The sequence below is a fragment of the Pelodiscus sinensis genome, chromosome 4, assembly GCF_052426305.1.
Source record: "Pelodiscus sinensis isolate ZL-2025 chromosome 4, ASM5242630v1, whole genome shotgun sequence".
Taxonomy (NCBI): Eukaryota; Metazoa; Chordata; order Testudines; family Trionychidae; genus Pelodiscus; species Pelodiscus sinensis.
Genome location: NC_143055.1, coordinates 67943348 through 68087526, shown reverse-complemented (window position 1 = coordinate 68087526; position 144179 = coordinate 67943348). Strand labels below are relative to the sequence as shown.

The 144179-nt window shown below is 44.0% G+C and overlaps 2 protein-coding genes, 1 long non-coding RNA gene and 1 other non-coding gene across 6 annotated transcripts; 2 read left to right on the top strand and 2 right to left on the bottom strand.

Moving 5' to 3' along the window:
- Window positions 1-14653: 14653 nt before the first annotated feature.
- SAP30 (Sin3A associated protein 30) lies at window positions 14654-26389 on the top strand. The gene is made up of 4 exons (XM_075930208.2): window positions 14654-15840; window positions 17859-17981; window positions 23833-23931; window positions 26059-26389. Exons 1-4 carry the CDS (start codon window positions 15517-15519, stop codon window positions 26179-26181), a joined length of 669 nt encoding a protein of 222 aa, XP_075786323.1. The 5' UTR covers window positions 14654-15516; the 3' UTR covers window positions 26182-26389.
- Window positions 26390-28999: 2610 nt separating this feature from the next.
- SCRG1 (stimulator of chondrogenesis 1) lies at window positions 29000-43221 on the bottom strand. Of its 2 annotated transcripts, XM_075930211.2 has the most exons (3): window positions 42943-43221; window positions 34255-34525; window positions 29000-31434 (listed from the first exon to the last, which is right to left on the bottom strand). In XM_075930211.2, exons 2-3 carry the CDS (start codon window positions 34497-34499, stop codon window positions 31380-31382), a joined length of 300 nt encoding a protein of 99 aa, XP_075786326.2. In that variant the 5' UTR covers window positions 34500-34525; window positions 42943-43221; the 3' UTR covers window positions 29000-31379. The 2 variants fall into 2 exon arrangements, with proteins under 2 accessions (XP_075786326.2, XP_089634043.1); XM_089777917.1 differs by lacking the exon at window positions 42943-43221 and having other exon boundaries at window positions 34255-35594.
- A 25000-nt stretch (window positions 43222-68221) lies between these two features.
- LOC102455739 (uncharacterized) lies at window positions 68222-126586 on the bottom strand. Of its 2 annotated transcripts, none has more exons than XR_016349429.1 (5): window positions 124719-126586; window positions 108613-114769; window positions 107650-107976; window positions 80782-80855; window positions 68222-68602 (listed from the first exon to the last, which is right to left on the bottom strand). It is a non-coding gene; the product is annotated as an uncharacterized LOC102455739 (transcript). The 2 variants fall into 2 exon arrangements; XR_016349428.1 differs by having other exon boundaries at window positions 107650-107748; window positions 124719-126585.
- A 1436-nt stretch (window positions 126587-128022) lies between these two features.
- On the top strand, window positions 128023-132369 carry LOC142829623 (uncharacterized). The gene is made up of 3 exons (XR_016349431.1): window positions 128023-128159; window positions 130793-130944; window positions 132231-132369. It is a non-coding gene; the product is annotated as an uncharacterized LOC142829623 (long non-coding RNA).
- The last annotated feature ends 11810 nt before the right edge of the window (window positions 132370-144179 follow it).

The window sequence follows — 144179 nt, the reverse complement described above, 5'->3', positions numbered from 1 at the left end:
CTCTTGAGCAGGTGTAGCTAAATTAGTCCCCATCATATTGTATGTATAGTTGAGATTATTTTTTCCAATGTGCATTACTTTACATTTATCTACATTAAATTTCATTTGCCATTTTGTTGCCCAATCACTTAGTTTTATGAGATCTTTTTGAAGCTCTTCAAGGTCTGCTTTGGTCTTAACTATCTTGAGCAGTTTAGTATCAACTGCAAATTTTGCCACATCACTGTTAACCCCTTTCTCCAGATCATTCATAAATAGTTGAATAGAATTGGTCCGAGTATGGACCCTTAGGGGACACCACTAGTTACCTCTCTCTTTCCTGAAAACTGACCATTTATTCCTATTTGTTTCCTGCCTTTTAACCAGTTATCAATCCATGAGAGGACCTTCCCTCTTATCCCATGACAATTTACTTAACAGCCTTTGGTGAGGGACCTTGTGTCAAAGACTTTCTAGAAATCTAAGTACACTATATCTACTGGATCCCCCATTGTCCACATTTGTTGACCCCCTCAAAGAACTCAAGTAAATTAGGCATGATTTCTCTTTACAGAAATCATGTTGACTTTTCCCCAACAAATTATGTTCATCTATGTGCCTGACAATTTTATTCTTTACTATAGTGTCAACTAATTTGCCTGGTACTGACGTTAGACTACTGGTCTGTAAATGGAAGGTTCTTCTTCGAGTGGTCCCCGTGGGTGCTCCACTCTAGATGTTGGGCTCGTCCCGGCGCCGCTGATCGGAGGCTTTTCGTAGCTGTAGTCGGCCGGACCGCGCATGCGTGGCAGGCTTCGCGCGGTTTCCTCAGTCACGTGGTCCGCCAGTTCCTTCAACCGTCCGCCAGTTCCTTCAACCGTCCTAGGCTGCTGACAGAGATGAAAGTCTCTCCTCAGAATTAGCTTCTTTCTGTAGAAAAGTTAAAAGAATTTCATTAGTTTCCTCACCTTTTACTTCATTCGTTAGTTAGTTAGTGCTTGTTGTTTTAAAAAAAAAATTGTTATAATATTTATATTTATATAGTCCAAGTTGGACGTAGTTAGTTAGTGTTTTGTTATTAGTTCGTTTTACTGTTGGAACCAGTTACTTCAAAATGCCCGGTTCACCGGGGTTTAAGAAATGTTCTTTATGTAAAGACCCCATGCCAGCGTCCGACAGCCACGACGCATGCATACGTTGCTTGGGGGAGTCCCATGTGCCGAGTAAATAGGCTCACTGTTCCAAGCTAACGGCTAGAGCACGTAAAGACAGGGACATGAGGCTGAAGCTCATCCTGTTCGATAAGGCTCTACAGCCTTCAGAAACGCCTCAAAGAGATCCCCCTATGGAGCGCAAGAGGAGGTCTTCGCCGTTGACGGGGTCAGCTCAGAAGAAGGGAAAGAAAGTCTCCCCGGCGCGTTCCTTGGCCGCGGCCCCTCTATCTAAACGCACTGAGGGTGACCGACCCGGTACCTCCGGAACGGGTGCTCAACCTGCGAAACAAAAACCGGAGAAGCATAAGCCGGTGGTGCGCTCCTCCTCGGTACCAGCGCAGTCAACTGCTGTAAAGGCTACAGGGAAGACATGGGCACCGTTGGCTCACGGGCGGCTGCCTATGAAAGTGCCTGATTCAAAAGCTTCAGCTCCGAACTTGCACCGGCACGGGAGACACGACACGGCACCGCTTCAGTTGGCGGCACCGACTGAGCAGGTGGTACCGGAGCACCAATCGCCCACGGCACCGAAGGTGGTGCCGAGTTGCAGTCAATCGGCGGTACCGGAAGTGGCACCACGAATTATTATGAAACCAGCACCAGCGGACCACCGCATCTTGGTTCTGCCTGAGGCACCGTTACGATCCCTGGCTTCACTGGTGCGGCAATCACCGATATTAGTGTTAGATGATGGCGATCAAACCTCCAGCCATTCCTCTATTGATGAGCCTCCCACCATGCCTTCGGCCGTACTACGAAGGCTCAAAGGAAATCGGTTCCGAGAAGGGTGTCCCCTTCTCCCTCGCCCATCTTTTCGCCGGCACCGTCTCCCTCCCCTCCAAGATACCATTCTCCCAGGGAGCCTCGTTATCATCGCAGCCCGTGTTCTCCACACCGCCATTCGAGGCACCACTACACCTACGTTTACAGGCACCCCATACCACATTTTGGGATGCATGCTTCTAGATCTCGTTCACCAACTCGTTCACCCTCGAGATCTTATGGCAGTAGATACAGCAGTGCTTACTCATCCAGAAGACCATCCCCCGACGGTTCCTATCGACATGGAGGTGGAGATCATTCCTCTTGTCATTACATAAGATCTCGTTCTCCTCCTCACTCGTGCCATTGTCATGCTTCACTGCATAGACACCAGTCCCCGGTAGGCTCATTACAACAGGCAGCCCCGTCGCCCAAGACTCTGGCGACTGCCTCCATTCCTCCTCCTTCTCAGTTGTCTGAACCAAAGGAGGGTCAAATTTTGGACAAGGATGTTCCTCCGCACACAGTATCTCCAGCCGACATTTCCTCATCTTCACTGGACGAGGCAGTATTTCAAGGAGACATTTCACCCCCGGATGACGGTCGAGAATTCCAGGACCTTTTCAAACGGGTGGTGCAGACACAAAATGTTCAGATGACGGACGTACAGGCCAAACAGTATAGATTGCTGAAAAATTTGCACCCCAGGCAGCAGTCAAGAGCAGCACTTCCCATTGACGAGGCCATTCTCGAACCAGCCTCGGAGATCTGGCACACTCCGGCTTCTGTCCCACCTCCATCGAAACAGGAGGAAAAGAGATGCGTATTTTCACATTACGGTCCATCTGGTGCACAGACGCTTCTTACACTTCATGATAAACAACGACCATTTCCAGTACAGGGTCCTTCCCTTGGGCCTGGCGTTGGCCCCCAGAGTTTTTTCAAAGACTCTAGCGGTCGTCACGGCATACCTCCGTCGCCAGCATGTTTTCATTTTTCCTTATCTGGACGACTGTCTCATAAGGGCACCAACGCATCAGGAAACCATGCAAATGGTCTCGTTAACCAGAAGCACATTCGATTCTCTCGGTCTGTTAATAAACGAACAGAAGTCAACCATTGCTTCAACACAGAATATAAAGTTTATAGGGGCAATCCTAGATTCTATCACTGCAAGGGCATACTTGCCCCTAGACAGGTTTCAAGCGATACAAGACCTACTGAAGGTCCTCGACATCGCCCCAACTGTGTCCGTCCATACGTGCCTTGGCCTTCTAGGCCACATGGCATCTACCACGTTCATGGTCCCACATGCAAGACTTCACTTCAGAAATCTTCAACATTTGTTGCAAAGAGTATACTTCCCACAAAAGCACAACATTCACAAGACGGTCGTTGTGCCACCTCATGTCCGCGATTCCCTACGTTGGTGGAAACGCTCAGAGAATCTTCTTTTTGGAGTCCCATTCCGTCGTCCTCAACCCTCTGTGCTTATAACAACAGATGCATCCCTCACAGGCTGGGGGGCGCATATGGACAGCGAGCGCGTTCAGGGCAAATGGTCCTCCACAGAACAGACCTATCACATCAATCTCTTGGAGTTGCGTGCCATCTTCCTAGCATGCAAGCATTTTCTCCCACGCATATGGCACACCACCGTCAGGGTATTCACAGACAATGTGGCGGCAACGTACTATGTGAACCGGCAGGGAGGCGCCAGATCTCGTTCCCTCTGCGCAGAAGCGATACGGTTGTGGAACTGGTGCATAAGGAACGGCATAACCATCACAGTGTCATACTTACCTGGCATCAGCAATGTCATTGCGGACTCATTGAGCAGACGATTCCCGGTAGATCACGAATGGGAGATAAGATCAGACGTCCTGCATTGCATCTTCCGCAGGTGGGGCATGCCCAAGGTAGACCTCTTTGCCACAGCGCGCAACGTCAAATGTCCCCAGTTATGCTCCAGAGCGGGGATGGGAAGCAGATCTCTGGGCGACGCTCTCCTGACCACTTGGCGCAGATCGCTCCTGTACGCATTTCCCCCGACAGTCCTAGTCGCGAGGACTCTGGAGAAAATAATGTTCAAGCAGGCGACAGTCATTCTGATAGCTCCGGCATGGCCAAGGCAGCCGTGGTACCCGCTCTTGTACAGAATGTCGATATGCCCACCATGGCCGCTCCCTCTTCACCCAGACCTGGTATCTCAGCAGGATGGAGCTCTCCTGCATCCCAGACTCGAGTTACTTCACCTCACGGCGTGGCTGATAACTGGCTCAAACATGATGAACACCTTTGTTCACAGCAAGTTAAGACTATTCTCATGAGCAGCAGGAAAGCTTCTACTCGAAAAACTTACCTGGCAAAGTGGCGTAGGTTTGTTCATTGGTGCCGAACTCGAAACATGAAACCCCTTGTGTCTTCTCTGCAGCACATCCTGGACTATGTCTTTCACCTTCACGATTCCGGTCTCTCCATGTCTACTCTGAAAGTTCACTTAGCAGCAATCAATGCTTTCCACAAACCTCTGCAAGGTTCCTCGATTTTTTCCCATCAAATTACAAAGAGATTTTTAAAAGGTCTGATGAACCTACACCCACCTCACAGACCCCGTCCATCAGCCTGGAGCCTCGATCTGGTCTTGTGCACGATCATGCAGCCTCCCCTTGAACCGTTGGCATCGATACCGCTACGAATGTTAACGATGAAAGTTGTATTTCTGCTGGCTATCACCTCGGCACGCAGAGTTAGCGAGTTTGGGGCGTTAATGGCAAGTCCTCCCTACACATCCTTTTCAAAGGGCACAGTGACATTACACCTACATCCGGCGTTCATCCCCAAGGTCAATACCTCTTTTCATATCAACGAACCTATAGTTTTGACTGCCTTTTATCCCAGACCACATGCTTCTCCATCAGAGACCTTGCTTCACATGCTTGACGTGTGACGAGCACTCGCTTTTTACATAGAAAGAATGCGCTCATGGAGCTGTACGGACAGGCTACTCGTGTCCATAGCACAGCGTTCCAAAGGCAATCCTCTTTCCAGTCAACAGATAGCTAGACTGATTACCGATTGCATTTCGACGTGTCATTCGCTCAAAGGAAGGCCTCTCCTTTCTCAACCTATTGCTCATTCCACTAGAGCAGTGGCCACCTCCAACGCCTTTGCCCGAGGCGTCCCTCTCAGAGACATTTGCCAGGCAGCCACCTGGTCCTCTAGCACTTCTTTCATTCATCATTATGCTATAGTACGGCGCTGGGCCCCGGACGCAACAGTAGCGTCCGCGGTTCTAGCCTCTACGAATAATCATTGACCCGGTGCGCATCTTGACTACTGCTTTGTAGTCACCTAGAGTGGAGCACCCACGGGGACCGCTTGAAGAAGAAGGAGAAGTTACTCACCTGGTGTAGTAACGATCGTTCTTTGAGATGTGTCCCCGTGGGTGCTCCACGTCCCGCCCTCCTCCCCGCTCCGGGTCTGTCTTTGTCTCATTACAGATTCCGGACGGTGACAGGAACTGGCGGAGGGGCCGGACCACGTGACTGAGGAAACCGCGTGAAGCCTGCCACGCATGCGTGGTCCGGCCGACTACAGCTACGAAAAGCCTCCGATCAGCGGTGCCGGGACGAGCCCGACACCTATAGTGGAGCACCCACGGGGACACATCTCGAAGAACAATCATTACTACACCAGGTGAGTAACTTCCCCATCACCTCTAGAATCCTTTTTAAATATTGGTGTCACATTAGCTATCCTGTCATTAGGTACAGAAGCTGATTTAAAGGCTGGGTTACAAACCATAGTTAACAGTTCTGCAATTTCACATTTGAGTTTTTTCAAAATTCTTGGGTGAATGCTGTCTGGTCCTGATGAGTTGTTACTGTTAAGTTTATCAACCTCCTCTAATGACAAAAACCTCCTCTAATGACACCTCAACTGGAACAGTTCCTCAAATCTGTCACCTAAAAAGAATGGCTCAGAATTCCAAATCTCCCTAACATCCTCAGCCATGAAGACGGAAGGAAAGAATTCATTTAGTTTCCCCACAATGACCTTATCATCTTTGCGTGCTCCTTTAGCAGCTTGATCACCCAGGGGCCCCACTGGTTGTTTAGCAGGCTTCCTGCTTCAGAGGTACTTAAAAAACATTTTGCTATTACTTTTTGATTTTTTGGCTAGCTGTTCTTCAAACTCCTTTTTGGCTTTTCTTATTATATTTTTACATTTTATTTGACAGAGAATAATGTGAGTTGATGGCCAGGTTAAAATCAATGGGAGTTTTGGCATTTAATTCAGTGGGATTGGCCTATTATCCAGAGATTTTACCATTATATGTATACCTGTAGGGAATATATTTTAATGTAACTGTAGTTAGAGTTAAGGTTATGCATTTGAGTGTGATTGTGATTAGTTCAATGTTTATCGCAGTTGTTTATATGCTACAATTGAAAAATATTGCCTTAATTTGATTTTTGTTGACTGCATTGAAAGAAAATGCATTTGAGAGCAAACTGAGCTTTAACAATAATTTGTGGGTAGTAGAAGATTAAAAATCAAGATATGGAAGACACTGAAAGATGTGTGTCACTATTTCAAAGATCACCTTATTAGACTCTGACTTAAACATTCCACAACAGAAAGGAAGTAACCTTATATAATTTTGACCCATTTCGTACCGATATCCTATGATCTTCATTATGTTTGGGATGTCATCATTTAAAAAAAAAAAAATAACAGAGGTACCTTAACTGTTGGCCCACTGAATTAAAAAACACTGAATAATTTACTTCACCTTTGAGAGTGTACATACTGACTTTCTCTGTATTTGAGTTTGATAAAACAAGTTAATGTAGTACAGCTGTTCAAAAATTTTTAAACTACTAATTTTGACAATTTGTATCAAACTTTTAAAAGAAAGAGGTTAAAATATTCTATTCTTTGGCCTTCTCAAACAGGAGTATCTCTCTATTTTAATGTATTATTCTGAACAAATAAAATAAGTCTCCCCTCACAAAAATCATATGCTTACTGCTATGCAAAGCCTGTACAACCAGCTAAGCAGCTCTTACTTTTGCTGTAACTTAAAAGAGGGCAGAGTCAAAGTTATCACACTACGAATTCTAATGTTCAGTGAGTTGTTTTGACTTTGTGCTGTGTACCAAATATCTGCAATAAAGACAACTTGTAGTGGTGCTGTTAAGGACAGCTGCAGAGCATAGTGAAACTGAAGCGGTCATATGATAGGAAATGAATACAACAACTCTTAGTGCTAACAGGGATAATATTAGGAACACCAGCTGTTCTTGGTCACAATGATTGTTCTACCTATATTTAACTCAACTTTTTTTTTCAAATTCCATTCAATGAGAAAATAGTAGTTTTGCTAGTAACACCATTTTTACAATTTTTCTTCTGATTTTTTTTCTGTTGGGGCTGAGTCTGATTTATTCTAATGGGGTTGTCTATTATTATGCTAATACAGAGCTTTTATATAATGCTTTTCATGTTTGGATTTCCAAGTTATTTACTAAGACAATCAGGATTATTATCACCATTTTGCAGATGGGAAACTAAGGCAGAGAAAAGTGGAATGACTAGTCCAGGGTTATGCAGCAAAACAATGGCAAATCCAGTAATAAGACCCAGGTTTCCAATGTCCCACCTATTCCACTATAACAGTCTGTGGCTCCCACTCTGGCAGTGCAGACGGGTCCTTAAAATGGGTGTAAATATAATTCATATAGCTTGAGTGGTGTAAATGTGACTCATGTCTCTTATATCTATCCTTTATTTTTCTCTCTCCCTCCCTCTGGCTATTTCTCCTCCAGCCAACATCATTAGTACTATATCTAGTGTACATAAGACTTCCTCAGAAAACAATAGCATTGTCTGAACAAATGTAGCATGATATTTGGGACTATGGAGAAGCTGCTCTTGAGGAATTTTAATGCTGTGAAGCAAAAAAGGGGTCTATTTTTAATGTTTTATTCTGAACAGGGTTTGTGTATATCCCTGTGAGGAGTGCAAAGTGGAGAGAGGGAGATATGGAGATTCTAGTCACAATATCAGCCCTTGTGTACCTTGAGCACCTGGACAGACTAGTACCAGTGCATCACAGTATTGTCAAACCAAAGTGTTCAAAAATCATACATCCCCACCACTCCAAATCACGATTTGATTGGTTTACAAATGATGAAATGTTAAAAGGGGTGGCTCCTGATTTAAAGCCTTTAGGATTCATGTTTTCAAGCCTTTCTTTACAACTGAAAGGGCTAGAAACTGCCTTTCATTAAAAAATGAAAACAGATTCTTGAATAATCACATGGCTCCAAGAGCTGGAACTTTAACAAAAAGGAATATTTGTAAGAATTGGCAATGTTAACTACCAGAAACTACGTTTCACTCCAGCCAAAAGAGTTATGCTGACTTAATGAGCAGCCCATTTTGTTCCCTGTTAAAGCAAGTAATATTCTTTGAAATGTTGGGCTCAACTCTGACTTATTCTTTAGTGGTTTAAAAGTCTGCAAGGGCACATCTATACTGCGTTACTATTTCAGGATACTCTGGGTATCCCAAAATAGCTATTCCGCATCTTTGAAACAGGCCCGTTATTTTGAAATAAAATGGGCTTGCTATTCCGACATCCCTATAAAACTCATTCTACAAGGGACGTTTCAGAATAGCGGTTTATTTCAAAATTAACCGAAAAAAGCTATGCAATTTGTGTAGCTCAAATTGTGTAGCTTGTTTTGAGCTAAGGTGTAGACGCATCCTAATGTTGTAAATCTGGGCGAGCTTGTCATCAATTTTAATGAACTGCTGTAATGGGACTTTGTAGCCTATAAAGTAGTTACGTTGCAGTCATCCATGTAGAGGTTAGAAGGGTCCTTGTGTTCCCTTCTAACCCCTATAATTCTATATCCTCGTAACTCCTGATGTAGGAGTCATGCAAGGACATTTCTGAGCACAGAGATATGGCTCAGGGTGGCCAGTTAGTATCTATAGCTCTAAAATGCATGGATTTTACATAATTTTCTATCAACTACAGGCAGTCCCCGACTTACGCGGATCCGACTTATGTCGGATCCGCACTTACGAACGGGGCTTTCTCGCCCCGGAGGTCGGGGCGAGAAAGCCCCATTCGTAAGCTGCTCCGGTGCCCCTGGTCTGCTGGATACCGTCTCCAGCAGACCAGGGGCACCGGGCGGGTTCCCGCGCTTCTGAGGCTTTGCCAGAGCAAAGCCTCAGAGGCGCGGGGAACCGCCGCTGCTGCCGCTTCAGTCTGGGTGCCTGTGGTCTGCTGGGGACGGTCCCCAGCAGACCACAGGCTCCCGGACTGAAGCCGCAGCCGCGGGGGGGTCCCGCGCCTCTGAGGCCTTGCCAGAGTGCGGGACCCCCCAACGGCTGCGGCTTCAGTCCGGGAGCCTGTGGTCTGCTGGGGACCGTCCCCAGCAGACCACAGGCACCGGGACTGAAGCCGCAGCCGCGGCGGGGTCCCTCGCCTCTGAGGCTTTGCCAGAGCAAAGCCTCAGAGGCGCAGCACCCCGCTGCCGCTCTGCTCCCCGTGTCCCTGGTCTGCTGGGGGGGGGGGCGCAGCTAGTGTGCTCCCCCTCCCCCAGCAGACTAGGCTTTTGTTTTGGACTCTGGGGCAGAGCAGCTGGGGCGCTGCCGATTGGTCCTGCAGCGCCCGCTCTGGGCACTACTGGACCAACCCGGCAGCACCCCAGTTGCTCTGCCCCGGGCTTCCTGGAATCAGCTGCTGATCAGTTTCAGCAGCAGCTGACTTGGGGACGCCTGGGGTTCTTAAGTTGATTCTGTATGTAAGTCAGAACTGGCGGTCAGTTTCAGCAGTGTCTGCCAGTTCCGACTTACATACAGATTCAACTTAAGAACAAACCTACAGTCCCTATCTTGTACGTAACCCGGGGACTGCCTGTAATATAAAGTAATAGTTTGCCAGCAAGACTTCTGGATAAGGATGTGTGTCTTGCATATGTTTTGCACTGTAAATTTATAGAAATGTGTTATTTAATCATGAGGAAGCTTGTTTTGAAGAGGAATTTATCCCATTGGAGAGCAGATAAGACTTTTAGAGAATGTGACTGTCTTCCATTTCTCTCTAAAACCACTAATAGATAATAGTGGAAGTAGGAGAGAATTAAGGATCTCTTTGTTTACTATGAGATGATCTGACATCACAGTGATGAATGCACTGTAAATATATACATATATAGTTCTTTTGTCAGATCGTAGATCTTTTTCAAAATATGATGATCAAACAGGTTTCATTAACCTGTAAGTTAGTCAGACTTATTAGATACAGTTCTGTGTTTTTTTTCACGAAGAACATTTAAAATTAATGTCTAAAATAAATGTCTCCCAGGGAAGCTACAGATCTGTAGTTACCACAAAATTCTACCCTTGCATTATCAGGAAAATACACAACATATCATGATGGTGCCAGACAGGACAATTTTGTGAATTTCTCTGTATCCCTGCCTGTTAAGATGCGTAAGTGCTCTCAGCTAAGCCTAGTGCTAGCTCAAGGGTGGGTAGTAAGTCAGATGCTGCTCACCAGAGTTAGCTCCCACAGATTATCCACACTTTATTTACCTGCATGCACCTCCATATGTACAGCTGCTCCTGTTGGCTGTGGATCACCATACCCAGCCAATGAGAGCTGTGGGAACCAATGTCCTGGTCCATGTTGCTTCCATTGGCCATGAAAGGTAATCAGTGGTGAATGGGATCTTCAAGTGGCTGTACCTGTGGGTGGTGCAGGTAAACAAAGTTCTAGCAGCTCACCTGGGTCTAACCCTAATGAATCATGGGATAATTATTGCCCACCGGTGTGCTAGCTGGTTCAGCCCTCAGGTCAGCCTTGTTTGGTTTACCCTAGGATTTAAGTTCAGCATCAGGGATAGGTCACTGCTCAACACATATGCTTGCAGCTGTCATCATTCCTGTGTTGTCTTCTTTCTAGCTATACTCTCGCCTTGTTCCTGTCCCACTTCAGTCTGCTGAGGCTCTGCTCCCTTGGATGGTTCCTGATTCAGGCTCTGATCCTTGACTAATTTCCTGGTTCCTATTTCTGACTCTAATCACTAAGCTGGGCTCTAACTTTAACCAGGTCAAACTGCCCATATACTGGTCTCTGATATGGCTTTTCTTCAAAACATGGTCATTAAGATAATCTTAACTTTCTTCAAACTTCATCAAAGAAATCCTGTATTTTTGTAACAGAAATTCTGTCAGCTTACCCATCTCACTTTCAAACTCTGACCCCATATATTAGCTAGGGATGTGAATGGGTAACCACTTAATCAGTTACCTAAGCATCAGGTGATGCTTACTGAGTAGCAATTACTGCAGCCCAGCAGTATTAGCTTCACCCTGAGATGCCAGTGCCAGTCCCCTACCTCTTAGAACCCCCCCCCCACCCACCTCCAGAGCTCTCCAGCACTAGCTCCACCCCCATCACCTACCCCTGCATTGCCTCCCAACCACCAGATGAGCACTGCTGCCCAGGTCATAGCTGTTCTAAGGCTGCCATGCCAGGCTCCATGTGGCCCAGCCTGCCATGCAGCAAACTGCTCTTCTGCATCCAGGAGACCCTGCCCGTCCAGTGCTGGTTGGCTGAGAGGCAGGGCAGGATACACTTCTCCCAACAGCCACTGTGGGGGAGGTGAGGCACTGGGTAGTATACTCCAGCCCTGGCCTTCAGAGCTGCTACGGACTGCCAGTTGGGAACCATTGTACTAGAGTTACATAGCTTCCTATTAACTCTGACATATCCCTTCTATATAATATGTCTGCATGCCCAATTGAATTTCAGTTGTTATATAACTGCAATAATTTCAAATTCCAGTCTAGGTAGGACCTTAACCATATTCTGTAATATTAAGTTATATAATCATATTAAAATTCCATGTGTACTACAGACTGGAACAGTGCAACTAGACTGGCATGATTTTGCGCAAAAGCGGCCACTTTTGCGCAAAAGCTTGCCGCCTGTCTACACTGGCCACGAGTATTTGCGCAAGAACACTGACTTTGTAATGTACAAAATCAGTGGTTCTTGCGCAAATACTCCAACGTTCCTGCTCAGGGATAAGCCCTCTTGCGCAAGTATTCTTGCGCAAGGGGGCCAGTGTAGACAGCCACGTTAATTTCTTGCGCAAGAAAGCCCGATGGCTAAAATGGCCATTGGAGCTTTCTTGCACAAGAGAGCATCTGCATTGGCACAGATGCTTTTGCGCAAAAACAATCTTTTGCGTAAAGGCACATGCCAGTACAGACGCTCTCTTGTGCAAATACTTTTAACAGAAAAACTTTTCAGTTAAAAGTATTTGAGCAAAATTATGCCAGTCTAGATGCAGCCGAACTGTTATAATCCAGTTTCCTGACTCAGAATCCTAGGCTACATCTATACTGGCAGCTTCTTGCACAAGAACATTTGTTCTTGTGCAAAAACTTGCTGGGTATCTACACTGCACACGCGTTATTGCGCAAGTAAATTTACAGTACAGTGTCAGAAAACAGGGCTTCTTCCAGAAGAGTTATTCCTCTTCCCACAAGGACTAAGCCCTCTTGCGCAAGAGGGCAGTGTAGACAGGCAACATGAATTTCTTGCACAAGAAACCCCTATGGCTAAAATGGCCATCAGAGCTTTCTTGAGCAAAAAAGTGTCCACACTGCCATAGATGCTTTTGCGCAAAAGCACATGCCAGTGTAGACACGTTCTTGTGGAAGACTTTTTGCACAAGAACTCTTCCACAAAACAGTTCTTCCACAAGAAGCTGCCAGTGTAGACGTAGCCCTGGGCTACATCTACACTGGCATGATTTCCGCAAAAGAGTTCTTGCGCAAAAACTCTTACAGAAGAGAGCGTCAACACCAGCATGTGTCTTTGCGCAAGAGATGTGCTTTTGCGCAAGAGCATCCGTGCCAGTGTAGACGCCCTCTTGTGCAAAAAAGCTCCGATGGCCATTTTAACCATAGGGCTTTCTTGCACATGAAATTCATGTTGCCTGTCTCCACTGGCCTCTTGTGCAAGAACAGTTGTGCAAGAGGGCTTATTCCTGAGTGGGAGTATCATAGGTCTTGAGCAAGAAGCACTGATTTCATACATTAGGTCAGTGTTCTTGCACAAGAACTCACAGCCAGTATAGACAGGCAGCAAGTTTTTGTGCAAAAGCGGTTACTTTTGCGCAAGACTTTTGTGCCAATGTAGAGACAGCCCTAGCGTATACAGAACATGTCTTCTCTGATCACCCCCTGATCTGGCACTCCACCTGTTTTGATTCAGTAACTATTGAATATGCTGTAATTAATACAGCTGAATGAATGTTTCAATGACCTAGTTGCATTTAACTATTTGATTCCCAATTTCACAGGGCTTTAAAATAAAAGCTATATCTGAGAGGAAACTCATTACCATGGACTTTGCAAACACATCAAGAAAAATAGGTCAAAGTTTGGCTCTTCATTCTATCCCTTTACCAGGGAGAGCTGAACTGTTGGATGCTTATGTTTATTAACCTTATGTACTTTTGCTATACAGTTTAGAAACTAGGTTTTGAACAAGAGCTTTCACCCTTTGTGCTAATTACCTCCATTTTAATTGTTCCTCCTGTTGAAGGCAGGTCTGAGTTAGAGTATTGTCAAGCATGATAGAGAGGTCATTTACAATTTAATTGTAAGTTCTGGAAACTAGTGATAGGGAAAACTGTTACAGCAAAATAAATGATCCTACCACCAGGAAGGGAGATACAGGAAAAATGCTGGCTAATAAATGAACTAAGTTTGTTACTCCCAAAGCCTTCTTTAATAAAATATTTACTATAAAAACATTAACTCTTATTCTTCATCCTGTATGGTGTTATCTAATTGCTTTCCAATGTTTATATATCTAAAGCTATCCACAACACAAAGAGCAAGGACCAATTATTCTCAGTAAACACAGGCAAAAATCCCAGGCTAAGTTTAGAGCTGTCAGCCAGCTCTCATTTGAAGAGGTGCCACCCCAAGTTCCTTGTACCACTCCCGTCCGAACCACCCGTCTGCAGTTGAGGGGTGAACGGGACATGTAGTCCAGCCTTTATCCCAAAAGAAAAGAGTCACAAAAGGAGAGGAAAATAAGATTTTGCAGAAACGTCTAAAAGCCTGCCACGGCGAGCTAGCTCTGTGCGCCATGGCAGGCAGGCCTGGGGGGAAACGCGCTCACCAACGGCAAGCCACGCAGCTGCAACAACACGCTCCGAGCCCTCCGGCTTGCAGCTGCTTATCCTGGCACGCAGCGCCCTTGTGGGAGACAAAACCCCACCGGTGGTAAACTAGGGGCAGGGGAACCGCTTTTCTCGCGTCCCTGGACGCGCGCAGCAAGGGAGCTTTGCAGCCCGCCCTGGCGTCCGCGCGCAAACATGGCCGAGGCGAGGGGAGGCGACAACGCTGCCTGGTGGTACCAGGCGTTTCCCCGCCTCTCACGCAAGGCCTCGCTCGCTCCCCCAATATTCTGCCTCGCAGCATCTCCCCCCGGCCTGTCAGAGCAACCCAAGGGGGCAGAGATGGGGCGGGCTGGGCCGAGCCGCCTTGGCAGCGGCGCTGAGGGATATGGGCGGGGCTGGGGCGAGCGGCTCCGCTTCAGCTTCCAAACAGGCGCATTTCAAATCTCAACGGCCGCTCGGACCGTCCTTTGAGCGAGAAGTGGGCCTAGCGCAGCGCGGAGCCGCCTCCTGCGGTCCCCGCCCCCTCGCGAGGGAGACCCAGGAGGAGGCTGAGACGCGGCAGTTCACTGGCGAAGAGCTCAGTCACCCCCTTTCCCCCCGCCCCCATCACATTGCAGAGGGGAGGGGCGGGCTTACAAACGTCTACAGCGGCCCTCCAGGCCCGCAAGCCCGGCTCGCGCGGTGCATTTCAGGGGCTGTAGTTTTTCAGCCCTCCCCGCCCTTGCCGACGCTGCAATGATAGAAACTACAGCGCCCATGAGCCCCTTGAGGCGGGAGGCCGCATGCGCATCGCGGAGCGGAGCCGCAGGCTGGGTGCTGCTGTTGTTACATAGGAAACAGCTGAAAAGTCTCCACATGACAGAGGGGGAAGGAGGAAGCGGGGTGACCCGGGGGACGGACGTGGCTTTTGCAGAGTGAGGCGCTTGGCCGCCTTTGGGAGCCCCCCAACAGCCTAGGGCCCCGAGTGGAGGGGGCCGAGCAGCGATCTCGCTGTGCCCCTTGAAGGAGCCCTTGTGTGCCCTTGGGGGAGGGGCTGTGCCCCCTGTTGCGGGGCTCTGTCTGCCGGGGGCCACGGGACGGAGGTGACCCTCAGGCCGGGAGGAGGATCGTGCCCCCTGCAGCGACGCTGCCTGTCGGGCCGATTGCTGATGGGGCAGGTTTAAATCCCTCCCTTGCAGCCAAGCGCACAGACAGCGGGGAAGTTTGATTCAGCCCAGGCGGCGAGGACGGATCCTGCTCCTCTGCCGGACAAAGGGGCAGCGCAGGCGGGTGAGGAGCCCGGGCGGGTCGGCGATTTCTTCCGCCGGGATAGGGACGCTGCTGGGGCCATGAACGGGTTCGCCCCCGAGGAGGTGACCCAGAGAGGAGGGGAGGCCGCTGCCGCTACCACCGTCGTTGCTGCTGTTGTGGCCAATGCAGCCGCCACCGTGGAGGTGCCGGCGCCGGGATTAGGTCCCGGCCCTGCCGCAGGTGCCGCCGCCGCCGCCGGCTCCGCGGGGCCCCCTGGCGCTGCGGGCCCTGGGGCCGGGCAGCTGTGCTGCTTGCGAGAGGAAGGAGAGAGGTGCAGCCGGGCCGCCGGCAACGCCAGCTTCAGCAAGAGGATCCAGAAGAGCATCTCGCAGAAGAAGGTGAAGATCGAGCTGGACAAGAGTGTAAGTGACGACTGGAAACCCGCCGCCGCCGCTGTGCGCCCCTGGGGCAGAGACAGGGTGTCCCGGGCGGGCGTGAGTGGCAGTCAGGGCCGGGCCGGCCGGGGAATGCGCCCCTCTCGCATTAGGGCAGGCAGTGACGGCTGCTCCTGCGGGGTCACCGGCCCGAACGCCCCCAAGGGAACGAGCCCAGCCGCTGGTAGGAGCTCCCCCCAGGTGTGGGATCGGGAAGCGACTTGCGGGTCCTGTTGTCTCTCTTCACGCGCCGCGTTGCAGCTGTCCGGGAGCACAGCACAATCCCTCGCTCGCCCCTCCCCGGAGCCCCACTCCGGCCTTAAGAGTCTCTCCCGAACAGGCTTAAACTCCCTCCCTCCCCTTCCCCCCCCCCCCGTGAGTGTGAGACTTTAGGCAGCAGCTTCTTTGCTAAATCGTTTGAGGTTTGCCCTTGGTGCGGTCAGCTGGAAGAGTGAAGCTTAAACTGCTTCTGTGCAGTGATGGGGGATAGGAGACTCCTCTCATCTTCCCTTCTGCTCCCTCCGGAAAAATCAGGGTGGCAGTCCGGAGAGAGGCCGTTTGTCCGGCTGCCCCCGTTTGCTGGGAAAGCTGGAGGCTGCACTCCCCTCTGCCCCCCCCCCCGGCCGCCCCTCCAAGCTGTTCCAGAGCAGGGACTCCATGCGTGTTTGTGTGGCTGACTCTAGTGAGAGCAGCACCCTTGGCCGCTCCGCCGCCTGTTGTAATGCTGCGCGTCTCTCTTGGCCACCGTGTCTTCCGTTTGGCAGCCATCAGGCTCTTCGTACTGCTCTCTACGAGAAATCGCCACGAGCGTGTGTTACCGTGTGCAGGCAACACGAGCTCCTGGCTCCCTTCCTTGGTGTGTGCTGAGAAATAAACACCCGTTGGTAGCAGATACGTTTCGAAGATCGGGAGCAGTGTTATCTGCAGAGCAAATGTCTGCCGGCTTCCTTCTCTAATGAATACTTGTTTCCTCAGTCAGAAATGCACAAGTATTTGCCAAGGCGATCTATTTTTACTTCACAGAGCAGAAATGTTAGGGGATGCTGACACAAAGAAAGGTTCTAATACACTTATTGCATTTACCACCCACAAGAGATTGAGTAAACTCATGCTGATTGGAGAAAAATGGTTGCTAATTTATATTTATGCTTTTGTTGGCTGTTGTGAGCTTTCTCTTGAGTCATGGTTTATGAGAGAGCTGGTGAAGTAAACTTAAAGCCTATTGTAAATGGGCAAAAAAGCTCTTCTGCATTAACAAAAGGAAAAGCTTAGGCCCCCAATTTTTTCTGATTATATGTTGAATTAAATTGCATTTAGGTTTTTATTTGTTTTTATCATCTCAAATTTAACTTTCTAAGTGCTTGATTGCCATCCTCCTCCCCACAACCTGTGCACCCACAGCTCCAATCATCATGTGAGATACTGATGTACAGTCAGTAGCCCTATGTGTATGTGTATATTTTCTCTGTAAAAGAAATTCACAGATTTTTAAAGATACTTTGTCACCGCTACAGGCCTTTCCTCTCAAAATGAGCTTGATTCCTACAAAAAGGAAAATTTTAAAACTAGACATACACATACTTTATTTACAATGCGTTTTCTTGGATGGTGGAAGCAAAACCAAGGAAGAGAGTTGTGAAGTGAGATAGCAGTTCATTTAAAATAATTGCAAAGTAATTTAACATCCTATTTCCTGTATTCTGATGAGTAACAAGAGAGCTGTACTTGGCTCTTTCTACAGCCTGTTAATACCAACTTTGAATTGGTTCACTGCAGTAGTACAATGATAGGAGGGATTTTTTAAGCCAAATACATGTGGTAACTTTCAGCATACCAAATTTTAAGTATGGGTTCTGGTAGAAACAGCTTTCTTAAAGTCATAGGTAATGTCACCAGAGCTTCTTGATGGATCCACTTCATGATAAATTACTACAAGTATAATTTACATTATCATGTATTTCCTGGATGTGGATTTGTATTTAAAACATGCATTGCTACATTTTTAGGCAAGACATCTTTACATTTGTGACTTCCACAAAAACTTAATTCAGAGTGTGCGGAACAGAAGAAAGAGAAAAGGCAGTGATGATGATGGTGACTCACCAGTGCAAGACATCGACACTCCAGAGGTAGCTGAACAGTTGTCCTAGAAGTTGTCATATAAAGCTTGTTCTTAATTGCCACCAAGTCTGTTAATACAATTTTTCCAATTTTAATTTGTCCAAGGACTGGAAGAGAGCTCTTTTTTCACTCCATTAATGTACACATAATATTTTAATATTTATGTATTATCTTTAAGAATATTATAATATATTAACATATATAATTTAATAAATGTTTTAATTTTATTGTATGCATAATAATTTTCCAAGAAAGGAAAGTTGGAATTACATATATCAATTTTAACTTTGATAAAAATTTCTCCTTCATGACATTTTCTCCGCAGATTCCTAATGTAGATGCCATGTGCTTAGCCAGGCAGTAGCAGAAACATTTTTTAGTAGGAATTGGCAGTTAGAGGCATACTTAATTCCCTTGATTCCTAACATTTCATAGATTAAGAGTTTAAATACCTCAGCACTTCAATTGTCTTCTAGTTCCTCTCTCTCTCTTTTGCCAAAAGGGCTACAGAGCAATCCTTTCAATTCCTCCAGGGTATTAAAATTACATACATAATTTATTAGCTGTTCTAGTAGGGTATAGTGGACACAAAAGACATAGTTCAATATTTGAAGTTCTTTAGCTTTTTTATCAATTTTTGTAGAGCTGCATTGGCATTGCAGGAGATGGCAAATTAAAGTAGTAAATTGGAGTATAAAAGGTATTCATCTTGACCTTGTATAATTTAGATGTGCAGTGCCTGGGAAAGTACATTCAGCTGTAGGCTGTGATGCCCAGAAGACTTTTTCCAGAAGGCTCCCAAAAGCACTCTGTTCCAGAACTAGCTCCTTGGCAATCCATGCCTGTGTCTACATTGGCACCCTTTTCCGGAAAAGGGATGCTAATGAGACAAGTCGGAATTGCAAATGCCGCGGGGGATTAAAATATCCCCCGTGGCATTTGCATGAACATGGCTGCCGCTTTTTTCCGGCTCGGGGCTTTGCTGGAGAAAAGTGCCAGTCTAGACGGGATCTTTCGGAAAATAAAGCCTTTTCCGGAAGATCCCTTATTGCTGATTTTAAGAGGAATAAGGGATCTTCCGGAAAAGGCTTTATTTTCCGAAAGATCCCATCTAGACTGGCGCTTTTCTCCGGCAAATCTCCGAGCCAGAAAAAAGCGGCAGCCATGTTCATGCAAATGCCGCGGGGGATATTTAAATCCCCCGCGGCATTTGCAATTCCGACTTGTCTCATTAGCATCCCTTTTCCGGAAAAGGGTGCCAATGTAGACACAGCCCATATGTATACACTGCAATTAAACACCTGTGGCTGAGCTCTGGGCAGTGTCCCAGAGTTCAGGCCGCAGCATCTGCACTGCAGTTAAACAGCCATATTGCATGAGCCCCACAAGGCTATGTCAGCTTATGTGGTTCAGTCACAGGTATTCAATAGCAGTGTAGACGTATCCAAAGCGTCTCCAGGAGTTAGTAACTTTTGTACTTTTGTTTCCCTTAGTACAAAAATCTTAAGACTGGAACAGGGCAGTTTTATTCTGAAGGCTGTTATGGCGGGGATGTCAGAGGTCTGGGGGACAACTGAAGTCCTGAGATATTTAATCTATGAAATGCTAGGAATCAAGGGAATTAAGTATTTTTATCTAAAATTGCCTTTCCAGCTCCACTCCTGCCACCACACAGATTACCTCAAAATGTTCTTAGAATCATAGAATACAGGCAGTCCCCGGGTTACGTACAAGATAGGGACTGTACGTTTGTTCTTAAGTTGAATCTGTATGTAAGTCGGAACTGGCGTCCAGATTCAGCCGCTGCTGAAACTGACCAGCGGCTGACTACAGGAAGCCAGAGGCAGAGTTGCTCTGCCCCAGGCTTCCTGGAATCAGCCTCTGATCAGTTTCAACAGGCTGAATCTGGACGCCAGTTCCGACTTACATACCTGGGGTTCTTCAGTTGAATCTGTATCCCCAAGTCAGCTGCTGCTCAAACTGATCAGCGGATGATTCCAGGAAGCCCGGGGCAGAGCAACTCTGCCTCAGGTTCCTGTAGTCAGCGCTGGTCAGTTTCAGCAGCGGCTGACTTGGGGACGCCTGGGGCAGAGCAGCTGGGGTGCTGCTGGGTTGGTCCAGTAGCGCCCAGAGCGGAGCTGCCGGACCAACCGGCAGCGCCCCAACTGCTCTACCACAGGCATCCGGAGAAAAGCCTGGACTGCTGGGGGGGGGGGGCGTACTAGCTGGGCCTCCCCCGCAGCAGACCAGGGAGACGCAGGCGGGGGACCGAGACGCACCGCGGTCCTGCCGCCCGGGTCCTCCGCGGCTTTGCTCTGTGTCTCCCTGGTCTGCTGGAGACCAGCAGACCAGGGAGACGGGGAGCAAAGCTCTGGAGTACGCTGGCAGCGGGACAGCCGCGGCGCGTCTGGGCTGTCCGCTGCCCGTGTGCTCCGCGGCTTTGCTCCCGGTGTCCCTGGTCTGCTGGAGACGGTTCCCAGCAGACCAGGGACACCTGGAGCAAAGCCGGGGAGGCGGAGGGGTCCCGCGCCTCTGAGGCTTTGCTCCAGGTGTCCCTGGTCTGCTGGAGACGGTCGCCAGCAGGCCAGAGGCACCGGGAGCAAAGCTGCAGCGGCGGCGGGGTGCCGCACCTCTGAGGCTTTGCCAGAGCAAAGCCTCAGAGGTGCGGGACCCCTCCGCTTCCCCGGCTTTGCTCCAGGTGTCCCTGGTCTGCTGGAGACGGTCCCCAGCAGACCAGGGGCACCCGGAGCAGCTTTTCTCGCCCCGGAGGTTGAGGTAGCGGGACCGCTGCGCTCTGGGCGGTCCCGCTGCCTGTGAGCTCCGGGGCGAGAGAGCCCCGTTCGTAAGTGCGGATCCGACATAAGTCGGATCCGCGTAACTCGTGGACTGCCTGTACTAGAACTGGAAGGCACCTCAAGAGGTCATCAAGTCCAGTCCCCTGCCCTCACAGCAGGACTGAGCACCTTCTAGATCATCCCTGATAGATATCTATCCAACCGGTTCTTAAATATCTCCAGTGATAGTGATTCCACAACCTATATAAGCGATTTATTCCAGTGTTCAACCACCCTGACAGTTAAGGAGTTTTTTCTAATGTCCAACTTCAACCGCCCTCGCTGCAATTTAAACCCATTGCTTCTGGTCCTAACATGAGAGGCCAAGGAGAACAATTTTTCTCCCTCCTCCTTGTAATACCTTTTTAGATACTTTAAAACAGCTATCATGTCCCCTCTTAGTCTTCTCTTTTCTACACTAAACAAGCCCAATTATTTCAGCCATCCCTCATAGGTCCTGTTTTCTAAACCTTTAATAATTTTCATTGCTTCTCTCTGGACCTTCTCCAATTTCACCACATCTTTCTTGAAATGTGGTGCCCAAAACTGGACACAGTACTCTAACTGAGGTCTAATCAGTGCAGAGTAGAGTGAAAGAAGCACTTCTCGTGTCTTGCTCACAACACTCCTGTTAATGCATCCCAGAAATCATGTTTGGTTTTTTTGCAACAGTGGCACACTGTTGAATTATATTTAGCTTGGAATCATATTTCTGAGTACAGATTGTACCTCCCTTAATTAGGACTCCCTGGTCTGGCAGCATCCATGATCCTGCCTGACCACGGATGTTACTGGACCACAGAGGCTAGGAACAAGGAGTTGGGCCATGGGGGAAGCTGGGTGGAGGAGAGGTGACAACTCATCTGGGAGAACATTGTTAGGGGGGCGCAGAGGGGCGGGTGGTACAGCAGGGAGTTCTGGCCCTGCAGCAGGCAGTAGCGGGGGGCCGAAAACAGCAGCTGCAGAGCAGAAGCTGCTGTGCTCTGGCCCCAACCATGGAGCTCTGTCCCCAGCAACAGCCCTGGAGCTCCAGCCTGGGGAGCCACATCCAGGCAGGCAGTAGCAGGGCCAGGCTGGAGGCCTAGCTGGGGGCAGCAGGGCAGCATGGACCTTGATGGGAAAGACCTCCCCTGGTCTAGCAAGTCCCCTCATTCAGAAATGGTAAGGTCCTGGGAGTGCCGGACAAGAGAGTTTTCTTTTCTTTTCTGTGGGATTCGCAGTTCTTGGTGCAACCGGTCTTTTGCTATGGCTTTCTCTGGACCATAAATAGCAAGTCCCTTTCCAGACTGCTGCAGCTGCACTTCCAAAAGAAGTCAAGCTCAGAAAGACATCTGAAGAGCTTCAGTTGTCAACTCTGACATGACACTTTCTTACTCAGGTTTTCCTCCATATTGGTATTATACATCATAGATGTATGTAGTTGTATATTATTTCACTTGTTGCATCAGTTACCTCTTGGTCAGTGTCTCTGAAAAAGAGGAAGGATCCTTGGCCTCCATCTGAGTCCCCAGGATCAGTAGTTCTTGGAAGTGGCTTCTGCACATTCTCATTGATGGAAAAGTATCCCCAGAACTGCTAGCTTCTGGAACCGTGTGAAAAGATTCATTTGCCTTTCTACCCCTGTGTAGTAAAGGCTTATCAAATCAAACACTAGTTAGGGAATGGGACTCCCCTAAAACAAATCAGATATAACCCATGGACATCTGATTCTGGGAAGATGAGCAAACAGCACATCTCTTCACCCTTCTTTCCTTATCAAGGAGTTATGGGGCTATCACCTTTCCAAACTTGGCTAGGTTTCTGAGTATGCAATAGCTCATCTACTTAGCCTAAAAAATGTCATTAAGGTTGCATCGTAGTATTAAGTTCATTCCTTCATCATTCTTATGACATCAAAATGTTGGTTTTGGGAGGGAAGTCACGCAATCACTGTTCACGTATCAGGCCTTCTCAGGGAGGTCGCTGTTATTTAGTCTCCTACAACTGGTCTATACTAGACCAGGAAGGTTGGTTTAAGGTATGCAACTCCAGCTATGCAAAATGCAGAGCAAGGAGTACTGGATGCTGGCGGAGACTGCCCTCAGCATTCGATTTACAGGTCTATATTAGACCAGCTAAATCAAACGCTAAAAAACTGACCTCCAGAGTATCGATCTTCTCATAAGTATAGATGTGCCCCTACAGAGCAGGGCTGTGGTGACAAAGTCAGGAAAGAGGAAAAGGGTTAACAGTAACATTTGTTCTCCAGATAGTTCCATCTGAATAGGCCTCCTAGGAACAGAGAAACTGAGGGAGCATTGCAGTGATGTGTGGGTATTTATATCTGTGGGATATGAAATATAAGATTTAAGGAGATGCTAACTCCTGATGGAAAATAGTTCTGTGGGACTTTAGCCTATAGCTAGGCACATAATTCCCACATTGTGGCTGTGTAGAGGCAATATGTTCACTGGTTGTGAACAGCTGTTCTTTTCTGCCTCTCCAAACCAAATAAACTTGTAGCATGCTCCTATGGCACAGATTTTATGGTACTTCGTACTATTTCTTATAGCTAGTCTTTGTACAGTGTTGATTATAGGGCATCATGTGAGTACAGTCCTTGACCTTGCATTAATGTTTGATTGGTATTATGCCTTTGCTTGGTCATATTAAAGTCCAACTCTGAAAGAAAAATGGAACTGAGCTGAGTCCACACATAATAACAAATATGATTCTCCCTGTTTGAGAGGGAGAAAGGGTGCAGTGGACATTCAGCACAGAAATAAGCCTTAATTCTACTTTTAAACATCTGTGGGGAAATGGAAGGAAGATGAGTTCAGGACATTATGCTGAATGCCTACTAAAGACTGTCTGGGTCAGCAGGATGGTATTTAGTATATGCTTCTGCCCTCAACTTAGTTTCCATATTTGTTTAGTAGTTCACCTTTTAAATCATAAGTTCATTACAATTAATAACAAATCAATCCTCTCTTTATTCTAATTAAAGATGCATGCTAACTTTAATTGAATTATTTTTTCTTTCTAGGTTGACTTATATCAGTTACAAGTGAACACACTTCGAAGGTACAAAAGACACTTCAAGTTACAGACTAGACCAGGACTTAACAAAGCACAGCTTGTTGAAGTATGTATGATTGTCTGTTCAGTAGCAGACAGTGTAACTTACTAATATTTGTGACTGAAAAATGTGATCCTTTCCAACATACTGGCATAAGTAACATATTCTTGTCTTTAGACAACTATAAAAGTTGCCTTAGTTAATATGGCACTGCATTATAATCAGAGTCTATCCTGTTCCACACATTCTTCTCTTTGCATTAAGAGAACACGTGGATTGGATTTTTCTGAAAATAAAATGAAGTTACTTATTTAGTTTCCTTCAATGTTCTGATACCTCTGTCACCAGCTCCTGAGCCAAGATCATTGTAGTTAAGAAAGAAAATCAAAAGTAAAAGCTTAGGTTAGCGGAAGGAAGACAGGTTTAGAAGTACAAACTGCAAAAGATTCCTGAAGTAGTTTATAAAATCGCAACACTGCTATTTAGAAACTTAACTTAATGTGAAAGTTGGGCATCCAGTTTCACATCTCTTCTTGTAAGTGTGGAAACTTGAAAAACTAAAAACCAAAAAAAAATACAGAAATCTCTCTAAGTACAACAGAATTCTATCATGTTTGTAAATTTCAGTCTTCTGAAAATATCATTTACTTGGTAAAATACCAGTATTCTAGCCAAACAAATCATTAAACGTGTCACAGGTTTTACTTTAAAATAATAGGCTCCATTTTGCATTGCAAACAAACAGATCTGCAATGTTCATTTAAATACTGCTTCTGAAGGTTGATGGTCCTCTGTTAAGATGTTGTCTAACTCTTCACTGTGTTGTGTCTAGTTTTATGCAATATTATGATGAATTGCATTTGTGTAGAGGCATTTTGTGTATGTCTCCTCTACTCTGTGGATTAAAGCCAAAATTCTTGAATATATGCAAGAAATTTCAAGGCTGGTTTGTAAAAGAACAGTCTGTTGCCAACTTTTTTGCTACTGCAAGTATGAATTTAAAATCAGTACTGTATATTCTCTTTCTATATGACTTCAAACAAAACTATGAGCACTTATTAAATTGGCAGAAATGTCACATGAAAGAAGCCACAAGTGGTAGAACGCTGCTGGCCAAAACTAGCTTTTGATCTTTCTCTAATGGTCATGAAATGCAAGATTGTGTTCTGTAGTCACGTTCTTGCCAACAGTGTCATCTGTGACTTGCCCATCACCATTTATAGCACACTGGGTTCTTGGGAATGATGCTAGGAAATTCTGAGCACGTTCATTAAGTCCCCGGATGTCCTAATGCCCTAATGTAATATGGACACTCTTCAGTCAGCTGGAATTGAACTCTAAAGGTACGCTGTCAGTTAAACATCACATTTTTCATAAATTATTAATTTACTATCTTCACAAGCGACTGTTTAAGATTACTGTTTTGTTTTATTTTATTTGTGCTTCTGACTAAACTTTGCACAGCCATTTTCTCCTTCGCTTCCCCAGTCTGTATGGACATTTTGCACAGCAACAGGGAGAGAGTGATAAAACAAATCCACAATTAATGGCAGGGGAAATTGTTTCAGGTACTACCCCTGCTCCCTTCTTAGATATGTTTTGAGGACAATAATCTTAAATTGATAAAGGGTAAAAAGAAATCAAAAGTAGTTAAGCAATGTAGGAGCCTTTTGAAAAATTTGACTAGTTTAAGGAGCCATGACCATAGTTGATTTCACCCTTATTGACTGCTTAGTTATGATGTCTGCCTCTTTATAGTCAGGTTAAAAAACCCAGGGACAGACTCATTAATGATCAAGTGCAGGGCCCTTCAAATATAATCATGATCCAGGACTTCCAATTTCTACTGTTATATTTTACACTCAAATACTGTACACTTCCCAATAACTTGGACTCTTAACTCTCTTCTCAGTAGTCTGCTTTGTGTAGCTGAGAGAGCTGGATTGGGCGCATCCTCTGCAATTCTTACTTTAGGGTATTGAAATGATTCATTGCCTAATCCCTGTGATTCAGACTGATGGATGGAGGCAAATGTCTTCACCCCTACTAGTACTGATCTGTTTGATCAAATCTTAAAAAAAAAAAGTCAACTCTGTTCATTCTGAATTTCATTTCCATTATCTAGGAAATGTGAACTTGTTGATTATAGGTAACCAAATGGCTATCTAATTTCCTTAAACTTTTTTTTTATAGATAATTGGTTGCCATTTTAGAACTATTCCAGTGAATGAAAAGGATACCTTAACATATTTCATCTACTCAGTGAAGAATGACAAGAACAAACCAGATCTAAAGATGGACAGTGGTGTGCACTAGAAAAAAATAGGACTGATACTTAAGTTACAGACGTAAAGACTGTTTTTTGACATGCAGAAGCTTTCTTTGTAATTTTTGTCAGAGAACTTGTCTCTGGTTTTATTTTTCATGGTCTTGCTGACTCACTGAAAAACAACCTCCTGTAAAATGAGATTTCCTCAGCAAAAGTATTTTAAATAAATATTATTGATATTGTTTCTTGAGAGTGCATGTGTGTGTGTTTGTACCTTATTTAGTATCTTATTTGAATCTTAAACTAGTTTGGGTTTTGCCTACATATATTTTAAATCATTATATTTTTTCAATTATAGAATGAAATGTTTTAAAATCATCACACTGCTACATAGTTTTTTTATATAGTATAACATTTTGCTGTGAAAAACTCTAAATATAGTTGCTCCAAAGTAAAAGCCCATAGCAGGATTGCTCTTTGCTTCCTAAATAGCAGTACCATTTGTAGTTATATCACCATAAGTATAAATGGCTGCACTTGTGTTTTGTTTTTAGAATTCTACTATGCAAAGATTTAACAGTTTCCCTTCCTCAGGGATATGCACTGCTAAGCTTCAGGACCATCATTCTTCTATATAAAAGTGATGGCAACTCTTAAGTGCTCAAATATCTACATATCACCATTTATAATGGAAAACTGCTTCTTTGAGCAATGATTCTCTATTGATCTTCATAGGCTGCTACCTAGAAATTACATTGGAAGATGGAAGGCTGCAGAACTTATGCTTGTTTCAATATTATCTAATAAACATCTGTGTCTTGTTTAGGTGAGGCCTGCATTAACTCAGGGCTAAAAAATGCATACAGATAATTAATTCAAAAGATTGTACATTTACAATATAGCACTTGCATCTAAATGTAAATGTTACTAAAATATATTCAACATTTAGTGATGGCTATGATATAATACAAAACCAGCTGAATTTCCACTGAACCCTTACCAGAACAATGAAGTTCTGGATGATGTGCATTTTTGTACTTTGTCTTCTGAGCTGTGAGGGAGAAACGAGTGAGATGGCATCTTAAAGCTGAGAAGAATGCAGCATCTCTATGCTCACTGAGGCATGGTTGATATAAAACTCTAAACATTACTTTTTGATCAATGATGAGCTACTTCCACTTAAAAAAAAAAAAGTGAAAGCAATATTATCATCGTTTGCCCTGTCCCACATGCTGCTAGACATGGTGGGTTTAGCAAGTTCTTGCTGTCCGTAAGAACATGTTCTCCCTATGTGGTTCTTTGTTTTTCCTGAGCTGTAGCCCTTCGTTGATGGAATTTATCCTCTTGCTCAAACTGGCTGTTTTCCCAGTAATCACCAATGACCAAATTTTTTTTATTTGCAATGTCCCATGAATTTTCACATTCTTAATCAAACTTTCGCCAGCACTGTAGAACCAGACATAGCTATTTCTCTTAATACAGCACTTATACTCAAAGACCTTCTCTTCTTATGTGTATGTTCATTGCATTATAATGTTTGTAAAGTGCTTTGAAAACTATAAAGTGAATGTATGTATGTTTGATTTCTTTGAGTGGCACCATCTTACTGATAAGTTAAATTCAGTAAGGTAATAAGCAGGATGCCCAAACTGCAGGTGTGCTTAAGCAATTGCATCTAAATTGTGTTACACATGATAGGGCTTGAAATAGCCTCTTAGGTATGTGACAGGGGTGAGTGGAATCTTTCCGTGGTACAAGGGGGAGGCAAAAGCCAAAATTTTAACAGAGACTAAACTTCCAGTTGTTTTCAGTCAGGATTTACTGCCGGAATCACTCCACGCATGTACTCATAACCAGGGCTCAACAAATAATGCAATCTACTTGCCCATGGTGAGTAGATTGCAACCCGGAAGAGCCGGGTTCGGGTGATCTGCGCATGTGCAGAACGATCTGTGCATGCGCAGATCACCGGACAGCGTGGCTGGCGAGCGGGGCTTGCCGCGGTTTGGCAAGCCCAGCTCATAACAATGGCCTCAGCACAACCAATGAGAAATTCCCCCTCCCCCAAATTGGACAAAGATTGTCCCTCCCAAGACACCACTTTATATACAGGTACAAACAAGTTACACATCACTCCTGATGTCAGATTGTTACCCTCTGACACTTCTTAGATACCAACCATCACCCTGTACCTCGTGGTTTGATTAAATCAGCTCTACCCATTATACTGTCATTTTAGACCCTTTTCTGAACCTGGGTCTGTCTCTGTTGGGAGTGTGTACCAAGGTCTTTATTAATAAGATGGTGGTACCATGTGCTTTCAACTTATGGCCGGTACCAATTACTGTTTTGCAGTTGGTTTGTAGCACCAATTACTGTTCTACACCTGGGCCTATTACCAATTAACATCTTGCTCTCTCAGCCCTGTTTGTGCCAAAGTTCTACGAGCAGGGGAGTGCCTATTGCTCACAGCTTAGATGGGCTTTATGTTTTACCATTGTTAGCTAAGCCTCAGACAAGACCTGTGCTACATGGACTTATGTTTTAAGCCCTCATATTAGTACACTAATCTAAAATTTCTGTTCTTGAAAACAAAACATTGTTTCTGGCCCTTAATACCAAGACTGTTATGACCTTCTACATGAGAGATGATGTGGTACCATCTTTTTTAATCTGCATCTTACATAGCCTTCCCCATCCAGCAGTAGAATTAGTGAATTTCACAGAACTGGTCAATTTTACTGCCACATTCAGAATGCTGTATCAAGATGTGAAGGCAACAATTGTGAAAGATTGAGCAGAAGAGGCCAGAGTAGTGTAATTCAGGTAAGTTTGAAAGAGGAAGGAGAGAACTTGTCTCTCCACACCTGACTAATAGATGGCAGGTCTTCAAGCTTTCCAGACGTGCATAAGTTTCACCATTTGTACCTGCTGAGGTTCTTAACAGTTTGTTGTCTCTGGACTTTGCTCAGGGCTTTTGCTTTTTTGCATAGGTTGATCAGGCTGTGGGGGAAAAGAGTGAATGAGGGACAGGTAAACTATATGTCTACGTCTACACTACATGCTTCTTGCGCAAGAATTCTTGCGCAAAAGGTCTTGCGCAAGAGCATGTCCACACTGCCATGTGCTTTTGAGCAAGGGATGTGCTTTTACATAAGAGCGTCCATGGCCGTGTGGATGTTCTCTTGCGCAAGAAAGCTCTGATGGCCATTTTAGCCATAGGGGTTTCTTGCGCAAGAAATCCCAGTTGCCTGTCCACAATGCCTTCTTGCGCAAGAGCACTTGCACAAGAGGGCTTATTCCTCGTGGGAAGAGGAATAACTCTTGCGCAAGAAGCCCTCATTTCCTACGCCTTACTGTAAATTTACTTGCGCAGGAAGGTGCATGCAGTGTAGACGCTCCACAAGTTTTTGTGCAAGAACGGCCATTCTTGTGCAAGAAGCCTGCAGTGTAGACGTAGCTTAAGACTTTCTTAAAATTTGCATCTGTCCTGCAGTTGGTCATCGTGAAACACTTTGGTGAAAGTCACTTACTATGCATAATTGATTAATTGAATATACATTTATTATCGTTTGCATACAATTCAGCAAATACTATGGTCAACTAAGATCAAGATTACCAACAGAATACATTCATCCAACTATTGCAGATGGCATAGTTTCTGAACATATTTTCAGATTTTGTATCCGATACAAAGTTGTCATTTAAGTGAAGTATGGTTGTTTATTAGGCAACAGATTTTTCAATCTATGTAATTTACATAAAATGAGTACTGCGGAAAGAGTTGTTGAAAAAGAATAGCACCAGATAACTATATTAAAGTTTTATATTTTGCATTAGATATTTTCACACTTTTCTATCTGATGAACTTGGTAGCTCTAGCAATAGCCATAGGTTCATGAAACATTTAATACTTATAAAGTTCAGCTTTAATTAAACCAGCATAGATGTATAGGCTTAGAAGGTGATTCTGTGGGTCTAATTACATACCTGTCTTTTCCTAAAGGGCTATATTAAAGATAGAGAAGTAGCACTTAAAGTTACTAGGGAGATGTGCTATACAGTAGTTCAAATTAGGCCTGATTGAAGGCCCATTGCCTTCAAAAAAATTTGGATCAGGTTTGTCCTGGTAGCTGTTTTACTGAATATATACATTATAGCAGCTGTGTACTAAACACAAAAAGTGCAAAGATGAGTTTAAATAAGAAATAAGGGCTCATTCTGGTTAACAATATTTGCGACTTTAGGGTCCAATTGTGTGTCCATGGAAGCTAATGTCAATAGCAAGATTCCCCTCGAGGATTAATAAGTTTTTTAGACCAAGATTTTAAAAAATAGATGCAAAAAGTTAGGGTCTTAAAACCTTATTTAAGTGACTCAATCTTAAAAGTGCTCAATCCTCAGCAGCTCCCACTGATTTCAATGTTACATTTTGTTAACATTATGAAGAATTATTGGTATGAAACTCCAGTACAGTGAACTGCCACTGAGGGCCTCAACAGGTGTGAAACAGTGTTATAAAAACTATACTGCCTTATACCAGGTGAGGATCTGACTCTAAATCTTTGCTGAGAAGTGGAATGACAACACCAAATCTTCTGTGTGGCTCTGGTTGGCAGATCATCACAGTGAATTAAGGAGATTTTATTGCACTCCTCTTTTTAAATCTTCCTAATGCAATCTAATGTAGCTACCAAGTTAGAAAGGAGAGCATTGCTTTTGCATCTTCAAACCATGGTTCCTTCTATATACAGAAAGGGAAACATATATTACAGGCAGTCCCCGGGTTACGTACAAGATAGGGACTGTAGATTTGTTCTTAAGTTGAATTTGTATGTAAGTCGGAACTTGTACATATTGTAGGGGAAACTCTAGCCAGACATTTCTCCAGAGCTCAGTTTTATTCTCCCACACCTCACTTCCCTCAGTCCTTTATTCTCAAGCTGAGGTGTCTGCTGAGAAAAGCCGCTCCACGTCTCCTTAGTCTGCTGGGGGGGGGGGGGGGGGGGCGCTAGCTTCGCGTCTCCCTGGTCTGCTGTGGGGAAGCAGCTAGTGCGGGGTTGCCTCACCCCGTTTGTAAGTAGGGATCCGATGTAAGTCGGATCCATGTAACCTGGGGACTGCCTGTACTTGATACAGTAAGACTCTGCACTCTAGTGCTGTAGAAAGGAATAGATTTTCTATGACAACATTGTTAATCTTCTGTAAGTCCTATAAGTCTTCTCACTGGTACACAAGATGCACGTCACTGATTGTGGCAAGGGATGACAAAAGAGATCTTCGGTCCAAAGAAAATATCTCTGAAAGAAATTACCAGATATTTCATTTGTAAGATTATCATAAATTATCAGAGGTTTTAAAATGAAACCCATCTACCACTGCTTTGTAAGGGTTTGGTTTGATTTTTATACAAACCTGAAGATGTGCACAAGCTTCAGTCCATCAATAGAAACTAAATTGATGGATGGAAATCCTAACGACTGAAAGCAATGGCAAAATGCCCAGGCTTTTCAGTAGGACTAGGATTTCACCTCTGTGGCATAATTTCACTTTTATTGAGATCAATTCTATAAAAAAGATTCATAGGAAATGTGCACATATACAGCTGAGTGAGGCTTTTGTACTGAGCTCCAAGGTGGGGCATGCAAAGCAATCTTTTGTACTTTATTCTAGTAAAAGCTTTCTTAAACTAAGACTAAGACTTATTTTGAGTAAGTCAGAAAATACCATGTCTTACCTAGGTATCTGTAGTGATTTTTTGGGGGTGGGGGAGGAATGGAAAATATGAAAAGTATTATTTATGAAAGTTGTTGGTAAATCATACCTCCTAGTTTAAAAGGAGGTGGGTTGCTAGCAGAATGATTTTTCCATGATAGGTCGTGGACTTTGGAATTCATTCCCATGTAGCCTAGGTCTAGCATAGCCTGATTTATTCACCCTTCAGGCATGCTGAAAAGCTCTTCTTTAGAATATTCAGGAAAAGATGAAAGTTGAGCTATACAGATGATCAATGCTGGGATGATCCAGGTTACTACAGCATAGTAAGGACAGGCTAATACGATTTTATTCTTTTGAGGGTTTTAATTATCCTAGAGCACCTGAGGCAAAGAATATGGCCTTTAAATTTGAATGAAATAATAAAATACTGTTAGGAAGTACTCTACAAAGCCATGAAATTAGATACTGGTAGTGTAGGGAAATATGCAATTATAAACCTAATTAATTGAGCTGAGTGGAGGATGGAAATTCTGTGCAACAAAGGACTTTGAAATTTGGCTTCATTCAGAATTGGGGAGGGGTGCGGGAAGTATCTAAAAACAGTAACATTCTACACAAAGGAAAATTCAGGAAAAAAGTTCTTTTTGGATTAATTAAAACATTTCATTTCCATTTTGGCTTTTTAAAATTTTGTTATATATAAACATAAAGATATGGACAAGAAGTATTAAAAAAAATAAAACATTTCATTCAAAAAATAATGAAACATGGTAGTTGGCAGAATTTTCCCCCTCAATTTGTCTCTGAAATGAAATTTTTGTGAAATTGATATGATTTGACAAATCATTTAGATTGACTGACTGAATTGTTCCACTGAAGTTTTGCCAATGAGCTCTGTGAATGAACATTGAAAATATTTGTCAATATCCTTCAGTGTCAATGCACTTGTAATACAGGCAGTCCCCGAGTTACGCGGATCCGACTTATGTCGGATCCGCACTTACGAACGGGGCTTTCTCGCCCCGAAGCTCTCAGGCAGTGGGACCGCCCAGAGCGCAGCGGTCCCACCACCTCGACCTCCGGGGCGAGAAAAGCTGCTCCGGGTGCCCCTGGTCTGCTGGGGACCGTCTCCAGCAGACCAGGGACACCTGGAGCAAAGCCGGGGAGGCGGAGGGGTCCCGCACCTCTGAGGCTTTGCTCTGGCAAAGCCTCAGAGGCGCGGGACTCCACTGCCGCTGTGGCTTTGCTTCCGGTGTCCCTGGTCTGCTGGGGACCTGCCGCTTTGCTCCCGGTGACTCTGGTCTGCTGGGGACCATCTCCACCAGACCAGGGACACGGGGAGCAAAGCCTCAGAGGCGCGGGACCCTGCCACCGCTGCGGTTTTGCTCCCCGTGTCCCTGGTCTGCTGGGGGGCGGGGGGCGCAGCTAGTGCGCCCCCCCCCCCCAGCAGACCAGGCTTTTGTTGTGGACCCTGGGGTAGAGCAGCTGGGGGGCTGCTGGGTTGGTCCTGCAGGGACCTACGTGGCAGCCCAGCTGTTCTGTCCCAGGCTCGAGATTCAGCCGCTGTTGAAACTGATCAGTGGTTGATTCCAGGAAGCTGGGGGCAGAGCAATTCTGCCTCCAGCTTCCTGTAGTCAGCCCCTGGTCAGTTTCAGCAGCAGCAGCTGAATCTGGAGCCAGTTCCGACTTACATACAAATTCAACTTAAGAACAAACCTATAGTCCCTATCTTGTACGTAACCTGGGGAATGCCTGTACTGCTTATGACACATACATAGAAGTGGGGAAAGTGTTTGGGTTTTTAGGTGATTTCTGAATCCCTTTCAATTCATCTTTTTTCCCATTCACTATTCTGTAGATTATTTATTGTAAATGTCTCTCCTGCAGTAGTTCTACTTATTTGGATGAAATATCCGTACCCACTAATATACAGAAGCAATGAAATATTTTGCCAAGCAGCAAGCACTTCAGGGCTTTCTCTTCTTTTTGGAAAAAACTTGCCTTCAGTTACGGGTGCTGAAATGATAGGCTAAAATCAAGGGAGTGCATATTAGTTAGTCCAAAGAGACCAATTTTATATATCCTGGGTCAAGTAAGTAAAGAATAAGGGGCAAAGTTTAGCCTAATATAAAACCCAGAGAAATAAATGATACATCAGATCTTTGTAATGGGATGTGTGATTAAATGTTTTAAGGAAGGAAACACAATATCATCCTTTCCCTTTACAAAAGCAAATGAAATGAAATAAGAAAATGGCTGCGTCTAACTTTTAAGGTTGATAAAATGTTTCATTTCTTTGAAATGGGAGCTTGTCCCTTACGTAACAATCCATACTATAGTGAAATATAAGCACTTTTTAAATCCATATAACTATGTAAAATTTTACAAAAAAGTTGCCTTACTTTGGGCAGCAGAGTAATTCACTAAAATTGCAGTAACAGATAATCTCACAGGTTTGCCCTTCCCAGAAGTGGTCTTGAAGATTTCCATCAATGGGTTGAAGACTGGCCACACCTTCTGGGATGCTGTGGCAGTTGCGATCTTTTAGCACTTTCTTGTAACAAGACAGTCGACTGAAAGGCATCATATTAGTACCAAGCAGCATGCTCAGAAAAATAAGAGCGGATAGAATCTTCATTTTCATCATTGCAAAGCTTGCTTTTGACAGGTGTGCTAATGAGAAAAGGGACACATTAAACATGTATTGGTGCTGCATAGCTCAGTTTTAGTGCAGGTTGCTTAATTCATTTCTCGAGCTTGCATCCAATTTACCTTGAGAATTTTTGGGAGTTGGACCTGTATGCTGGAGAAGATTATTTCCCAAGAGATAGCAGGAATTGCTACTTCATTGTTGTGGAGTTAACTTTCGCCATCCTTGCTGCACCCTATTCTTATTTCTCATGAACTGAGCCATTTGTTGTTTCTTTTGTTTTTCTCCTTCAGGAAAGTCTTTTGAGAGGACTTGACTACCTCACTGGTATGAATGCCTACTCTCATGTATTTAATATGTATATATGTTTGGAGCATAATGACATTAACAAAGGAGTGTGAAAATGTTCAGATACATACCCTCTTTTTCTGGATGCTTTTAGCTCTTTAAACTCATTATGATGACTTCACTGAAGTTTCATCCTTATTTAACACATTTCTCCCAATTTCTCTACATGTATTGGGGTAGGGGAAATTTTGGCAATTTAGTCCAGTGGTTCTTAACCTTTCTTATGCAGGGGACTAGCAAACTCATTCACAAACTTTTGACAGATGAGAATCATTTTATTTGCATATTCAATATTTGCAAAATGAATATGCAAATATGCAAGTAAAATATTGCCTGACCAAACCAGCTCCTTGCTCCGTAGTGCCTAACAGCTTTTGACCTCCACCCCTATGTCCAATGCCCTTTGACCCTTTAATCTCTGACCCCTTGTAGCCAGACATGAACCCCATCTTGTTCCCCCCCCCAGAGAGCAAGAGAAAGGCAGTCAGCCTTTGATGCCCTGGGAATGCAGGTGTGCTGCCTGTCCCTGACTCTACCATAAACAGAAACCAGACAGTAAATGGGCTAGCTGACAACTGGGAGGCCTCCCGTCGCCCTGATGGCTAGTATCAGTAATTGACATGCCTGCACTGTCCCAGGAGAGGAATCTTCGCCCATTACATACCAGAGGTGCCCATTGTCTGCATTTTCCCAGGTGTGAATTATGCTTTGCACCCTTCGTGGGAAACTTGGGATTCAAAGCCATTTTTCCTAATTGGCCACTTGAGACCAGGAAGAAGCCTACCTGACCTAAAGGGTATAAAGGGGGGGGGTTAGTAGCCCACCCCATCTGAGCTCCAATCACCTACACCTGCTGGCAGGTATTGATTGTCTCCCGAGGTCCATGGGATGCCCAACCTCGCCCTACTTCTTCCCAAGGGATTGAGAGAAAGATGCTGGCCACACCAAGTCTGGAACACAGGGGTGAGAATTGTACCTGCAATGTTTCTTTATGTGTACACTTTAATTGTCACTCTGTTATAAGTTTAGTTACTTTATTATAGTTTCTTAAGTCAAACTGCTTCATTTCTATTGTAAACTGCCTTTGGTAAGGTGATTTGGGGTATGTCTACACTACCCTCCTAATTCGAACTAGGAGGGTAATGTAGGCATACCGCACTTGCAAATGAAGCCCGGGATTTGAATTTCCCGGGCTTCATTTGCATAAGTCGGGCGCTGCCATTTTTAAATCCCGGCTAGTTCGAACTCCGTGCCGCGCAGCTACACGGGGCATGGAGTAGCTAGTTCGGATTAGGCTTCCTAATCCGAACTAGCTGTACTCCTCATTCCATGAGGAGTACAGCTAGTTCGGATTAGAAGTCTAATACGAACTAGTTACTCCGTGCCGCGTGTAGCCACGCGGCATGGGGTTCGAACTAGCCGGGATTTAAAAATGGCGGCGCCCGGCTTATGCAAATGAAGCCCGGGAAATTCAAATCCCGGGCTTCATTTGCAAGTGCGGTATGCCTACATTACCCTCCTAGTTCGAATTAGGAGGGTAGTGTAGACATACCCTTAGCTATAAACTTTGGAAATAAGTGGGTGCCCTCATTCACTTATAAATATATATATATATATTGAACCAAGTTTCTTTTATTTTCTTTTCCTCTTTCTTTCTCCTATAAACCAGTGCATGTCAAGCTTCTGACTTGAACCCGTGCTGCTGTACCCGAACCGAACACAAACAAAAGAACTTCAGCCGGTCAAAGGGACAGGTATAGAAAGAGCTTGGGCGTTTTTGGATTGTGTCACTCCCAGGTGACAGATCCGTTGGGGCATCTCTCAGTCTTTCCCAGACTGCCCTCTGCGAAGGGATCCTGTATCCTAGCAGCTAAAATCTGAGGTGTAATAAGTTCTTCCTATAAACTCGGGGCGTCTGAGAGCCTGTTGGCTGCCCTCTGCTACGGGACCCTGGTCCTAGCAGTAAAGTCACAGACGTTAAACTCTTTTTCGGGGTGCCCTCCAGCCTCCTAGGCTGCCCACTGTGACGAGACCTTGCATTTCAGCAGTTGAAGACTTGGGTGTAACACACTGCACTGACCATCGGCTAACACCCCTGCAGCCCAACACCTTCTTGCCTCATGACTCCACCATGCCCTCACCCAGCACCCCTTTCCCCCACTCCACCCCCACACTCCCCAGAGTGAGGCTGCCCTCCTCAGAAGCATGGTTGTTACTGCTGCACAGGCAATAGGAGCAGCCAGTGGTGGCATGCGTGCTCCCTTCTCCTTCATGCCCCCTCTCTCCCAAAGCACATCTTGTGCCCCCAAGGGTACAGGGGGGAGTGTAGAGCCCCTGCCGGACAACCATTACTCAGGGCAAGAGGAAGAAGTGAAGTGCCTCCTGCTCTGCCTCTTCAGCTCCAGCGCTGCTACCAACAAAAGTGGTCTCACAGGCCGGGAGAGGAGGAAGCACAGAGCCCTGGCCAGCCACCATTACCAAGGGAGGAGGAGAGAGAGAGGTGCCTCCCGCTCTGCCTCCTCCTGCCGTTATCTCAGCCAACATGGCTGCTGGAGCTGAGCCACTGCGAACAGCCTGCTTGAGCTCCAGCAGCTGCCATGGCCCAGCAGCCAGCACGTCGTGGACCGGCAGCTGTCTATGGACCAGAGGTTCGGAACCATTGATTTAGTCAAGCTACAGATTTCTGGATATGAACAGGTTTTACTTTTCAAGGCCATGTCTACACTTGGCAATTATTTCAAATTTTCTAAGTTCGACTTCTGGGCACCTGATTTTACAAATTCGAAGTTCCGTGTCCTCACTACAAGAAGAATCTAATCGACAGTCTGAGGCAGCATGTCCAAATTAACGAAGCTTGCCTTGGACTCAGAGCCTCAGGAAGCACTCTGGGGAGCTGCGGGAGGCTTCCTGGAGGCCAATTAGTTTGAATTAGCGGCACCGGAGCATCTATACTAACGTTATTTCAGACTTATAAGTTCAGGAATAGTCTTACTCCTTGTGAAAAGCAAGACTACAGAGTTCAAATTCGGCGGCCACTTATTCCAGAATAATGGGCTTAATAGTGTAGACGCATCACTTAGAAAATTGACTCTGGGGGCTAGTTTCGGACTAAGGACCTAGTATAGACCAGGTCCAAGAAAGTGAAGGACCAAACATAGCAGAGCAATTGTAGACCCTTCATGCACTAACAAACAGTGCATCTCTGTCCTGACTTCCAACATTGCCTGGTCTAATACAGCACTTCCATTGAACAGATACCCTAGAACATATCATACAGAGGGACTCAGAGAAAAGCATCCAACCTGCATTCATTTGTAATTTAGGCCAGGATTCAAGCTGTGAGCAGCAGAATATTGAAGAGTGGAGAGACAATGTTTGTTTATATTTTTTCAGTTTAGTATAAAGATTCCAATCTCTAGATTTAAAGAGCAGTTCTACTCTGATAACTGACCCAGGAAATTTTACATTTTCTCACTCAGCAGATTGAATCTTGTATGTACTCCTCTTTATACCTGCTTTATAGTTAAATAGGATGTAGTTACTTTTTGGTCTTAACACTGTAGACTCAGCTAAGAGACAACAAGCTGGATTATAGTCTTTCTTGTGTAGCTGGAGAACTGAATAGCATAATCTGAAGACTGTGAGACAAATGAGGATACAAGCTGGCCTCTAGAACATTTATAATGTATGATGATAGATGACCAAGGAAAATCCATTTTGACTCTCAGGTTGAGGTTTAGAGCTCAGGTTCATAGCTAGGAGAGGGAGGAAGAGTCTTTTGTAAACAAGCATGCTTGATAGGGAAATCACTCAGACATATAATCCAGTCATGCCACTTTTTACAGTCACTTTGAGAGAAGGACCATATGTTAAAACAAAAAACCTTGTCAGACACACCTACATCTTTACCACATTCTCGATTCAATTAATTTTCATAGACATTGCTGTTTTCACCCTGCTCCTCTTTCATTCATTCATCCATTTTGACAAATTATCTGCACAAAACATAAGAAATTTAACTGCCTAAGAAAATCAGTTTCTGGAGACTTGAGCCCACTTAGAAAAAATTGTAACATTATAGGGTAAAAACTATAACTACACATAATAGGTATTTTGTTAGTCTTGTCTTTTAAGAAAATTACATACTTCTGCTAATAATAAGTACAAAAATAGTTTTAAAGTTCTGCATGTTTTATGAAGGGTACACAAACTTAAAAATAAAAGCAAACTTTTATTTTTTTGTTACAAAAACTAAATTAAATTAACTATTTTTCTAGTTTACATGAGATTTTGCATGCACATTTATCTTAATAGTTGTGGTGGGGCGACTGCCCCACACTGGCTGGAAGGCGTTAAAGCAGGCTGGAAGGGGGCCTGCACAGAGCCCTGGCCAACTGGGAAAGGGCTTGGAAAAAGCCAGTAAGAGGGCAGCTTGCTGGGGCAGCTCTGTATATAAGGAGCTGCCCAGCAGAACAAGGCAGTTGGGTCCTAAATAGAAAGGATGTAGGATCAGTACTCAGTGAAGGAGAGGCAGCGTCAATAGAGCAGTGCAGGGCATGCTCAGGGGAGCTAGAGGTGAAGGTTATTGTCTGATACTTGCCAGTCTTCAGGCCTTGATCCAAGAGCCAAGGAGTGCAATGGTCATAGGAGAAGTGGTCCAGGGTAGGAGAGGCTGGATAAGGCTGCTGCCAGAGGGTTCCTGGGCCAGAACCCAGAGTAGTGGGCAGGCCTGGGTCTCCCCATACGCCACACTGTGCCATCAAGAGCAGTGGTCTGTACAGACTTGGGCTTACCGCTGAGGCAGAGGGGCTAGACTTGCGAGGCACATTTAGCCACAGGGGCAAGTGAAACAGAGGACTGCTGATACCCCCAGAAGGGAATGAGAGACCCCTGTAGTAGGCACTGCCACAGGGCAATGTCCCAAAGAGGGTCTGGAGTGTGACATGGGTCTGGAGTGTGAGTGTGGAGTGAGCACAGGGGAGACACCAGCCAGAAGGCGGTGCCCTGCTGAAAACAGAACTAATTCCCTGGAGCTACCAGCTAGAGATGCCATAATGGTGAGTCCTTCCCTGTGACTAGCCCACTTAATTATTCTTTTAATTTATAAAATGTGCCTATTAGGCATCAGGGATCATATATAATATTTAAAAGATTGTACTGTTTATTCTAGCCAATGTGCCAAATAATATTCCCTTTTCCTTAAAATAATGTAAACATTAACCCAACTTTCCCTGAAGCTGGATTTGGAACTCAAGTGTGGTCTATGCTTGTAGGGTAGTTTTTATTCTAAATCAGATTTCTCAGGACTAAATAGTGCATAAGTGAATCCTGCTCAAATGAGTTTACAGTCTAAGGAGGACAGGTTTGGGCACATTCTGCCCTGGTTAACAAGAATAGCAGTCTCAAAGTAGAACAAGTGGGGGGTTTTTAAATTGAATTTAAATGTTTCATAGAAGAAAAAAATGTTAAGTTGTGATATTGCATGGTACTACACTGAAAAAAATGTGGGACCTGATTTTCAGAGATGGCCTCTTTTTCCCCCCATTTCCAGCGTAAATAGTTGTGCCATAGTTTGAATCTGCTATAAATTGCAGGCACCAATATTAGTTCTGTAACTATTAAAGTACTTGTGTCTGTAAGTCAGGTAGATAACTCTGCTATTGTTGTGCCTGTATTTCATTCATTCATTCATCTCTTGGTCAACTATAAAAAGAATACTGGACTAGAGGGCACAGGCATGGCACCACAATTCATTTATTTATCTTATAACTTGTCTGTGTCTAATATTCAAAAACATGTAGCCATTGTTTCTCTTGCTCTGAGGCATGTCCTCTTTGAATGCTATTTGTTTTCATAGATACTAATTTTCATGAAACTTTTAATCAAAGAGCTTCCTTCAAAAGGTTTGCCCTTGAAGAGATGTTATTTTCAGATGGAAGACTGCTGAGGGGAGTGTCCAAGTTCATGAAGGATACAGCTTTGTCAATACAGCATTCCACCGTGTGGAGATAAGGGAAGAGATGGAAGTGGTTTGGCTTGGCAGAATTTCTATACAGTGCAACATATAGACTACCCTTTTTACTCACAATCTACTACTATGAGCTCTTTCCTTAGTTTGTAAAATCAGTATTGTTAAGGTACCTACAAAGGTGGACAGTTGCATGGGTGAAGAAGAGCTTGTGGGGTTTATGCATTTTGCAAAATATAGATACTCAAACTTTCTCTGTCATCACCAAAAGCAGATAAAATTGCATTGACACCTATCTTGTGAAATCTGATGAATAAACGTCACTCAGATGACTTGAACAATTATTAGTAAGTATCCTTTTTTTCTGTGACATGCTTGTTTCCTGCCTCTTTAAAAGGCACCAAGCTCCAAAAAGATTGAGTCTCCAATTCCAACAGGAATAAGATCTTTTGAAAATATTTGACGCAAACTGCCCACATTTGCATAGGTCCTTTTTGATAAAATGCTCCATTGATGGCATTTAACATGACATTGGTGGAAGAAGTTGAGACAAGGAAACAATTTCAAAGTCACAAAACTTGAGCTTTTTATTATTGGAAAATAGACATTTTGGGGGGAAGATACCTTGATGAGTGAGGAATCATTGCTAAAGTTAACAGTGAAGTTCCTAAATTTCTGTTTTTCCAGGCAACTTGGCATGCATGTTCTTTGGAATAGCTTGATCCACAGGGAGATTTTTTTAAAAATTCTCTGCCTCGATGGCCAAAACAAACAGAGCTGTGTTTCTTGAGGATATATTAATACTGCTGGAAGTCCCAAGCAAGCAGCTGCTGTCAGTAATGAGCACTAGTGGTATGGGTAGGCAATAGAAATTTTAAAAAAAGTGTGAGGTGAATGAAACTAAAAATGTAATGCAATATCTTTTCCTTTAAATTGGTTATCTGGACTCTCATATTTGGAAACAACTGTGTAATCTGTATATATACTGAACTTTAAATGTACACATTTATAGTTGGATATTAAGCATTCTACAGCATCTCTAGCTGATTGATCTCACAATAAAAGATATTTTATTGTAACTGGTTCTCTGCCGTCTTATGACCACATCCACATGTGAAGTATCTACATACCCTTTACAGTCAGATAGGAGGGATAGCGGACATTAAGACCAATCAATTAAGTTAAAGTGCAATAATTTTTATTACTATGCAGATAATGTATTAGCTTCACAATTGGTGTATAGTTAGTTCAAGAGTTAAAAGTAACGCTGTTAGCAATACCATTCTAAATACAAACTTCCTTCACGTCAGTCATCTGTCCTCTTTAGTACAAAAGACTGAGCTGATATTTACTGGAAAAACTAAAAAAACAGCTAATAGTCTAGCAGCATCTGAAAGACAAACAAGCCATGTAAATGGTATCGTGGGCTTTCGTGGGCATTCTCCACTTTCAGGCTAACAACTTGTTAGATGCAGCCATAAGAAATGATTAAATGACATCTGAAAAATTGTGAATCCCTTTGTATATGATATGTGTGAGGCTTAGAGTTCAGTTTGAATAAGCATTTCTCAAAATTAAATACACAAAAGAAAAACCCGAATTATTTTGCCTGAACAGCCAGTATATTGTGAACCATGGTAAGGCAGCAGCTACTCCACTGAGGATGAATTCAGTGAATTACTTCTTTGTAAAACCCATCAATACCGTGCTTCTTTCCAGGAACTGAGTTTTCATTAAGACCCATTTAGTTTCCTTAAAGACAGCAGCTCATTGTGAAATCTCTTCTCTTCACATCCACCAGTTTTTGCAATAATGTCGAATGCATGAAAATAGTGAGTGAGGGTGGATAACTTACTACAAACTGTGGTAACATCCAACTTTATAAAGAAGAGTAACATGTTAAAAATAGTTTTTCTTCAGCTGAAATAATTTCAAATGGATTTATTTCTTCACATCTGTCCTATAAAGCATCATTTCTTTGCTCACAGTGAATGTCAGCCTTCCCAAAGTGAATGTCAGCCTCCCACACATGACATTCATCACATGTAATTTGTCTAGCTTTGCATCCTGTAACTAGCATGAGGGGAACAAATAAATGAGGATAATTGCAGGAGCAGGACATACCTTTCTCTCTTGTGTCTCTCGCCCTCTCTTTCTTGGCAGCTGTGTCTTTGCAAGTTGAGAATTGCAAGTTGAGAGTTGGAGATGAGGAGAAGGAGGGCTGAAGGGAGATGCTGTACAAATACCTCTTTGTCTGCCCTGGATCCTGTCTGCGAGTGACAGTCTTTCGTCCAGCCAGTGCTAGGGGGTGGGCTTCGAAAACTACCTCTCGGCTAACTCCAAACCAGATGAGAAAGAAATGAACAGCTTCTTTCCAGCAGAAAACAACTAGTCCATACAGGATTCAAGGATAAGCCTTCTCAGGGAGTAAAATACCTGCAGGAAAAAAAATACTCCTTGGAAAGATTTTTTTCCTCTCTGAAGTATGATTGGAAAAACATTGAGTGGGAGGTGGGAGTGAAGGAACCAGTAAAAACTGCTAGGATCATCTGGATTGATAGAGAATAGTTTAGTAAACAAATGCATGGTCTTAGCACACTTTCTTGTTGCCTTTTTCTCTTGCTTCTCTTATTGCATCATAAAAATACCTCTGGGAGAAATGTCATGAACCAAACTGATGAAGCCAGAAGACTCAGCAATAGAAACCTATGCAATGTTCAGTGAAATAGCTAGGCCATTCTTTGACTTGAGGATTCTCTTTGTTCTTCTGAAATCGAACTGAGAAATGTGGTAATTATTTTAACTGGATTTCTGGTAATAGTGCCATGTCTTCATTGTATTGAGTTCATTACTGGCAAAATATTTAATCGTTGTAATGGTGAAACAACTACTTTGTCAGCCAGTATTTCAGAATAGCATATTGTGAAATAGTGCAATGGTGCCCTTAAAACACTTTAATTCAGACCTTCAGAAGAGTATTTAATTTAAATGGAAAGAGGTTAACATACCAGTTTGTTATCCTCTAATTATTTAGGGGATAGACTCTTGAGCTTTACATCAAGATCCTGTATTCTAGTCTCAAAATCAGCCAATATAAGCATGTTGGCTTTCTTTTGTGGTTTTATCAGATCTAAACACTGTAATTTTGGACTCTCCCAGTTGTTTGACAGTGGGTGTTCAGCTTAGGGTAGGTAAGCGGGAATTGATGCTTATAGGCAGGTAGCGTGTGCCTTCTGATATAGGTGTCTATATCACCTTAGCCATTTCATGTGTTAGTCTTGGAGTAATTTTAGCTCCATTGCTGGTTTTTAGCTTTAGTTGTTTGTGGGTTTTCCTCATCTAATACTAGCCCAGAGGTTGCAACGTTTATTTTCTTTTCTGATGAGGTGCTCACCACAGTGATCCATGCCTCAAAACTAGATTACTATAACATATTCTATTTGAGGCTGCCCTTGCAGAGCACTGGTGGCTTCAGCAAAATGCGGTGAGATGTTATGGGCCTGACTCTCCCTTAACATTGCTATAAATCAACAGGAATGCCACTGAAGGGATTGGGTTACATAGAAATAACACTAAAATGAGAAGAAAATAATATCTTGCATGTGCTCATAATGCCATTGTTGCATACTGATTTATCTATTCCCATCTATCTGCAGGTAGACTTCTTTTGTTAGGAATGGTTTCATTTCCCCATGTGCTGTACTAAGAAATAATGTACCAGGACTTTTTTGCTCTTAGTTTCTGGCGTTCAGCTCTCTGATACTGGTAGCAATCTGCTCTCAAAGGAGGACTCAAATTTCTGGAACATTCCCCCACAAGGAGCATAGGTTTGATAAATCACAAGAAACCTGTTCAAGTCTTTGGAGGACTGCTAGTTTATTTTGTAAGTAAGGTGTTGGTAGACATGTTGGTTCATATAGCACCCGGGACTGTGTTGCCTTGTTACCTTCCTGTCTCCAGATCAAAGTTATTTCCCCCCCCCCTTGTTGTAGCTAGGAGTCAGTTAATACCCTCAGCCTTTCAAGCACTCCTGACTGGACTATGCCAGGCCTAAAGTTGCCTTGTAGGTTAAGGAAGATGCATGCCAGTCTCTCAGCCCCCATGAGTTGTTTCCCTGTAATATCCTCCCCTGGCATTGGCTATTAACAGAAATTTCAGAACCTCTGCACCCCAAAGTGCAGGGTAGCTCTGTTCATCAGTTTTTGCCCTAAATCACTAAGTGCTTCTGATTAATCAAAGTAGGACTGTTTAAGAAAGAATCAATAAAGATTTAACTAGAAATGAGAGAGTGGTGGAAACAAATGGTTATAACATACAAGTACAACAACATCCTAAAATGCAAACCTGGGATTATGCTTATCAATAAAGCATATTGACTTTTCTATCCAATAAAGTAGATTTCCCCCCTCCCCCCTCCAAGTTACAGTATGTTGCAGAGCTGGCTGGCTGATTTGTTATGAACCAGGATCCAAACATTCATGAAATCACTTCCATTCTACAAAGAGTTTTCCTCAATGAATGGAAAAAGAGTGCTTCACTGACTGCTGTCATATACTGAAAACAGCCTTTTGTTTCTATTCTGTGACAGGGCAAGCCCCCATTTTGTTATAATGTTTCTTTTTTACCTTAAAGTAATTTGATAGTTTGCAGTTGTCAGTCATGGTTTTCTACCAAAAGGCTTGAGATGCAGGCTAAACAGGATGGGGCAACAACTGCCCCCCTCCCCAAATACCAAGTCATTCCCCCTGCCTAAATGGATATTAGCCCTTGGTAACCAATTTCTATTCCAAATCCATAAAGCTTACTTTCAATATAAATTACATTATTCCTTATATTTACTTGTCTGAATAACATTCAAAGATTATGAATATTGGCAAGTTATGAGCTTTCTGCAGATACATTACATGTTCTTCTTTATGGATACATATCCTGCAGGACGTATTTGGTACAGAGAATTTGTCTGGTCTGAGGTGAGTGAGGTTTTCAAAGAATAGGAGACTCGTAGCCAAAAACCGCTGTATCGTTGTAGCGTTATGAATGGTGAAGAGGAAAGCAAGTTCTGATATAGCTACCAAGACTTGTGCTGCTCCATGTGTGACATTACCTGTCATTGGGAAATGGTCGCTTATTACCCTTCAGAGTGCCTCACAGCAGTGAGGTGTGGGTGGTAGAACCTCAGCCCTCAGCAGCTTAGGGAGCTGAGGAAATCAAGGGTTCTGGAAAAGCCAGTTGGGAGCACAGTATTGGAGGGAGCCAGGGAAAACTGTGGGGGAGGGAACCTGAGGCTTTTGTTTGGGAGGGGCTGGAGAGCAGGCAGCTTTTCAGAGAGTGAGGTATTAGCGGGCAGCAAAAAGACTGGAAGATTGTTGGGGGCAGAGTGAGGCAGGGAACAGTAACCCCATGTCTGTCCCTATTTCTAGGGATGTCCTTAGGATTTATGGGGCCCTATGCAGTACTATGAAACTAGGGCCCCTCATCACGACTAGAGATGTCGATGTATAGTTGACTATATGATTAACCAATAAGCTAGGCTTATCAGTTAATCTTGTCCACTACATGCATTTCCTGCCCCCTTGCTATCTCTGTATCAGAGGCAGCAGGGGGTGGGGGTAGAGGTAGGGAGTGGAGGGGGGTAGCAGGAGCCAGTGCTGAGGGAACCAGCTTAAAGCCAGTTCTCCCCAGCACCAGCTCCGTGGTGTTGCCTGCCTACCCCTTGTGCTGCTGCCTCTAGCAGAGGAAGCAATGGGGGGCAGGGCAAGGGAGGCTGCTGCAAAATAGCCTCTGCCCACAGCAGCCCCAAACGTCCTCTGGACAGAAGCTGCTCTGCATCCCATGGAGTAGCCTCTGTCCGCGGTGAGCTTGGGCCCGTCACAAGCACGACCCATAGATTGGGAAACCCTGGGCTAGTCATTCCTGCTCTAATTTACTATAATTTGGCTTTGTTGGCAGTAGTGACCTACAGCTTAGTCCTACAGGCTAACCATTTTGTTACAATACTGTTCCAATTTCCATTCACTAGAAAAACACTGGATAATTACTGATGCTTTAACATCTCAGTATTTTAGGACTGGATAGTGAATCATTACCATCTGGAGCTGTTGAAAGCATTTTGCTGTTGAGTTTCCTAACACCATCTAGCTTCCATAAGAGATGGAGCAGATATTTGGAGAGAAAATTAACCAATCCCCCAAAGTGGTATATGTTTTAGAAACTTCATGGACAAGGCATGTCTCAAACTGTTCAAACTAGGTCAAACTAGGCATCTTGCAGATGATAGGCACAGTCTCACTTTTTTTCTCATTCAGTTTTGAGTGGGTGTGTGATGGTCTGTGGCCTGTGATGTACAGGAGGTCAGACTAGATGATCATGACAGTATTTTCTGGCATTGAAATCTGAGATTCATTCAATATGTTCTACAGGTTGAACCTCTCTAGTCTAGCACTCATTGGTCCAGCAACATCCATGATTGGCATGATTTTAGTTAGCTGGGTGTTCACTTATCATGAATGTGACCAAATTTCCCGCAGTCCCATGAAGTTTGTTTACAGCCTACAGTTCTGTCTCTCGGTGTTCCATGCTGTTATTAAGCTCTAATTTACCCCTAAATGTCGTCTTAGGTTATGTCTAGATTACAAAGATAAAAATGGATAAAGAAACGCACTTTTGCGTATTTTTTTTCTGATTTACTTCTGAAAGAATCTTTTCCAAAACTTGACACGTCTGCATGGGGCCAAATTTCAGAAAACAAACCTTCCTTTGGAACATCCCTTCTTCCTCGTAAAATAAGGTTTACAGGGATGCCAACAAAATGTGTCTATTTTTCTGACATTTTTTTCGGAAAATAGGATGCATTCTTTGGACGTGGCAGAGCTTTTCCGGGATACCAAAGGTATCCCGGAAAAGCACTGCAGCCTAGATGTACCCTAACAGCCCAGTAAGCAGTAGAAGTGTAGGTAAGGCTATAGGCAATACTGACCTCCCATGGTCTGGCAAATTCTCTGGTTTGGCACCGGTCAGATCCCAAGGGTGCCGGACTAGAGAGGTTCAACTTGTACTACAAAATGTAAAATTTCAACTGCAATCAACCCCTGCAAATACCTTTAGCATTTCCTGTTACAATTTGATCTAAGAGTGGATAAAACCTAAATAGTATTGGCAGTCACCAATACCTGCCCAAAAGACTCCAGAAAGTCATCAAATATCTTCTTTCTTCAGCAGGTTTACCTGCAAGAAACTATTCTTGGTATGTAAAAAGGTCTTTGTCTGTGTGAATCTTGACAATCTCTTGAACTGTAGGTAAAGGATGATGAGATTATTTTAGAGCTCTGTTGATGTGCTGAGTTTGCTGTGGTTTTTTTTTAAATAGCTAACATATTGTTGATCAATTGCATACATTTCTTTGACAGCATTGTGAAGATGGGAATCAATCTGTTTTTAAATTCTTTCTTCAAAGGAATTGTCACTTTGCTTTATGCCTGTTTTCTCGGTTTCAGGGTTAACTTTCACATGGTAATCTCCAGGAAGATCTTGTATATGCATCTATCTCTCTCAAATAAAACTACTCTTGTAATAGCATTTGCAGTCTGGTTCCCAGGATTGCTCCCACTGGTGAAACTGAATTAGTTTTAGCAATGGTAGAAAACTAAATTTTCTTCTTTTGGTGATTGGAGTGATTGAACCTTTCCTGATTGTGCTGATGCACTGGGAACACTGAAATCTTTGCAGCTAGGATCTGGGGGTTCTGGAGGCCTGCCTCCTGTACATTGCTAGCAGTGACAGACCAGAAAGCCACAGAATACAACGTTCAAAAAAGGCACAAGCCAGTACTAATCCCATCTGTGGACATATTGGAAAAGTGACAATTGCACTCTGTGCCCTTGGCTTTGGATGAAACATGCTAAAAAGTAATCATCTGAGCTCTGTTCAGTAACTTGAACTTCAAATTGCATTGAACTGCTGACAGGTTGGTAACTTGCCAAATTAAATTATACACTTCATAATTAATTTACCCAGCATTAAATGGTTTTTGTTTAAGACAAGTCTATGTACTCCAGGTAACTTATTTGACATACATCTGATGAAGTGAGTCTCTGCTCACGAAATCTTATGCTCCACTATATCTATTAGTCTATAAGGTGCCACAGGACTCCTCGTTGTTCTTGCAGATTCAGACTAACATGGCTAGCCCTCTAATACTTATTTGAAACTTTCTTTTATAATCAAATAAATGAATTCAGGCAGCTTTAATTAAAGTATAAAGCTTCTGCTTTTGGTAATAGCCCTTGAAAAGAATCTCATACCTTTGTTTTTGTTTATGAACTGTGTAGCAGAAATAATTCAGTTACAGAAAGTAATTAACATAGCTAAGAAGATTTTTAGATATAAAAGATTGTTTTGTTTTAGATATTTGTAATACTAACTAAAATCTGCCTCCAAACCATATAATGGTTATACAAAAGTGCTGGCATTTTAAGTACCTACTGTATTATTGGTTATAACTATCAGTACACATGCATGTTCCTTCATCCCTTAATCATTATATATACCTTTTAGAAAGATAAGTTTACTTCTAAATTAAAAACAATAATCCAAGGATACTGTAATATTCTTTAAACTATAAACCCAGTAGAACAAATTCACATTATAACATATTCTATGTAAACATGGGCATATCAATGTTCACATGGCATACAAGAACTTGATTTTACAAACTCTTATTTACATTAATAATCTTTTGAGTAGTCTTCTTTTACAGTGGGACTATTTAAGTGAGTTACATTTTACAGGATTATGTCTAAGATTACTAGTCAATCTTGGAGAACACCGAATCTGTGATTTTGTGACCTCTGTAACTTCAGCCCCAGTCAGAGGTGATCAGGCTTCTGCCATTTATTGTTTTATTTCCCATGTCTCGTTTGTGATTTTTTTAACTAAAAATACCTGTGCCAAAATTTTAGCCTTAATCAAGCCCTTTATCAGTATGTTGTGGGCCAATGGCCTAGTCCTGCAATCCTTATGCATTTGAGTTGTTTCCATGGATACAGGTAGGAGAAAGGAGAGTGGAATTTGGCTCTGAACAGGATAGGGTCGCATATAGCAGGCAAGATTTCATTTATGAATGGTTCTACATAAACAGCCTTTCAAGAAATTGCACTACCCAATTTTTGTTTCACTCCAAAATTGGGGAAAGAAAACCTACTACATATGACATTCACTGAGTCCTCAGGTTCTGTCATGTAGGACAAAGGAATTCAGGACTACAGTCTCATCCTTTGTTATAACAAAATTAAGGTTCCCCAAAAGATTGCTGCATACATGGAATCACACTAAATGGAAGGCATTGATTGCCAGGTATATTGTACTACCAAAACTGTGCAAACTCTAAGGATGCGTAGAATTAAAGCATTGCCAGACTTGTTCCACTGAACTGTAGTCACACTATTGCATCAAAAAATAGTCATTTAAATAGCCAGACTTCGCTGGATGATGCTTTCAGTTGCAGAATGCTGTGATCAGTGTCAAAGCACATATTTCATTTTCCTTAGTAAATTTTATTTAAATGTTTATTTCCCCATGTGATGGGGTGTACGAGCCCCACGCTGGGGAAGGTAGGCCTAACCAGGCTCACCTGGCTAAAGGTGTCCTGCCCCTGCAACCCTGCTGGGTATGCTCAGACTGCAGCCCAGGTATAAAGGCCCAGAGAGAGGCTCAGTGTGGGCTGGCTGCTGAGGAGGAAGGAGGAAGGAGATACTGCCCAAGCTCCTGGAGCCAATGGGACTGTATCTGGGGATCAGCCTGCAAGACACACAGACATACTGCTAAGGTTCTGGAAGAGTCTAGTGGACACTGTAGCCCAGGGTGGGAGATTGTATCCTGAGGTTCTCAGCGTGTTGCAGTGTGACTCCCTGCTGAGAGAGAAGTGGACCATGCCACTGCTAATAGGGCCCTGGGCTGGGACCTGGTGGAGTAGGGTGGGCCTGGGTCCCCCTACCTCCTCCTCAATCCCCAACCTGTGGGGTCTGCACTTGCTGCTACAGAGTCTGGCTACTAGACTGCTCTGCCCCAGCGAGAACAGTATTTGCTATTGACTCCGGCTGCTAGGCTGCACTGCCCCAGTGTAGAGATGTTAAATTATTATTAATCAGCTAATTGAGTTGATGGAATTTTCATTGATTACTTGATTAGTCAATGAGTGGGGAGTGCTTTCTAGCCCTGCTATGGCTCTGCAGGGCTAGACTATATAATGGAGGGCATGGCTAGACTACATGGCTCTGTCAACGGAGCCATGTAGATTAGGGTTATAGGCAAAGGGAAACGAAGTGGCAATTTAAATAATTGCCGCTTCATTTAAATTAAAATGGCTGCCGCACTGTGCCGATCAGCTGTTTGGTGGCACAGCACTGTAGTCTGGACGCTCCGCGGTCGACATCAAAGGCATTTGTTGACCTCTCCGTTACGCCTTGTGGGATGAGGTTTACTGGGGAGGTCGACAAATGCCTTTGGTGTTGACTGCGGAGAGTCCAGACTACAGAGCTCTGCTGCCAAACAGCTGATCGGCACAGCACGGCAGCCATTTTAATTTAAATGAAGCGGTGATTATGTAAATTGCTGCTTCATTCCCTTTGCCGAGTAAACAAATCTACAGGGCTCCGGCGACAGAGCCTTGTAGTCTAGACGTGCCCTAAATGTAGTAGGAGCCAAGCATGCAGCAACCGGACTATATTTAAACTGCAGAGCCGCAGAGGGGTTAGCTCCCAGTGGTGGTGTGGCTGGTGCTTACTACATTTAAAATGCAGAGCAGCAGCAATCCCAGAGCTGGCGCGAACTGCAACTGTTCAGTCCCAGCTTGTGCCAGCCCCAGAAACTAACCCCACAGTGGCGCTGCATCTTTGCTGGACTCTTACTATATTTAAAATGCAGAACCACATCAGGGTTAGTTCCCGGAGCCTGTGTAAGCCAGAACTGAACAGTTATGGTTTGCACTGGCTCCAGGATGCTGCGGCTTTGCCCAGCCACCTCCCCGCAGAGATGGTGCTGAGGGGGAACCGGCTTTTAAGCCAGCTCCCCCCAGCACTGGCTCCTTCTTTCTTCCCCTTTTTTGATTGGACTACCAGATAAGCACGTGCTTATTGGGTAGTTGACTACTCCCTTACATCCCTACCCCGGAGAGGGGGTGTTTGCTATTGACTCCAGCTGCTAGGCCATGCTACTCCACTGGGAGGGGGGTTTGTTATTGACTTTGGCTCCTTGTGACTCTGGCCAGTGAGTTGCGCTTACCCTAGCTCAGTGGTTCCCAACCTTTTCCAGATGGGGACCCATTTTGACAATTCAGGAAGAATAGGTGACCCAAGGCAATTAAAAAACTGGGACGGGGGATGGGGGACAGTGCCCTAACTAGCTAATTTTGCACCTGAGGGAAGAATATAAAATTGTGCCCCCTTCTGTTTATATATTCATAATAGTTATTTCATCGAAAAACTGAAAATACATTAATAAAATAATAACACTACATTTATTTGAGTTGCAGAGGGGGAAAGATACTCCTCCCCAAACTGCTCTTCCCCGGCTTAAACCACACTCAGAGGCTGGAGGGGTTGGTGTCACACTCCGGGGCTGGGAGTCTCACAGTCAGGAGTCTGGGAGGCACACTCACTCAGGGGCCTGAGTCTCACACTCAGGGGCTGGGATTCACACTCTGGGGAGTCACACACTCAGGGGCTGGGATTCAGGGCTTGGGGGCACACTCGGGGGCTGGAGGGGGCTGGGAGTCACACACTCAAGGGCTGGGAGTCAGGCCCTGGGGGGCACAGTTAGTGTTTTAACCAAACAGTTTCACCCGAATTAATAGGATATTACAACATTTACTAAAATAGCCCCTCTCTTACCCCAGAGCCAGGCACCCCTCCAGCCTCCTGCTGCAACCCAATTCCCCCTCCCTCTGAACATAGTCCCAGCCTCTACCACAGGCCACTGCACCTCCCCCCAGCACAGTCCCTACTGAGTCACTGAAATATTATTCAATTTAATTGATTGATTTAACTGCCTGAAGATTGTTAAACCAATTGAATACTACTTCAGGTGAATGGCTCCTTAAGACTAAGCCAGCTGCAGAGCTGCCCAGTAGGGGACCTTTTAAAATGTGTGAATGCACCTGGGGAGACACTTGGCGACGTTTTTGAAATGTAACGGCAACCCATATTTGGGTCTGGATCCATAGGTTGGGAAACCCTGCCCTAGTGAGAGGACTGTGGATTTAGAACTGCAGTTGAGTTCCAATATGCCCAGGGTTGGGACGTGGTTGTAAGAACTAAGCATGCGACAGCTCCCCCTGGGAAAGGACGAGTGCATTACTCCATGACACACCATATATAGTTCTTCTCAATGGTTCTTTCCATTTGCTAAGGCCTGAGGTACATGCAGCTTTTGTAACTCATGTAACTATTTCAGTTTCAAACTTAAAAAACAACTAATAGTCTAACAGCACTTTAAAGACTAACAAAACTTATAGCTGGTATCATGAGCTTTCCATGGGTTTTCATGGGTTTAAAGTGGTGCTAGACTATTCGTTGTTTCTTAAGATCCAGTTGCAGACTAACTTGGCAACCCCTCTGAAGCTTTTATTTCAGCTTAACATGTGATTATTTTAATACTGAACTAGACATACAAGTACAGATGAGTTATACAAATAGAAATGTGTATGGCTATGGGAGTAAGCTAATTGCCTATTGTTGGGGGATTGTACTAATTTAATTCTGTCCAGGTCTGCTGACAGCAATTCTGGCCGCAGAGCAGCCAGTGGGCCCCCATGCATGCCCATGCGGTTAGCCTGACATATGGGCAGTGCTGCATCTGCGCTGTCTGGTGCCTAGTGATCTGCTGGAGGGCCAGAGTTTCCACATGCCCGCCCAATGGGGTTGCTAACTGTCTAATTGCATAAATCCAAAAACCCTTGCCCTGTCCCTGCTCTACCCCTTCTCCAAGGCCCCACCACCTGCTGACTCCACCTCTCCCACATTGCTCACTGTCTCCCACTCACTTTCACTAGGTTGGGGTAGGGGATAAAAGGTGCAGGCTCTGGGAGGGACTTAGGGTGAGGGGGTTTGGGAGTGTGCTCTGGGCTGGTGCAGGGAGGGGCCAGAGCTTACCTCAGGTGGCTCCTGAAAGTGATTGGTGCACCCCTCTGGGAGCAGCTCACAGGGTCTCTGCATGCAGCTGTCCGGAGGCACCACTCCTGCAACTCACATTGGCCATAGTTCTTAACCAATGGGAGCTGTGGAGTTGGCTTTTGGGGCAGAGGGGTGGTGCGCAGAGACCCCCTTGAGTTGCAGGGACATGTCAGCTGCTTCCAGGAGTGGTGCAGAGCCTGCCTTAGTCCCATTGCACTGCTGGTGGTGGCAGCCGGGTCCCCTGGTCCCTTTTAAATCACTTGGGGGTCCCTCGGTAATTGCCCCCTTTGCCCTCCCCTTGTCAACACTCCTGTGTATAGCAGTATTGTTAATATGATACTTCTGAGTGTAGGTGTAACCTCTTATACTGGTGCTTGTTCTCTGCTGTCAGTTTTAAGGTTCTTTACAACAGTGCAAAATAGATCTAAAATACTACAGAATTAGAATGATAGAACTTTGTACCAGCTGTTAGCATTGGTTGCATTGTATTAAATGCACACAGCTTGTTAGAAACTTGGGAAGGGACTTTGAACTGTATTTTATAAAACTTTTAATTCCTTTTGTGCTGCTGTTTTAAAGAGACACTCCAGTGAAAGCAGTAACATATCAAGTTCTACATGTATTTGAAAATGGTGAAATGTATAAACCAGTGAAATGGATAATATTTTTTTTTCCAGCATCAAACCAGTTTATTTGGATAAATGCGCTCCCTCTAGTGGCCAGTTCACATTACTGAAGAAAGGCGAAGACAAAGAATTTTTTAAGCTTAGTGGTTATTTGCAGTTGTATAGAAGTTTGTTGGTTCATGGTGGTATGCCTGCTCAGTTTTAAAAATACTTAATATTTTATGTTGGCATGATATGGAAAAAGTCCTAATTTTTCCCAAATTAAATATAGCATCAATTTTGTTCTATCTGATTTAATAGTATGCACCAAAAAGCCAAGTTAAACAACATAGAGAGAATTTGATTCCCCAGCTTATGACTCCAGAAATTCACATAGGAACTACGTGGGTGGAGGCATAACTTTAATTATCTTGTTTAATTTGACCATTTAACTGGCTAAATGGGTTCTTGTTTAAGAGTATGGGTTTGGGCTTTTTTTTTATTACAGCAGTGCACTGATTAAAGTTACTTTAAATGTAGAGTAATTTGAATTTACAATGTAGCCCCACTATTTTTATATATGACTTTTCCTAATTTGGCTTATTTTAGTAGTTGCTAAATCAGGTGGAAATATTACATTGTGATACTTTCACAGTATATGTTTAAATATTTTCATTTTATCTGGCTACTATAGATGCTTTAAATAAGTAGGTTTTTTTTTAAATCGATCCCTGTCTTTTGTAGGCAGTTAGTTGCTCTCTTGTTATTTCACCTCTGATTAATGAGCCATATACTGAAGAGTGGAGAAAGTCAGGCCTCTTGTGAAGCCAGGAAGGCTTCCTCAACTGTAAAGGAACATGCGACGTGACCTTGTTTTATCTTATTATATGCACACACAATTCTGAGCACACACAGGTATAAAAGAAAGATGCTGATGCCTCCTTCCCCAAGATAGATATTACAAGCTTTGTGTATGAGTGGCCATAATGAAGTCAATATAAATAATGTCATTTAGTTCATTCTCTCTTCCCAAAATGTTTGGATACATGTGCAAATCTCTGGGTTGTGTCTGCATCAGGGTGTGGCTCTTTTCAAAAATGTTCAGTGTTGGCCTACCTCTTTTCCAATTGAAATCAATGAGCATTTTACCCTTTTACTTTGATAGCAGCAGAGTTAAGCCAACCCTGAGTGCTTAGAAAAATCTCATCCTACAACTCTATAATCTGGTACCAATTCTACTGGAAATAATTAATTAAGCTGTGTACTTAAATATTTTTACCAGTGCTTAGCAAAAAGGTGACAAGCAGGTACAGCTATGCATTTGTCTGTAAGAAGTATAAATACAGACTTCTGCATTTAACTAAACTTCCACAGACTCTCATTTGACCATTTTTACATTGTAACAATCAGTTAGTCAAACATCCCTACCACTTTCACCAGACGGTATTGACAATGGCAATAGATTGATTAAAACTTCAAGGAGTCCCCTGGCACTTTAAAGACTTGATTTAAACTTGATATCTGGTGCCACCTGGTGTCTGAAAGAAATGGCCAGCCAGAGATGCCAGAAAAAGTGGAGATAAATACTTTTATCTACAAAGATGCTGTGTTTTGCAGATGAAAATTGGCACGACAGAAAAATAATTTGTCACTACATACCTATCAACTATTCATATTTTGACTTGGACAAATGCCTGTGATTTTCTAAATATATTAATATTGTATGGATACAAATAAAGTGTAATCCTGCTAGCAATGAGTTCTGAGCTCCACTGGTTGATGTGATATGAAAAGCTGAGCAGAAAAAACTAAAATGGTAGACATTTCTTTTACCAGAACAGGTTTCATGAGTATGCAGGACAAAGCTGTTCAAGAAAGCATGTTAATTCCTCCCTCCACTCCACTCTCTTATAGCAAAGACAGTCAAATGAGAGATTCTTACCTTCTGATGAGAGTACTGTTTATTACACCTGACCCCATAGAGTTCCTTTTTAAAACTGTAAAGAATAACCAAAAATCAGTTCTCCCTTCATTGGCATGTTTTGGTCTTATTTAGAAGTCGTGGATATAAGATGCCAAGAAATAAAAGATTGACTGTTGGGTAGATGCAGGTAGATCAATGCATATTTAGAGATTCCCTTTATGATAAGGATCACGGCGTAAAATCTTTTGGTTTTTTTTTGCGAACTGTGGTGAAAGTGTAAATGCATGTGTGCAACATTATAGCTGAGATTCCTGAAGTACACACCAGATGGATCAGCTATAAAGTTTCTACTTTACTGCATGTTAGCATTTGCTAATTATTAGATGAAGGTTATAGCTGCCAAGCTTTTCTATGGCTGAAATATACCTTCCAGGAAAAATTGAGGGTGTGGGGGGAGGGGGAAGAAACAACTCTCTAAGCATTATATCAAATTGTATTTTCTCTGATTTGGTTTGTACTTTCTAATTTGTCCTGTCTTGCTTTGAGTTATAAAGTGTGTGAGTTTTAGTGTGAACATGGTTGGACTTAATAAAAAACATTTTTATAATGACCAGTGATTTCTGGGATATTGTACATGGAATTATGATTAGGAATATATGTAGATCATAAGAGCATAAGAACGGCCATACTGGGTCAGACCAGAGGTCCATCTAGCCCAGTATCCTGTCTGCCGACAGTGGCCAGCACCAGGTGCCCCGTAGAGGGTGGACCGAAGACAATGATCAAGCGATTAGTCTTGTGCCATCCCTCTCCAGCCTCTGACAAACAGAGGCCAGGGACACCAATTCTATCCCCTGGCTAATAGCCTTTTATGGACCTAACCTCCATGAAATTATCTAGCTTCTCTTTAAACTGTTATAGTCCTAGCCTTTACAGCCTCCTCTGGCAAGGAATTCCACAGGCTGACTACACGCTGTGTGAAGAACTTTTTTTTATTAGTTTTAAACCTGCTACCCATTAATTTCATTTGGTGTCCTCTAGTTCTTCTATTATAGGAACTAATAAATAACTTTTCTTTATCCGCCCTCTCCACACCACTCATGATTTTATATACCTCTATCATATCCCCCCTCAGTCTCTGCTTTTCTAAACTGAAGAGTCCCAGTCGCTTTAACCTCTCCTCATGTGAGAACCGTTCCAAACCCCTAATCATTTAGTTGCCCTTTTCTGAACCCTTTCCAAGGCCAAAATATCTTTTTTGAGGTGAGGAGACCACATCTGTACACAGTATTCAAGATGTGGGCATACCATAGTTTTATACAGGGGCAGTAAGATATTCTGGGTCTTATTTTCTATCCCTTTCTTAATTCCTAGCATCCTATTTGACTTTTTGACCGCTGCTGCACACTGTGTGGAAGTTTTCAGAGAACTATCCACGATAACTCCAAGATCTCTTTCCTTATTTGTCATAGTCAAATTAGCCCCCATCATACTGTACCTATAGTTGGGGTTATTTTTCCCGACGTGCATTACTTTACACTTATCCACATTAAATTTCATTTGACATTTTGTTGCCCAATCACTCAGTTTGGTGAGATCTTCTTTGAGTCCCTCAGTCTGCTTCTGTCTTGACTATCTTAAACAGTTTTGTATCATCCACAAACTTTGCCACCTCACTGCTTACCTCTTTCTCCAGATCATTTATAAATAAGTTGAAAAGGATTGGTCCCAGGACTGACCCTTGGAGGACACCATTACTTACCCCTCTCCATTCTGAAAATTTACCATTTATTCCTACCCTTTGTTTCCTGTCTTTTAACCAGTTCTCAATCCAAGAAAGGACCTTCCCTCTTATCCCACGGCCATTTAATTTATACAAGAGCCTTTGGTGAGGGACTTTGTCAAAGGCTTTCTGAAAATCTAAGTATACTATATCTACTGGATCCCCCTTGTCTGCATGTTTGTTAACCCCTTCAAAGAACTCTAATAGATTAAGCAAAATGCAGGACAATGTAGCACTTTAAAGACTAACAAAATCTTGTTAGTCTTTAAAGTGCTACATTGTCCTGCATTTTGCTTCAACTACCCCAGACTAACACGGCTACATTTCTATCACTATTCTAATAGATTAGTAAGACATGATTTCCCTTTACAGAAACCATGTTGACTTTTGACCACCAAATTATGTTCTTCTACATGCCTCACAATTTTATTCTTTACTATTGTTTCGACTAATTTGCCCGGTACTGAAGTTAGGCTTACCGGTCTGTAATTGCCATGATCGCCTCTAGAGCCCTTTTTAAATATTGGTGTCACGTTGGCTACCTTCCAGTCATTAGGTACGGAAGCCGATTTAAAGGATAGGTTACAAACAACAGATAATAGTTCAACAATTTCCCATTTGAGTTCTTTAGAACCCTTGGATGAATGCCATCTGGTCCTGGAGATTTGTTAACATTAAGTTTTTCTATTTGTTCCAAAACCTCCTCTATTTAGGACAGTTCCTCAGATTCATCACCCAGAAAGGACAGTGCAGATTTGAGAATCTCCCCAACGTCCTCAGCCTTGAAGACTGAAGCAAAGAAATAATTTAGTTTCTCCGCAATGGCTTTATCGTCCTTGATTGCTCCTTTTATATCTCGATCATCTAGGGGACCCACAGGTTTTTTAGCAGGCTTCCTGCTTCTAATGTACTTAAACATTTTGTTATTTCTTTTTGAGTTTTTTGGCTAGCTGTTCCTCAATATTTTTTTGCTTTTCTTATTACATTTTTACACTTGATTTGACAGTGTTTATGTTCCTTTCTATTTATCTCACTAGGATTGGACTTCCACTTCTTAAAAGATACCTTTTTGTCCCTCACTGCTTCTTTTACATGGTGGTTAAGCCACGGTGACTCTTTTTTTAGGTCTTTTGCTATGTTTTTTAATTTGGGGTATACATTTAAGTTGGGCCTCTATTATGGTGTCTTTAAAAAGTTTCCATGCAGCTTTCAGGGATTTGGCTCTAGTCATTGTGCCTTTTAATTTCTGTTTAACTAACCTCCTCATTTTTGTGTAATTCCCCCTTTTGAAATTAAATGCCAGGCTGCTGGACTGTTGAGGTGTTCTTCCCACCACAGGAATATTAAATGTTATTATATTATGGTCACTATTCCCAAGCGGTCCTGTAACGGTTATCTCCTGGAGCTGATCCTATGCTCCACTCAGGACTAAATCGAGAATTGCCTCTCCCCTTGTGGGTTCCTGCACCAGCTGCTCTAAGAAGCAGTCATTTAAGCCATTGAAAAATTTTATCTCTGCTTCTCTTCCTCAGGTGACATGTATCCAGTCAATATGAGGATAATTAAAATCCCCCATTATTATAGAGTTCTTTATTTTGGTAGCCTCTCTAATCTCCCTCAGCATTTCAATGTCAGTATTGCTGTTGTGGAGGCAGGAAAAGGGAATAAGAGAATTTGTGTGCAGCCATCTTGGTCTTGTTAACAAGAGAGCAAGAGTCAGGCTAAGTATGTGGCCTGACAATGCGAGATCTGTAATTAGACGCTGCCTTTGCCTCTCGCCTCCATACGGAGATAAGGATAGAATGCTGACTCTGGTAGGGACCTTGAGATAAGGAGCATCTGGGTGGAACTAAATAACTGTTAGCCATTGGTGTTTGTAATGGGAAGGAGACTAATTGTTATTGTTATTATATTTAATAGACAGTATATAAACTGCTTCATAATTGCTTGTATTCGAAGATCTGCCTCGGTGAGGGGGGGGGGGGGGGACTCCCCCCCTGTCCGAACCAGTTTTTCCCTTGCTGCAGCTCGTAATAAAACTGCCTCTGGCTACTTGTTGCTTACAAACTCAGAGTGAGGACAATGTTTTCTTCCACACTGTCCTGGTCAGGTGGTCGGTAATATATCCCTACTGCTAATTTCTTATTGGAGCATGGAATTACTATCCATAGTAATTCTATGGAACTTGTTGATTCATTTAATATTTTTATTTCATTTGATCTACATTATCTTTCACATACAGTGCCACCCATCCAGCCTGCTCTATCCTTTCGATATATTTTATATCTTGGTATGATTTTGTCCTACAGATTTTTCTCATTCCACCAGGTTTCAGTGATGCCTATTATGTCAATCTCTTCCTTTAATACGAGGTACTCTAGTTCACCCATCTTATTAGTCAGACTCCTAGCATTTGTGTAGAAGCACTTTAAAAATTTGCCACTGCTTATTTGTCTGCCCTTCCCTGATGCATTGAATTCCTTTATATGCGGTTGTTTGTCTACTCTGGCCCATGGTTTGTCCTCTCCCCTCCTCTCTTTTTGACTATAGCTTAGAGAATCGCTATCAATCGATTCTCCTGTAAGAGAAGTCTCCCTCCGATTTATGTGCATCTCTGCACCAATCGGCTTTCCCCCATCTCTTAGTTTAAAAACTGCTCTACTGCCTTTTTAATGTTTAGTGCCAGCAGTCTGGTTCTACCCTGGTTTAAGTGGAGCCCATACTTCCTGTATAGGCTCCCCCTCTCCCATAGTGTCCCCAATTCCTAATAAATCCAAGCCCCTTTCCCTATGCCATCGTCTCATCCACTCATTGAGACTCTGAAGCTCCACCTGCCTACCTGGCCCTGCGCGTGGAACTGGAAGCATTTCTGAGAGTGCCACCATAAAGTTCCTGGCTTTCAGTCTCTTTCCTAGCAGCCTAAATTTGGCCTCCAGGACATCTCTCCTACCCTTCCCTGCATCACTGGTACCTACATGTACCACGACCACAAGCTCCTCCCCAGCACTACACATAAGTCTATCTAGATGCCTCGAGAGATCTGCAACCTTCACATCAAGCATGCAAGTGACCATACGGTTCTCCCGGTCATCACAAACCCAACTATCTATGTTTCTAATGACCGAATAACCCACTACTAACACCTGCCTCTTCCTAACAATTGGCATTCCCTCCCCCTCAGAGGTATCCTCAGTATGAGAGGATACCGCAACATCCTCTGGAAGGAGGGTCCCAACTACGGGATGGTTTCCCTCTGCTCCCATTGAATGCTCTGTTCCGTTGAGACTTTCACCCTCCTTAAGAGCACTGGGGCTCTCAGACTGGAGGTGGGACAGTACTACAGTGTCCCAAAAGTCTCATCAACATATCTGTCTACATCCCTTAGCTCCTCCAGTTCAGCGACCCTGGCCTCCAAAGCCCGAACTTGGTCTCTGAGGGTCAGGAGCTCCTTGCAACAGGTGCACACATATGCCACCCGCCCACAGGGCAGGTAATCATACATGTTACACTCTATGCAATGAATAGGATAGCCCCCACTCTGCTGCTGGGCTTCTGTCTCCGTTTTTCATATGAATAAGTTTAAGTATAAACTGGGCTTCTTTTTAAATCTCTGGAATATAGATTATTATAAGAGTTATGTTTTAAGGAAGGTCAGAAGTCACTAGTGCCCTCTAACCTCCCCCAGGCTTGGCTTTTGTATCTTTAAACTGATATTACTAGGAAACATTTCAGAGTATATATTATGCGTGACATAACTTAGTATTACTCTAGGTTTTTTAAATATTCTTCAACTGTGCTTATGAGTACAATGTTTACTGAATGTAACTTTAGATGTAACAGTATGTTTTAGAATCCATTTATTTTTTACTCAAATGCAACTTTGTTCCTGAGATGTATGTTAAAATCTAGTAAAACATGCTCTATAGTATCTTAATGGGATTACATTGTGCCTCCTTGGTTTCATGGTTTCATTTTTTAGCTCAATAAAGTTTGTAATTGCTGAAAAGACAAATGGCCGTTCTAAAAACCCGGAGGAAAAACATCGCTGGCTGTACATGCACATGTTCGAAAAACTTGTAGTATTGTCTGGGCAAATAATTGAAAATCATATGAAACAGGGTTTCTAAAACTACCTTCTTTTCTGCCTGCTCCTTCCCCCTGACTCATGTTCATAACAGATAGATACATTATCAACTCATAGGTGTGTCCACACAGCAAAGTTATTTTGGAATAACGGTTGTTATTCCGGAATAACAATGCAAACGTCTACACAGCAATTCTGTTATTTCAAAATAATTTTGAAATAACGGACAGCTTAGTCTGACTTCTGTAAACCTCATTCTACAAAGAATAATGCCTATTCTGAAATAGCTATGTGTTTCTGAGAGGCATGTGTAGACACTCCACTTCTGCTATTTTGAAATAGCCCCTCACTAGGGCCATACTAAGTTATTCCTCCAGGGGCTCTAAATCGAGATAGCACGTCTATATTATGGGAGCCTGCCTTGGACTAATTTTGAGACTTCCCTGCAGTGTAGACGTGCTATTTTGAAATAGCTATTCTGGAATAGCTTATTTCGAAATAACTGTGCAGTGTAGACATAGCCATAATGACTACACTAAGGGCAGAGGTTTTCACAGTGAGGCATGCTCCCCTTATAGAGCTGGGAAGGAGCATTTCTGGGGGTATTGGTGATGGTAGGTGGCTTTTGTCAGCCCTGCATGGTGGGAGAATCCATGAACACTTTCTCAAGTTGTACATATATAAATATCTACAGGAAAACATACATGGCAAGCCAAGATAGGCATAGTCACGGTAATGACTCATTAGCAAATTGTCACCACAACTTCTGCTGGCATACTTTTGTAAAATTTTATTATTGGTTAACATACACTGTGAAAATTGTCTGCACATGTTAGACTAAACTTTAAATATGAATTTGCACAGTACTAATGAGTGACTGTGCCCCGTCACTTTTTGAGTATTTAATAGCTGTACATGCTTCCTAATATGAAATGCACACTTAGAAAAAGGAGTTCTTAACAATGTCCATAATTGCCAGCTTGATCATTAAACTTTACCTCGGGTCCTTCTTTCTTTTTGCCAAAAGATTATTAAATACAGATTAAGAGGTTTTTTTTCTAGCATTAGCTTTTGGATTCCCAAGGCATTCTGTTCTAGTATACTGAATGTTTTATTTGGGCTGGATTCAACAGCAGGGCATTTTAAAAAATTTAATTGGCAACTGACTTTGAAAGACTTAAACCATAATCGGATTAGTCACTTCCTGTTGAATTTAAAGGATACAGGCTTCTGCTTGTCTTGCAATTCCATTGGATCGCTTCCTTTTTCCTTTACTAGTAAGGTATTGTTGAACTACTGTACTCTGAGGGTTACATCCTTTTGTGCTGCCAGGTCTCAAGCTCTCATACTCTCTGCCTTAGTCGTCTTATTGGAAAGCTTAGTGGAACATTTTAATGGTTGGAAGTATTCACGTCTGAGCTCACTATACATTTTCATTCTGTGTCATTGTCCAAGATTGATATCCACATAGAAGAGAGCTTCAGAAGGCCCTTGACTTTGGCTATGGTCTGCTAAAAGCTAATTTAACACAGAGAACTGGTAAAAATGAAGTATACTTACTGCTATGCCATGTTGTATAGTTTCTTAGCCTATTTTTAGGATAGAAATATTTACCGATCACTAAATTTATGGCAGAACTAGCCTAATTTCCAGAAACGGGCGATAAGGTAGCAAGAGAATGTTGCCCAGCTAGGATGTTGTTAATTGAGAGAACCTAGCAAAGAAGAAGTTTAAACATAAAGAATGCCTCCATGAAATCCTGTGAAATGTCCAGTGTGAAATCCTAACTTTACAACTCTCCAGGAATATGAACATAAGTGCTTATAGCTGCATTGAGGTTTTTTATACCGTGATTAGACGTAGATTAGTCTCTCTCTCTCAGCTCAGGGAAGAGAGAGGAGACAGGACCAAGTAAATCTAGATTTGGGCAAGCAAGATCCAGCCCACCATGCCTTTGGATCTGTGCCCCTCAGGCATAGAGCAGCCAGTGCTCAGAGCAGCCCCGCACTGCTTTAAGCAGCTGGCTGCTCCCTGTGGCCCTGTTCCAGGTGCTTGAGGGAGGCTTTGTGGAAATTGGCCAATGGGAGGTGAGAGATTTTGCTAGGGGTAGAGGCAGCATGTGAATCCTCCCTCTCCTTCTGGTGCCTGGAGCAGAGACTAGAGCAGTCAGTCATTTTGAGCAGCTTGGGGCTGTCAGGCAGTAAGTCTGCCTTGGAGTCTTGCAGGCCTGCAGCCCTGCAACTGCCTATGTAAGTATCTCTGGCACACCAACTCCTCCTGTTCCAGGTCACCATCCAAACCCTCTACATTCCCCTTCCTTCTCCTCCAGGTCACAACTCCCTCCCAGATCCTGCACCATCTCCTACACTCCTGGCCATAATCTTCTCCTGCACCCATATACCCTCTGGGCCCTGCCTCCAAATCCCTGTCCCAGAACTCCAAACTCACTCCCAGATCCCACATCCTCTCCTGCACTCCAGTCCCCTACCCTGAGCTCCCTTGTGCACCCAATTTCAGTTCTAGACCCTGGATCCCCTCCATAGAAGAGTGATTCCCTTGATCACTTTCTAAAATCTTAGTGTCCCCCCCCCATCAAAATTATTGCCCACCCCAATCTAAACCATCCCTGATACGTGTTTTTCTAACTTAGTCTTAAAAACATCCAATGATGGGAATTCCACATTCTCCTTTGGAAGTCTATTACAGAGATTAAGTATCCTATCTGTATTATTTTCTCAATATCTAACTTAAATTAAATCAAAATAGCAGAGTGCTTATTTTGAATTTGGTAAACCTCATTCCACGAGGAATAACACCAAATTCAAAATAGCTATTTCAAAATAAGTGCTGTGTAGACACTTATATCGAAATAGGGGGCCTCCAGCCTTCCCAGGGTGTCCTCGTGGCCACTCCAGCCACAACCAAGAACACTCCTCTCCCTCTCCCCTCCCCAGAGCCCTTAAAGGGGTTGACTCTAGCCACAGTGCCTGTGCCAGCTCCAAGCCTGCCAGCCCAGAGCCAGCAGTCACTGCCCCTGAACCAGTGGCCCCAACACATGAGCCAGGAAGCCACTGGCAGCCAGCCCTCCACCGCTTCTCAGGAGCAGTCTGCCAACTCCCAGGATCCTGCCAGGTCCTGGAGAAGGTTTGTGCCTTCCTGGTCCAGGGTGGAGATCATGGACCTTATTCAGGTTTGGGGGGGATGCCTCCAACGTCCATGATTTCCGTATTAGACAGAGGAACGTGGCCATCTATGGCAGGATAGCTGCCAGCCTGGCCACCAAAGGCCACATGCGAAGCCAGGAGCAGGTTTGCACCAGAGTTTCATTCCCCTCCCCCAGTTTTGTTAAATAAAGAAAGTTTGTGTTCATGAAAATACATGTATTTTATTTGACTTCAGCAAGGGGGGTTAGGGAGGGATAAGTGGAAGGACGTGAGGGAGGAATGAGGCACAAGCCCCCAGTGGGACAGACCAGGGAGGCTCTTAGTGCTCCTCAGGATGGAAGGTCTCCCGCAGGGCCTCCTGGATACTGACGGCCTCCCAATGGACCTCCCGGATAGCAGCCTGCAGAAAGTGCAGCGACGCTCAGAGCAATGCGTCCAAGAGAAGCACCAGAGTGCCCAGGGGTGGCTCTGGCTCCATGTTGCAGAGTAGTAGGGTGTCCCAAGTGAGGGCAACCAAAGCACACAGAGACAAAATGCTTTGCTGTCTCTCAAGGTAAGCAAGCAAGCAGGGAAAGCTGAGAACTGGTTGTCTGGGGTGGGTCCCTTTAAGCACAGGCCTCAGATAGCCTCAAGCAATAGCCACACAAAGTAACTCCTGACCTGATGCCCTGCCGGACCTGATTCTGGCCGGCCTTAAATGTGATTCAGCATCCACTCAGTGTGTACGTGATATTTTGAAATAGCAAAGCGCTATTTCGAAATGCATTTTGTGTGTAGATGGGTTATTTCGAAATAACTTATTTTGAATTAACTATTTTGAAATAAGATATTTCGAAATAATGCTGTAGTGTAGACATACCCATACTGGCTAGTCTGCAGGCTTCCAGACACATTCCTCAGGTGTGTATTGGCCACTCTGAGAGCCATTGTCCATGACATAGCAGAGCCATTCACTGAACAATCCTTCCTCACAATAGGCAGTCAAGGCCCATTGCTCGCTCCCAGACAGAGAACATTTACAATACAAGAACAGAGCCCCTATCCATAACGTCACATAAAAATCATACAAGTACCTGAGTGTCATACACAGACTCAGTAGAGCATAAGCTTTCATTGGACACCTCATATGGCCCACATTTATAGAATTTGGGGGCGAACACCACCTGTGGGTGCAACAGTGATCTGTCTGCTCACTTTAAAATCCAATAACGTGACAAGGGCTCCCTGTGAAATTGACAAAGCTTTCATAGAAGGTAGGGAACTCCAGCTAGAGCTGGCTGCCCTTGGGCTACTGCCCAGACAGACTGGCTCAAGCTCTTGGGTCCCCACTGCCCAGTCAGAGCTGAGCTGATGCCCAGCCAGGCAGACTCCCCACAAGGAGCCCTGATTGCCCTGAGGTCCCAGCTTTCCACTCTGAGCTATGCTGCCACCCAGTCTTCCCGTGGTCCACATATAGAGGCATATAAAGTGGACATGAAATACCCTAATTACTGTGATTGAGTGTAAGTCAACCTACATTACTTGTAGGATTCATGGGCTGTGTCCAGACTCCATGCCTCCGTCGACGGAGGCATGTAGATTAGCCAGCTCGGAAGAGGGAAATGAAGCCGCGATTAAAATAATCGCGGCTTCATTTAAATTTAAATGGCTGCCCCGATCTGCCGATCAGCTGTTTGTCGGCAGATCGGGAGAGTCTGGACGCGATGCCCCGACAAAGAAGCCTTTCTTCATCGACACAGGTAAACCTGGTTTCACGAGGCTTACCTGTGTCGATGAAGAAAGGCTTCTTTGTCGGGGCATCGCGTCCAGACTCTCCCGATCTGCCGACAAACAGCTGATCGGCAGATCGGGGCAGCCATTTAAATTTAAATGAAGCCGCGATTATTTTAATCGCGGCTTCATTTCCCTCTTCCGAGCTGGCTAATCTACATGCTTCCGTCGACGGAGGCATGGAGTCTGGACACAGCCATGGAGAATAGAGTGGGATAGATTAAAAAAGTAAAAATAGCTGTCATACAGAGAAGGAACAAAAATGGTTCCCTTGAAGCAACCTAACCTTTAAATGGGGATCTTAACCCTTCTCCCCTTTTTGCCACATGTTCTTGGCTGACCTAGTGAGGCAGGAAGTGGTTTATCCTGTCTTGTGTTCCTATAGCTCCTTGTCATCAAAACAGAAAATGGAAACAAGTTTTCTAGTTCATCCAAACAACCAGTTACCCCTTAACATTTGGCCTAGGTTTTCTGTGAAATTAGCTGTTTTGATGCACTAGTGAGTAGTATACTTAGTCAGGAACACCTCCGTTCTGAAGCTTTCTTTTTCTGAACAGCTGAATCTGTTGATGAGTAAATAGTCAGTACTTTCTGTTCTCAAATACACTTTCATGCAAAGTTAGCTCTGCTTTACTTCTCAGTTTTATTTCCACTTTCCAGTAAAATTTATCATCTTTGAGTGAATTATTTGCTTTTCTAGACTGAAATTAATGCCACCCACTCTGTGAAAGTCAGAACCCAGTTTCATGACTTACCTATTGTTTTGTCCCTTTCTTTCTCTACTATGTCAGAACAGCACTATATCTCCTGCTGGGAGGGCAGGGAAACTACTCCCTTGGGAGCAGTTTATCAGAATAATAAATGTTGTGTGTTTTACTAGGATGCCATCAACATTCACCATCACTGCTGAAGCAAAACAGTCATTCTCTTTATTCATATAATATATAGGTGCAGTATATAGTAAGTGTGTATCCATCAGAGTTCAGTATCTCGAAGGCACTTCAAAGCCCTTGTGTGCCATAACCATCACAGATTGTACATCTTAATTTGTATTAATTACTTTCTCACTTTTCTTCCTGCACTCCCTGGTGCATTTGCTTTAATTGCTTTGCTCATACAGACTTCTTCAAAGTCAGTGCCAGACTTGCATCTTAAGCTTGCTTATGTTCTTTCTGGAACCTCTCTTCCTTCACCCTTTGTCCTACTGAAAGTACACAATTCCACTGGTTTCTAGGCTCCACAGTCTCTTGCTTTCACTAAGAGCTCCTGGTGCTCAGTAGAGGCATGCCTGTCAATTAAATTGAAAACATTCATAACTCAGTAATGAGGTTAGGATGGATTTCTAGTCACACACCTAGCAAGCCAGAAAAGGCAGATCTTCTTTGCTTTAACACTCCCTCACCCTTTTCTATTTCTTATACATAGGCTACATTTACATTGGCAAGATTTTGTGCAAATACTTTTAACGCAAGCATTTTTGTGTTAAAGTATGTGCGCAAGAGAGCGTCTACACTGGCATGTGCCTTTGTGCAAAAGCATCCGTGCTAGTGTAGATGCTCTCTTGTGCAAGAAAGCTCTGATGGCCATTTTAACCATCGGGCTTTCTTGCTCAAGAAATTAACGCTGCCTGTCTACACTGGCCTCTTGTGCAAGAACAGTTGCGCAAGAGGGCTTATCCCTGAGCGGGAGCGTCAGAGTATTTGCATAAGAAGCACTGATTTCCTACATTAGAATGTCAGTGTTCTTGCACAAGTACTCGCAGCCAGTGTAGACAGGTGGCAAGGTTTTGCGCAAAAGCGGCCGCTTTTGTGCAAAATCTTGCCAATGTAGACACAGCCTAATGGTTTTTCAACAGTAAAGCAGGAAAGTAGACCTTTAGGAAAAATGAAGGTTTTTTTTTTAATAAAAATATCTTGCTCAGAACTGCATATGGTAATGTTGAAAAGTTGTTAATTTGCCTTAGGAAACTGTTTACATCATAAAATAAGCTTGTAATTGAACCTCAGTCTCTCAAAGATTTGTGCCATGCATAAGCATGTGCTTCATTTGCACATGCCATTATCACAACAGTCTGCACAAATCTGGTATTTGAACATTGTAAGCATTTTTGTATACATGTGTGCACACAAGGCTCAAACTGCTGACTTTTTCAAAATCTGTTCCCAAAATATAGTTCAGACTATTTTACTTGATAGGCAGCGTCCTTGATCTTGATCATTGTGCTTAAAGAGCACACGCTCAATAGATGCATTATTATATATTTAGAGAGTTTGTCTGTCTGATCTACAACTCCTTCTAAATGGTAAGAGTTAGGACCACCAAATTGAATATACAGCTTTTTCTTACAATAACTTGAAGCAACATATGGCAATGGTTCCCAACTGCCTGGCCGCGGACCACTACCAGGCCGCAAACTGCTGGCTGCTTAACTGTGGCACGCTGCCAGCCCACGCCCATGTCTTGATTGGCTCAAGTGGGACTCTGGAGCAAGGCCCCATCTGCCCAGAAACCCCTCTTATCTTTTCCCTGGGATTGTCTCTTCTCCCTGCACCCAGTGCTGCGATGGCTTCTCTGCATGATGCTGTCTTGATGCAGGGGATGCTGCACGAGCCCAGGTGCAGGGGCTGCAATATGGTGGGTTGCTCAATAGGGCCCAGCAGCAGCAGGCAGGGGCTCTGGGAGCCAGGGCTGGTCTCAGCCCCTGCAGCAGGAAGCGACTTGCAACTGCTGCCAATGGTGATTCTGGGGCCAGGCTATGGGCTGGATCCCTGAGTCCCAGTGGGGGCTGCTGCTGTTCCCCTGCAGCCCAGGCTGCAGCAGGGAGGGGGATTCATCAGGGCCAGTCTACTGCTCCCCAGGAGCCTCTCCCTAGGAACATCTAGGAAGGGCAGCACTGGAGGGGGGGGCAGGCAGATAAGAGAGACTCCTCCTCCCTTTTGGGAGTGGTTCCCCTGGGGCTGCAGGGGGAGGGTTTGGCTCTGGGCTGCTCCAAGTGGAGCTAGTTGTGATCCCTGCCCGAGGCCCAGGGAAGCTGCTGCCACCTGTTAGTGTGTGGGGGGTAGGGGGAGCTGGCCCTGGGGGTGGTGCTGGTGGTCAGGAGAGGGCTGAAGGGGGGAGTGAGGGGGAACAGGGATGTGTGAGGTGGGAGCAGGAGGGGGATGCAGGAGGCACTGAAGGAAAGTTGGGGGGTCAGGGGAGACATGGGGTGGATGGGAATAGGGGTGCAATGGAGGAGGGGGTCACAGGGAGGGAAAGGGGGATGAGGTGAGGCTGGGGGGAGACTGTGGGAGCAAGAGCAGCATGTCTGGGAAAGGGAGAGACACAGAGCTGAGGTTGTACAGAAGGAGATGGGGGAGATACAATGGCAGCTCCCCCTCCCCCTGGGGCATGATGTGGGAAGGACAGAGGTGACTGGTGGTAGCACTTGGGGGGCACCAGTTGCTATGCCCCTGACAAAATTTCAGGTTCTAAATAGGGTGCCCCACATGCCCCTCCCCCTTGGGGTGCCCCTCACTGCACACCTCCCTCTGCAGGAACCAGTTGCCCCTGGGGGTGGAGCTGCCCCACCCAGCAGCCAGAAAGAAAGTCTTTCTGTGATTTTTTTTTAGTGTTGTAGATCTCTGCAAACTCTGATCTGTTATGACATGTACAGATGCGATGTAAAATAACATATGACTTCTTAAAATTAATTACCCTAATGAATATGCAAATACCATTTTAGAGAGAGATAGATTCATGGAGGTTAGGTCCATTAATGGCTATTAGTCAGGATGGGTAGGAATGGTGTCCCCCTTGCCTCTGTTTGTCTGGAAATGTGTGACAGGGGAGGGCTCACATGAGGATTACCTGTTGTGTACCTCCCTCTGGGGCATCTAGTACTGGCCACTGTTGGCAGACAGGACACTGGGCTAGGTGGACTGTTGGTTTGACTCAGTATGGCCATTTTTATCATAGAATCATAGAATAATAGGACTGGAAGGGACCTCAAGAGGTCATCGAGTCCAGCTCCCCGCCCTCAAGGCAGGACCAAGCTCCGTCTACACCATCCCTGACAGATGTCTATCTAACCTGTTCTTAAATATCTCCAGAGAGGGAGATTCCACCACCTCCCTTGGCAATTCATTCCAATATTTGACCACCCTGACAGTTAGGAATTTTTTTCCTAATGTCCAATCTAAACCTCCCCTGCTGCACTTTAAGCCCATTACTCCTTGTCCTGTCCTCAGAAACCAAGAGGAACAAATTTTCTCCTTCCTCCTTGTGACACCCTTTTAGATATTTGAAAACCGCTATCATGTCCCCCCTTAATCTTCTTTTTTCCAAACTAAACAAGCCCAGTTCATGAAGCCTGGCTTCATAGGTCATGTTCTCTAAACCTTTAATCATTCTTGTCGCTCTTCTCTGTACCCTTTCCAATTTCTCCACATCTTTCTTGAAATGTGGCGCCCAGAACTAGACACAGTACTCCAGCTGAGGCCTAACTAGTGCAGAGTAGAGTGGCAGAATGACTTCACGAGTTTTGCTTACAACACACCTGTTGATACAACCTAGAATCATATTTGCTTTTTTTGCAACAGCATCACACTGTTGACTCATATTCAACTTGTGGTCCACTATGACCCCTAGATCCCTTTCCGCCATGCTCCTTCCTAGACAGTCGCTTCCCATCTTGTATGTATGGAACTGATTGTTCCTTCCTACGTGGAGCACTTTGCATTTCTCTTTATTAAACCTCATCCTGTTTACCTCTGACCATTTCTCTAATGTTATGTTCTTATGTACCAGTCCACCAAAAGTTTGTGAATGGGTTTGCTGGTCTGTGGTATAAAAAAGATTGGGAACTACTAACCTAAGGGTTTAGTTGTGTCAGGAAAATGGGATTTCTTCTCATAAAACCAAAAAAAAGAGACATTTACCAAATTAAGCACAGTCCTTAAAACTGACATAACTGAGTGAATGTTGAAAGAGACTGAACGAAGATGAGCCAGAAAAACAGAATGAACCTGGAATAGGATTGCTTCTCAAACCTTACAGAAAAGCACTAAAACAGAATTTTGGAGTACTGCTCTTTTTTGGCACAGCTGAATCAATGCTTCTAGTTTGAAAGCTAGAAGAAAATGTTATTGGAAACCAAATTGATTATAATCCTTTGTTAAAACATAGCAAATGATAAGTACTGATAGAGATGACGAAAAACATATTTGATGGAATTCCCATAAAAAGAATACACAAATATTTTAACAATCCCTTTTTAAAGGAAATCCGAAAAAAAATAATAAAATGTTAGTTTTGAAAAATACAATCATTAAAATAAACATGTACATTTTCCTTTTATTAAAAAAAAAGCCTTAATTGAGTTAAGGCCCCAAGCAACATTTGCTAGTATTTTACAAATTAAAAAATACAATCCTATTAGGTGTGTTTCACAACTAGGATCAAATATCCCTTTTTAGATTTTAACGGATGCAATTGCAATAAATACATCCTAAGTCTTTTTTTTTACATGCAGTAGAGATAGAAACCTATTGTTTCCATTATATGAATGCAACATATGCAGAAAAAAGATTTAAGAGCTAAAGAATCTGAAGATTAAGAGTTGATTCTTTTTTCCTTTATCCTTTAGTATATGATCTTTTTCTTCTAGATCAGTGATAAGCCATTCCAAGTTTCCTACTCACCAAAAGCAGGTGTGCTCATGACTTTTTTGTTAGAGTTGTCTTTATGGCAAGGGCTCCTGGCCAGCTGGCTACATTTAGCTGGCCCCAGTGGCCCTGAAAGAGGTCTGGCCAGTTGAGACAGCACTCTTGAACAGGGGGAGCTTCATGATGCTGGATCCTTCTGTCTTCCAATAGCCAAGAAGACACTTTGATTCCACAGGCTGCATAGCTTCCTCTCCATCTATATTCTTTCCCATCTATACCTGGTCTTCATGACTATACTGTAGCCAATAACACTCCTCTAGTTAGTTTGCCAACTCAGCTCCAGCCATTACTGCCTTCTACCATAGGCTGGCTCCTCTAGCAACTGGTTTTGATAACTTCAATGATTCTTAATCTCAGGGGGTATGTCTACACTACAAAGTTAATATGAACTAACAGACGTTAGTTCGAATTAACTTTGATAGGCGCTACACACGCAAACCGCTAGTTTGAACTTAATTCGAATTAGTGGAGCGCTTAATTGGAACTAGGTAAACCTCATTCCACGAGGACTAACGCCTAGTTCGAATTAACTAGTTCGAATTAAGGGCTGTGTATCCACTTAATTCGAACTAGTGGGAGGCTAGCCCTCCCCAGCTTTCCCTGGTGGCCAATCTGGGCACCATCAGGGAAACTCTTCTGTCCCCCTCCCGGCCCCGGAGCCCTTAAAGGGACACAGGCTGGCTACAGTGCCTGTGCCAGGTGCAAGCCTGCCAGCACCCAGCCAGCAGACCCTGCACCTGGCATGGCTCGAGGCAGCCACCCGCTGCCACCCAGCCCTCCGCCTCTTCCCGGGACCAGGCTGGCGGCTCCCGGGAGACTGCCCAGGTCCGCAAGAGGCGGGCGCCCCCCTGGTCTAGTGCAGACATTGTGGACCTCATCCACGACCTCCATACTAGGCACAGGAAAGTGGCCGTCTAGGGCAGGATAGCTGTCAGCCTGGCCACCCAGGAGCAGGTTTGCATGAAAATCAAGGTGGTCCAGTGAGACCCCCGACCCTGAGCCCAGAGCTTAGAATGGCAGTACTGGGTAAGACCAAAGATCCATCTAGCCCAGTAGCCTGTCAGCCGACAGCGGCCAACACTAGGAACCCTGGAGGGGATGGACCGAAGACAATGACCAAGCCATTTGTCTCATGCCATCCATGTCCAGCCTTCCACAAACAGAGGCCAGGGACACCATTTCTACCCCCTGGCTAATAGCACTCCATGGACCCAACCTCCATGACTTTATCTCACTTCTCTTTAAACTCTGTTCTAGTTCTATCCTTCACAGCCTCCTGCAGCAAGGAGTTCCACAGGTTGACTATTTGCTTTGTGAAGAAGAACTTTCTGTTATTAGTTTGAAGCCTGCTACCCATTCATTTCGTTTGGTGTCCTTTAGTCCTTCTATTATGGGAACTAATGAAGAACTTTTCTTTATGCACCCTCTCCACACCACTCATGCTTTTATAGACCTCTATCATATCCCCCCTCAGTCTCCTATTTTCTAAGCTGAAAAGTCCCAGTCTCTTTAGCCTCTCTTCATATGGGACCTGTTCCAAACCCCTGATCATTTTAGTTGCCCTCCCCCTCTCCCACCCTCTCTCTTCCCCTCTCCCACCTCTTTTTCCCAGGCTCCCCGAGTTTTGTTCAATAAAGAGAGTTTCTATTTTTGAACACACGTGTCCTTTATTTTGTACATCAGGAAGGGGGGCTAGGGAGGGGTAAGTGGAAGGAGGTGAGGGAGGAATGGGGTACGAGCCCCCGATGGGGAGGACTGGGGTGGCTCTGCGGGCTCCTCAGGGTGGAAGCTCTCCTGAAGCCCCTTGATTGACCACCCCCTCTGGATGGCAGCCTGCGGCAAGTGCAGCCGGGTTGATGGCCGAGTGCTGTGATGTGCCGAGTGTGGGCACTCAGGGCACTCCAAGCCAGGACTGCTTTGCAAGTGGGGAACCCCTGAGAACTGTCTGTCCAGGGTGGGGGTCGGGTCCCTTTAAGCACAGCTCTCGGCTAGCCTGAGACAACAGCTCCACACTCTAAGTCCTAATCTGATGCCCTGCTGGCACTGCTTCCGGCCATCCTTAACCTTGGTTCAGGGTCCACTCAGTGTGGACATGCTAGTTTGAATTAGCAAAACGCTGATTCGAACTAGTTTTTAAGTCTAGATGCGCTAATTTGAATTAGCTTAGTTCGAATTAACTAATTAGTTCGAATTAGTGCTGTAGTGTAGACATACCCAGGCCTACTATGTGGCCTCAGTTATCAACACTGGGTAATGAAAGATCACTCACATGGCTCCAACTGCTCCTGGACCCCACCAATTCCAGAGCTCCACAAAGAGGAAGCTGAGCTGATGTTCAGCTACACAGATAACACTCCTCCTGGAACACCTCTGAGACTCATCGGGGGAGAGGAGGCACTAGAAGGGAGTTTGCTCAGAAGGTTGATTAATAGTTTTCAGCCAGGCAATTTCCCTCCTTGTCAGCTAAATTATGACCACTGTAGATCCACCAGCTTGAACTCTTAGGGAAGGGAATAAAATCCCTGACAAGAAGGAACTGTTTCTCTCTCAACTTGAACTTGGCAATGACAAGATTTCTAAGGATAAGCAAGAGATCCCAAACTGCTTATTCTGGATAAACTTAAAAAACAACAAATAGTCTGATAGCACTCTGGGCTTTGTCTACACTACGGTTATGTCTACACTGGCATGATTTTCCAGAAATGCTTTTAACGGAAAAGTTTTCCGTTAAAAGGATTTTCGGAAAAGCGCGTCTAGATTGGCAGGACGCTTTTCCAGAAAAGCACTTTTTCCAGAAAAGCGTCTGTGGCCAATCTAGACATACTTTTCCACAAAAAAGCCCCGATCGTCATTTTCACGATCGGGGCTTTTTTGCGGAAAACACTACTGTGCTGTCTACACTGGCCCTTTTCCAGGACAGTTTTCCGGAAAAAGACTTTTGCCCGAATGGAAGCAGCATAGTTTTTCCGGAAAAGCACTGATGATTTTACATTAGATCGTCAGTGCTTTTCCGGAAATTCAAGCGGTCAGTGTAGACAGCTGGCAAGTTTTTCTGGAAATGCGGCTGATTTTTCCGGAAAAGCGGCAAGTTTTTGTGGCAGAGAGTATGAGTCACGGCATATTTTCTGCCGATTCTTTTTGTGTAAAAACCCCTTGTGAAAAAGCATCGGCAGAAAATATGCTAATGACACTGCGACTCATGCTAATGAGCAGGGCTCGACAAATGATGCAATCTACTCACAAGTAGATTGTATCCCAGAAGAGCCAGGTTTGGGTGATCTGCACATGCACAGAACGGTCTGCGCATGCGCAGATCGCCGGACAGCACGGCTGGCGAGCAGGACTCGCCGTGGTTCGGCGAGCCGTGCTAATGAGTCCATCATTAGCATACTTGTAGTGTAGACAAAGCCTTATAGACTAACAAAACATGTAGATAGTATCATGAGCTTTCGTGGGCACAGCTGGTCATCTGAAGAAGTAGGCTGTGCCCACGAAAGCTTGTGATACCATCTACATGTTTTGTAAGTCTATAAAGTGCTACCAGACCATTTGTTGTGTTTTAAATTAAATTTATCCTGTACAGACTAACTCGGCTACCCCCTGAAGCTGCTTAGTCTGGGTTATCCCTCTAGGACACACAGAGCTGGCATACTGCAGCAGCTTTTGTCAGTCTTTAAAACCAAACCTATAATTCATTTGTATGTGTATATTTACCTGCTTTAACCTTGTAAATGCAGTACAACCCCATTTATCCAACCTTCTCTTATCTGGCTGGCTGTGTTAACCAGACCATCACGTGCACAGAGGCCTCGGGGGGAGCATTCCCTCCTGTGACCTCCAGATGGAGTTGCAGCATTGCACATTCCCATTCATTCATTTATCTGGATTTTTAATAATCCAAGCTGGCAAGAGTCCCAGTTAGATTGGATAAATGGGGTTTGGCTGTAACTTTTATTTCTTTTTCTTAGTTAACTAATCTCAATTTATCATAGGATTGGCTACAAGAGTTGTGTTTATTGTAGGATTTAGGGTGCAACTGGGGTAAGGCATTGTTCCTTAGATTAACTTCAATTTTTAAAAAAAAATCATAAAAATATTTAAGGGACTATCTATCCCAAAAGCAAACTTAACTGGATGACAAGATAAGCTGGAGTACACAAGTAGACTGTCTGCGATCCCATCTTAAGGTTGTTATAATTCTTGAGAAGTTCACATTTAACTGGTGAAATCTAAGTATAGAACTCACAACCAGTCTGGGGTTTGTACCTTGCTTCTTAAGTCTTCTCTGAGATGAGCTATTCCAGACAGTTTGACAAAGTCCAATGGATGGAACTAGAACTCCGTGATATACACATTGGATTGGAAGGCAGAGCATCATTAAGAGACCTGGAAGGGTTTTTGTACTTGTTATACGAGATTCTTCCTTCCTTCTTGCTAACATGATAGTATTCATGTATGTGGCAGTGATATTTTAGATGAGTTGGGTACAGACTTTTTGATTAAGTCAAAGGAGGACTAGAGTGACCTCAAATTTTATTTCCCCTTGTACTGGACTGACATGGGTAGAGATATTGCTAAGTGGCTCTGTAGGAAAGCTGGCATTGTTGCCACTATTGGCAATCCCAGAAGGAATGTCACCCATAAGATTTAGATGTTAACTTGAAAAAGCTTCAGTGAAATCTTTAAGCATGGCATTATTTTTCTAACTACTTATCCATCTAGATAGGGTGCAGCTTTCAGACACTGGGTATGGTATTCAGTCTTGAAATCCAGTCCCACTAGTGAAATACCAGGCAAGCAACCAATATCTAGTGATGGAGAGAGTTCTATTCAACAATTGCCTGGAGGGTGTGTCTTCTGATTTCATGGCAGCTAAGATGACTATGTGACTACCCAGGTGCTTGCTAACTCAGGTCATAGCTGGAGGACTCTTGATCTAGTTAAAAAACACCAATAGTTTGGTAGCACTTTAAAGACTAACAAAATATGTAGATGGTATCATGAGCTTTCATGGGTACAGCGCATGAGCTTTCTTCACATGTCCTGAACATCCAATACTCCAGTCATCTGAAGAAGTGGGCTGTGCCCACCAAAGCTCATGATACTATCTACATATTTTGTTAGTCTTTAAAGTACTCCCAGACTATTGGTGGTTTTTAAAGCTTTTTCTGTTACAGACTAACTCGACTACCCCCTGAGGCTCTTGATCTAGTGTTTGGTTTAGGATTAGAGATTGAGAAATGACATCCATGTCCTGCCCCACCATTGACTCTTCACTTGTCTATTGGAGTGCCTTTTCTTGTTGGGGTAATGGATCTGTTTGGGTATCCATTCTTGGAAGTGAATGGATCCCAAATGTTTCTAGGAGCTTCTGACAAAGACATTAGTTCTCCTGACTGATCATTGTATTAGTGGTTTGATGGAATTTTATAATGTGTTTAATTGTCCTTCCCCATTGATATGGTGACTTTCTCTTACTTTTGCCTCACAGGTCACCTTCATTTATAGATGGCCAGTAGGGTTGAATCTGAGAATATGTTAATAGAGTTGAAAATTATGCTAATATTTCACCATATTGCTAAGGAGCCTCCGAGCTTTGGATAGCTCCTCTAAAACATTTTGTAAAAATAAAACGAACAAAACTGCTTAGCCCATCCCTGTGAATTGCTTTCTCTCTGATATGATCAGTGTACTGCCTATAGTTACAGGTTACTACATAGTTTTTTCTAAGCAAGTACATTTATTCTAAAGGTAAAAGCATTATGCAGAAAACATATATGCTAAAATTGTTTCTGTATGCATGTTAGAAACTTCCTCAAAGTTAATCAACAATCTCAAGGTAACATAATAGGTCAAGTCTTGGACAGAAGGTCCTGTCCATTTGTTAGATGAGAAAGATGGCCCTCAGTCAGTTTAAACCCAGCCTTTATAGCCATTTCTCTGGAAAACCCTGCTTGCATTGTTTTAGCCAGATTTAGGTTGAAATTGGAGAGAGACTGTCTGTTTCCCATCTTGGTCAGCTATAAAACAAGGGGCTATTTTAACTCTCAGGATGTCAGCAGGGCCACTGAGGGAGAGAGGGGTGCAAAGGAGCAGCTGCTCCAGGGCCTGTAGATTTAAAAGGGCCGGGGGCTCCAGGCCATCAGAGCCCTAGGCCCTCTAAATAGCCACACAGCACAGTCTGGGCAGCACTGAGAACTGGGTGGGGGAGGTTAGCCCCAGCCTGCTCCTTTCACTGGAGGCCCCAGAGCTGAGGCCCCTACACTTTGCCCGGGGCCAGGCAAAGTTCGTCACTAACCCTGGATGTTAGTGAAACCCAGCAGTAGAGGTTTCTGGGGTTTGGCTTGCAGATAACTCTAATTAGTTCTAAGATACTGTGTATTATTTGGCTCCTGCTTTGGATGATCAGATTTAAGAAGCCAATAACCAAACTGTTTTGGGAATATGTAGGGGCTCCAATAGTTACCTGGCTTATGTTTAATTTGACTTACTGCTTCCTCTGGGCAAGGGAGTGACTGTGGCTTCCCCATGCTGAAAAGATTTTTTCACATCCATTTGCTGCATAGTGTCATCTGGTCAATAAAATAGTTGCCTTTCTGCCATCATTTCTTAGAGCCTTGTCCTCCTTTCATGTCATAGTAAACCCATTATTTTTATCCCCCAAATTTTAAAATGAGACTCCAGTAAAATGAAGTATTAAGTCTGCCTGGACATGCTATCTGCACCTCAAAACTCTGTGCTGTAAAACATGAATCTGCTTGGGCAAAATAATGGAATTCAGACAATAAATGGAATTCAAACAATAAATGCAATGACTAGCTCATATCTTGAGAAAACATTTAAAATGGGTGTCTTGTTTCTATGAATACATTTGGGATTTGATTTAATAGTCCTTGCAAAGGTTGATACAGGGGAAGTTGCTGCTTTCCAATACAATCCTCCATTTTTATTGGCTCTTATACAGAGAAAGGCAGCCAGCTGATAACATATTCAGTGGAATTTTCCATCCATCCACAAAATATGCATCAAGCAAATGCATAAAGCTTTTTTAACAGGAAAAATCATTGTTTTTAAAACATTTTATGTTTTTATCCTACTGTTAGTTGTGAACAGATGTGGAATGCAATGCATAAATTTATACATTCATCTATACTATGTACAATAGTAAAGTAACCAGTATTTCATTCAGTTTACAACTTTCTTTCTCTTGCCCAGTTTCTTCAAAGGCTTGTTTTAACTTTATATACTTCAATGGGACTGCTCACAGATTGTATAGTTAAGCATGCACATAAGTCTTTGTAGAATCAAGAATGCAACATTTGCAGAATTCAGATTTGAGGTCACTGAGGTACATCAGTCTTATTAGCGGCACTAAAGTAAGCACAGCGATCCTTAGCAATCTAACATCATCATATTACTTACTTAATTCAATAATTGCCATTCTATTTTAATCATAATTATGCCCATAATTAAAGCATGCAAAAGAATAGTATATTTCTATAGTGAAAAAGTGTGTATAAATATACACACAAATCCTCTTTGTATGGAAAAGGTAGTATTGTATTAAATTTGATATTCTTCATTTTGCCATATTAAATGTATACATTTCAAAGAAAAATATTTACATATAGAATACTTGGAACTTCCACATGTGCCAGACTAACAGCCAAGACCGCCATGCTCTATAACTCTTGGGAGTGAAGGTAAAGTGCATGCCTGTTTCATTAAATACAGAAGTATCTTGAGGACAATAATCACTTCTTACCTTTAGAGGAACACTTGTCTGACAGTGTCACTTTCTGGCTTCTAAACTCACTTTGTGGGTAGCAGTGAAAGAGTCTGAAATTTACAGAATGTCAGACATTAAATGTTATGCCAACACAAATAAGGATTAATGTAAAAAAATAAGAGATTAATGGACCATTTTAATGAAGCTCTGACACTGAAGTGCTAAATGTCACAATTCATGGGTAACGGCACCTATATCTCCTCCAGACCACTCTAGGAGTATCCAGTTAGTTTTCTAGCTATCACCTAATGTGTGCAGGAATCCTTGTCCCACACCCTTCCGACTGGGGTGTTCTAAGACTGCACAGCCCCCTGTAATTAGACAGAAAGCAGCATATTGCCCACAGTTACAATGGGTAAGCACATTTATTCTTAAGGTGAAAGCTTTACAGAGAAAATATATATTAAAATTGTTTCTGTATGCATGCCTAGAAACTTCTCCAAAGTTACTGATCAGTCTCAAGGGAACATAATAGGTCAAAGTATAGCCAACCCTCCTGCAAGGGGCAGGAGACCCCCGGACAGAAGCTCCTGTCTATTTTCTAGGTCAGAAAGAAGGCCATCACTCAGTTTAAACCTAGACTCTCAAGCCATTTTTTTGACTATTTGCTCTGGAAAACCCTCTCTGAATTCTACATGCAATCCTCCATTAGTTGGTACCTCTCTGTAGGTGATTAACATATAACTGATTCATATAATTGGTGTAATTTAACATATAATGGATACGTTTAATCTCCCCCACTGTTTTTGGTTCCTGGAGGAGCTGTAGTAACCTTCCCCCTGGAGTTGCATTCAGTTCCTAGCCCAAGTGATTTATAAATCACGAATAACATTAATACAATATAGTTCGCAAAGATATTGCATCTGGTTTAGTTGCAATATGTCACATCAAGCACTTTTCAACTTCCACTACTGTTGAAGTTGAGGCTGCTTAGCACCTAGCAGAAGATATTCACCTCACAGAACTGTGTCTTACAAATAAAATTCAGTTAGGACAATTGCAAGAGCCTCTGTATCTTGCCAACCCTGTGTTGGGGCTGTGTGGGAGTTACAAATAGAGTTGTGTCTCAGGAGGCTTCCATGTTCTCTGGAATGGGTCTCCAAGCCAGTTTTCCATATTAAAAGGCCAGAGTGGACCTGTAGGATAATGTCGGCTGAGCTCATGCATAACACAAGTATTACAGATCCTCTGGGGCTGCTAGGCCTTCAGCCTTTGTGCAGTCTTTCTGAGAATATACCACTCTAGCTCTAGGCCTTATGCCATGGGGTCAAGCTCCCAGCTTGTGGGCCAGTCCTGGCCACATTGATTGCACAATCTGACCTGGGATTCCAGCCCAAAGCCCCACTCCTTCCTGCCATTGCCCCATCCTCTCCGCCAGGGCACTCTGTCTCCCGAGCATGTGCCTTTTGGGATCACTGTGGAGGGGTGGGTAGCAGGAGCCACGGAGGAAGCAGAGAGCACTTGGTAGGCACACTTGCTCCAACACGCTCTGGTTCCTCTGCTCCATGGGGAATGCAGGGGAGTTGCAACTGCTGCCTCCATATGGCACCAGGCTCCCCCAGTGATTCCCCAAAGCTGCATGCTTGAAGGATTGAGTGTTATGGGGGAGGAAAAGGGTAGGGCTTGGGATCCAGTAACAGATAGGCACCCGCCAGGAGTCCTAGTCTGGATTGTGCAATTGCTCCAATTGGGACTGGCCCACGAGACAGGAGTTTGAGACCCCTGCCTTATGCACTTCCACTTTCCAGAAGTGGGAGCTCCATGACTCCACTATTCTGACTTTGGGTCTCTGGCTTAATCACCCCTGTAGTTTTTTCAGCTGATCCCCTGCAGAAGACCCAACCTCTTGGGAGCCACACAACAGCAGATGTATTGCAGTGGCATGGCCAGGCTTTTCAAAACAAACCAGCATTTAATTAGTCAGTTGGAATATAGTGTTTTAGAATCTTAAAGTTAGAATGTGAAAGCAAAAGTTCGTTCTTTGTTTCAGTAAGATGGCCCCTCTTTGCCCTAGCCTGGGAGGTAGGTTTTGTTGTAGCCAAACCTCCCTTCTTTGCCTTGCAGACCTTGATCCAATCTCTCTCCCACTGCGCTGGTCAACTTAGTTCTTATTGACCCATCTGACACCTCTGTTCTCTCCTTCCCTTGGCTGCCAGGTGGTAAAAGGTTAACATCCAGCTATTGTTCTTCCTTTGCATTTCCACAGCAATTTCATTCATATGCTGACATTCATAGTAACCCAGTGTGACCAATACCCATCTCCTACTGCACTGTTCCCTCCCCTCCCCCCCCGCCCCCACTGATCCTACAGGTGAAATTAACTATTTCACACTCAGTGGATAACAAAGTGAGTGTGGAAAATGAGTCACACACCAGTTTTTCCATAAAAATAATACAGACATTTCTCACCTTCTCTATGATAAGCTATAGAATGGGGGGGGGGGGGGATAATAGAATAATAGCGCTGGAAAAGGCCTCAGGAGGTCATCAAGTCCAGCCCCCTGCCCAAGGCAGGATCAATCCCAACTAGGCAAGACCAATCCCAACTAAATCCATGGGTCAGGGACCAATGACCCACAAAAAATCAGTCAGGGGCCACACACAAGTGAGGAGAAAAAAAAACTTCATTGACATGGTCTCTGACTGAGAAGGAGAAAGATACGCCCCACATTCCCTTCACACATCAGAGTCTAGGTGGGCCCAGACTAGTAGATTTGGGGTGCTTCTGACACACAGTGAGGCAGCAGAGGGGCTTGAGCACCAGTGGGCTCACCAGTGCTGGGGGAGAGGGTCCCCTGAGACTTGGGGGCTGGATCCAGGCAAGCAGGGGAGGCCTGAGGTTCCCCACTCCTGGCATAGAATGTCATCCAGTAATGACAACATCAAGCCCATAGTAACAGCATCTTTAAATTAAGATCAGGTGTCTTTAAAAAAGATTTCAAGCGATGGATAGTACAACATATCCTTTGGTGGCTGTTTTAATAGTTAATTACCCTCATGGATATGTCTTATTACTAGTCTGAATGGCCTTCTCGCCAAGGAAAAAACAGATGTGTTCTTAACTAATATTAACTCACTCAGAGTATAATCCTATGGAAGACATGGCCGCTTGTGGTTTTCACATGAATTATCTAATTCAGTTAAAGATTAGGCATTCCATAAAGTCAAGTGAAGACAAGCCCTTTGTAAATTATATTAAAGTGGTGAGGGAAAGGTCATGGGATTTATATTTATATTAATTGAGTAGCCCTAGTGCATAGCACAAGGGGCACAGAGAAGCTGCAAGTATTATTTCAGCCCATAATTGTCCTGCACTAATGATGTGCTTTTTTTTTTAACCTTCCCAGCTCCCTGTATAAAGTGTGTTCACATAAAGCCTGATTACTGGCACTTTACATAAATATAGTGAATCTCACCCTACCAGAGCAGGAAGTAAATAAGTAAGTATTTAATGTGAAGTAGCAGAAGGAACCCTTTAAAATGCAACCAAGCATTATCCACTCTGATTTTTAAAGAAATGCTGTGCTATAAAGTAGAAAGATTTTTCTAGCTAAGTTTCTTGAATTATTAGCTGAAACAAAATGCAGGACTATGTAGCACTTTAAAGTGTAACAAGATGGTTTATTAGATGATGAGCTTTCGTGGGCCAGACCCACTTCCTCAGATCAAATAGTGGAAGAAAATAGGCACGACCATATATACCAAAGGATACAATTAAAAAAAATGAACACATATGAAAAGGACAAATCACATTTCAGAACAGAAGGGGGATGCGGGGGGGGGGAGGGGGAGGGGAAGGAAGGTAAATGCCTGTGAGTTAATTGAATTAGAGGTGGGGAAGGGGAGATGTCTGTGAGTTAATGGTATTAGAGGTAATAATTGGGGAAGCTATCTTTGTAATGGGTAAGGTAGTTGGGGGTCTTTGTTCAGCCCCTCGCGGAGAGTGTCGAACTACCTTACCCATTACAAAGATAGCTTCCCCAATTATCATCTCTAATACCATTAACTCAAAGACAGCTCCCCTTCCCCACCTCTAATATCATTAACTCACAGGCATTTACCTTCCTTCCCCTCCCCCCCGCATCCCCCTTCTGTTCTGAAATGTGATTTGTCCTTTTCATATGTGTTCATTTTTTTTAATTGTATCCTTTGGTATATATGGTTGTGACTATTTTCTTCCACTATTTGATCTGAGGAAGTGGGTCTGGCCCACGAAAGCTCATCATCTAATAAACCATCTTGTTAGTCTTTAAAGTGCTACATAGTCCTGTATTTTGTTTCAGCTACACCAGATTAACACGGCTACATTTCTATCACTATTCTTGAATTATTAGGACACAACTCAATTTTTTCTGAATTGTCAGACAGTTGTCACCAGGAATGAAGGATACAAATATTGGGATAGGGAAAAAATGCAAAGAAGCAGCCAGCAATTTGGCATTTTTAAAAGAATATGTTGAAATTCTGCATTATAATCAACCTTTTGCTATTTCTAATTAAATTAATATTATACCGGGCTGCAACTTTTATACACTAATGAAAAGTTACAGCTGCACAGTGTTTTTAACTCATGTCAAGATATTGCAACATTCTTATATTTTTCTCATAGTCATCTCACATTTTTATCCAACCCACATTTGTTCTTATGAAACAACTGGAAATCTTTAGTGGACATTGACAATTCTCTATAGCAGTGGCCTGTTGTAAGCTAAAAGAAGGACACTTGTAAGGATTGGGGCTGTGATTCTAATATGGTGTTTTGACAAGTTAATAAGAAATAAACAGACTCTCCCACAATATAGGCATGTTAGCAGTATACTCCAATGTATCCTGAGGGTATTCTTTTAAAATACAATAAAAAAGGAGGGAGAAATTCTTCTTCTAGATCTGATGAAGACCATTTTAGGATTCATTCAGTTCATGTGCAAAACAAAGCACAAAAGAATAAAAATCAACAACTACTGTACAAATGAATGCAATAACTAAATCAATCTCCTTATCTCTTACATCCTGGCCCTAATAGGATATACATGGATCCTCAATACAGGATTGACCCTTACAACACAGTTATTGGTGTTCCCAGTGAATAGTTATGGTTCACAGTCATACTGGAAGGGCATAACAAGTGGGGTTTCACAGGGATCAATTCTGGGTCTGGTTCTGTTCAATATCTTCATCAATAATATAGCTAAGAACACTAAGAGTGTGTTTATAAACTCTGAGGATGATACCAAGGTGGGAGACATTAAAAGTGCTGTGGGGGATAGGATTTTAGTTCAAAATGATCTGGACAAACTGGAGAAATGGTTTGAAGTAAATAGGATGAAATTCAACAAGGATAAATGTAAAGTACTCCACTTAGGAGGGACAGATCAGTTGCACTCATATAAAATGGAAAATGACTGCCCAGGAAAGAGTACTACGGAAAGAAATCTGGACCTCAAGCTAAATATGAATCAACAGTGTGACACTGTTGCAAAGAAAAATCATTCTGGTATGTATTAACAGGAGTGTGTTGTAAGCAAGATATGAGAAATAATTCTTCCACTCTACGATGTGCTGATTAGGTCTCAGTTGAAGTACTGTGTCCAGTTCTGAGCACCACATTTCAGGAAAAATGTGGACAAATGGGAGAAGATCCAGAGAAGAACAGCAAAAATGTTTAAAAGTCTAGAAAACATGACCTCTGAGGAAAGATTGAAAGAACTGTGTTTGTTTAGTCTAGAAAAGAGAAGGCCAAGAGGCAACAGTGAAAGTAATTTAAAAATTCTTACAGGTACTGTCCTATTGCAACCTGGGTCCCTGCCAGCTCTTTAAATAGCTCCCTGCTGGCTTTTGCTGTAGCTCAGCCAGTTCTTGCCAGAGCCTGGCACCAGGGCTCACCCGCTTAGTCTAGGTCTACACTATAGCTTTTTCCGATTTCTTTTCGGGAAGAGGCTATTCCGCCATTTGGCCCTGTTTCGATGGGGCCAAATGGTGGAAAAGCCTTCTCTTTCAGAGGAGCCCTTATTCCTCGTAGAACGAGGTATACAGGGCTCACCGAAAGGGTGTGTTTGCTCTTCTGAAAAAAAAAAAAAGCAGAAGGGCAAAAGCGTTCTCTGTATGCACCGGAGTTTTTCCGGGATACTTCCCAGAAAAACCCTGCAGTCTAGACAGACTCTCTCTTTCACCTCTGCTGAGAGGGTACTCGATAACAATTTCAAGTACATACAATGTTACAAGGAAGAGGGGAAAAAATTGTTCTTAACCTGCCATGATTAAGACAAGAAGCAATGGGCTTAAATTGCAGCAAAGGAGGTTTAGGTTGGACATTGGGAAAAGCTTCCAAAATGTCAGGGCAATTAGGCACTGGAATAAATTGACTAAGGAGGTGGTGGAATCTCCATCATTGGAGATGTTTAAGATCAGGTTAGACGAACACCTGCCAGGAATAATCTAGATAATAAGACATGTCATGAGGGAAGGGGATGGGATTAGATAACCTCTGAAGGTCCCTTCTAGTTCTGTGATTCTATGAGAAAATATACATTATATAGAATACGCTTCTCCCACATTCCCCAGGGAGTTGTCAGGAATTGTCAGATGAGGGAAATATTCTACAGATTTAGGTACAGTTGCAGGGAGTGTGGACACAATAGGGTGGGGCACCTGAACTATGGGTCATGTGAAGTTGAATTAGTGAATGTAAAGTACTGTATTGTGTTAAGGAAAGCATAGAAAATATAAAACAAAAGAATGTTATGGGGCAGAAAATATTGTCAGGATGATTGAAAATGTTTTAGCATTGTGTCAAAAACTAGAAATTACAGTTGGCAGACAAACTAATGCCAGTTAGATATGTGGAATGACATGACTGAATGATTGAACAAAGATGAGAATAGAAAAAAAAGACATTTCACTCTGTAGCTTATGTTGTATTCATAGTCAACAGGAAGAGGCATTAGAAAAAGCAAAAACTGGCAGGCACCACTAGAGACTTCAATGAAGTTTACTGATCTGGGCCGTTTCATGATTTGTCAGTGTGCACATCAGTATCTCTGCTATGCACATGTAACATACAGTGTTCCTTTTAGAGTTAGCATCTCAAAAGAGAGGTCATGACCTTGAGGTGGGAAAAATGACAATGATCTAACAAATTTTGGTGTAGATTTGAGAAGGTGGCAGAAAGTGGGTTAGAAGCTGGAAATATGCAACGTGGCTCTTTAAAGCAATATCTGATGTCATGGTTATTTTCAAGATAACTTCAGAAAGACTGACACTGAGTCACAGGACATTTTCATTAGAGTGGCAGGAGAGCGGGACTAGGTAGAAGTTATTTGGGCAGCAATATTTCAAGCAACTGAAAGTGTGTGTTTATATTTTGGTTGATGGGTCTATTCATTTTGTTTCAGTATGTTTAGAAGAACCTCAGTGGCAGGCTTAAAAGTCTGCTAATAACAAATCTTGTAGAAACATTTGGAATGCTGGCAAAAATGAACATGTTTAAAGTCATAATTGTGATATTAAAAAGAGAGTAAGGGTTACTTATTTTTATTTTATTCACATTTATAAATGTATAGAGATGTCATTCACGTCCTAGACACATTAATTTCTTGTTTTTTTCCCTTTAACTCTCTTAATTGGAAGAAAGTATGTTACTGCTGATTTATGGACTCTTCACTAGTGCCAGGAATCATTTTAAATGTACACAGCTGCTCTGCAGTAGTTTAACTTGGCAAGATAGTATTAAACCATTGAATTGTGTCATTTATTTGTATATGCACACAATAAGTTCCTTGTGCAGGTTCTTCAGAAATACTTGCAACATGGATTTGGATATGTGGCCTAAAAATAACCCAACTCTGTGATTTATTGTTTTGGTGCTTGTCTCCAAAGAGCATATCTAATATGAGGAATGAGATATCATGGGACATCATAGATAAGGCACTAAAATGGAAGACATCCATAAGGGGACTGTAGAGTGAGTCTGGAAAGGAGAAGTTCTCAGGGTGAGAGCAAGATGTATGATGGGAAAAGAGCTCTACTACTGGTGTTTGGGAATGCTGAAGCACTCCATTATTTCATTGCTAGACAAGGGAGTATATGACATTGCATTATGAGAAAGGTCAGCAGCTGTGGCCAGAGCATCTTAGGTTCTGATGGAGTGTAAGTCAGGGTAATTTATTTGGTCACTCTGTTCAGAGAATCATAAAAATAATGCCTATGGTCTGGAAAATCTGAACCGGGAAAGATATATAATGAATTTTGCATACTTTATAAATAGAGTCCTGTTGATTCTGAAGGCAAACCACTTAGACAAATTGTCTCTCCATTTTAAAGGATGATAACTGAAAAAGTATTTTTAAATCAGCACTATGTGACTCGATTAATGTCCTGATTTTGATGTCATGCAAAAAAAGGGTATCAATTCAGTTATAGCTCTAAAAAATACCTTTTAGGGCCATACTGCTAATCCACTTGATCCATGCCACTTAATGGACTGCAAAGCTCGAGGACTTCCCCTATTTCTACTCTAACTACAAGATAGAATAAGAATAGCCTAGTGGGAATTATAGTTTCAATTGCCTCCTCAGCAAGAGTTCCTAACAGGGAGTATTTAAAGACTGATTGATAGACATCATCTCCTGATGATCATAGCAGAACTCCTTAGGTTGCTGATTGCAAGCACAGACATTCTGCAAAGCTAAATTTATGCTTTTCTAGCTTGCTGCAGCACTCTGTCTTACCTATTATTCCCTCCCACCCCCCCACTCCATTCCAGTCTCATCTGTATGACAAGAACAATGTCCAAGCAAACTTGAACCTTAAAGTAAATTCAGATGCATGGTTTTGAAAAAGTGTTTTTTTTCTTTAAAGAGTATAAGAAATAACATTTGAAAAATAATTCTAAGGAGAAACTTAATTGAATTATCTTGAAAAGAGGGTTGCTATTTTTAGAAGAATGTTAAATGCTGAAGTCCTGTATTTATTCATGACGATGCAAATCTTGCATGCTTTACTCACACGAAACTTACATTCAGCACAAAATAAGTACAGCGCATGGATGAGTGGGGGTATTGCAAACTTTTACAAATTGCTGCACCATTTGCTCACACCTACAATGCAGTTCAGTCTCCTTGCCCAGTCAATCCTTGAACTGCCAACAAGGAGACCAATTAATGCCAAAGAGGCTAGTGTATAACATTCCTACTATAGAACTATTTGCAAAACTATGCGGTAGTAGCGTTATAGCCTTGTTTCTTAACCTGTGCTACTACTCAATTGCAGTAACAGACTTTTTTTTTTGAGATTAGTACTGTTCATTTGAGATTAGAAACTGCTTTTCCTTATGCTGATAGCAACAAACCAAAAGCACTGTTGATTCAAATAACAAGAGGCCACTAGCTATGTCTTGGCAGTAGACTTCAGTTGCTAAATATTTTATTTTTCTGCAGTCAGACTTGAATTTAAGATCTTATTGAACGTTTTTTAAAAGAATCGCTTTCTATGTTTACATTGATCTCACTGATTGAAGGTAGATCTTAAAATTCAGTGGTGTCATGGAAATCTGGAAATTTTGTTAGTGGGTAGATCTATACCCCATATGTAACTACTGTATAGTTTATATATAATGGGCAATATTATAACCAGTTTATTGGAGCTGCAACTGTATCTCTTTTCTTTCAGTAGCTGATGAAATCTTTATGACTAACCTAGAACAAAATAATTTTGAATAAACTCATTACTCAGCCAGCTGTGCAGATGCTACATATATGATATCTATCTTTTCAAGAATAAAAATGATGTACAGCAGGACTCTGGAGCTATTCAACAAACAGTTCCTAGTGATAATCTTTTAAAGCAAAAGAGGGCTCAGGTCAGTTTCTGGGATTCCAGGTTTACAGACTGGTAATGAATGATTCACATAAAGCTGATTGGTTACTGAATAATGCACTTATTCAGAACTATGGTTTCCATAGTCTTATAAGCAAAATACTAATAGAAAAAACTGGTTAGCCAAATTTTATTATTATTTTATGATTATTATATGCTGTATTTTATAATACCTATGACATAAATGGTTCCAGATGGGTCTTGAAAAACCATAGGAAATTGCTATTTAAATGCCATTTGGGTATCTATGAATGAACATATGACAGATATGTCAATTTCCTGAAATATCCTCAGACAACCTGATGGTCTTAAGTTTATGTATTATGGTGGGCTGAGACTGTATGTAACTTCCCAACAGGAGAGACGGGGACAGATGTAAGACCTGGGAAGCATAAAGAAATGTAAAAGACTATAGTGAAATGTACTAGATAAAAAGACATTTTGGGACTATAAGTTTTAAGTGGTTTTCTTAAGGAATACCTGGAGAGTGCATAATATAAAGTTCACAACTCTGGTTTTGCAAAAATGCAGCCTTTTGAAGATACATCCTGAGGAGATGGCCATTGTCTGCTGATTACCCTATTACAGAAGTCCAAGATCAAAGACTGGATCTGTACAAAGAAAGACGGATCTCCCCACGTTTTGCTCTGATTCTCAATCTAAAATGGATGAACTTGTAACCGTCGGGAAAGCCCAATTGTGGATTTTGAAGAACTAAAATCTACCAGAATGTTAAGTTGTATTTGGTGAAATCTGGTGAACTTTTTAGAAAGGATATAGGTTCTCTTACGGCTTTAAGGTCTTCTCTGCAGCGCTTTTACCATAAAAATAGATGTGCTTGCTGTAAAAATAACTAATGTGGTAACTAATAACTGCAGACAGCTACATGCTTCAATGCCTTAGTAGAGGAAGCAAAGCACAAACAGTGATTTTTTTTTTTTTGGTTAGGCTGTTTGATTTGCTGGGGTTATCAAAGTGTAGCGCAGGAAGCTGTGCAGCATTAAATTCCCCCATCAGAAGGGAAAGAATGGTGCCAGTCTGGAGCCAGAAGCCTAAAGTGGGTGCCCTTGGTGAGGGAATATGAGTGCAGTTGCCATGAAACTGAGCCACCACATTCAATGCATCATTTTAGTTCGGAACTGGAGACCAGTGAGATGGTGTTTGAGGGCTTTGACTTCCAGGGGTAGTAATAGATGTGATAGTGAAGCCAGGACATCTTATATAGCCTAATAAAATTTGGAGTTTCAAGCAAAGGTGGTTCTTCAAGACACTGCTTGAGGCAATAGACAATGGGCATTAGAAATTTCACAAAACATCTGAGCATAGCCCCAGCATGTCTCAATAATGAACACAATCTCTGTGAGTAGCTACCAGTCTTTCTCTCTTTTTTTTTTATTAAAGAAAATGGCTACGTCTACACTGGCCCCAAATTCCGGAAAAGTCATGCAAAGCAGGTAAGTCAGAATAGGGAAATCCGCGGGGGATTTAAATATCCCCCACGGATTTAAATAAACATGTCCGCCGCTTTTTTTCCAGCTTGGGGAAAAGCCGGAAAAAAGCGTCTAGACTGGACGCTTTCAAGTAGGAATAAGAGATCCTCCGGAAAAGGGCTTTATTCCGGAGGATCGGGCCAGTCTAGACGCTTTTTTCTGGCTTTTCCCCAAGCCGGAAAAAAAGCGGCGGACATGTTTATTTAAATCCGCGGGGGATATTTAAATCCCCCGCGGATTTCCCTATTCTGACTTACCTGCTTTGCATGACTTTGCCGGAATTTGGGGCCAGTATAGACGTAGCCAATAAGTTTAAATAAAGGCTAGTGATCATCACTCTCTCTTTCTCTGTTCTTATCATTTTGTTCTTACAAATTTATTAAATGAGCCACAGCATTTTCTTTCTTTCCTTCCCCAGTTTTGTAGAACACCAGGAAAACACTAGAAGGGATGAGCTGAGTCCATTTTACTACATCTGAGCTTTGTTAGGGTGCCTTCGGAATCCAAAGTAGACACAAAGTTGATAGATTTCACCAATGCATCAATCCAATTGTCCTCCAGTATGAAGGAGCTTGGAATCCATATCTGGAATTTTATGCTGTAATTAATCTCCAGTTACTAATGAAAAATCCTAGTTTGCTGGTGTTTCAGAAAGACAAACGTGGTTTAAATTTTTCTAAATAGTTTAGGGGATATAAACACGTCTACCATACGTTTTAATGGATTTGATTGATTTAATGAAAATTGGTGTCTAAATCTCCTAGAGAAACAAAGGTGGATGCAGCACTTATTCTTGGTCATACACAGAATATGCAGCTGCATAGGGAGCCTGAAAATTTGGCACACCGCTGGGTCTTAATGTCAAAACACCTCTTCCTATCCCTGTTCTGTGGCTTCACTTCCTCTGGAGAGGATCTAGTGAAAAAGTCTGCCAGGCTTATTAGCATAAAACTGTATGAAAGAGCCATTCATGTGGTAATAAAGCCATTTGATAGGCATTTTCCATCTCCAGGTATCTGGAGTGTCAGTCTCTGAATTTACTGAGTTAGTCTACAGCACTTTAGTTACATTTAACATTTGCTTTAAAAACATTTCCATTAGCGTGTTGCAGAAGATTATAAAAATCACATCTCTAAAAAAAATCACCCCTCCTCACTGGCTACCATCAGGCATAGGGGTACTAGTTTAATAGTTCTGCGTAGGAGCCCATAAATCCTAAGGATGGCCCTGGATAGGTGAGGTAATATCTTTTACTGGAGCAACTTCTGTTGGTGAGAGAGACAAGCTTTCAAGCTCACACAGAGCTCTTCTTCAGGGATAGAGATACTCAGCGTATCACAGCTAAATACAAGGTAGAATAGACTATTTAGCATAACAATCTATTCTACCTTCCATGTAGCTGTGACACAACGTACATTTCTGAAGAACTGTGTGTATGCTTAAAGGCTTCTCTGTCACCAACAGAAGTTGGCCAAATAAAAGAGATTACTTCATCCACCTTGTCTTTCTAACATTTTAGGAATGTATTGGGGTTTGACTCTCTGTTGCGGTGCCTCCTGCTGGATACACATAGAATTAACTTTGACCCTCAGCAGAGTGCCCTCTTTTGGCTGGTGTCTAACTGGTTGTTCCCTTTTCCACTTTGCTGTGTGTCTTTGGACCAGTGTTGCTCTTGGGACTGTGGCATCCTCTTCAGGACACCACCCTCTGGCCGTGCCCACTACTCCAGTCTCTCACCTGCTTCCAGGGGTTTATCACCAGTCCTCAGTCTTTACACCTGTCACTGGGGCTGCATTTGACCACAAAGTTTAGCCCCTTGACACAGGGGCAAGCCACAGTCGATAGAGGCCACACTTCTTGGTGGCAAGATGTGGTGTGAGTGGGAAGAGGGAGAGACCCAGGCCCACCCACTACTCTGGGTCCCGGACCTGGGACCCTCTGATGGCAGCCTTGTCCTGTCCTCCTTCACTTCTCCTTTGCTGCTCTCTCTCACTAAGCCACTTCCCCATGGCCCCATGCATCTTCTTGGTGCTTGTATTAAGGCCTCGAGCAGGAGTGGGTAATAAAACTGCAGCAGTTCACCAGGGTTTGTTCCTGGTGGGCTGCCACCACTATATTTACCTGCATCTTCCAGCACCCTTGCTAGTCAACCTCTGCTGAGCAACTCCTTATAACAGTACCATCCCCACAAGCTGCTCTCTGAATGAGTCCTTTCCTAATTTCTTATAAGCCCTTTCCTAATTGGCTAGGGCTCCCTCCATCGCTATCTCCCAGCTAGATTGTCCTGCTGCACCATGGTGGAGGGAAGCAGAGTGCCCCTGCCCCAGCCTTCTCCCCTTCCATGAGTGATGTAGGGCTTGGGGGAACAGGCTGGGGGCAGGGTGCTCCACTTCCCACCACTGCAATGAAATGGAGCAACCTAGCTGGGAGATGGCTGAGCGCAAAGCATGCTAATGGGCGGCTTCACTTCCCATAGCCCCTGCTGCTGCAGTGAGTGGAGGGAGCCCTGAGCCCTGCTCCTGCCCCACATAAGGCCCTCCCCAGGTAATCACCTGAGTCACATTGCTTGGAGGTGGAGGCTCTAGGAATGGGGTGCAAAGGGGCAGAAGGAGGTGGAGCAGGGGCAGAAAGAGGCAGGCTGGGGGTGGAGCAGAGGCAGGACTTGAGCAAAGCGGTGGAGTGGGGTGTGTGGCAGAGGTGGCCCCTAAGATGGGGGGTTGCTCTAGGCCCTGTGCTCCTCACCCCCCGGGATGACCGTGACCCCAAGACACTTTTGATAATCTGCCATTGGTCTTCAATCTTTCTTTTTTGTGTATTTTTCATGAATATGGAAAGTTGTGTTGAGTACAAAATATGATCATAATACCAGGGAAAAGGTTAATTATTCTTCAAAAATTAGAATTATCACCTGTGGGGAGTGAGTGAATATTTCTGATTTGTTCCAGGAAAGATTTTTGACAATTTACATTGTGTGTACCAGTGAAAATGGCAATTTTTGGATCCTGACAGAGTGAGTTATATGTAAACATTTACTGTGAGAGTTGCTCATACGGGTCCGGCACCCTTGGGACCTAACTGGTCCCAGATGAGGGTTTTTGCTGAACCGTGGAAGTCATAGCTGGCTTCTTGCTACTGGCCCCTCCCAGTGCTGGACTGACTGCAAGCCCCACTGCCCTGTCAGTCCCCACCCCCTCCCCTCTTGCCTGCCATGCTGGGCAGCTGCCTTGCTGAGCAGCCCTGCTGGGGTGCACTGGGCAGCCTAGCTGAGCATCCCCCGTGTGCCTCCTAAACCACAAATGTTGCCGGATCAGAGAGTCCCAGTTTAGAGGTTCAACCTGTACAATAGGTCTGTCATGGCTCCTGCCCACTCTGGCACAATAAATGCAGAAGTGGGGGCCTGCAAAAGTAACCCAAAACCTTATCTTTCCGGGCTTAGGTAAAAATCCCCCCCTTCCCCCATCTTAACAACCTAGATTTTGGGGATAAAAACTCCACTGCCACCACCCAAGTAATGATAAGAAATCAGGGGAGAGATCACATGGGAAATCTCACCCCTAAAGTAAAAACCAGGACACAAAAATTAACCAGTACCAGGTTAATAAAAAGAAAAGGGAAAGGACTTTTATTATTAACACAATATTCCTGTTGCAAGCATAAAGACTACATGCTAGAGTCACAAAGTAATATACTAATGGAGGGGAAACCCACCATGGGCCAGGAGCGTAGTTACAAAGGAGAGCAAAACCCATTTTAAATGCACAGACATCAGATCCCATTTCCCAAACCATAAAACAATATAACCTAACAGATTTATCTAAACTTTGCCCTCCGTACAGATGGGCTGTGTCTACACTGGCATGAATTTCCGGAAATGCTTAAAACAGAATAGTTTTCATTATAGGTATTTCCGGAAAAAGAGTGTCTACATTGGCAGGCTGCTTTTCCGGAAAAGCCCTTTTTCCGGAAAAGCATCTGTGGCCAATGTAGATGCGCTTTTCTGGAAAAGAGCCCCGATTGTCATTTTCGCGATAGGGGCTTTTTTCCGGAAAAGACTACTGGGCTGTCTACACTGGCCCTTTTCCGGAACAGTGTTCCGGAATAAGGACTTATGCCCGAGCGGGAGCAGCGTAGCTTTTCCGGAATAGCGGCTGATTTTGTACAGTAGAGCATCGTTGCTTTTCCGGAAATTCAAGGGCCAGTGTAGACAGCTCGCAGCTTATTCCGGAAAAGCGGCTGATTTTCCGGAATAAGTGGCCCAGTGTAGACACAGCCCTAGTGAAGAGTCTATTCTTGAAGGGAGACATTTTGTCTCCCTCAGTAGCTGGAGATAAAACTGCTCAGGGACAAAGGAGGGAAGAACCAAAAATTCCTTTGTCCCAGTTTGAAATTCCTACCTACATTCCTATTGGCCAACTCTACGTGGCTTAGGTATAGTTAACTCCTTAGCCCCCAGGCTGCTGGTCATCTCTCATGATCATGACAAGGTCAGAGAAACCAGCTGACAGCTCAGGCAAGATCTGCTACAGACATACCAGCCTGCCAACTAGAGGCATAAACCCACCAGCCAGCAGTTTGGAAGAGACCACTTTCCTGGATGATATTAAGCGGGTAGATTGTACATAAAAATAATTCGGGACCTGAAACTAAGGAAAGGTAAGTAAGTATATTTGTGTGCAGTTTTTTTAATGGATGAAGCAGTATCTGCTCAACTGAAGAACTGTTTTGCCCTTTAGAGACTGGTCTGTAAACTGAATATAAGTTATGCAAAACTTTCATAATTAACATGAAAATAGACAAAATTGATCTGACTTTTTTTTTATCATTGTCACTCAGGATTGTTGATCTTCAGCAATGCCATTCATTACTAAACCAGCATAATAAAAACCAAAACCTGTCCACCATAATGAGCCCTTTGGAATGAACTTTTACTGTGATTAATTGGGAGCATACTGTGGAACCTCAACCAGTTTGGGCCCTCATTCTGCTATGTGCTGTATAAACATATAAGAGGTGACAGACCTAGTCCCAAAGAGTGTACACACTAAAAAGAGAGCACAGAATAGCCACACTGGTATTAAAGGCCAGAGGTGAGTTGTTTTGTGTACCCCCTGAATGCTGTCTGAGCAACCTTGGAGAGTCACATGGAGATGGAAGGACTCTGTTTTTAAATGTACCTTATTGAAATTCCAACTCGTATCACTGAGGACAGTTAGCACAAATAATATTTTGCCTATATATGGCACTTTCCATCTTTGGTTCTCAAAGTACTTTACAGACATTAATTAATTAAAACTTCCCCCTTAGGAGCAAGCATTATAACACCTATTTTACAGTTGGGTAAACTGAGTCGTGGGGCGGCAGCCTAAGATTACTGGACAAGTAAATGGTACAATTCATCAATTGACTCACTACAGCTCTAGGCTTTAGATAATAGTGCATCCATCCCCCAGAGCAAGAAGTCTGATTGGCACTAAGGTGCTCCATCATATGACCCCCAGTCATAATCTGAATCATAGATTCCAAGGCCAGGAGGGACTGTTGTGATCATCTAGTCTGACCTCCTGTATAGCACAGGCCATACAACTTCCCCAAAATAATTCCTAGCACATATTGCAAAAAGCTTCCAATATTCATTTTACAGTTGCCAGTGATGGAGAATCCACTATGAACTTTGGTAAATTATTCCAAAGGGTAATTACCCTCATTATTAAAAAAAATGCACCTTATTTCCTGCTTGTATTGGTTTATATTCAAATTCCAGACAGTGTCTTGTGTCTCTTGCTGCTTAATTAAATAACCCATTATCAAATATTATATAGTTACATTTTGCATTAGTTTTGTTGTACTATACCGGTTTTGTATGAGTATATCATGCATTTAATGAGCGAGAATCACCCTCAGAGCTAGGGACTGCATGACCTTTCTGATTTAATGACTCTCTAGTGACTTTAGATTTACTTTAAAGTTGCAATGCGGAGGTAGAGGTCTCCTTGAATAGTCTCAGGCAAAAAGTGTACCTATCAGTGACTGCTCTTTTTGGCCCCAATTCTTCAGTATCAACAATAATTGCAGGATCTCAGGCTTTTCTCCTCTCAGGAATCCTGCTGTATCTGAGCTGATGGAGAAAGCCAACCACCATTGACTGCTCCACAGAATCTTTGTTACAGCAGCAGCTGGTGGCAGTGGTCATGTCGTATACAAGTTGTTAAGACGAGATTATGTTTGAGATATTAACTTGAAAATTGCTCTGTTTCAATTTTGTATTGGGTGTCAAAAGTATCTTGATCATAAATCAAGCAGCTCAAAAGAAAGTTTATTAGCTTTTGTTTTAGCTTACTGTGTCTAGGGTACAACACCAGAAAGCCAGGTATAACTTTTTTTTACACTTATTTGGGTTTGGCAAAACTATTTAATGTGGCATGTAATAGTAACAAATGCTTAGCATATTAATTGTAGGAATAAAACACAAATTTCTCTTCTAAAAGGTGCTTCAATATAAAATTTTAAAAAACAGAACAGCTTTGCAGAAGTTAATTCATTACAGCTTACATTTTGAACTTACCTTTTTGACATGTCATGTCCTTGTTGAGCCCAGGAATCCTACAATTCCATTTCTTCCTGTACAAATGTGTATTTCTATAATCTCCCATAAAAACTAAGGTCAACAGCCAGCAATCTGTTTTAATTTTTACATACGTAGATGAATTATTTAACTTTTCAATCCAAAATAGTGGCAATTTTTACCTTATTCCTGTGTTACCAACTTTCATGATAAAATCATGAATATTGTAATATTTGGTATTTTTCTTAAGCCTTGTCCCTTGATATCATGGGGCCTGTGCCCAGTTCTAGTTTTGTTCTACAGAAGTACATTTCTAGACTTCATGGTTACAGAAGAAAAGTTGAAAATATTCCCTGTAAAGGATCAGAATCCAGAGACCAAATAAAAATAACCTAATTTTGATTCCATTATTTCAAACCAATCTTGTGATTTGGGAGGTTTACCTCAATGATTTTTGAATACTTGGGGTTGGCAGTATTGTTGTACCATCATTATTGTGTTAACAACAAGGAAACAAATACACTTGAGATCTAGGATTAGGTATTAAAAAGAATATGTTTATTCAAGCATAGCCTTAAGAAAGAAGGGGCTTTTCTGCATAGCTCCAAGCTGTCCAGAACAAACTAGCTAGACTCCTCCCTTCTTGCCCCCCCCCCCCCCCCCCCGCCTCCCCAGAGCCAGGGGAGATATAAAGAGTGATTGATTATACAGAGAGCAAGCTCTAAGGAGACAGATACCTCAAAGCAACTAGACTTTCAATACAATTACCTTTCCTGTGTTCCTATGTCCTACTTTCATTCCCTTGATGTGGGTACATTTGCACTGCATTATATACCAGGTTGCTTCTATTTTTTTCCATACTGCATGGTGTACACAATATTATGCATATGTCTTCCAAGAACCTGTCTGACAATGTGACTGTGTGGTTGGTTCTGTCTCCTGAGGGACTGTCTTCTTTCACCCACCATCCAGTAATCATTTTCCTCATAGATTTCTCTATATTTTGCAGTATGAACTGCAGAATATCTTGATTTTTATGTGGAGACCCTTCTAAATGTCACACAACTAAACCTTTAATTCACCATCCTATATAGCTCAGTGCAGAAAAGTTGGTGTTTAAGACCAAATCTTGCAATCGATGAATTCTGTCTTCAGATATGTCTACTTTCATTATTTATTGAAATATTTTTATCCCATAGACTGAGACCAACACAGAGTTAAAAAATTAATGGCATTTCAAAATAATCCATCTACTATTGCTATCTTTACAAGTGGCATATTGTATTTTACTATATCTTTATTATAATACTAGCTAATTAGCCCATCATAAGATGGGATTTTCAGGTCTTCTCTCCTGAGCTCGCTCACTCCGTCCCTCTCTCTCTCTCTCTCTCTCCTCCTCCTGCCTTCCCCCCCCTCAGCTCTCCTCCACCTCCTGCCTCTCTCCCCGTCTATTTCTTTCTCTTCTCCTCCTTCTGCCTCTTTCTCCCCTCCATCTCTCCCTGCCCCCCTTCCCCTTCTCCTTCTCCTTCCCCTTCCCCTCCTCCTCCCACCGTGGCGCTTGGCTGAGTTCTGCCTGCTCAGTCGGGCTGCTGGGAGGGAGGGGGGTGGGGCGGTGATGTACACAGCCAGGGGGTGGGGCCGTGTACGTCACCGCCCCGCCCCCCCTTTCCCTCCCACAGCAGGGGAGCCCAAACAGCCCCTTGCACTGCTGGCTCCTCTGGCGGCCCAGGTGAGGGGCGTAGCACTCAGCTGAGCACTATAGCGGGAGGAAAAAGGGGGGCGGTGACATACACGGCCCCACCCCCTGGCCGTGTATGTCACTGCCCTGCCCCCTTCCCCTCCCACTGGGGCCCGGCTGAGTGGTGCAGCGCGAGCACCACTCAGCTGGGCCCCGGCAGGGGAGCAAGCGGCGGCAAGCGGCCATTTGGGGTCCGCACTCCCCATGCATGCCACCACTCAGCTGGGCCCCGGTGGGAGGGGAAGGGGGCGGGGCGCTGACGTACACAGCCAGGGGCGTGGCCATGTAAGTCAGCGTTACAGACTCACAGACACTGGGCTACTATATATATGATATATTTTAAGGTATTTATCTTGGAAATGTGAATGCTAGCTAATTCCAAATGAAATGTCTGTCGTTACTTTAATGCAGCACTACAGAAACTCAAGTTTTTTTAAATACTGTGGTTCAAACCGCAACACTTAAAGGCTACGTCTACACTGGCCCCAAATTCCGGAAAAGTCATGCAAAGCAGGTAAGTCAGAATAGGGAAATCTGCGGGGGATTTAAATATCCCCCGCGGATTTAAATAAACATGTCCGCCGCTTTTTTTCCGGCTTGGGGAAAAGCCGGAAAAAACGTCTAGACTGGCGCGATCCTCCGGAATAAATCCCTTTTCCGGAGGATCTCTTATTCCTACTTATTCAAAAAAGGGATTTATTCCGGAGGATCGCGCCAGTCTAGACGCTTTTTTCCGGCTTTTCCCCAAGCCGGAAAAAAAGCGGCGGACATGTTTATTTAAATCCGCGGGGGATATTTAAATCCCCCGCGGATTTCCCTATTCTGACTTACCTGCTTTGCATGACTTTTCCAGAATTTGGGGCCAGTGTAGACATAGCCAAACTGTTTCCAATGAACTCAATGGCAAAACTCCCATTGGGCCTGATCCTCATCAGCCTTGTATCTTATGTTGTCACTTAAACCTGTACAAAGGGAATCTTAAAGGGTATGTCTACACTACAAAGTTAATTCGAACTAACAGCCATTAGTTTGAATTAACTTTGATAGGCGCTACACTAGCACTCCACTAGTTCAAACTTAATTCGAACTAGCGGAGCGCTTAATTCGAACTAGGTAAACCTCATTCTACGAGGACTAACGCCTAGTTCGAATTAAGGGCTGTGTAGCCACTTAATTTGAACTAGTGGGAGGCTAGCCCTTCCCAGATTGCCCTGGTGGCCACTCTGGCCAACACCAGGGAAACGCTTCTGCCCCCCTCCCGGCCCCGGAGCCCTTAAAGGGCCACGGGCTGGCTACACAGTTTGTGCCAGTTGCAAGCCTGCCAGCACCCAGCCAGCAGTCCCTGCACCTGCCACAACATGAGCCAGCCACCCGATGCCCCCCAGTCCTCCCCTTCTTCCCGGGCCCAGGCTGGCGGCTCACAGGAGCCTGCCCGGGGCCGCAAGAGGCGGGCGCCCGCTTGGTCAAGTGCGGAGATCGAGGACCTCATCCAGGTTTGGGGGGAAGCCTCCAATGTCCATGATCTCCACACTAGCCACAGGAACGTGTGCCTGGGCCTTGCCCACCATGGAGCAACAGTTGGGTGTCATGCAGGGGCCCTGGCCTTGCAGAGGGGGGCTGGGTTTCACCCACCTTGTCCCCAGGGAGAATTGACCGCTGCTCTTGTTTCACCACAGCCGTAGCATCTGGGACTGTTGGGCGCACCACCCCACCTGCAACAGCCACCCGCGCCCGGGTCAGCAGGCGTGCCAGGAACCAGGAGGACTACCAGTGGTGGCACCTCCGGTTCCTGGAGCAGCTGCTCCGCAACCAGAAGCACTGGGTCCGGGAGGACCTTTGGCTGCGCCAGCGGAGTTTGGAGGTGCTGGAGGAGCAGGGCCGTGCCCTCAGAGGCCACCTCCAGACCCTGGTGGACCGGTTCCTGCCTCCTCCTGCTCCAGCTCCTGCGGCTGCCCCAGCTCTCACTCCTCCTCACACACCTGCTGCCCCTGCTCCCCCTGCCCTGCTCCCCCTCCTGCTTCCTCCGCACCCCCGTCTCTCCTGCCCCACCCTCCACACTCATTCCCCCCCGACACCTCTGCACCCGCAGTGCTGCGAGATGGGAGAGCCAGCCGGACCCCCAACCCTGAGTTTTCCCTTCTCTTCCTCCCCTTCCACCCCCTCCCAGCTCCCTCCTCCCAGGTTTCCCCCTCCCTTCTCCCACCCTCACTCCTCCCTCCCCCCCAGTTATGTAAAATAAAAAGAGATTTTTTTTTGCCAAAACAGGTGTGTTCATTTGACGTTAGGAAGGGGGGTTAGGGAGGGGAAATGGGAAGGGGAGAGGGTGGAAGAAGGCCCCAGTGGGGCATGCAGGGAGAGTTCAGTCCTCCTCCTCCACCTGGAAGCTCTCCCGCAGGGCTTCCCGGATCCGGACTGCCCCCCGCTGGGCTTCCCGGATGACGGCAGTGCGGGGCTGAGTGTAGTGGCCAGCCATGCGGTCAGCCTCAGCCATCCAGGCTGGCAGGAAAGCCTCCCCCTTTCGCTCGCACCAATTGTGCAGCACACAACATGCTGCCACCACGGGAGGGATGTTGTGCTCGGCGAGGTCAAGACGGGTGAGGAGGCATCTAAATCAGGCTTTCAGTCGCCTGAAGGCCCCCTCAATCATGATGCGGGCCCGGGTCAGCCTTGCATTGAAGGCCTGGCGGGAGGGGTTGAGGTGCCCCGTGTAGGGCTTCATGAGCCAGGGCTGTAGAGGGTAGGCCGCATCCCCCTCCAGGCACACAGGAATGTCCACGTCCCCGACCCTGATGTGGCGGTTGGGGAAGAAGTTCCCGGCCTGCAGCCTCTGGCACATGGAGGAGTTCCGGTACACCCTGGTGTCGTGTGCCTTGCCGGACCAGCCCACATTGATGTCCGTGAACTGGCCCCGGTGGTCACACACGGCCTGCAGGATCACAGAGAATTACCCCTTGCGGTTCACATACTGGGAGGCCTGGTGTTCCGGGGCACGGATGGGGATGTGTGTCCCGTTGATGGTCCCCCCGCAGTTGGGGAAGCCGAGGGCGCTGAGGACCACCCTGCAGAGCAGCACCCAGTTGATGGCCTTGACCACCTGTGGAGAGACACAGCAAAGTGCAAATCACTGGGGCGCCCGGGTGGCTGGGAGTGTTCATGCCCTGGCAATGCCCCGCGCCCCACTCCCAGAAGCAACCCCCCCTGGGCGACGTGTAGTACGGCTGGGAGAGACCGGCCCCTCTGGTGTGGGGCACTTTCAACTGCTATCCCCCATCCCTCCGTTTTCCCTGGGGTGGCCCATCCCCTCCTTGCAGCCCCCCTCACTCCCGGCCCAGTGGCCAGCGAGTGCCGTACCTGCATGAGCACTGCTCCGACACTGGATCTCCCCACGCTGAACTGGTTCCCGACGGATCGGTAGCTGTCCGGCGTGGAGAGCTTCCAGAGGGCGATGGCCACACGCTTATGGAGGGGGATGTCGGGCCTCATGCGAGTGTCCCTACTGCACAGAGCAGGGGTGAGCCACTCGCAGAGCTCCAGGAAGGTGTCCCTCTTCATCCTGAAGTTCTGGGTCCACTGTTGGTCTCCCCACGCTCCAGGACGATGCGGTCCCACCAGTCGCTGCTGGTGTCCAGACGCCAGATGCGGCGGGGCACGCCGGTGCCCAGGCGCCACCGCAGCTGCTCCATGATCCCCAGGGTGGCTAGGCGGAGAGGTAGGGAGCTGACGTGCACCAGGTGGTGCCAGGCAGCCTCCAGCCATTGATGGCAGGCTTGCAGCAGCAAGTCCAGAAACTGTACCAGAAAGTGCAGGGTAAGCTCTGGCTCCATGTTGCCACCTGCGGCGGCATCCCCAAAGGGAAGCACCACCACAGACAGGCACAGAGAAAAAAGCTTTGCTGTCCCTCGGCGAGGTTGGCAAGCAAGCGGAAAAGCTGAGAACCGGCTGTCCAGGAGGGTCCCTTTAAGCACGAGCCTCAGATAGCCTCAGACAGCAGCCACACAAAGCAACTACTGACCTGATGCCCTGCCAGAACCGGTTTCAGCCAGCCTTAAATGCGCCCCTGCGTCCAATCAGTGTGGATGTGCTAGTTTGAATTAGCAAAACGCTAATTCGAATTAGTTTTTAAGTCTAGATGCGCTAGTTCGAATTAGCTTAGTTCGAATTAACTAATTAACTAATGAACTAAGTTAGTTCGAATTAGCGCTGTAGTGTAGACATACCCAAATACTGTAAAGTGATTTGGTGCCATTTTACATTGGTATAAATGCTATATAGTGTGCAAGGCTGTGGAGAATCAGGCCTCCAGAGTTCCATAGAAGAAGGATCAGCTCCTAAATTTTGAGGATATATTTTGTCTGCATGTTACCTCATTGCCTATTGGAAGTGCATTAAAACCAATGGGATTGTTCAGGAGTAAGTGAGGGCAGGATTTGGCCCTTAGCAATTTGTCTTAGAACAATAAAACTTGCTTAATACGAGTTACTGTTAATGGAATAGGGAACTATATTAACATAGAAAGTTACATATTGTGATAAAATAAATGCTAATTTAGGACCTAATCAAACCCAGCAACTGCACAAGAACTCAAAGGTTGAAGAAGAAAGGTGGGTGGGAAAGGATGTAATGTTCTCTCCTGTTCATGTTCCATCAGAGCAGCCAAATACAACTGTACTCCTTGTGCTGCCCTGAGAGCAAGGACTGCATGGTCAGTGTCATGGCTCCTTCCTCACTCTGGCATGATAAATGCAGAAGTGGGGGCCCCCCAAAGTACCCCAAAACCTTATCTTTCCAGGCTTTGGTATGAACTTCCCCCTGAAAATCTTAAAAACCTAGATTTTAGGGATAAAATCCGCTGCTACCACCCAAGTAATGATAAGAAAAACCAGGGGAGAGATCACTTGGGAAATCTCACCCCTAAAGTAAAAACCAGGACACAAAAATTAACCAATACTAGGTTCATAAAAAGAAAAGAGAAAGACCTTTTATTGTCAACATAATATTCCTGTTGCAAGCATAATGACTGGATGGAAAAGTCAAAGTAATATACTCATGGGAGGGGGGGAATCCCACTATGGGTCAGGAGCTTAGTTACAAAGGAGAGGAAAACCCATTTCTAAATGCACAGACATCAGATTCTATTTCCCAAACCATAAAACAATAAAACGGATTTATCTAAACTATGCCCTCCATACAGATAGTGAAGAGTCTATTCTTGGAGGGAGACATTCTGTCTCCCTCAGTAGCTGGAGATAAAACTGCCCAGAGACAAAGCAGGAAAGAACCAAAAATTCCTTTGTTCCAGTTTGAAATTCCTACCTACATTCCTATTGGCCGACTGTACCTCGCTTAGGTAAGGGACATAGTTAACCCTTTAGTCCCCAGGCTGCTGGCTAACCCTCATGATCATGACAGTCAGCAAAATGTAGTGATAGCCTTCCAACAGAGGGGCAGAAAGGGAATGGGGAAGGTCCTTAGCCCTGTCCTCTCATCCAAATTTCTAAGCAAAGCTGATTTACTTGGACTTGTGGTAAGAAGCTTCAGGTGTACTCTAAATGAGATGGCCAGAATAACCATATTTCCTTTGCCAGTTCCCTCCTTGGAACTGAAAGAAGCATTGTTCTGCTCTCTCTGGGGTTAATCTGACAAGTTTTTTGTCCAAAGCATGAATGATGGAAGCCACAGATGCTCTGAAACAGAGCATCTGCCAGCCATACTGGCTGGGCCCCCTTCATAGCAAGTGTTGGCTATTTATGGCCCCCAACATATGGGGAGTTGCAGCTGTTTTGCACTGCTGCAATGTCCTCTTGGTGGATTCTCTATCACTGTAGATGGCATCTGGGGTAAGATTGCCAGAAGCCAACAAAAATCAAGCTAAATCTTGCCTTTGATGTTTTGCAGATTGTCCTTCTCATTGCAATAATGGGTTTTATGCTCTATGTAAGCATGTTTTCAATACATTCCACTGACATTGTTCATTTTTCTTTTTACTGCAGATACTAACAGCTGTTTCAAAAGAAACTGATAAATACATGACATCTTGAGCATTTTCCAAGTACTCACTTAACAAACAACATTTAGATCCAAATTTTATTTGCAAATAGCCAAATTATGCAGTTGATTTCCAAGGCAGCAGCATAATGAGTTTGGATTTTTACTACCTAATATTTAAATTTGTTGGTGAGTGGGGAAGTCGTTGGGGAAGTGCACTGTTTTGTAGAGTCCATTACTTCATAGGTAAATCTGACACCTGATTTCCACTAGCAGTATGATTTTGGATTTCTCTCTCCAATATACTACTTTACAATGAATACAATTCACAATGGTTATGTCTAGACTGGCATGATTTTCCACAAATGCTTTTAACGGAAAAGTTTTTCCATTAAAAGCATTTGCGGAAAAGAGCGTCTAGATTGGCACGGATCCTTTTCCGCAAAAGCATTCGTACCAATCTAGACACGGTTTTGCGCAAGAAAGCCCTGATCGCCATTTTTGCCATCGGGGCTTTTTTGCGCAAAACAGTTTTCAGCTGTCTACACTGGCCCTCTTGCGCAAAAGCATTTCCGAAAAAGGGCTTTTGCCCAAACGGGAACGTCAAAGCATTTGCGCAAGAAGCACTGATTTCGGACAGTAGAACGTCAGTGCTTTTGCGCAAAATCAAACGGCCAGTGTAGACAGCTGGCAAGTTTTTCTGCAAAAGCCCCTGCTTTTGCAGAAAAACTTGCCAGTCTAGACGCAGCCACATGTGAGTGAAATCCTAGTCCCATAGAAATCTGTGGACAAAAATTCTATTTATTTCAATGCAGATATAATTTCACCATATATACACTAAAAGCAAGATCTAAAGACTACTCTTGGCCTGAAAATACAGGTATATAAGATACATTTTTCAACATTTGTTTAAATTAAGAGTTCAGAGTTATTTTCCATTTGTAGCCAAAACGATTTTCTCCCTTGCTCTGTTCAACAGCTTGTCCAAAGTAAATGAATGAAGATTCCAGGACAGACAGCAATAGCTTGAGTTATTTGTCAAACTAACTATGATACATATCTTTAAGTAACAACAACTGGAAAACTTCATATTCAGTGCTAGAAAAAGGATTTTAGTGAACAGTTCTAAGCAAATGCTCAGATGTTAAGGGAGGAAATCCTGCTAAAGCTAGGCCAAGTCATGTAGTTCTTACCTTTTACTGAATCCTTAATGAGGCAAAACTTCCTTTCCCTTCAAACTGCAAAACCCCTGGTCAGATCTCCTTAAAAAGCTGAAATAGAGCCAATGTTTTCTGAAAGTAAAAATCCATTCCATGCTTTAATTCCTTGTCTTACTCATATTTGAAGTGTGACCAAAATGGTCAAGAAGAAAATTTTGGAGGCTGGGAAGTTGCCACAAAAAGTGAGTCCTGAGGCCAAACGCAAAAGGCACTGCCTCTTGTCTTCCAGATAACAGGCTGCACAAACTGGGTGGTCAGGCACAAGCTAGTACCTTTTCCCAATGTATAGCTATTACATTTCTGAAAGATATAGGAATGAAAAGATATGTTTCTGCATATAACAGTCTAGAGTCAGTACAAGACTGAGTACAGACTAAAAGGATTCAAGAACAGATGCACAATAATAAAACTTCTAAAGATGAAAGCCAATTCACTTTTTTCTTATCTTTTTCATCTTAAATATAGGCCTTTTAGTTAATATGCACCCCTTATGCACAGGAAAAACTCACTGACCAATCCCAACATCCAATCTACTTTTAAATCCTTATTACTTAAGAGGCACTTCTACCATGGTGCCCACAAAACCCAGCTTTTTGGTCATAGCTCAATAGGAGTCAAACTGACCTTTCCTCTTTCCTTTCTTTCCTTTTTTTACTTTCTGCGCTAGTCGCAATTACTTAAAGCAAAACACAACCCTACAATACCTGTAATTACAGAGTTGCATTAATCCTTCACATTGCTTGTATGTAGTCTCAGAAGACCCGTCTTCTATTCCTGATACAGATCCCCATCTACTAAGCAACACTGCTTCCATAAAATATTGTTCTGAGGCCACACCACTGACATTTTTTATCTGTTAAAATTTCACAGAATAACATTTTATTTAATGAGGCAAAATAAAAATATCCAATTTTGTGTATTTCAACCCACACTTACATTTTAATTTTTATAGAGCAAACTGGCAATTTGGTGAGTCTCCTTGTTTGCCAAATTGAACATCTGAATATTCTCTCAAGGATCACATATGTATTTCCCAAGCCTCCTTTCATAGCTCCAAACTCTTTAAATCAGATGATTTACGGCCTTCAGATTCTTCTTAGTAAATATGTATGTTGAGTAGGTGTCTGAAGTCTCTATTAGGCCCCCATTATGGACCCTATACAAAACATAGAAAAGCAACAATCCTTGCCCATAAAGGATTGAAATCTAAAGACACAAATAGAGAAAGGGCAATGGATGACTAACAGTACTATATAATATCTAGCTCTTATAATTTCCATGAAAAACTCTAGATCATCGTTGCTAATAGTGGGGACTATTTTATCTAGACATAAGACTTATCTTACATAGATTTCCAGTTAACATTTATAATCCAGGAGCCAGAGGCATATGTAATTAATTAGTGCTTGAGTTTTACCTTTTCATGGAGGAGATATCTGCTTTGTTCAATAATTCAGAAAGAAAATCAAGCATAAAAGTTTCAGGGGTTAGCTGAGTTAGTCTGTAACTGGAAAAACAACAAATAGTCTAGCAGCACCTTAAAGACTAACAAAACGTGTACATGGTATCATGAGCTTTCGTGGGCAGAACCTACTTCTTCGGATGACACCCAAGTGAAACACAAAAAAAAGTGTTACAGCACAAATCTCGTAAAAGATGTGAGATTAAAATCGCTAAAACTTTTTTTTTAAACAATGTCTCCTGAAGAAAAGGAATTCTTCCCAGGAAAAAGGCAGGTCTTAGAATTGTAGAGGACCCTTTCAGAAGGGTTGAATCCAGCCTCTTTTTGGGCACATCCATGTGTAATTTTCTACCACAGAATTTGCTCTTACTAAAAACTCTACATTCATAATTGAGTTCCTGCATCTCTAGTGATTTCTAGCTACACTCAGGTAAATAAAGATGCAAGTGATCAGATTTGCTCATGCTGCTCAATTTTGGACACAAAATACACGTACAGTGTGCATTCAGAATAGGAAGGCTTCCATCACCCCTGAAAATGTATCCCATAATAATAAATGATTATGTAGCATTTACTTAGGTCTTCATCTTCACGGAACTTTACAAACCTTAATTATTAGTTTATTTAATATTTTGGAATTTTTGTAGACAGAACCAGTAAACTCCAGCTACTTTGTTCCAGTGATACAAATTGGCCATAAATCTGGTTTGGCTGTCCGTTTAAGCTGGTTTAATAGCTGCTTTGCGCGCCAGAATAGCAGCCAGAATGTATTAGTGAATCTGGCCCTTACAGAATTAGTTCTGGATCATTGAAAATGTTTTATTTATCTGAAAAGGACCCTTCATTAAAGTCACTTGAGTTTATATTTAAATCCCCATGTAAATTTGAAGAATAAAACTATTACTTTGTAAGTTGACACAAATGATTTATCCGCCATGTCATGTAACTTTTGTTCCTCCTACTGACTGGGGACTATTGCCAGAGCAGAAACTACCTAAGCAATTGGACTGTTAATTTAATATTTGTACTGTGTATTGATTGCTTCTGTTCTGCTCCCCCTCTGCCCTGAGCAATAAAGAATTGCATATACTCTGATCGCTGGATCCAGGCAAGTGATGCAAGCCAATTTGAATTGGAGGTAGGTGGGTGGAGTACTTTGGAAATTGCATAAAAGGAAATGACTTCAATGGGAAAAGAGTGATTTTTTTCCAAGTAACTTGACCTCAGTAGAAACAAAGGCTTTTAGAGATTGTATTATATGAAAATGTTTGTAGAATGATGTCAGTATGTTAGGACTATTAGTAGACTGTTGGGGCTTAATTCATGCACAAAAAGACACATTTTCATTGCCTAAATAGATTCATAAGTTAAAGTCTGTGTGTGCAAGTGAATTCTGTGAAAAAAGCAACATCTGTTTTTAGGAAAAGGTGTTGTTTAAAGATGGGCCAAATTTGTTAGAGATCTTTGCAGTCCTTACCAAAAGATCCCAAGGTAGCTGATTGATTATAGGTATGTCTACACTGCAGTAAAACAGCTGCAGCTGGTCTGGTTTAGCTGACTTGGGCCCAAGGGGCTTGGGCTACAGAGCGATAAAATTGCAGTAGGGATGCTTGGGCTGGAGTCCGGGCTCTGGACTCTATCCCAAGTTGTAGGATTTGGTCTTTGCTTTGTGGGGCAATTCCAAATAATATACATAGTATTAAAAACTGTGTGCTTGTGCCACCTAATATAATATCAGATTCACAGTGCCTGTCATGGGGAGAGGTAGACTATCTGATCTGTTAGTGGATGCAAACAGTTACTGGTGCTCCACTCTTTGCCTACTTAATCTCTAGACCAGAAAATGTGAGGAGGGTTAAGGCAATTCTGAGAAGAAAGCAAATGCTTGAATGATGGGGTCCTTCTAGGAAGAATTATAGCAAAATCTTCCAAATTCTTAAAAATGGCCCTGACTTGTTTCTGCATAATGAGTAAGAAAGTTATAAATCTCCATCATTTCCAACTTATTGCCATCATTTGACACAGAGTAAAGAATGTATTCATTAATATTATTATTTTAGTATTCTAACAACTAGCGGCCCAATCGGAACCCCCTTCTGCAGGGTTGGACAGTTTTTGATGGGGGGCACACCAAGATTTTGGTAAATGGTCAAGTGCTGCACTTTTCTATGGAAGGGGGTACAGTGTTTGGAATGAAGGTTAGGTGAAGAAGTGAGCTCAGGGTAGGGGCTGGTGTGCAGGAGAGGGTGTGAGGTCTGAGAGAGAGTTGTGACTTGGGACAGGGGATTAGGGTGCAGGGTCTGGGTGGGGGTATGGGTGCAGGAGGGAATTCTGGTCTAGGGAAGGAGTATTAGGAGGGGTTGTTGGGTCTGGGAGGGAGCTGGGTGTGGGAGGGGGTAGGATGCCAGAGACAGGCTCTGGACAGGAGATGCTTATCTAAGCAGCTCTTGGTTAGCAGCACTCTCAAGCAGGCTCCCCTACTTGCCAGCAGCCCCTGGCTGGCTGTTCCATGTGGCTTTCTCCACTGGGGGGGGGGGGTATGGCTGAGAGGGCGAGAAGGCTTCCTGTGCTGCCTGTACCTCCCAGCAAAATGTCTCGGCTCCTATTGGTTGGAAACCATCCTGTGGGAGCTGAGAAATTCTGTTGCACTGCCCCGCGTTAGCAAACTCTCTGCTCCCATTGGATGGTTTCTGGCCAATAGGAGCAGAGAGATTTTGCTGGAGGTGGTGCCAGTGTTAAAAGCCTTCCCTCTGCCCTTAGCATTGAGAGCCACAGGCTGCTCTGAGCAATGCTGCTCTGTGCCGCAAGGGCAGGCCATGTGTCAGCTTAAAAGGCTTGGTGAGCCGAATCCAGCTCTACGGGCGATCTCTTACCTGCCCCTTGCGTTATGCTAGGTCTTCTACAAACAACAAAACAGAGGTCCTCATTTACTCTCTTGCTTACTATTTTTTTAAAGTTTGAAGACAACTAGAAGTCACTCTGTCCACTGCCAATGGTTTTATCTTCATTGCAGTGCACTGCATTGACTGCAACTGGTGATACATCTTTAATGTTAACATGTAATGAAGAAATACGTATTTTATTAGAAAATTATGAACCATCTTAACATGTTGGTATTAAGGTTAAGAAATTTTATCATATTACAGGCTGAGTGTGCAGTCAAACATGTCCCTTAAATGAAAGTCAAAAGTAATTTTCATTTTAATTTTCTGTTCTATATAGGTTCTCATACTACATTCATCACCCTTGTTCCTAAGTGCTTTTGAGCAACGCACTAAGCAATATAACTAACATCTGTCATGTTTGTTTTCTCGTCCTCTATGTAGGGGGAGATGTGTGTGCTGTGGATATTAGATCTCTGTCTAGGCCTGTGCATATGCATTTCATTTAGCTGTGATGACATAATAAGTTATTTGTAGGAAAAGAAATCAATACTCTTGCCCTTATTGTTTAATTCACTTATTTTTATTGTTTCCTATCTCCTTAGCTCATTAGCTCATTTTACCCATGAAAACTTATGCCCTAATAAATCTGTTAGTCTCTAAGGAGCAACAGGTCTCCTCAATTTTTTTTTGCAAATTCATAAACTGCTAGTTCATTTTTTCCCTGTTTTTTGTTAAAACTTTTTAAGACAACTTAGTACTGCTTCATAAGCCTGATTCATATTCCCAGACACCATGGTTTGCCATTTATCTGTAGAGCAAGCACGGCATGGGCCTTTTCAGCCTGTTACCCCTTGTTGAGGTACTTCACCCATGATCGAGAAGATAATTCAGTCTTTGTGATAATTTTTTCCTGGATTTACCCACTGAGTCTGCGTAAACATAATTATGAATTTTGATGGTGATTTTTGTGATATGGAAACTTGTCCAGAGTAACTAAATTTAGACTAACTCATTTCAAAGGGGATATTGTTGTATCTTCTTCCTAGCACATATGCAACATGCCTCAGGTGGTACGGATTAATCACCAAATTTAGTCTGGTGGTTGGATCATTACTTTCCCTGGTCTGAGCCAGGTACTGATGGGCAGCGCGGGATAAACTCAGATCTATGCCCCACACTGTTGTACCAATGTAGGTGGATTTCCAGTAGGTGGAGGAAAGTGCCAGGCAGTCTGAAAGTAGGAGAAAGGAACAGTGGGGGCTGGAAAGCTGAATTATGCTTGATCTATTCTCTCCCAAAGCTGAAAGCAAAATGGTGGCTGGTTCTTTTAAAACCCTTTAATCCAGCCATTTGCCTTAGCAGCACTTCACATACAAAAGTCCAGGCTCAGGATGGAACATGCCCACTTGTTCTCCTTTTCTATGACTTTAGCTCATCTAGCTTACATGGAGTCCAGTCCAATGAAGTCACAAATGGATGCTCACCTTGAGCAGCATTTAGCCTTCTGATGAGAAATGTGGAGCAAGAAATACAAGCAGCTGAAATCACCATGCTTCCACCTTGCAGGTGTAACAAATTTGTGCTTCACTTTTCATAGCCTGCTGTGGACACAGATCATGGGACGTTCTACCTCTATGGTCTGGCAGGCAACAGTTGCATGGCTCCTGATTGGCTCCCTGCCTTAGTTAAACCCAAGAGGCCTTCCAGGAAGTGTCCAGGCAACATTGTGGATCTTCTGTAGCTGTTGGGCCTGTTCCTTGCTCTGGACTTCACCTCCTGACTTGGACCTGTCTCTAACTCTGACCCTTGATATTGACCTGACCTGGACCTGACTGTGACCTGGCCACCTCAACTATTCCTAGTCTCAGATTTACCCCTGCTCTGAGTCTTGTCTGCCCTCGTTGGGATCCTGATAAGGGAGAGGTATGCAATATGAATATAAAAGTTGTGACTGACCTGTGTGTGTGTGTGTGTGTGTGTGTGTGTGTGCACGCACGCGCGCACCACTGTTTCTCACAACTTCTCCCCTTTTATATCTCACACTTTGTAATTATTTGGAGTATGTGTCTAGAGTGTGAAAGGGAGCGGAGCTGGACAGCTGAAACCCAGGAACAGAAGTCCCCTCAAATGCTCCGTAAGTCTAAGGCCTATTTAGGTTAGTCAAGGTGTACAGGTTGATATAGGCTTGTAGCTTTTATCCAAAATTGAATTGATAGTTCTGTGTTAAACCAGTGTCCCAAGAAGTGAGTAAGTCTGGCTACTGTTTAAAGACCAACAGGAAGAAAGTAACTCCTCGCAATATTTTGAGGCTGAAAGACTCTAGGAGTACCTAACGAATGAGGACGGTAACCATACAGTCACAAGATGACTTGTTTGTATTATGCCATTTTATGAAGCAGAAGATTCATTTTGCAATTGCACATAGTTATACAAAACCTGAGAGAGCCTGCGTGCTAGCCAAAGCAGTATTCATACTCACATACCCGAAGATACAATAGTCTGGTGGCTGTCGTAGGGGATAGCCATCAATGAAAGGGGTCTTCCCACTTTATCCATAGCAGGGAACATTTTTTTCAGACTGTTTGCATGCCATGCACCTTATGCACATACATGTGGGTTCCATCCTCCCCTTCCAGATCTGTATTTCCACACTCCATACATTTTGGGGTGGCCCACTTTTCCTAAGCTCTTCTGTTAGGTCCCCTTATTTCCATTAGTATTTATGTACTCACGTTTCCATGGTAACCTGCAGTACAAGCAGAAATTTTCATGATACTGTGGTCAGGTGCCTTGTAATCTACACAAGTAACGCTGTATGTTCCTGGAACATCACCTTTTGGCACATTCTTTATAGTAATTGTGTAACTTTATTGGCACAGGGCTATTCCTGGATCATCTACTTATGCGAAGCATCATTAAGCCTGAAGCTTAGTATAGCTAAACTAAACATTTAGATGCCTTAGCCTGTGGGCCTTGTGTTACAGCTTTACTTAGTTACCTAATGGGTTTAAATTGCAAGGGAGGTTTAGGTTGGACATTAGGAAAAATGCCTGTCAGGGTGGGTCTAGATCAAGGGCCGGCAAAATATGGCCTACAGGCTGGATCCTGCCCACCAAACCTTAGGATCCAGCTACCATGATCCTTTGGTCTGTCAATGTCCTACAGCTCAGCAGGATCTTCAGGCCAGATCCCTGCCTGCTGCACCCACCCTCCCTCCCCACCTCCAGTCAGCTGCTGGGACCAGCATGTGTGTTTTTGTGCTGCATGTATGTCCCATTTGGGGGAGAAGGCTCTATCCAGTGTCCCCACCCCCAGTACAATGGGAGCTGTATGGGCTGTGCTTGCGGGCATGTGCAGCACATGAAGTCCCACCGCACAAGGGGTGTGTAGCATAGAGATACACATGGTCCCCCCCAGCTGGCTGTTTTGAACAGTGTGAGGAGGTGTGACAGTCTGGGAGCCTGCCTGAGGGTTCCTCTGGACTGTTGGCTGGGAGACACATATGTTAAGCTCCTCCCAGCCAGAGCCTACACTTGGTACCCCAGCCCCTTCCCGAAACTCTCTGCTTGAGGTCACAATCCTCTTCTGCACCAAAACCCTCTGCACCCCGGCCCCAGATCACAGCCCAAACCCCTGCACTCCTGCCCCTGGTCACATCTCCTTCCCAGGTCCCACACCCCTCCACAAGTCAGAACTATCTCTTCACGCCGGCCCCACCTCTGCAGGTGGTGGAATCTCCATCCCCAGAGGTGTTTAAGACCTGGCTTGGCAAAACCCTGGCTGGGATGATTTAGGAGGGATTGGTCCTGCTTTTAACAGGGTGTTTGACTTGATTTCCTGAGGTGTCTTCCAACCCGAGGATTCTATGATTCTATACCCTGAGTGCTCTTCTGCACCCATCCTCCAGCCTAAGCCACACACCTTCCCATTAACATAGAAGAGTGCAGCCTTTGACCACTTAATAAATCTTGGAGTGGACCCCATCAAAAATTATTGCCCACCCCTGACCTACAGGATGGCAGTGGTTGCTTATCTGCCACAAGAGGTTTCATGTGTGATTGGAAATAAGGCTCATATTCTTAACAGTGAGGGCAATTAACTATTGGAAAAACTATTGTGGGATATGGTAGGTTTTTTGTCACCTCTTTTATGGTTACACTGCAATGCAAGCCCAGGGTGAGTGGGAGTAAAGTTTGTAACCCATGTTAGAGAATATGGGGCTTGAGCATCTACACTGGTTCTTAACTCTTCATTAATAATTTTCTAACTTGGGCTTGAACCTGGGACTCCGTTGTCCACAAAGGAGTATGCAGACCTGAATCAAAACAACCACATCACATCATACTCCTTAGTGCCTACCCAAAATGTGACTCTTCTTGCCCTTAGTGCACCGGGGATGGGGGGAAACTTCTTTGCCTACCCTACATGTTATAGGGCGTTTGATCAGCCCATCAATACACCCTGCCTAGGAGCATAGAGAAGATTCCTTTTCAACTCTCTTGCTTTCATTTACACTCCTGTTCCTGGAAACAGGTACAGCTTCACAGAAGCTGTGGTGGACATTTCAGCAGTGTTTTCTGTCCCTCCAAAAACACCTGACATAACTTTGGATGGAGGATTAATACCATTGTTATGCTTATGTAAGCAGGGGCTGAACTGCTGCTTGCTGTCAGCCAGCTGAAAGGAGGGGTGGGTGTGCCCACTACAGTCGTTTAGCTCTACAAGGTAATTAACTGTTAACTGTTGACATGTAAATACTGCTCAGGAGAGAATCCAAGGTGTGGCTATGTAAATCCCATTCAGCCAGGGCTGATGGAGGGTCAGTGTTGGAATGGAATGTGGAGAATTGTATATAATTTGGGACTGTTGTGGGGGTCACTAATCATGCTACCCCTAAATGTGGGAACTGTCAAACATGCCACCAGTGCTTGCAGGAGAGACACCACCATCATGGTAAGAGGTCTCGAAAGAACAAGCCTCCCCCCTTCCAGAGTTGAGTGAACAGAGCTGCGGGAAAGAGTTAAAGGACTTGAGTCAGCCTGCTTCACACCTACCAGGTGTGAGCTGTAAGACTGGCCCAGCCTGCACCTTTCCCCCTTTGTTTTAAGGACAGACCTAAAGCAGACTCCCTGAGGAGTCTTTTTGTTTGCTAGTCCAGTGAAAGCTGGATTCATTTGAGAGCTGAAATCACTGGTTTGGCTGAGAGTTGAAATCACTGAGCTGAAATCACTGGTTTGGCTGAGAGCCAGACCTACTGCAGCCAGTAGAGTGGCAGCAGGCGAGGAGCGGCGACTAGCGGCGTGGCGTGGAGGCAGGCGAAGAGCGGCCATCAGCGGTGTGGTGTGGTGCGACGGTGGACGAGGAGCGGCCATTAGCGGCGTGGCATGGAGCGGCGGCAGGCGAGGAGCGGCGACCAGTGGTGTGGCATGGAGCGGCAGCAGGCGAGAAGCGGCGACAGGTGCCCAGCGGAGCGTCCAGAGGTGTGGGACGAGACAGCTGGTGAAGCATAGCGGAGTTTCGTATAAGGTGCCCCCTATCTATCTCCCCACCCCCATCTCTACCCAGGTTGGGAGGTGAAACCCTGCGGGTGAACTTTGGGACTCTGGGTGGCACAGAGACTTGTGGGGACAGAGACTTTTGGGGAGTCGGTGGACTTCGGGCGAATCTTGGCCGGGGTGGGGGCTCATGTTTGGGTTATGAACTCTGTTTGTGGTGTTTTCCTCATTTGGGCAATGTGCAGCCCTGTGCCCATCTTGACCACACCGGTAGCAGAAGAATGATCCTCTCCTCTTTTGGCTGGGTGGAATGGCAGCTCCAGGCGCTGACTTATCCATCACCACAGCCTGAGGTTCCTCATCCCTGCAAATCCGCACTTGGTCAATGGCTCTCTGCAACTCAGCAATCCGTTCTGTCAGGACCTGAACTTGCTGGGCAATGTCTCCTCTGGTGTTCACCATGAGCACACCAGCTGTTTGTCGGGGTGCAGCGCTGGTTGGCTTAGGCCTCTGGGCCTCCCAAAGCCCACTGGTAGCCTGCCTTTCTTCCTCCTCTCTGACCTCCTTTATCAGTTGGGAGTACGCAGGGGGGTGTTCCAGTCGTTCTCTTAGCCGGAGGTGTAGTAGAATCGGGCTGTAATATGGAGTTCCTCTTACAATTTGAGCCAATCTGGTCTGGTCCATCTGCTCAGCAGTCACGGCTCCCCTAATGACAGCTCTCTGCAGCAACTTCTCCAACCTCTGTACATAGGCTGAGAGCTTCTCTCCTCGGTGCTGCTTAGCATTGAGAAAGTTACAAAAACTGTCTTCAGGACCCTCCATGCTCCCAAAGGTGTGAGTGAGGGCCTCTAGGCAGTCCTTTACACTGACCTCAGGGTTAGTGAGCTTCAAGGTGCGAATCACATCTAAAGCTGGGCCCCGGAGACTGTCTACTAAACATCTTCGTTTTTCTCTGTCTGGCACAGCCCAATGCTCTAGCATTTCAGTGGTGTGTTCCAGCCAGGGTTCAAACTCCTCTTCCCCAGGGAATAATCTTAACTTACAATAGGAGCTTGCCATAGCATGGGATAGCACACATTTCTCCAAGATTTGCCCCAGAGCTTTTGCCCAATCATCTGCTGAGGTTGCTGCCTCTGATCTAGAGGCTTCTGGGCCAGGGCCCAACAAACCTGACAGACAAGCCATGATACAAACAGTAATGCCCTCAAATACAAATCACAATTATTTCCCACAACAGCAACTCACTCAACATGTGCTTGCGAGGGGTACTGACCCAGTAAATCCCGGACGAGCCCCCAAAATGTAGCCCTTCTGCCGGGTAGGCCTGGCAGGAACCAGGGCTGGGTTCAATATCTTGGGGTCAATCTCACAAAGAACCGGCTCGAGCCCCCACCCAGTGATCTGGGAAATTCACGCACCCCTGGGCGCCTCTGAGAGGCAATGCTTCCCCACTCGCAAGCACTGAGTCTGAGTGTAGGAAAAGAACATTTAATGAAACAGAGGAAGAATTCATACGGCATTGGCTTGGGGAAAACACCACAAACAGAGTTCATAACCCAAACATGAGCCCCCACCCCGGCCAAGATTCGCCCGAAGTCCACCGACTCCCCAAAAGTCTCTGTCCCCACAAGTCTCTGTGCCACCCAGAGTCCCAAAGTTCACCCGCAGGGTTTCACCTCCCAACCTGGGTAGAGATGGGGGTGGGGAGATAGATAGGGGGCACCTTATACGAAACTCCGCTATGCTTCACCAGCTGTCTCGTCCCACACCTCTGGACGCTCCGCTGGGCACCTGTCGCCGCTTCTCGCCTGCTGCCGCTCCATGCCACACCACTGGTCGCCGCTCCTCGCCTGCCGCCGCTCCATGCCACGCCGCTAATGGCCGCTCCTCGTCCACCGTCGCACCACACCACACCGCTGATGGCCGCTCTTCGCCTGCCTCCACGCCACGCCGCTAGTCGCCGCTCCTCGCCTGCTGCCACTCTACTGGCTGCAGTAGGTCTGGCTCTCAGCCAAACCAGTGATTTCAGCTCAGTGATTTCAACTCTCAGCCAAACCAGTGATTTCAGCTCTCAAATGAATCCAGCTTTCACTGGACTAGCAAACAAAAAGACTCCTCAGGGAGTCTGCTTTAGGTCTGTCCTTAAAACAAAGGGGGAAAGGTGCAGGCTGGGCCAGTCTTACAGCTCACACCTGGTAGGTGTGAAGCAGGCTGACTCAAGTCCTTTAACTCTTTCCCGCAGCTCTGTTCACTCAACTCTGGAAGGGGGGAGGCTTGTTCTTTCGAGACCTCTTACCATGATGGTGGTGTCTCTCCTGCAAGCACTGGTGGCATGTTTGACAGTTCCCACATTTAGGGGTAGCATGATTAGTGACCCCCACAACAGTCCCAAATTATATACAATTCTCCACATTCCATTCCAACACTGACCCTCCATCAGCCCTGGCTGAATGGGATTTACATAGCCACACCTTGGATTCTCTCCTGAGCAGTATTTACATGTCAACAGTTAACAGTTAATTACCTTGTAGAGCTAAACGACTGTAGTGGGCACACCCACCCCTCCTTTCAGCTGGCTGACAGCAAGCAGCAGTTCAGCCCCTGCTTACACTTATAAGAAGCACATGGGATTTTTGCCTTCACTAAATCAATGGGACTGAAGCACATGCATAAGTATTGTTCTGAATCAAGCTCTTCAAGAGCTTGGTTCATGCACTTTACTCTTTACAAGATGAATGTTTGAAAAATTCCCAGATTACACATCTGCTGCTCTAGTTTACATCTCGGAGGATAAGGCTGGCCACAGAATGGATCTGGTTGGGTTTGTGCCCAGCAGGTGGGAGGTTTTGGGTTCACGTCCACTTCTTGCTTGTTGATCTCTTACCTTAAGTGGCTGGCCTAAGAACTGGGCTAGAAGGATATTCCAATGTGCTGGCTCCTTCAATGTTTCCTTTTGAGGCTGGGCCACTGTCATTAAAAAGTCATTGAGCTACAAGCTTGTTGTGAGTCTTCCCTACAGTCCAGGGTTTGGATGCTTGCCTACTGAACACTGCAAGTGCTGGTTCAAATCCTGGTTGTGCTCCCAGAGAAGGAATTTGAACTTTGATATCTTACTTCCAGACAAATGTCCTTAGTGCTGACCTGGTAGGTAGTAGGAGGTGGAGGGTTCCTTAAATGTCTTCTGTTGATGGTGTGTGAGAAGAGAGCCCTTCTAACTGATCAAGAGGCCATTTGCAGCCCTTCTTGCTCTTTTAATTAAAGAGGAATTGCTGCTGGGAGTAATCCCCCCCCCTCACTCTTGTCCTCCATGATCAGGGTACAGGCCCCCCAGGTTGTAGCAGACCACAGGGCACTCTTTTGAGGGGTGTGAACTAGGGGCTCCCACCTCCTGGGGAGAGTCGCTGGTGAGCAATCCCTGTCCAAATTTCCTTCCATGTCCCAAGAAGACAATGGCCTCTGGAGAAAGAAAGGGGGTTTAGACAAGGAGGGATCACTGCAAAGTATAGCCACCTCTGAGGCAGGAAATCCCTGTGCAAACCCCTGCAGAATAGGAAGCTGGGGGGAGGGATTTGAACTAGAATATACTGCAATCCAAGCAAGCAGCCTAACCACTAGACTAGAGAGAGAGCACAATAGGCAGATGATGAAACTGCTACTTGGGGAGGTGAGTTTCTGCTCTGCCTAGGTCCCTCCCACTCCCCATTGTCTCCCTCTGCTCACCCACTCCAGCTCTATCCCTGAACCCAAATATAGCAATTGACATGTGGAAAAACCCACACTTTTCTAAAATGCCTTTCTAAAGAAAACAGAGCATGTTTTCCACTGCGTGTTAGATTGTGATGACTAGACCTGTAGAAGTTAATTAAAAGCACTGTATTTGGGGATTTAAAAAATCATGGTTTTCTTATATACCCTGAAGTTTGTCAAAGATTTATTTGCAAAAAACTTTGCAGTAGGGGCAAGTCAATTATCTTGCTGAATATAACATTAAATATTATAGTACACATACATACAGCACTTCTCTGTTTTACATTTTCGTCATCAGTATTTCTAAGCTGATTTTATATTTAAATATACTCTTAAGGCTTCATAAATTATTCATTCCAAATTACTACATATTAAACTCACCGAAACAAAGACATTGTTTTAAATAAGTCAGAACAGTCTGTGTGTTCATAACAAAGTTCATTGCTTTTAGAAAAAGGGAGCAATAATTTATTGTGTGATTTTCATAACAAAATATGTTACTGAAATTTCACTCTGTTTATGTTAAAATATGTTTCCAAAGATTTTAGGCATAACAAAGGATTTTATATCTTATTAAGGTACTGATGTTGGCAGAAGGTTTTCTTACAACTAGTTCATCAAATAGTCACAAGTAAAAGGGAAACTCATTTGTCCAGTTATCTGGAAGAAAAGAAATTTTGTCCCTTTCAGAGCTCTCTTCAACAAAGGAGGAGGGATAGATAGAAAGGACAGGAAGATTTTGGAAGTAAGTTTTTATACTACAGTAATTAAAATTAATTTTAAGAATGTTAAAGAAGAATGTTATTTTGAAAAATGTATTTAAAATCTTTGACTATAGCAGCATTTAAGGCTAAAGCTGAATACTGAGATTGTGCATCAAAATATTTATGCAAGGTTTTTTTAGAGATGTGACTTTATAATCTTCAGCAACAAACTAATGAAATATTTAAAGCAAATTTTAAAGTAAGTCCTGTAGACTTAATGATGCACAACTATGTTTTTGTCAGTGAATTCAGTGTTGGCACATGCCTGTTAAATGGTTTCCTTACCACTTAATGGCTCTTTCATGGGTTCGGTGTTATGCTAAGGTCTATCAAGCTGGAAGACTTTTCAGTTTTAAGCTAACAGATCCATGTTGGGGGAAGAGTTGCCAGTCTGCAAGCAGCAGCAGCCTGCTGTGGGAACCTTAAGAAAGGGTCAGAATAAGGGATAAAATAGGGGACAGGTTGAGCACCAACACCCAGGGAAGGCATTGCCTCCTCTTGGCTCTTATATCTGCCACCCATGGAGAAGAAGAGCTCTCATGCTGTGCTCTCTGCCACCCAGGATATGTGACAGGCCTGTGTACTAAGATGGCCAGCAAGTGCCTGCTATGGTAGTTTTTGTTTTGATGAGACCAGTAGTCTTGGAACATGGCTGAAACAAAAAAATTCATTTCACGTAGGAGGCCACTGAATAGCTAGCTATCTGCTAGTAATACCTTCTTGACACTTTTGACCTGGTAGGATTGGAACTGCTTAGCTGTGGGCTTGCCTTTTATCTCACTCCTAACTCAGGAGTACATCCACTGAAACCAATGGGACTAACTCCTGCTGTCTTGCAGCTTGTGTAGTTGTTTTCATCTGTGCAGAGTGGGTGTAAAATGCTACCAGATCAAATTAGTAGTGTCTTACACCTACAGAGGTGATATGACCCAGTTCATATGGGTGGTTATCAATGTTTTGCTGTCAAATTGGAATGGTTTATCTAGTGGGGTCTCATAGGGGTTTGTTCTAGGTCTTGTTTTTTGTTAGTGACTTGGATAATATTGTGGATAGTGTGTTTATAAAATATATGAATGACACCAAGTTGGGAGTAGTTGCAAACACTTTAGAGGACAGGATTAGAATGCACAATGACCTCAACAAATTGGAGCATAGGTCTGAAATCAACAAGATGAAATTTACAAAAAAAAGTGCAAAGATTTCCACTTAGGAAAGAAACTATAAAAAGAGGAATTACAGGTTAGTGGAGCACAAGTTGTGGAGTGCAAGTTGACTGCAAGTTAATAGTAAGATTCAGTTGCAAAAGAGGCTAATGCTGTGGGCTGTATTAATGAGACTGCTGCATGTAAGACATGGGAGGAATTGTACTGCTTTACTCAGCTGTAGTACAGATTGCACTTCTAAAGTCTGGGAATCTTTAGTCTGGCAACATCCATGGTCCATCATGACCAAGGACACTCCACAATCAGAGAGTCCTGGTGCACTGCATAGGGCTGAGGGCCCAGGAGCTAGTGTGCGGCTCAGTTGGGCTGCTCCCACTCCCCCAAGAGTTGGCATGTAACTCAGCAGGGTTAGGGGGCACAAAAGCCCAGTGGGGAGGGGAGACTGGTGGTGGGGAGGGAGCTGGCATTAGGGTGCCTGAAATGACCTCCCCTGGTCCAGAAAAATCTCTCATTTAGGACCAGTCAGGTCCTCAGGGTGCCAGACGATGGAACCCCAACCTGTATTATGTCCAATTCTGCCCCTCAAAAAACAAATGAGAGAAACTGTTTGAAAGCAACAAAAAGTTTAAAAAGATGGGCATGTTTAGTCTTGAGAAAAGGAGACTGGTGAGAGAGAGTTAACAATCTTCAAATATATTAAGGACTGTATAAACTGTTCTCAATGACTACTGAAGGCAGGACAAGTAGTAATAGGCTTAATTTGGAGCAAGGGAAATGTGTAAGAGGAAGCAGCCAAAAATGACTCAGGGGTTGTCTTATCATTTTAATGACAATTTTGGTTATGCTGGGTATGTGAGATTGTAGGTAGAAGTTAAGATGACAAATTTATCAAGGGACTTTATACCCTGTTCTTGCCCTGTCAAGATCCTAAGGTCATGCTGCCTTGTTTTTAACTGTTTGTGTTTAGCTCATATTTTAAGATGCGTAGAGTACATAGGCACCAAAGAATGAAAAAGCAATTCCAGGATCATTTCATTTTCAGAACTTTGCTAATGGCATAGTGACCATAGTTGCTCAAATGGATAGACACAGTTGTCCCAAAGAGTTTGCACAGATGGATATAGTTCTGCATAAAGTAAATATCAAAGTGTTAGTAGCTAGTTCATGAATAGAAAAAAAAGTGTTGTACTGTTGAGTCTTTATAGCTCACTGTGTCCAGCTCTAATTGCAACAATAGAAATGGGACAGGAACTCTTGATCTGCACCCAGAATCTTGTTCCTTACCATTACCAGTTTCATCTGCAGATCCTTTCTTGTCGTGCTACTCAGTCAGATCCCTTTAAGAATCTTGAATACATTCCTATATTGATTCTAGTTGCATAAGTATCTATAACCTCATGGAAAAATAACAGCTCTGTTTTCCCATCATATTTCCATACTCTGTTGAACCTAGATTTGGGTGGTTTAATTTTTCTAGTGCCTAGAGAATTTCCTATAATCTTTTTGAATTTGACTTCTTTTCTTACCTTACACTGTACCACACTATATCCTTTTGTGTTGTAGCCCTTTCTCTTTTTTGGTTCACTCAGGGAATGAAAGATGTATGTCATAAACCTTCTTGTCTGCAGCATTTGTTTTTAAAGTGAGGCCCCTTGTATGAAAAATAATAAATGAGATTTTAAATTGTTTGAAGTGGGTACAATCCAGATTATGCATCTGAAGACTGGTGATGTTACAGGAGCTGTTGTGGGGGGTAGGAAATGGAAAAAGTCACACATGAAGCCAATCAAACACAATGATTGAGCTATCAGTCTAATGATTGGCTTTGGTACTAATTGGGGCTCTAATTATTCAATTCCTTTTCTGATGAGGTGTTTGGAGATGGCTAGTATAGTTCACACAATGAGCACCACTGGCTGCCATGAATACAGGGTTTGTGTTCAGAAAATGCACTGATTCAGCATGCCCATGGGCAGGGATAAAATTCAGAAATTCACTGCTCTTCTTAAGTACTAAACTATGTACTATGCCCTCAGAACTTATGACCTCTGGGCCCCAATGAACCCCCACATGGGTTAGAAGAGCAGAAAATCCACACTCTCATCTGCCCTCTACACCTTACTATTCAGAGTTACTCTTTGGAGCTGGGTGCTGGACTTTACAGGTGCAGTACACAAATGTTCAGACTCTAAAGCTAACCCTCCCTTGTGCAGCAGACATTGGGCCCTAGATTATACCTTTATTTTAACAGTCTTTGTATATTACACTGGATATACCTACATATAGCAGGTAGGTGTTTTCAAAAACCTATGTGTGTTGACCAAACACTATTTCCATCAAAGTATATGAAAGCCAAAACTGACCATTTTTTAAAATCCAAACCTGTATATTCAAAACTATACAGATATAGAATGTCCAGTCTGTTATATGCATTTACTTTCCTCTATGCATGGGAAAATACACATATCTTTGTTTTTATGTATTTAAAAGTGATGGTATTTTATTCTGAATAATAAAAAGGAGAAAATTGACTTAATTCACAAGACAGTATTAGGATGTTGTAAATACTGAAGGTAGACAATTGTACTTATTCCAATGAAAAAAATTGGCTTTAGTACAAAAGTTAGTTATTATTGAGGCAGAAGACAGACTGAGTGTGTTTTCACCTCCCCATCAGACATAGATTAATTTTGTACAGAGCTATTAACACAAGATTTGTGCTGCAGCTGGATGTAACTTTATCCAATTGATAGGTTTTTTTTTCATGTATTGCTACTCAGCTCATGAGAAAAAGGTAGGATAATAAAAAAGGATATTAGCAAACTTTGACATTAAAAATCAACATATTAAACTATAACCATTCCCTTACGGTTTAATTAGGAACACACAATTTTCCCCAAATCACAACTTACCCTACTTTACTATTTCAAGCTAATCTATTTACATTAATTTACTAAGAACCATTGGCATAACACTTGTAAAGTAATACATGTTTGGTTAAAAAGGAGGTTAATAAGGAAAGTTTATTACTTTGTGGAAAACCATGTGAATTTATAGGCACATGGATTCATATAAAGTATGTGACATCTGAAATAAATTCAAGGAATTTTTTTATGGATTTCTGTGTTGTTTATATCTGTTTGGTCTGTTTACTCCATAGACAACATGCACCAGAAATAAAACTGCAAAAAAGTGTTGATTTTTCCTTTTGCACATTACTAATAGCAGTATCTGTTTTCAGTTTGTGACCGTTGATATTGCAATAGACACCTTACCTATGCAACAATAAATAGAATAAGGTAAAAAATGTGAATTACATGAGGATTAATTTTATTAAATAAAATAAATAATATTACTTTACTAATCTTGTAAGTTTTATTATTGACTTCAAAAGATACAGAACTGGAATTTTTATATTGCATGAATTGGATTTTACAGTACAATAATTATTATGAGCAGATTTCATTTACAAGCTTATACTATAATTATTGGATAAAAAACATAGTGGAATTTTTGGGGTTTTAATACAAAATTGTGAATTTTAAAAGACATACAAAATGGCATTAATTTGAAATGAGCTACAATATAAGCCAAGGACTACAGGACTTTAAATTTTCCCTATAAATATTTACAAGGGGAGTATGTCACTTGAGTTTTTAAGTGTTTCTCAGGTTAGTTTTGGGTGTTAATAAACATGAAGAATTTTATACCAAATGTGAAAAATGCAAAATTGCTTTAATAACAATCATAAACATCACCTCTTTGTTTTGTTATTTTCCAAAAGAAGTTATTCAGTTATTAATGGTCTTTAACATGCTAAGTCTGATTCTAAAGTGCTTATTTTTGCAAACTTCTCACCAATGCTCAAGGGAGTTTTACCAAGTAAGAACAACAATATAAGTCTTCCATCTCTACTCTCATGTGCAGCATTCTGTGATGCTTTTCATTCTCCTTGGGACTGGTGCAAATTATTCTAGTATAAACATCTAAGAAGTGTCTAGACATTACATGGTACGTAAAAGCTACAGCAGCAGAATATATGGAGCTTACAGTAGGCAGCATCACTATGATGAGAATAACATGATGCAGCCCACTTTTTAGATGTTTGTTTCTTTAGTTGTCTCAGCTGTTAGACCTAATAACAAACCTATAACAGAAAAGGGGAAAGGACTGTGTTGGATTTGCAAGGGTGTACAGGGTAGGCCTAACTCAACAGAGGTTTTACCATTGAGTTCAACAGGAGCAGTGAGAGCAAAGTTAGGCCAATAATAAACACTTCCGAAAATCTTAATACTGTTAAATAAATTATATTTATGTTTCAAGATGGGGAATATATGGCAATCACACCCTTCTTCTTCTACATGCCTAAGGTGTTTCTTTAGCAGAGGGCGAGAGTGAAACTGAACACAGGTTACGTAGAACAAGTGGAACTTGATTAAACTCTTTGGAGCCAGGGCCATCCTTATGATTAATAGGCTCTAGGCAGTGCTATTAAACTAGTGCCCCTATGCCCAATGGCAGCCTGGGCAGAAGGAATGATGATATTTTTTAGAGATGTGATTTTTATAATCTTCAGCAACACACTAATGAAATATTTTAAAGCAAATTTGAAACTAAGGTCCTGTAAACTAGCACATTAAATTCAGAAGCTGACAGTATACAGCTGGAGTTGGCAAATGTCTGCTAAGTGGCTTCATTACCAATTGAATGGTTCTTTCACAGGTTCTGTGTTCTGCTAATAGGTCTGGCAGGCTTTTTCACTTTTAAGTTAACTAGATCCTCTCTGGAGGAAGCAGAGCCACAGAACAGGGATAGGAAGAGACAGGTGGGTGGACATTAAGACTCACATTTTTGAGTGTCCTATTCCTCTGCATATGGGTAAGGATGGCTCTGTTTGGACTGCTCTGTCCATGTGCTGAGTTGCTCCTAGACTACATCCTTGGTAGCATGTCAATAATGCTGTGCTGGTGAGTGCACTTCCTTCCCTGTTCATGATTTCCACAGTAAATGCATCTCCTTCTGGATATGGAACGCTGGTCACCTGTTCTTTTCCTCTAGAGTGCCAATGTTTCTTCACTCTATGACCCCTTTTGTCCATCCTGGTTCCACAATGATCTGCTTTCATGGACTACCTCTCTGGACTTTTTGGTTTCCTCTGGAAGGGGAATGGACTGGTCAAAAAACAAAAGTCTAATGGCCTGTAAGTTCTCCCTCAGTCTGTCATGAACTCAGAATTCTTGTTCTCTTTTACTCTTGATATCTGTGTCCCCCTTATTGGTTTATGGGAAAGACAGGGTAACCCAGACCTGCCTTCTCTCTTAGGTTCTAGCATATGCAGCCTTTTTAGGGAACTCAGGAGGATTGTTCTTTCAATCCCTCCACTACTCCTACCTTCAGCCTTCTTGTTGGTATCTTCATCAGATCGTTAGTGTTATTATCACTGTCTTGAATTTGTTGTTCCTGTTGCATTAATTTAGATGCATTATATGATTTAAAGGTTAACATAATCTAATCACCGTCCAACATTAAACAATTTTAAACGAAGTTTGGGCTCTGCATACAAAGACCTCAGTCTGCTTAATACCATGGCAAATCTATCATTAAAAATAATTTTAATCTTAAAGGCAGGACCATTTGGAATGTAAAGTATTAAGTAAGGCTTTTATTTTAACATATCTAGTCCCCTTATAGCCTTCCAATAGTTAGAAGGAGCCTTCCTCCTTGTTTGACAGTCATTTTTGGTAATAACGATCCTTTTGGGAGAAAAGAGAAGACGTTATTAACTGATGTAGGCTTGAGCTTCTGTTACTGGTGTTGTTCTAAATATTGAAGTCCATTTCCTAAAAGACAAAACAAGACAAACACCCAGAAGTGTGTGTGTGCGTGCGCGTGGAGAAACAAGATAGAAACTGCAGCCTTTGTTTCTGGGATTGACTTTCACTTACAACATAAATGCTAGAAAAACATTGACATCTTGCAGAATCTTATCCGCATTCGGAGATCTGGCAAACTTGTACTTGTAGTAGGTTTTTAGTTGTTTACAGCAGGACTGCAAAAATATACTCTTAACCAAATAAGTAGTAGTTCTAATTCATAGAAGGTAAAAAGAGAGGGATAGAAAAGAGAATAAATAAGTTGAGGGAAGGAAAAGGACACACTGGGAAGTGGTAGGGAGGGAAAGAAGCAGTGTCCCACTCCCCACATGCTATTTGGAGACTAGCAGGAACCAGTGTAAATAAAGGTGTCATCTGGGCCGCCCTCTGCTCAAGGCACTTCTCAAGATTAGAATGAAGTAGGTATAAGAGTCCATGAGATGGCAGGGGTAGCAACCATGATGGTGAATCTTGCTCCAGTAGCTAGCTTATCTTTCCCAAAGCCTTTCTTTAAAGATTCCAAAAGGGAGTGATGGGTGAAATAGCCCATTCCCTCATTATTTTGCCCTGGAAATAGGCCTAGTTTTGGACACAACAATTTTGGTTTATTGAGTTCTGGTTTCACATTGTTCGTGTTTATCAGGCATGATCTTAACATAGTCCTTGCATTATATCACTAGGCCTTTTGTTTGGACTAATTTAGTGTGTCTTGCTTTTGAATCTTGTCCCATCAACATTTTTGTTGTAGGTTATTGTGACATCTTATGACCTTATATTCCCTTTTTTACATTTGAGCTCAAAATTAGGGTCTGGAGTGGCTCATGGCTGTGAGTGAGTAACTCAGGGCAGACTGTCAGAAAACAAGGGCCAGCTCACCCAGATTGGTGGTACATTTTATTATTAGATTTCACAAATCCAGTAATACATGAACTTCTGGATTGGTATACCAGTCTTACCATGTCCATTAGCCTATCTTACCACCCAGACATGCTGAGCTGTGTAATAAGATTATTAAAACTAAAAATCACACCACATCAAGTTTCTCTCAATTCCAAGAAACCAGTCATTTAACTTAGATCAACTGGTACTCCAGTTCCTATAACACAGACAGCCAATTCTGTTATAAATTAACTATAGGTTTATTAGCTAAGAAAAAAAGAATGAGAGGTTAAAGCGGGTAAAATATAATAATGGGAGTAAAATTTGTAAGTCCAAAATGGAGCAGAGATGTTTAAATCTGCCAATTTCCCAAAAGTCTTTTTAGACCTACCCAGAATAACTAAGGATCTCCATCTTCTTGTTTGGTTATTCAATCAGTTAGAATCCAACCAATCCAGAGTAGGGATGTGAAGGACTAGTTGACTAGTCAACTATCCGATAAGCAAATGCTTATCAGATAGTTGACATGCTTGTTGACTAGTCACTTTCCCCCACCCATTGCTGCCTCTATCAGAAAGAGCCAGCAAGGGGGGGAAAGAGTGGATACTTCAAAGCAACAGCGCTGCTTGAAGCTTAGGGCCAGGCCCGGGCTCCACGTGGCACTCCTGCTTTGAAACGACTCATGCAGCCTGGGACCATAGCCTGGCCTATGTCCAGGCCACCGAAGGTGAGAGGTCAGGAACCGACACCTGCCCCCACTACAATCGCCTCCATGCCATCCTCGGCGAGACAGCAGTCCCAGGACTCTCGGTGGCAGTGGACACCAGCCTGTGCCCCCCATTGACCAGGCCATCTGACGCGGAGGAGGAGGGTGACCTGCCCTCCGGGTCTGAGGATGAGGGTGACGACCGCAGCAGCACCGTCCCCCTGCACCTGGAGCCAGTGCTTAGCACCTAGAACATCTCCCGGGCTTCACCTGAGGCCGGCGACGGATCCTCCAGTGAGTGTTGCGCTTCTCACTCACAAGGGTGGGGGGAGCAGGGTGCCTGGGGGAAGAGGGAGGGAGCATCACCCACCGTGCAGCAGTACACAGCATGTGCAACCTCGTGCAGCCTGACTGTGTGTCATGTGGATGTGGCAGGCAGCTCCAGGGCACACCTGGGACCCTGCTGCTCACACACATCCTGCCCAGGGGAGGGGAAGGGGGATGCCGGCTGGAACCAGCCAAGGCCCCAAGAGCTCAGGCCAGAACCCACACCTCCTGAAGGGTGCTGCATACGGACAGCACGCAGCCATACTTGGCTGTGCGACACAGCAGCTACTCCTGGGAAAACCACAGCAAGCCAGCCCTGTGAGCATAGCCCCCATGGAGCCCTTTGGCTGCTCCCGGCCCCTAGGCTGCCCCCGAGGGAAGCCCCTCACTGCGGCCACACACTTCCCTGGGCTCCTTGTGTGAGGGCTAGCAGGAGGGTGAGCGGAGAAGCAGCCAGCCTGGGCCTATGGCCACTTGAGTTTTGCTGCAAGGACGATACACTCCCCAGTCGCTCTGGCTCCGTCTCTGAGGACATTAATTGACAGTGGTCCGAGAATCCAGACCTCGTCTGCCATTCTTGCTCCCATGCAATGTGGGGATGTATACGCAAACATGACTATAGCATCAATGGTGTGTTGCTCATAGACAGTGACAAGAATCAAAGCCACGTGCTCTGCCTTGGGGAGGGAATGTGCACAGTGCAATGCAGACACACATAAGAACATAAGAATGGCCATACTGAGGCAGACCAAAGGTCCATCTAGCCCAGTATTCTGCCTGCTAACAGGGGCCAGTGCCAGGTGCCCTGGGGGGGGGGGGGAGAGGGGAACTGAAGACAGTGATCAAGTGATTTGTCTCCTGCCATCCATCTCCGGCCTTTGACAAACACCGTTCCTTACCCCCTAGCTAATAGCCTGTTATGGCCTTCACCTCCATGAATCTAATGAGCTCTTTTTTTAACTCTGTTATAGTCCTAGCCTTCACAGCCTCCCCTGGCAAGGTGTTTCACATGCCAAGTGGCCAGGACATAAACAAGGGGTCTTCATTCACAGTGATGTCTCCCAAGTGTTACAATCCATGGAGGATCACTTTACTCCAGGGAGTCCTTTATGCGAACATACACACAGGGGACCAATTGGGCCTAAGCCACAGTTGTGTGGTGTTGCCTGGGGCTCAGGGCGGATGGCATGGGGCGCAGGGAGAGTGTGGGCAGGGCTGCATGACCGCCTCATCATTTTCTGTGTTCTCTGCAGCAGGGCCACCCAGGAGTGAGGGATCCTCCAGCCCTGCGGCAACCCAACCACACAGGCACCAGACTGGCGGGCCAGGCAGCGGGACCAGCTCCTCCAGCGGCACATCCAGCCATTGAAAGGCTCGAGGCAGTAGTCACCACAAAGATACAGGCTGACCTGGAGTGGTGGCAGCAGGCGTGGGGACAGTTTCTCCATAGGTGCGACCAGATGTGCGATGCAATTACCACCCCATCCTGCTGACATCCCTGTGTAGCCTGTCCTAACCTGGCCTGAAGGACGCCGAGGCCTCCGCACCCGCTGAGGCACTGGCAGGAGCCTCCCCTCCCAGCAATACCTCCCAGTTCAGAGCCCCTTCCTCCTCCCCCTCCCAGCTCAGAGCCCCCTCCCACTGCCCACACTTTTTCCCTATTGTAAATAAAAATAAAACTTTCCTCTTGTTTGAACAAAAAACTGGTTTTGTTTATTGGGAGGTGAGGGGAGGCAGGGGAGGGAAGGGTTAGAGATGGGAGGGAGATGTAGATGGGAGACTGAAGTGACCCTACTGTGGGACCTAGGAGAACGTGTCTGTGAAAGGAAGGTATTGAGGCCTACCCAGAATATGTCAAATGAGCACCAGTTTAATTGTAAGTGTAAAGGAAAGGCAGCATTGTGAGATACAGGAGATGTAAAATAAAAACAACATTTGATTGGATGACCAACAATAACCCCGCCTTTAGGGAAGTAAATAACTCAGACAGCAATATGCTACAAAGTGCTGATTACCCCAAATGGAGCAGACGAAAGTTTTTGTAAGGGCAGAATGAGACAACAAAAATCTAACATCAGCAATTGTCAGGCGAGTGGAGGAATACCAAAATAACGAAACAGACTATATAAGGTTGAATGGAACAGACCAAGAGCGGACGGGTTGTGAATCCAAAAAGCTAGGTCTGATCAACCAGAGCACCCTCCCCGGCGCTGAATCTTGCTGTCGCACATAAGCTCCGAAAGGGGAACAATACTGGTCGTAAGTTGCAACGAAAAATCCAAAAAAGGAAAAACATAAAGAAAAGAATATCTCCTAAATCTAAGCAATGCTTCTATCTTTCTTAACGTGAGTACAGGCAGTCCCCGAGTTACGCGGATCCGACTTATGTCGGATCCACAGTTACGAACGGGGCCGTTCCTCTCCCTGGTCTCCAGCAGACCAGGGAGAGGAAGCAAAGCGGCGGAGCACGCGGGCAGCGGACACGGCTGTCCGCTGCCCACGCACTCCGAGGCTTGGCTCTGCTTTGCCCCCCCCCCCGTTCCCCTGGTCTGTAGACCAGGGGGACGGGGGGGGCAAAGCAGAGCCAAGCCGCGGAGCGCGCGATCAGCTGACAGCCCACACGCGTCTGGGCTGTCAGCTGATCGCGTGCTCCGCGGTTTGGCTCTGCTTGGCTCTGCTTTGCCCCCCCCCCCTGGTCTGCAGACCAGGGGGACGGGGGGGGGGCAAAGCAGAGCCAAGCCGCGGAGCGCGCAGCCAGCTGACAGCCCAGACGCGTCTGGGCTGTCCGCTACCCGCGTGTTCCGCTGCTTTGTTCCCCGTCCCCCTGGTCTGCAGACCAGGGAGACGGGGGGGGCAAAGCAGAGCAAAGCCGCGGAGGACGCGGGCAGCAGGACAGCCACGGCGCGTCTGGGCTGTCCCGCTGCCCCCGTGCTCCATGGCTTTGCTCCGGACACCTGTGGTACAGCAGCTGGGGCGCTGCCAGTTGGTCCCGTAGCGCCGCTCTTGGCGCTACTGGACCAACCGGGCAGCACCCCAGCTGTTCTGCCCCAGGCGTCCTGATTCAGCCACTGCTGGTCAGATTCAGCAGCGGCTGAATCAGGACGCCTGGGGCAGAGCAGCTTGGGTGCTGCTGGGTTGGTCCAGTAGCGCCGAGGAGCGGTGGCGCTACTGGACCAACCCAGCAGCACCCCAGCTGCTCTGCCCCAGGCGTCCCCAAGTTAGCCGCTGCTGAAACTGACCAGTGGCTGACTACAGGAAGCCACTGCCCTGGGCTTTCTGGAATCAGCCGCTGATCAGTTTCAGCAGCAGCTGACTTGGGGATGCCTGGGGTTCTTAAGTTGAATCTGTATGTAAGTCAGAACTGGCGTCCAGATTCAGCCGCTGTTGAAACTGATCAGTTTCAGCAGTGGCTGAATCTGGACGCCAGTTCCGACTTACATACAGATTCAACTTAAGAACAAACCTACAGTCCCTATCTTGTACGTAACCCGGGGACTGCCTGTATTATATATTTAACTCCATAAATTGTTTAAAGGTAAATCAAGAGGGTATATTTGTAGGAGAAGTTGTTATTTCTTGTTTCTTTTTAACTGTACTTACTGTTTTTCTACTTTTTCTTTGTATATTATATTGTCTTAAAAGAATCAAAAATAGTGAATTGATTTAAATGGAAAATTAATTATAAAGTAAATAGAAAAAATAAAAAATCTTTGTTTGACCCTAAAAAGAGGTATTCCTCTGTCTGTGGTTTCAAATCCTTTAAAGAACCAAACCCGGTTACCGAAAATGTCCTTCAGGGCCTCCCGGATGTGCACCCCATCGTGGTGCGCCTGGTGGATGGCGGCGGTGCGGGGCTGCTCAAACGCCTGGCCCTCAGCTGCCATCCGTGCTGGGAGGAAGGCCTCCTCCTTCCGCTTCACTATGTTGTGGAGCACACAACATGCTGCCACAACCTCAGAAATGTCCAAAGGTGCACTCAATCTGGTTGCGGGCCCAGTCCATCTCAAGACGGATGAGCAGACAACGGAAGCACACCTTCAGCCGTGCAAAGGTGCACTCAATCTGGTTGCGGGCCCAGTTCAGGTGCTGATTGAAACATTCCCAGCTGGTGTCCATCTGGTGTATGGCCGCATCAACCAGGGCATGAGGGGGTATGCCGCGTCCCCCACAACGCAGAGAGGCATGTGGATGTCCCCAACTGTAAATTCCCCCTGGGGGAAGAAAGTGCCCACCTCCATCCTGGGATACAGGCTGGAGTTACGGAGGACACGAGCATCATGTGTCCTTCCGGACTACCCCACATAAATTTCTGTGAAGTGGCCACGGTGGTCCATGAGGGCCTGCAGCACCACGGAGAAGTACCCCTTTTGATTTATGAAATGGGCTGCTCAATGTTCCGAGGCACGGATGGAGAAGTTGGCGAACCCCAGGGCAGTGAAGCCAGCTACCATTGCGTGGGGATGCCACAGGGACACCACCACATCCAGGGAGAGGGAGTCCAGAGTGAGCTCGGTGTCGAGCTCCTGCAGGAGTAGTGTGGCAGCATGGAACAGCAGCTGCAGGCACTCCAAAATGGCCGTGTGGGGCCAGAGCAGGCACAGAACCACCCCTGGCTCCATGGCACAGCAAGAAGAAGGTAAAAGGCACTAGGGCACAAAACTGTGGTGTCCAATAAGGCACAGGTCAACCACAACTAGCACTGCTACAGCTTTCAGTCCCTACAGGAGGTCCCAAAGCATGCAGCAGGAGAGAAACGGCTGTCCAGGGAGATCCCTGTAAGCACGCGTCTCAAAGGAGATCCAGTCCCCGTCCCCAGAAAATCCTGGTGCCCTTTTGCTCTCTCCAAAGTAGTTTCGGGGGGGAAGTATTTGCACAAGAGTGTCCTGCCAGTGTGAACACTCTCTTGCACAAGACCTTTTGTGCAAGTGTTCTTGCGCAAAATGGTTCTTGCACAAGAAGCCTGCAGTGTAGACGTAGCCTAGGAGAATAACTTAGAAAACTATGGCTGTAGAGCTTTGGCAACATGTACATGTTTCAAAATGATAAACCAAAATCCCGTATAAAAGCAACCTAAAAATCATTCCACAAAAAACTCCCCTTCTCAGGGTGGAGACAGAACAAACTGCATTAATTAGGTCGGACACCCAGAAACTGAAGGAAATGCTAGGACTCTGACAACGACAATGTTAGAAAAGCTAGAGCAACAAACCATAAATACAGTGTTCTGCCTGTGTCAGCATTAACTCCTCCCAATACAATATCTAAACAACTGGGGATAATAATGGTGATGATGATAATTCTTAGCATTTATAGAGCTCTTTTCATTCTGCGCCCTGCCTGCCAGTCCACCTCTCTCTGGCTTCTCTCACTCCTTTTTATGAGGCCTAGGTGTCCATTAAGCTATTACCTGATAACTTCAAGGGGCTCTCTGTTTATCATGCAAAAACATAAACTTGCTGGATATGCAGAGATTAGAAATAAATATTTTAAACAAATAGTTTAAAATCACAAAAAATATATTGACCCAAAGGCAGAATTACGTTGATTGACACATGCTCTAAAACTGTTCTGACTAAAATTGAATATCAGATGCCTGGAACACGTATTGAAATTGTAGCATGTGCAAGATAGAGCTAACTTCAGTGATACTACTCTGTGAGTAAGAGGCTCAATTTTTGCTGGCAATTTCTTCCAAAATGTGGGGCTCCCTTTTGTTCTCTTTGAAGTCAGTGGCAAAACTCCCATTGGCTCTAGTGAAGGAAGTAGGATGAGGCCCTTGTGGAAGATTTTAGTGAAGCAGAGGAAAACATTTTTCTTGTAAAGGATTTTCCTATTAATGCAGAAACATAAAGAAACATCTTCAAAGCTATAACTTTAAATGTTTTAATGTTCTGCCAAACCTCATCAATCTGCTATAAAATCAATGAATTGTGTTCTGAAAATCTCTTCATGTTTAACAAAATGACAGACTATTAAGAGTTGAAGGCTCTGATTTTTTTCTGCATATTAAGATCAATAACATTTTACAAAGATATTTTTTTATGAGAAAAGTCTTTTAAAAGTAAAGACAATTCTGTTCATTATGAATGATTACAAATTGTGTGGTTAATTTTACAGAGGGTAGGTTCATATTCTGGACAATAAATGTATTGACCATATTTCTAAGTTTCCTGCTGTCCTTTCATTTGTCTCCAATGGCCTCCTATATTGTGTGGCTAGGAAATTGCTAGGGTAAAGAGATTTGCATTTTCAGTGCCAATCCCAATTTTTTTAGAACATTTACTTGAATATATTTAACAGACTATTTATCCTATAAAGAGGGAGGATTTTGTTAAAATTGCTTTTAGTTAAGGATTCTGTGCCCTGATGGCCATTCCTTAGTAAAGTCAAACTCATATTTGCTTCAGTGGCTTGAAATGGAGTGCAAGGTCTGTATTTATTTTAGGTTATATCAAAGAATATAGCTATATTCTTAAAGGCCCCCCATGCTGCAAACACTTACCCAGATGCTTATCTTTAAGCAGCCCAACAATCTCAGTGACTTGAGAGAGACATTTACTGCTGGAAGTGAAAGCATGTGTGGAGGAGGTGTTTGGAGGACTGGGGCCTCAGATCAAAGACAATGGTTGGGTTGCTAGTGATCTATTCCAAGTACTGTATCTCAGACTTTTGTAGCAAAATAAATAAACCACATTTCCCCTTCAATACACTTGATATGATCTATCGGGTCAATATAACAAATGCTCATTGAAATACTGGTGCTTTCACTATGTCAATACCTATCCCCAGTTCCATTCTGAAAGACAATTTTCATCTTTATATTTTTGTGAGAGGAATTTCTGAAGTAATTTTATTTGTGACTATTCAAATTGGGGGCTTGTTCTCGACCTTGTTCTACTTGGAATCCCCAAAGCCCCCTTCAGTTCTTAGCACAGCCTATCCGAATACTGCAACTGATTGTGGGTCATGACAAGCAACTGTGGATATACAGTGCTGCTGGTGGGAGTGTTGTGGATAGGGATGGTCACTGGGGCTTAGGTTTAGGCCCAGAGGTTACAAGTGCTGCATATTGGGCCCTCTGTTGGGGTCCATTTGGAGCTGTTGGGGTGCTCTAAGGATGGATGTCACTCAGTCTGGCTGGGGGGTGCCAGGTTTGGGGGTAGTTGCTAGGTTGATGCAAGGCGGTCACTCAGCTGGGGTTGATGGTGCTGAGTTTGGGGCTGATGCTAGGTTGGAGACTGCAGATTGTTTATGGCTGGGCGGGGATGGAGACTAAATCCAAAGGGATGGTACTAGACAGGGATGGATTAAGACAGGCATGTCCAAAGTCCGGCCCGCGGGCCAATTGCGGCCCGTGTTCCAGTTTAATATGGCCCCACAGGTAATTTGGCAATATCTATCTTTTATGGCCCCCAATGAATCCATATGTATTGAGATGAATACATTGTAAAATCTCAGTTAATGTCAGTTGGTCTAAATCAGTTATAAATATATTTGGACACAACATATATACTTGGTGTTATGTTCCTGTTCATATTTTTTTAACTTAAAAGTTGACAGACAACCTTTCCTATATATTTCAGCTTCCTGGATTTTTTTTTTCATCTGGCCTTCAGATATGAAAGGCAGAGTGATTTAACACCTGTTTAGATTTGTCATCCATGTGACGAAATGAAAAGTATGCCGTTTGCAATAAACTTTGCATAAAATAGTTAATTTGCATTTAATTTTAATGGTTCAAAGAATGTCAGGCAAAATGGTCGGCCCTCACGCATGTTCACTTAATCAAATCTGGCCCTCTTTGAAAAATGTTTGGACACCCCTGGATTAAGACCTTTAGAGGCCCTAAGCACAGAAAAGATTATGGTGCCCCCCATATGTAATTCAAAATAAAAACAATATTATACCATAAAATTTCTCTCTTTTTTAATGCCCCTGCTTTGCACGTGCTTAGTCTGCCTATTGGGTAATCCAGCCCTGGTACTAGATAATAAATCAGCATGTCTGAGGGCGGTTACTAGTTGATAATCTGCCCCCTCCACTTGCGGGGTCTTCGCCATCTGTCTGTCCAGGGAGAAGGGAAACTGGCAACTTCCTCCCCACATGTCATCAGGTCATGCAAATGTATTTGCTGAATGGTTTTTCTCTCCGCCTGCAAACAGCCGGTCGCGCTGCATGTAGCGCCCTCTCCCCTCCCAGTGTCCAGGGGGCAGGAGAACACTAGGAAACACGGCTCGGGAGAAAAGCCATTCGCGCGTCCCATGTGCGCGCCACATTGCCTAGCGCACGCGCTTTGATGTTTTCCGAAGCCCCTGGGCCGGGGCCGCTGCAGAGCTCCCGCCGGCTGCGGCGCGCGCAGGCTCCAGCCCGCGGAATGAAAACCACGAGGCCAACCCGCGCCTGCCTGTGACATCGTGTCGCTTCTCGGTCGCCCCGGAGCTCGCGCGCTGGCCGGCGGCAGCTGGGGCTGCGGTTCTTTCCTTGTGGCCCGCCCCCGCCCTTGCTGGCTTGGCGAGCTAGGCGAGCAAGAAGCGCTTTCCCATGCTCCGGCCGCAGCTGTTTCCTCTTTCATTGAAAGGTGGTCAGGTCGGGGCGGCTCTGTTAGTACCTGGACGCGCTGCTTTCCGGGCTGCCCGGGAGGTTTCCTTTATTGACTCTAGGAGGGCGGGGGCAGACCTGGTTAGAGAGGCAGAGCTGCCAAGGGGAGGCTAGTGTTTCCCCAAAGGGTATGCTGCTGAATATGTGCGCTGCTTTCTTGGGCTAACGCCTGCGCTGTTGACTTGATAGGAAATACAGCCCCCATCTCCGGGCTCTTTAAACCTCCTCGACTCACTCTTTAAGAACGCGCCCCACCGCCTGGAACCACAAACTCCCTGGGGCTTCCACCTTGGGCTCTGAACGCTCTTGTCAGCTTCGCTCTGTGGCTGTAGTTGGCTTCTCGTGAAAGAAATATTCAGGGGGAAATGTTTCTCTTTTATTATGTGTCCAATTCAGGATTGGAACGGAAGATCCAGTAAATTTACACTCTGGTCTCTTGGGAAATTGTGAAAATAGACACATGCCTTTTTTCACTCCTCAGCTTGGATTCCAGGACGCACCATAGGCAGAAGTAGCTAGTGAATTCTGTTGGAGAAAGTAGTCTATTCGCTCTTAATTAATAAAGGAGTGCTGAAACCAACTGTATTGTGTTCTTGTGAATGTTGCAGACTATAATTTAAATGATATCTAGGTACTAATGAAGATGGAATGCGTTAACAAATCCAGAGTGATAAGTGATAGTCACTCACCACTTTTACGTGTAATGCATTGCACAAGAAACCATCTAATTACAGAATCCATTTACCTAGTGCAAAAATGTTTGTTCCCAACTCAGCTCTCTACTGAAATGTTGCTATTTATAACAACTTTTGGGACATTTCCTGTAGTCCCTACTCTGGCAAACATCACACAAATTTCTACAGGATAAAAATGTCAGGAGGGGGCCCTCACTGACTGTGAGAAAAGAAATAGGGCCCATTTATCCCTTACCAAATCAATAGCAAAGCTCCCACTCTCTCACTAATAAGCAATTCTCATGCCTCTGTGCCGCATTCACCTGACAGTTCCACTAACCTCATTGGGAATTTTGAGTGAATAATCCTGCCGCGTAAACTGTGTATTTTAATAAAATTGGTGAGAGGTTTTTTTTTTTACATTGAACAGCCTCCTTCCAACGCAATAAGGTTTAAAACTGCCCTGTTTGGAAATCCTGGCAGCTTCAAGCAATTCCTGTGAATAAAGGGCTAGATCCAAAGCCTGGTGGAATCTTTTCAAGTGACTTCAGCGGTCTTTGGATCCAGCCCAAATGTTTGAATATGTTTTGGGAAACCTGGCTCAATCATTTCATGTATTCGATAAAGTTTTGTAAAGAGACCATAACATTCCCGAATGAAAATACACCTTAATAAGGTGTATAACCTCAGCTAGGCACTACGCCCCGGGGAGAATGTGATTTATGCACGTACTTACTAATGTCAGAACTGTTGGTATAGGCATGTTGGTCCCATTTCCAAATGTAGCTTGGGCATTTAAAATCCATCTAAGGATGCCCCGGTAAACATGTAGAACCTGAGCCTCCCATTGAAGTCCATAGGATTTCTGGTCTCAATGGGAACTGAAAAAGGCCTGCAAGGTAGCCCCTTGTAGCGGAACATTAATCTTCTCTTGTCTCTCCTAAGCATCCCAGTAGGTCGAAGCAACATTTGGTTCGCAAACGTAATTATTCCGTTTCAAAGACAGGCACGGAGTTATGGTGGCTGAGCTGTCATTGCTGTGGGCTGCATTTTTCATTCTTTTTGCCATATTGTTTTGGAGCAACATTCAGCGCAGAGATTCGATTTGTCGTCGACCTCCAGGGCTCCTAAAGCAACAGTTCCTGTTGCATCATTTCTTAATTACAAATAATGCGTACCGAGGCTTGGATTCAGGCAGCACGACCAAACCCACTAGTTAACACTCGAGGAACAAGGCTGGAAAACCCTATATATTTGAAGTGTGAATTTTTTTTCTAGAGCAAAAAGGAAGCGTATCTGATCACAAGATGCCTTCAGTATATGCCCGCTTTATGCCCAACAGTTCGCGCAGTATTAAGAAGTCACATGCAATATAGCTAATAAAAATAAGGAAATAGTTGATTCCAAATGATTGATTACAAAATAATTCAAAGGAAAAGAGTCTAACATAGTAATAACCGAGGAAGGAGCTAAGCATAGCAAAGGTCATGTGCCTGTGATTCTTTGTATGACAGAAAAGACAATGGCGGAAATTCGCTTCTCCATAAAAGAGCAAAGTTTCTGGAAGTCCAAAGTTAAAATAGGTATCAAAAGAAACCAGAAAATAAAAACACACATTGACTAACGGGCGCATTGACGGAAGTCACATTTGGAATACATATTGGAGCATTTTGGATGCACATTGAACATCTGCAGATTTGCAGATTAGACAGAAGGACTGTTCCTATGATTTAATGCGATTTATCCCAGAAAATTATATTACCGCTCTTTAGTTCTCAGATTTCGAGGGGTTTTCTTTTTTTTTACTATTCTAATTGTTGCCAAAGCATTTGATATTTCAAACAATAATCTGTAAAAATCACATAAACTGCTTTTATTAACATTCAGCTTTGCTGTGTTTCTTTTTAATCCGTATCTTTTTTCTGTTTTTTTTTTAATTGTTCGGCATCAGATGAGAGAAATTCATCGTTTGGGAAGGTCTTTATGTCTGGTGCAAATATGCTTAGAACTCTACAAATACATGAAACCCCTAAGAACTGGAGTTCCTATTTAACTATGGCGTACCATGGAGTGAAGACTTGATAAGCTTTTGCTAGTGTACAATTTCTATCTGTCCTTCCCCTATCTCTGGTGAAGGCCTGAAGCGAAGGGAGACAGTGCATTTGAAAAGTGACCCTCCATAATTAGGACTTGACTTTTGAAGAAAGGAAAGAGGTAAGATTAGTGGAGAAAAATAATGGTACCTAGTCAATGGATACAGACATCTCTATGAATGGAACAGAGGCGTCTACAGAAGCATACCGAGGAGCAGTGCATTAGTTATTGCTCACTGCACGGGTTTTCATGGAGGAATAACGGAATAATTAGAAATGCAAAATGTTCGATTTCTAATAAGTGTCTTCCAAATAGACACCCATTCCGTGGCACTAGGCTGAGCTGAGGATTTATAAATTTGATTTCACAGAGGGCAAATATATGAAGGCAATAAGGGCGAGGGAATGAGAGGAAGTATATAGAGTTGTGAAGTGTGACTAGCCTGTGATTCGAGGGGCTGAACCTGAAGGTTAAGGTCTATTTCTCTGCGCTGTGCAATGTTATCCCTATGCCCATCGCTGTATCCTTGTATCAGGGCCTCAGCTGAGAGCTAGCGTTTGGAAGGAGAGATGATAACTGTAACTCTCACTTATATATTACGGGTAACAGAGTAACCGTCACATAATTGTCATGGTCCATGTATGTGTGTGTGGAGTGTGCCTGTAAAATCTTCACTGGAAATTAGGCAAACTATGCAAAATGTTGCTTGGTTCTAAAAACATTAGCATCCGTCCACCCAGGGAGGGACCGCTCAGCCAACACCAGCTGCCCCAGGGATGGAGATGGCTCCCTCGCTGGGAAGGGACCTGTAACCTGTTCTTTAGAGGCTTGCCTTACCTTGCATTTTCTGTGCACCCAATATTTGTCCTCATTGGGAAGAAATGCAAGACCGGGACGTTGGTGCACCCTCTGACTGGGATGGGAAAAACTGAAGTCAAATACTAAAATCTTAGCCATAGGGTGCTATCCAAAGAGATCAGGTTTCCTTTTCAGCCGCAAGTGTTTTGAGTGAGCAATGGCTGTATAGCTTGCAAATATTTCAAACTCTTTTTCAATCAGAGTCAATACTAGCAAAATTGTGCTTTGCAACGACGGTGAAAAGTTTTGAAGTATACTATTCTCCTTAGTCATTAACATCTTAAAACAATAGCCCATAATTCATCTCTCTTTCTCTCTCCCTCTTTCACGCATATACGCACTTGCCCTGTTACGAATAACTCCATATAATACCGAAGTATTCACATTAACTGTAAAATAGTTACTAAACCAGAAATGTGCATCTCATCATGTTTCTAGAGATTAGTGATTGGCCGGTCAATGGTAGGACTTCCCCGACCCACACAAACGTTACAGAAAGGAGGCCGAATACTTCGGTAATTTTAAGAACCCCAAGGATGTCCGATGTACAGCGGTTTAACTGAGGGGATTTGACCAGAGCTGGAGATCAGTCAAGTGGAGGACAGATGTGTATATGTAGGGCATGGATGGGGTATTGCCTGGATGGTAAAGGGAGATGGTAAAGGGGGATGGGACCACTACGAGTTACCATTTGAAGGTCTGCTCCGGGATAAACTCGAATGGGTCATTGACTGGGCCTAGTGGCAGATTTTAAACATGCCTTTACAATTTTTAACTCCTCGGGGCACTTACTTAGCACCTTAGAGTGAAATTACAACGTTTTATTTCAGGGTCCAGCGCTAATATCCCAGTCAGAAATATGGGAGACACTGGTAACTCGGTCATGTTTCCTGAGAGTTAAGTGTGAGAACGGCAAGTCCCTTTCCACCCATCACCCCTCTCCCAAAACAAGCAGAGAGAAAGGCCTTCCTTCTTAAA

Bases quoted from the DNA above. Each gene is read 5' to 3' on its own strand.
- SAP30 (XM_075930208.2), top strand. From the start codon at position 15,517: ATGAACGGGTTCGCCCCCGAGGAGGTGACCCAGAGAGGAGGGGAGGCC. The intron at 15,841-17,858 runs GTAAGTGACGAC...CTACATTTTTAG, and splicing joins AGATCGAGCTGGACAAGAGT to GCAAGACATCTTTACATTTG. The intron at 23,932-26,058 runs GTATGTATGATT...TTTTTTTTATAG, and splicing joins ACAAAGCACAGCTTGTTGAA to ATAATTGGTTGCCATTTTAG.
- SCRG1 (XM_089777917.1), bottom strand. From the start codon at position 34,568: ATGCAGCACCAATACATGTTTAATGTGTCCCTTTTCTCATTAGCACAC. The intron at 31,435-34,254 runs GTAAGGCAACTT...AATTTCTTTCAG, and splicing joins GAATTACTCTGCTGCCCAAA to AGATATTTTCTTTGGACCGA.